The sequence below is a fragment of the Ceratotherium simum genome, chromosome X, assembly GCF_057802395.1.
Source record: "Ceratotherium simum simum isolate JZ-2026a chromosome X, ASM5780239v1, whole genome shotgun sequence".
Lineage (NCBI taxonomy): Eukaryota > Metazoa > Chordata > Mammalia > Perissodactyla > Rhinocerotidae > Ceratotherium > Ceratotherium simum.
In genome coordinates, this window is record NC_141940.1 from 65,324,102 (window position 1) to 65,468,280 (window position 144,179).

Consider the following 144,179-nt stretch of genomic DNA (forward strand, 5'->3'; position numbering starts at 1 on the left):
TATATAAAAGACTGTTAAATATTTAAAAAAATAATCTCAATGTCAAGTTTATAAAATATGTACAAATAACCTATATGACAACAACAACAAAACAAACAAAAACTAGAAATGGGTTAATGAAGTGAACAGGTGCAAGTTTCTTGCATTGTTCTGGATGTGTTAAAAGTACTAATTTAAGTTAGACCGTAATTGATCTAGGATGTATTTAAAAAAGATTCCAGGAAATCTCCTTAAATGATATTAAAAGTTATGTAAAGCTAAAGAATAAGATAAAATGGCACAATAAAAACAGTTGATTAATATAAAAGAAGGTAGAAAATAAAGTATATAAAAAACATAGAATAGATGGGACAAACAGAAAAACAGCAAGTGTTTAAACTTAAACACAATTATATCTGTATCTACATTAGCTATAAATGGACTAAATAATTCAATTCAAAGACAAAGATTGTGAGAATAGACAAAAAAGACAAAACACATATATATGATGTTTATAAGCGGCACACTTTAAATATGAAGACACCAAAAATTGGAAAGTAAAAGTATGGAAAATTATTTATCATGTCAAAATTAACCAAAAGAAATCTGATATATGTATGTATAGTTATATCAGACAAATTCAAATTAAAAGTAAGAAGTATTATGAGTTATATAGAGGGGAATTTCATAATGATAAAATTTTGAACTCAAGAAGAATATATAATAACCTTAAATTAGCATCCACCTAATAACTGAGCTTCAAAATATATAAAGCAAAAGTTAAGAGAACTTAAAAGAGAGATAGAAGATCCACAATCATGTTTGGAAATTTTAGCACACTTTTCTCAATAACTGATAAAGGGAGCAGATAAAAATCTATAAGGATATAGAGGATTTCAGCAACATTATTAAATATCGACCTGAACTAATTGACATATATATAACACTGCATCCAATAACAGGAGGATACAAATTATTTTCAAACGAACATGGGTTTTTACTTGCCATAAAGATAGTCTTCACAAATTTCAAAGGATTGCAGTCATATCACAAATGTTCTATGAACACTGTAGAATTAACATAGAACCCAATACTAGAAAAAAAAATTGAAAATACTGAAATATTTGGAAAATAATAAAAATATTTATACATAATTCATGACAATTTAAAATTAGAAAATAATTTTAGCTAAATAAAAATAAAAGTATGACATATCAAAACTTGTGGAATGTAGTTAAACAGAATTCAGAGGAAATTTATGGAATTAAATACATAATTTGAAAAGAGGCATCATTGAAAATCATTGATATAAACTCTTAACTCAGGAAACTAAAAATGCAGAACAAATTAGACTCAAAGAAGAAGGTAGGCAATAAAAATAGCAGAAATAAGTATAGTAGAAAAGAAACATAAAAAATCAACAAAACAAAAAGTTGTCTTGGAAAATGAATAAATTGATAAACCACTGACAAGATTGATTAGGAAAAAAAATAGAGAAAACAAAAAACTAACATCAAGAAAATGGGGAACAGGGGCTGGCCTGGTGGCGTAGCAGTTAAGTTTGTGTGCTCCACTGCGGCGGCCTGGGTTTGGATCCAAGGTGCGGACCAACACACCACTTGTCAAGCCATGCTGTGGCAGCATCCCATATAAAGTAGAGGAAGATGGGCACTGATGTTAGCCTTGGGCCAATCTTCCTCAGCAAAAAAAAAAAAGAAAAAGAAAAAAAAGAGGAGGATTGACAACAGATGTAGTTCAGAGCTAATCTTCCTCACAAAAAAGAAAAAGAAAAAAGGGAACATTACTAGATATTCTACAGGCATTAAAAGGATAATAAAATTTAATATGAAAAACTTTATGCTGATATGGTTGAAAATATAGATGAAATAGACAAATCCCTTGAAAAGTACAATTTGCCAAAGAAAAAGATAGAAAAACCGAAAAACCTATTTTTATTTAAAAATGGAATCTGTAAACAAAAATCTCCCCACATAGAAAACCTCAGTCCCAGATGGCTTCCCTGGTGAATTCCTGTAAACATTTAAACAAGAATTAATAATATTATACACATTCTTCTAGTAAATGCCAAAAACGAGAATTCTTCCCAACTAGTTTTATGAGCCAAGTATGACCTGGTACCAAATCCTGACATGGGCATTATAAGAATTACTCAGCCATAAGAAATGATGAAGTTCAGCCATTTGTGACAACATGGATGGACATTCATGGGTGAAGGTCAAATACTGTATGATCTCACTTTTAAGTAGTATATAAAAACAACAACGAACAAACACATAGAGACAGAGATTGGATTGGTGGTTACCAGAGGGGAAGGGGGAAGGCACATGTGTGTGGTGATGGATTGTAATTAGTATTTGGGTGGTTAACATGATGTAATCTATGCAGAAGTAGAAGTATAATGATGTACACCTGAAATTTATACAATGTTATAAACCAACGTTACTACAATAAAAAAATACGAAAAATGAAAAACTACAGGGCACTATCTATTCATAGACATCAATATAAAAATTCTAATTGAAGTGTAAGCAAATAAAATTCAACAATATGTAAAATGGTAATATATCATAACCATGTGGGATTGAATCCAGGGATGCAGGGTTGGTTGATCAGTCAGACTTTGACCAGAGAAGCAAAACCAGTAAGATATATAATATATATTGGAAGAGATTCATTAGAAGGAATTAACTAACACAATTGTGGGAGTTGGCTAAGCAAGTCTGAAACCTATAGGATAGGCAATCAGGAAGGGAAGATCACAAGCAGGGTGGAACCCCACATGTAAGAGCCACAGCTGTCTCCTACAGGCAGAATTTTTTTTCCTCCTCCCCTTCCCTCATCCTGCCTCTCCTACCCACCCTCCCACTCCTCCCACCCCCAGTATCAGCATACGTTTAAGGCCTTAACTGATTAAGTCAGACCCACACAGATTATCTAGGAAAATTTCCCTTATTTAATGTCAATTGATTAGGGTCTTGAATTACCTTTGCAAAATCCCTTCACAGAAACACCTAGATTAGTGTTGACTTAATAACTTAGGGCTATAGCCTATGCAATTTGACACATCAAAAAAGGTACTACAGTTGTTTTAACATTTAAAAATTGATCAATGTAATTCATCATATTTACAGAATAAAATAAAAAAATCATGTCGTCTCAATAAATGCAGAAAAAGAATTTGATAAAATTCGTGGGTCAATCATTATAAAATTTGCCAGCAAAACCAGGAATAGAAAAGAATATCCTTAATCGAATAATGAGTATATACAAGAAAACTATGGATAACATGATTACTAAGGTTGGGAACAAGAAAATGTTGTCCACTAGAACAATTATTTTTAACATTTTATTGGCGGTTCTAGCCATTGCAATAAGGCATGAAAGAGAAGTAAAAGTGATAAAGATCAGAAAAAAGAAAGTAAAACTGTTTATTTGCAGATGACCTGATTGTGTCACTGACACAAATACTATGCAAACAGATTATTAGAATAAATAAGTGAATTTAACAAAGTAATTGGATATAAGATCAATATACTTAAATCAATTATATTTCTGTATACCAGCAGTAATCAATTAGAAAATATTTAAAATGATTTTTAATATATGTAATGTATTTAACTTAAAATATTAAAAAATATTATTTATAATAGCATCAAATACTTATTACAATAGCATCAAAAACATCAAGTAACTAAGAATAAATTCAGCAAAAGAAGAGCATGATTTCTACACAGAATGAAATTAAAGAATTCTATGTAAATGGAGAGCTAGTCCATGTTCATGCATTGGAAGACGCAATACTGTTAAAATGTTTATTCTCCCAAAGGTGATCTAGTGATTCAATTCAATCAAGATCACAACAAATTTAGCTTTTTGTGGTAATTGACAAGCTGAGTCTATAATTTATATGAAAATGAAAACGTCCTATAGTAGTAAAGACAAGGTGAAGACAATCAAGGTGAAGAAGAAAGTTCAAGAAAATACACTACCAAATCACTCAGTGGGAAAAGGGTGCAATGATAGGAAAAATAAATCAATGGAGCAATACAGAACACAGAATCAAACTCACACGTATATATTCACCCAATTTATGACAAAAGCTCCACTACTATTCAGTGGGGGACAGGATGATTTTTTCAATAAATGGTTCTGGAAAAATCTCCTTATAAAAAAATAAACTTTGACACCTACGTCACACCATGCAAAAAAATAAATTTGAGGTGGGCCATGTACCTAAATGTGAAAGGTAAATTAATAAGATTTCTTGAAAAAAAAAAAAAGAATATCTCTATAATCTTGGGGTAAGCAAAGATTACTTAAGAGGATGGAAAAATCAATGATCATAAAAGATCGATCATTTTATAATTAGAACTTTATCAAAAGTAAGAATAATAATATTAAAAGAATGAAAAAAGCTACAGTTTTGGAAAATATATTTGTAATAGAAACATACAGTAAAAGATTCAATCTAGAAAATATATATATATTTGTACTAATGACACTGGCAAGCCAATTTAAAAAATGGACAAAATATTCTTTACAAAAGAGGTTTCGCAACAATCAATATGCATATGAAAATATGCTCAGCATTTTTATCAGGGAAATAGATATTGAAAACCCCAATAAGACCACAGCAGAAAGGCTAAAATGAAGCATACTGATTGTTGACCTAAATAAAGAGGTAAACCAAGGCAAGTTCAAAAAGATGAGTTTATTCAGGAATAGCAGAGGAATTGCAATTCAGGAAATGCAAACTGTAGCAAGCTACAGGCAAGTCCAAAGAGACAAAGGGAAGGTTAGCTTTTATTAAGTTTTAGGAGAAAATTGTGGAGGGTTTGTTTTAAACAAAAATTCATTGGAGAAGAACAAGAGTTCAAGGTTCTGTTTTTTCTCATTGGCTGAAAGTAATGGTTCATGTATTGTTGTTGGGGCAGCGAGGGATCTTTCTTCTTTTTCTTAAAAGCAGGAAATTAAATTCCCTTGTGATTAATGTCCTACCTTGTCAGAATAATTCTCATCTTTCTTATTCCTGCTGCTTATACAGGCTGCAACAAGTAGTACATCCATGAGAGCTTTCCCTTCAGGCTTCCTACTCCATTTTAAATGAGGTTTTCTTTTTCTTTTTTTTTTTGGTGAAGAAGATTGTCCTTGAGCTAACTTCTGTTGCCAATCTTCCTCTTTTTGCTTGAGGAAGATTGTCCCTGAGCTAACATCTGTGCCAATCTTCCTCTATTTTGTATGTGGGACACCGCCACAGCATGGCTTGATGAGTGGCATGTAGGTCTATACCCAGGATCTGAACCTATGAACCCCAGGCCACTGAAGTGGAGCATGCAAACTTGACCACTATGCCACTAGGCTGGCCCCTAAATGAGTTTTTTTGTATTTATTTTCACATGATACTCCCAAGTGTTGTTGAGAATGTAGAGCAAGGGGAACTCTGGCTGATGGGATCATAAATTGATATAATTACTTAAGAAAGCTATTTGACAGTTTCTAATGCATTATACATACATCTACGTTATGATACAGCAATTACAACTGGGGATGTAGAGAAATAAGTGCTTGGTGTCCACCAAAAGATATATAAAAGAGTGGGTTTATACATATGTAAAAATTTATTGTTTCGTATTTATGATTTGTGCACTTTTCTATGTGCAGTTATACCTCAGTACAAAAGAAGATGAATTTAATGAAAAAGTTTATAAAAATGAATGTCAAAAGAAGAACAAGAAAAACATTGCACAAAAGAAGAGAACTATGAATTTCCCTTGACCTGCAAACTGGTGGATTGTGCTTCCTTTTATGATCTTATTATGACCAGAATCTGGATATCTTCCCAGAGATATTGAGGAGAGAATGATGCATGTTGAAGTGGATTGAATTTGTTGACCTCAAGAGTCCCTTTAAAATTTTAACATTTTATGATTTTGTGAAGGGCATGAGTAGAAGAATGCTCATGGCCTGTGGAGAGAAATGGATTGATCATATTAGAGGGAAACTATGCAAAAAATTAAGTATTAAAATTATTGATGGCAAAACTATTCTGTATTGGATATTACTATATTGAAAAGAATTTGCATTAAATGACTGCTAATTTCTCTTCTCATTCGAAGACTCCATGATTCTAATCTAGATATGAGATGAAGAGACACTGATATTGGGAAAGAAAAATTAGAAATGATTTACCTTATGAGGGAATAAAAGGTTGGACTTTGTAAATGAATATTATATACAGGCAAGATCAAATAGTCTACTATGAAAATGCAGATACCTCTAGAAAGGCTCGTAGCGTAAGTCTTCACAGTCTAATGTAGAATGGAAATAATCAATGGTTAGACACCTGAGAGAGGGGGTGAGGACCTGAAGAGAGCCAAGGGTTCATGGAAGGCAAACTGGAAGGACACCAAATACAAACTTCTCCTTTTTCCTAATAGATATAGTAGATATTTGCTAACTTGAGAAAACTTTTTTTGCTGTAAATTTTGTTGCTGGCTGCTCCTGGTTAAAAGTTCCTTGTGTACCATGAGTGGTTGGCTAGAGTATTCATGATGAATTATGTAGAAGCAGAACAGGTTGGGCTGCCAACTGATGTTGCTATGGGTGCCGCATTGGGAAGTCCAGACTTAAGGAGTGGGAATTGGAAGAGAAGCAATCACATTTTGTGCAAAGTGCTAAAATAATAATGAGAATAATTATTTGATTTGGAATAAACATTATTCTTCATTAGAGCTTGTTTGATGAGATGAGACATTGCCATAGTTCCAAAGGAGGTTGCTGATATTTTAACCCACAACTTGAATGGGCTATGAAGACTTAATTTCCTTATCACATTCTCCAAAATTCTCTTAATATGTCTTATGGGCTAACAAGATCTATGACTTGTCAGCACAAAGTTCTTATCATAATTTGAGCCTTGATATGTTGTAAAGGAATTGTCCATTTAGAAATAGAAATTAAACTTTTTGATTATATGCTCTTTTCTACCTAATGACAATAAAGGGCCCTAAATTGGTATTTAGTTCACAATTATTAAGATTATTTGTCTATATAAACCGAGGCACTCACTTGTTTTTTCTTTAAAAAAAGAAAATAAATTTAGTTTAATTGCACACAGTTACACTGAATGCCTACCTGGTGTTCAGAATACAGAAATGACAAAAACATGGTTTCTGTCATTGACTAGATCCTATTGAGGTAAATGTGAAAAAAAAATAAATAAATAATGGCCAAGGCAATAAGTGCTAAGATCCAGGGATTTAGAAGGTGTTATGGAGCATAGGGAAGGAGTATTTAATTTAAACTTGAGAATCAAGGATACTTTCAAGGAGAAGATGATGCAAGCTAAACCTTGAAAATGATCAGATACCATCCAGAGTGGAACTAGATGCAGTGAGAATAAAGCCACATTAATGCTTTTGAAGCTTATGGGAGGGGCAATTGGGAGCAAGTGAAAGATTTTATATTGGGGACTTTATTATTATTTTTCCATCATAAGTGCTTTATTTTTTAATTTTTTGTTTATTGCAGTAACATTGGTTTATAACATGTACATCTGAAATTTATACAATGTTATAAACCAATATATCGGGGACTTTAAACTCAAAACTTGTCAGTGTGTATCTGGGGATTCAAACATGTCTGAGTGTCTGTAGGTCTATTTGCTGAGAGTAGGTGGGACTTCCTGTAAGGTTCTTCATCCTAAGTCAGTGTCATGTCGGATAGGCTTTTCATGCAGAAAATTCTATAAAGCTATTTTATACAGCCATATATGTTTCTATATTTAAGGAGGCAAATAAATCTTGGAATTCAGTTTGCAGCGCACACTTAGTGTCCCTACATAACTGCGCTGCTATGCAGTTACTTTATAAAGTGAGGAAACCTGTATTTACCTTTAAAGTTACCAACAGCTTGATGATAAAAATAAGTCTTATTTTGGGGAAAATTTCCTGATTCTCTCTCTCTAACTACTATACCAAAATACAAATGAGCTAAGTTCACATAAGAGGTAGTTAAAATGAATGCAAATGTTTGCTCATGTTCATTTTGCTGCATGGTCTTGAAATTACACAGTGAATTTGATCTGATTTGAATGAAATTTTGCATTTGTGTAGCTTTGAGTAATGAACCATGGAATAGGCAATTTTGAAGTTCCATAGACTGCAATTTTGCTTATAATTTATTTTTTTCTTGATCTTGAGTTTGGCTCCAGAATACCCTAAAATTGTAATAAAAGATCTATATCACTCTCATTAGGTTGTTATCCATGGTATTGATTAAGCTGCCCACCTGGATAGTTTGATAGTTAGAGGCAATTATAGAGCTGCTGAAAGAAAGAAGGAGACAGAGACAAGCAGGCAGGCAGACACACAGACAGAAAATGGGTTTTCAGTTTAGTATGTTGCTTTAGGACACAAAAATCACTAAAGAAACCACGTATTAGATAGCACACGCCCACAAAGGTTTTATGCATACTAATGAGAATGGTTAGTTCGGAAAATGAAAGGGCTGCTTTCTATTGAAAAAGAGGAGACCTGCAGTTTTTTAAAGTGATTTTTTTTTTAGAATATCTATTACCTCTTTTTTTAAAAATGAGTGATCACAAATTCTGAATATTATTACATTTCATATTGTTTTAGTAAGTGAAGACTACTCTAAAGCTTTTCATATGTAAAAGATACTACCAGAAAAAGAATTATTTGCCTGTTGGTATATATTAATAAAAAGTCAGGTTAGGAGTTCATTGTTTCAGTGATCAATTTGATAAACTGTGATGATATTGTGAGTCACAGATGCAGAGAGGATAGCCCCCTAAATTATAAAATGGCAGAATATCAGAATTCGAAGTGATATCAGTCATTATAAGGGCTCCTCTACCAGGAATATTTGCATTTTAAAAGGGGAAGGATTTCATAAGATACAAAGACCTTCAAGACCTAAAGAAATAAATTCATAATACCTGCCAGTGGTATTCAAACTTTGGAAAACAGAGATGCTTATCTTAGACCCTTGCAAGGCAAAAAGATGTATGTGCGTGTGAGGGGTGGTTGGGGAGGGAGAAACTAATTGTTACAATATCATGCAAAGAAAAATTATTTTAACTCTTGTTCTTTCACTTCCTATATAAATTACAAAGGAATGAGGGTAAGTCCTAGAAGCAGGAAAGCACAGATTTTTTTCAGGGAACTGTGAATAACTTGATGAGGCTATGAAATCGTAGTATTCCTGAAGGTGAACACTCAGTAAGAGCATTTTAAGAATTAAAGAACATAAATGACTGGCTGCATGGACATCAGGAAACTATGTAAATGCCACAAATAGCAACATTAAAATTAGAGTGAGTACTATCTCTCTTACTGCTTATTAATTGCTTCAAAGAAAAGTTGGTTAAATGATGAAAGACAGCCTTGGTGAACTAATTTAAGGAAAATTTTATATGTATGTGGCACTGTGTCCATATTAACTAAGATTTTGTTTGGTTGCAAGTAACAGAATATCTGAATAACAAAAGTTTAAACAAATATAGGCTTAATTTTTGTCAGCTTACTTTTCAATCACATAACAAGCAATGGAAAGATAGAAGTTTACTGGCTGTGGTTAAGTAATTCAACACTCCTGTGATTATTTTAGGCCTTTCCCCTCACAGTCACAAAACAGCTGTTGCCTCTCCAGATATTATGCCTACATTAAGGTAGGAAAAATGGGTAAGGGTGAGCCAGAATTGACTCTTTTATGAGGAAATCAAAATATTTTCCATGCTCAATCATCCCTTAGTCCACTCCCAAGAAAATTTCTTATATTTCATTGTGCAGAACTGAGACACATGGCTTCTTCTAGATGCAATGGAGGCTGGGAAAATATTTGGATTTCTAGCCACTGTGATGAGAGGCAACAAAGCAGAAGGGGGTTGGAAATGGCTTTTGAGTAGCTAATTGACAGTGTTAAAAGAGATTCTAAGCCAGAAGTGGTACAAATGACTAACTGGGATGACCAATAGTTTGTTGGAGATGAGCAGGGAGAGGGCTACGGTATAGCTACTGAGGAGAGTGAGGTAGTTTGGAATGACCTGCCTTGGAGCAGAGGCTTGAGTTCTTAGATTGAATTCTATAGTACAAAATAAAGTGACACTATGGATTTGAGGAAGTAGGAAAGCAGGAAAGAAAGAAGGAAGAAAGAGAGGAGGAAGAATATTACTATTTATTGAGTACTTATGTGCTAGGTCCATTGCTAAGGGTTGTATATACATTATCACCTTTGATAAAATATGTAGTCTTACTACGACTATTTTTAAAATTAAGGAAGCTAAAGATCAAAGTGTTGAAGTATTTTTCCCTGGGTTACATAACTAGCATTGGCCTGTTGACAAACTTATCTGCCTTGTTGCCAATTGTCTACTCTCTCAGGTCCTTATTGCTGTGTTTTTCCTCTCCACTCCCCTCACTTGCCCATAATTATGATAAATCACAATCATAATAGCTAATACTTCTTGAGTGATTACCATGTGTCATATACTGTGCTAAGAACTTTCATTTAATTCTCGCCACATTCCTACTAGATCCCTACCATTACTATCCCTTTTTTATAGATGGAAAAACTGAGGTTCAGAAAGTTTAAGTAATTAGTTCAAAATCATATAGATAATAAATGGCAGAGCTAGGATTCAAACCTAAAAGAAGAATGACATAGTGAAAACCGCAGGTGATAGTGTTGAAGATGTTCTGGACTTGTATGTTGCTAAGGAGATGATGATGATATCTCTTCCTTCACATCAGAGTCAGTAAATAAAACCTATAAAATCTGAACTAAAAGGAAATTTGGGGGTTACCTAGTTTCAGACTCTGAATATCTGAAGCTCAGATGGATTTGCCCAAGATTACACAGTTATTCAGTGGATGAAGTAGAACCTGAACTCAGGTCTTCTGACTTAGAGCTATGTTTGCAGAGATTTGTGATCTGAATAGTCCAAACTTTCTCATTAAAAATTCCTGCTCTGGAGTTTCCACAACATTGGCATTTTCTAACCTGTGGTCATTTATCATAAGCCTTTCTTGGGTTATGGATCAGGAAATCTAATTTTTATACTTGGCTTGGGAGATAGAAATTAGAAAAACACAGAGAGGAAAACAGATCCAACCAACTTTTCCTCAATGGGAATTTTATAATGCAGCTGGTGAAGTAGAAACATGTAATTCAATTCAATTAATTCATTCCACAGTAATTTAATGGATCTCTTCTATATGTCAGGTATTGTGGGTGATAAAAAGATGAAGAAAATGGCCTCTGCTCTTAAAGAATCTACTGCCCTAATAAGGAGAAAGGTAAATATGTCATTTTAATGCAATGTGAAAGTATTACAATAGAGAAACTGTGATAGCACAGAAGCTAGGGGGATAAGGGGGCTTTAGGCCTAAGGAATCCAAGAAAAGTCTGAGAAAGGAGATAATACTTAAACTGGCTCTTGAAGCAGGAAAACACAGGGCTTATTCAGGAAACAATGAAGAACCTGATTTAGCTATTATAATGTAATATGCCTGAGGGCAAACTCTCAGTAAACATTTTAAGAATTAAAGAACATAAGTAGCTGGCTACATGGACAATAGACAGGGGAGCTATGTAAATGCCACGTCTAGCAATGCTAAGATCAGATCAACTACTCCAATTCTCACTGACTACTTATTGCTTCATAGAAAAGTTAGTTAAATGGCCTTGGTGAGCTAGTTTAAGGAAAACTTAGTGGACAAGAAGAGGAAGGGCAATCCATGAATAGGGAATGGTAGGCAGAAAGCATAGAATTATGAAACTGCACTTTCAGGAGAGAAGTCAAGATGGCAGCATAAGCAGACTCTGAAATCAACTCCTCCCACAGACACAGCTGATTTACAACTACTCATGGAAAAATTACCCCAGAGAGAGAACTGAAAACTGGATAAGAGGATCTCCTGCAACAAACGACAATCCTAATTGAGGTGGAAGAGGCAGAAACTCCCTTCTGGAGAGAAAAAACACCACCTCCACAAGGCGCAGCGTTTCACCACCACCCGGGAGCAGCCCAAAGGTATGCAGCCCTCCCCGGAGGAGCAGGACCCTGAGCTGGGGAGGGCTCCCACTGTAAGCATTTTATGGACCCAGCACAATCGAAATGAGTGGCATAATATCTGACTTTGCCTGCTACTAAAACATTGTGGAATGCCCCCAGAAAAGCGGGTTCACTAAGAAATTAAAATCGGCTCTTAAAGGGCCCATGTGCAAACTCATCCGTTTGAAAAAGCAACCTAAAATTACCAGAAAGAAAGGTGCAGAGTGGTTTGGTGAAAAGAGTCTCACCTGACAGACTCTGAGTGCATTGCAGTGAGAGGTGAGATCTCTCCAGGGACTGGGACATTGGTGGCGGCCATTGTTGTGGCCTGGTGTGGGCGTGCTGACACAGACAACATTGGAGTTCACCCTGGGGAGTGCTAGCCCAGGGTCTGCCCCACCCACTAGAGCACCGATTTAATCCAGCTCAGACAGGGCAGGAAGGCCACCCTAGAGACTGGCCCCACCCAACAACAAGCCCTCAGGCAACTTGTGGGCCTGCATAGATTGGTGACTGGATTCTCTGCAGCCTGGAAGCTGAGCCGGCTTCAGTGGGGCAGTGTGCGCACAAGGAGCGGGTGGAGAGTGTGGGGCGGTGGTGGAGTGTGTGGGGCTTCCACTGTGGAGAGACTGGGTCCGCTTCAGGAGGTCAGGGCACACACACAGGGCAGGACTGTGTTCACTGTGTGTGTGGACCAGTGGGTGGCAGGACATGTCAGCTGCAGAAGAATTGTGCTTCTCAAAGACCCACATAGGGGGTTTGCCCCACCTTCCAAAGCCTAAAACAAATGGATGCTCCGTGCCTGAGGCCAGCCTCACACAGCTGCAATCCTCAGAGAGCTGACAAGAGACCTAAGGCTGGAGGCTTATAGCAATTGTAAGGCCCTGAGCCTAACAACCTGCCATGCTGGGGGCCTACTCACTTAAAAGAAATACTGAAACACAAATGTGGTGTTAGAATTCCAGCCAACTGTGCTGGGGCTCCCCACACCTGATAAAGAGACTGAAGGGCTCACAACAACTACAAGCAGCTGAGCATTACAATACCTGGCCAGGAGCATAACTCAGTCTCCCTGAGCGCCTACAGGGAAAGCAAACACGCCACAACAGAAGGACACATGTAGCCCACATAGGGGTCACCCCTTGAACATTGAGAACTGAGGGAAGCACACTGTAGGCCTCCTAAGGCATCACTTATATAAGGTCACCCATCCAAGAGCAGGAGACGTAGCTGACCTACCTAATACATAGACGCAAGTACAGGGAAAGAGGCAAAATGAGGAGGCAAAGGAATACATTCCAAGTAAGGGAAAAGAACAAAACCCCAGAAAAGGAACCAAGTGAAACAGAAATGAGCAACCTACCTGACAGAGAGTTCAAACAAAGAGTGTTAAGAATGCTCACCGATCTGGAGAGAAGAATAGATGAACTCAGTGAGAATGTCAACAAAGAAAAGGAAGATATAAAAAAGAACCAATCAGAAATGAAGAATACAATACTGTAAATGAAAAATTCACTAGAGGGACTCAAAAGCAGAGTAGAGGATACAGAAGAACGGATCTGCAAGCTCGATGAAAGACTAGAAGAAATTACCCAAGCTTAACAGGTAAAAGAGAAAAGAATTAAAAAGAGTGAGGGCAGTCTAAGGCACCTCTGGGACGACATCAAGCACACTAACATCCATGTTATAGGTGTCCTGGAAGGAGAAGAGTGAGACAAAGGGGCAGAGAATCTATTTGTAGAAATAGTAGATGAAAACTTTCCTAACCCAAGGAAGGAAACAGACATCCAGTTACAGGAAGCACAAAGAGCACCAAACAAGATAAACCCAATGAGACCCACACCAAGACACATCATAATCAAAATGTCCAGAATTAAAGATAAAGATAGAATCCTAAAAGCCACAAGAGAAAGACAAGTTACATACAAAGGAAACCCCATAAGGCTATCAGCTGACTTCTCAGCAGAAAGTTTACAGGCTAGAAGAGAGTGGCACGATATATTTAAAGTGCTAAAATGAAAAAACTTACAACCAAGAATACTGTACCTGGAAAGGTTATCATTCAAAATGGCAGGAGAGATCAAATTTTCCCAGACAAGCAAAAATTAAAGGAGTTTGTCACCAAGAAGCCAGTGTTACAAGAAATGTTAAAGGGACTGATTTAAGGGGATAAGAGAAGATCACAAATAGGAAAAATTATCTATTTCCTGGATAAGAGGGTAATGGATACAAATGCACAAAAAAGAGGTTAGATATGATGTCAAAAACATAAAAGGCGGGAGGAGGGGAGTTAAAGAGTAGAGCTTTCAGACAGAGGTCAAACTAAAGAGACCATGAATTCTGTATAGAAGGAGAAAGGAACAGAGAAGGACTACTAAGACACTGATTAAAAAAAAGTTTAAAAATGGCAGTAAGTATATACTTATCGATAGCTACGTTAAACCTCAATGGGCTAAAGGCTCCAATTAAAAGGCATAGGGTAGCTGATTGTATAAAACAACAAGACCCATATATATTCTGCATACAAGATACACACTTCAGACCTAAAGACACTCACAAACTGAAAGTGAAGGGATAGAAAAAGATACTCCACGCAAATGGAAATGAAAAGAAAGCTGGGTTAGTAATTCTCATATCAGACAAAATAGACTTGAAAACAAAAACTGTAAAAAGAGACAAAGAAGGGCACTACATAATGATCAACCAAACAATCCAACAAGAGGATATAACACTTGTAAATATCTACGCACCCAAGGTAGGAGCACCTAAATATATAAAGCAATTATTAACAGACATAAAAAGAGAAAGAGACAGTAACACAATATTAGTAGGGGACTTTAACACTCCACTTACACCAACGGATTGATCATCCAAACAGAAGATCAATAAGAAAACATAGGCCTTAAATGACACACTAGAACAAATGGAACTAGTAGATATATAGAGAGCATTCCATCCAAAAACAAAAGAATACATGTTCTTTTCGAATGGACATGGAACATTCTCCAGGATTAATCACATATTAGGCCACAAAACAAGTCTCCATAAATTTAAGAAGATTGAAATAATACCAAACATCTTTTCTGACCACAACGGTATGAAGTGAGAAATCAACTATAGGAAGAAAATCAGAAAAGCCACAAATACATGGAGATTAAACAAAATGCTACTGAACAACGATTGGGTCAATGAAGAAATCAAAGGATAAATCAAAAAATACCTGCAGACAAATGAAAATGAAAATACGACATGCCAGAATTTATGGGATACAGCAAAAACGGTTCTAAGAGGAAAGTTTATAGCAATACTGGCCTATCTCAACAAACAAGAAAAATCTCAAATAAACACTCTAACAATGCACCTAAAGGAACTGGAAAAAGAAGAACAAACAAAGCCCAAAATCAGAAGTAAAAGGGAAATAATAAAAATCAGAGCAGAAATAAATGAAATAGAGACTAAAAAAACAATAGGAAAAATTAATAAAACCAAGTGATGGTTCTTGGAAAAGATCAACACAATTGACAAACCTTTAGCTAGACTCACCAAGAAAAAAAGAGAAGGCTCAAATAAGTGAAATCAGAAATGAAAGAGAAGAAATTAAAACAGACACCTCAGAAATACAAAAAATTATAAGAGAATGCTATGAAAAGCTATATGCCAACAAATTCGACAATCTGGAAGAAATGGATAAATTCCTAGAATCATACAAGCTTCCAAAACTGGATCAAGAAGAAATAGAGAATTTGAATAGACCAATCACCAGTAAGGAAATCAAAACAGTAATCAAAATCCTCCCCAAAAATAAAAGTCCAGGAACAAACAGCTTCCCTGGTGAATTCTACCAGACATTCTAAGAAGACTTAATACCCATCCTTCTCAAACTCTTCCAAACAATTCAGGAGGGGGGGAAGTTCCCAAACTCATTCTATGAAATTCACATTACCCTGATACCAAAACCAGACAAGGACAACACAAAAAAAGAAAATTACAGGCCAATATCACTGATGAACTTTGATGCAAAAATCCTCAACAAAATAATAGCAAATCGCAGACAACAATACATTAGAAAGATTATACACCATGATCAAGTGGGATTTGTTCTAGGTATGCAGGGATGGTTCAACATTCGCACATCAATCAACGTAATACACTACATTAATAAAATGAAGAATAAAAATCACATGATCATCTCAGCTGCAGAGAAAGCATGTGACAAAATACATCATCTATTTATGATAAAAACTCTAAATAAAGTGGGTATAGAATGAAAGTACCTCAAAATAATAAAAGCCATATATGACAAACCCACAGCTAATATCATCCTCAATGGTGAAAAAAACTAACAACCCAATTAAAAAATGGGCAAAAGACCTGAACAGACATTTCTCCAAAGAAGATACACAGATGGCCAACAGACACATGAAAAGATATTCAACATCATTAACTATCAGGGAAATGCAAATCAAAACTACAATGACATATCACCTCACGCCCGTCAGAATGGCTGTAATTAACAAGACAGAAAACAACATGTGTTGGAGAGGATATGGAGAGAAGGGAACTCTCATACACTGCTGGTGGGAGTGCAAACTGGTACAGCCACTCTGGAAAACAATTTGGAGATTCCTCAAATAATTAAGGATAGAACTACCATATGATCCAGCTATTCCACTGCTGAGTATTTATCCAAAGAACTTGAAAACACCAATGCGTAAACGTACATGCACCCCTGTGTTCATTGCAGCGTTATTCACAATAGCCAAGACTTTGGAAGCAACTTAAGTGCCCATCAAGGGACGAATGGATAAAGAAGATGTGGTATATATACACAATGGAATACTACTCCGCCATAAGAAAAGATGAAATCCAGCCATTTGTGACAACATGGATGGACATTGAGGGTATTATGCAAAATCAAATAAGTCAGAGGAAGAAAGTCAAATACCATATGGTCTCCCTCATAATTATTAGATAATAACACCAACAAACAAACACATAGAGACAGATATTGGATTGGTGGTTACCAGAGGGGAACGGGGAGTGAGGAGGGCAAAAGGGATAATCCGGCACATGTTTGTGGTGATGGATTGTAATTAGTATTTGCTTGGTGAGCATGATGTAATCTATGCATAAATAGAAGTATAATGATGTACACCTGAAATTTATACAATGTTATAAACCAATGTTACTGCAATAAACAAAATTTTAAAAATAAATAAATAAACATAAAATTAAAAAAAAAAGAAACTGCACTTTCAAAGAACTGAAAGTCATTCAAGGTGGTTGCAGTGAAATATGGAAGAAGGAGGTTGAAGGTGAATTAGAAGATTCAGCTGGAAAAGCAGGAGTCAAATGAAAACTAACAAAACGTTAGGGGAGTAATTGAATGATTATTAGAAAAAATATAGAGAGTTAGTTGTATAAGGGTATAATGGTGTGTAGTACATAAAATACTCATTTTGGAATGGGATTACTGAAACTCCTTACAGAAAGCAGGTTTTAGCAGAATTTGAGAAGGAAGGGACATGGATTGAATGATTGGTTGGGAAGAAGAAGAAGGCAGAGCCATGGAAAAGGGAATAAACAAACCATTTGTTGGGAGCCAATATAGAGCTTCACCTACTATTTCAGGCATGGATATCCCTTTCTCAGTGTTCAGGGTCCAGTCTGTCTTCCAGGAGACCCTACACTGTTTTCTAGTGAGCAGGCATTGCCTTCTTATTACATTTTCAGACACTTAGCAATAATTTTGCATCCAATTCTCAGGAAAAAGATCACGTTCTTCCAATATGGAAAAAATGATAACTTTTCAGGGCTATTAAATTAGACTGGGGATTACAATGATATATAGATTACTATTGTTTGCTTGTTTGCCACCTGTTCTTTAAGAATATGTAGCAATGGGATAAAGGGGAAGATTATTTAGACAGGTGCAAGAACTTATATCAAAATCACCTTTTTGAGGGGAGAGTAACAACAGTTTGCTAAACTTTTAAGTCTTTATGAACTACAAATTTCTCATATGTAACCAGTATGATATATGAAGAGGCAAAACAACTCAATACTCCAAATTATCAAGAGTTTCCTAGTTAAGAGTAGTAGAAAATTGTTGGTAGTAAGCTAAATGAGACAACAAAATGATATGCATGGTATAAAAATGTAATGAATCACTGACTACATTAATAAGTGTATAATATTTAGATGTAAGGAAATGACAGCCATGCTTTGTCCTGTGCTGCTCAGACAAAACTAAGATTTTTGTGCTACATTTTGAGCTCTATATTTTAGGAGGGATATAGAAAATGATGAGAATGTCCAGGGTGGAAAGAGTTTGAAATCTTGTGATACAAAGGGTCTGAAACTATCTAAGCTGGGAAGGGAAGAATCATGTACACACTGATTTTTGTCTTCCAGTATCTTTAAAGTTGTCATTTGGAAAATCAATTTTAAAGTATAGAAGCTCTATTTTGGCAGTAATAGATGGAAGCTACAGAGAAAGCTAAAATGTTTTCTTACCAAGTTGTCCAAAACTGTAATAGATTATTACAGGAGGTAATGAGTTTCCTATTATTGGAAGTATGAAAGCAGGAGCTGGACAGCCACTTATTAGAGATGTTATGGAAGGATTTAAAGTATTGGATAAAAAGTTTAACTGAAATATTTAAATTTTTTCCCCAATTTTATTGAGATGTAACTGACATACATCACTGTATAAGTTTAAGGTGTACAGCATAATAGTTTGACTTACATGCAGTATTGTGAAATGATTACCACAATAAATTTAGTTAGCATCCATCATCTCGTGTAGATACAATAGAAAGAAAAAGCAAAAAAAGATTTATTTTTTTTGTGATGAGAACTCAAGATTTACTCTAACAACTTTCATATATATCATACAACAGTGTTAACCATAGTCATAGTGTTGTACAGTATATCCCTAATATTTATTTGTCTTATAACCTTCTTAGAATTTCCCCTCCCATCACTCCCCACCTCTGGTAACCACAAATCTGATCTCTTTTTCTATGAGTTTGGTTTTCTTTGTTTTTTGTTATTTTTAGATTCCACATATAAGTGAGATCATACAGAATTTGTCTTTCACTGTCTGACTTATTTCACTTACGATAATGCTTTCAAGTTCCATTCATGTTGTCACAAATGGCAGGATTTCCCCATTTTTTATGGCTGAATAATATTTCATTGTGTGTGCATATCTATCTATAATATTCCACTGTCTGTAAATATTCCTTTGTGTGTATATATGTATATCACAATATCTTCATCCATTCATCTGTTGATGGGCACTTAAGTTGTTTCCATATCTTGGATATGTAAATAATGCTGCAATGAACATGCAGGTGCATATATCCTTTTGAGTTAGTGTTTTTGTTTCCTTTGGATATATTCCCAGAAGTACAATTGCTGGATCATATGCTAGTTCTATTTTTAATTTTTTCAGGATCCTCCATACTGTTTTCCACAGTGGCTGTACCAGTATACAATCTCATAGACAGTGCACAAGGGGTCCCTTTTATCCATATCTTTGCCAGCATTTGTTATCTCTTGTCTTTTTGATGCTAGACATTCAAAGAGGCATGAGATGATCTCATTATGATTTTTTTTTTCTCCCCCAAAGCCCCAGTAGATAGTTGTATGTCATAGATGCACATCCTTCTAGTTGCTGTACGTGGGACGCGGCCTGAGCATGACCGGAGAAGCGGTGCGTCGGTGCACCCCCAGGATCCGAACCTGGGCCGCCAGCAGCGGAGTGCACGCACTTAACTGCTAAGCCACGGGGCCGGCCCTCATTATGATTTTGATTTGTTTCCTTTTATAAAAAATCAATTAATTTGTTGTTATTGAGGTCACATTAGTTTATAACATTATATAAATTTCCCTAATGACTAGTGATGTTGAACATCTTTCCATGTACTTGTTGGCCATTCATATATTTCTTTGTAAAAATTCTATTCAGGTCTTTTACACACTTTTTTAATTGGACTATTTGTTTTTTTGCTATTGAGTACTATCAGTTCTTTATATATTTTGGATATTAACCCCTTATTAGCTATATGGTTTGCAAATATTTTTCCTACTCTGTAGGTTGTCTTTTCACTTTCTTGATTTTCTATTTGTTATGTACAAGCTTTTTAGTTTGATGTAGTCCTGCCTGTTTATTTTTAATTTTGTTGATTGTGCTTTAAGTGTCATACTCAAAAAATCATTGCTAAGACCTCTGTCAAGGAGCCTTTTATCTATGTTTTCTTCTAGGACTTTTATGGTTTCAGGTCTTACGTTTAAGCCTTTAATCCACTTTGAGTTAATTTTTCAGAGTGGTGTAAGACAGGAGTCTAGTTTTATTCTTTTACATGTGAATATCCAATTTTCCAAGCACAATTTATTGAAGAGATTCTCTTTTCTCCATTGAGTACTCTTGGCTCCATTGTCAAATATTAATTAACTGTATATACTTGGGTTTATTTCTGGGCTCTAGATTCTGTGACATTGATCTATTAGCCTGTTTTTGTGCCATATGCTTTTGATTACTAAGCTTTATAGTATAGCTTCAAATCAGGAACTGTGATTCCTCCCACTTTGTCTTACTTTCTCAAGATTGCTTTGGCTATTCAGGATCTTTTGTGGTTGCATATAAATTTTAGAATTGTGTTTTCTTCTTCTGTAAAAAATGCCATTGGATTCTTGATAGGGATTGCATTGAATCTGTAGATGACTTTTGGTAGTATTGACATTTTAACAATATTAATTCTTCCAATGCATGAACATGGGATATCTTTCCATTTATTTGTGTCTTCTTCTATTTCTTTCATCAATGTCTGTAGTTTTCAGAGTAGAGATGTTTCGGCTCTTTGGTTCAGTTTATTCCTAAGTATTTTGTTGTTTTTGATACTATTGTAAGTGGGATCAATATCATTCTTTTTCAGAGAAGTCTTGTTAGTGTACAGAAATGCTACCAATTTTTGTATGTTAATTTTGTATCTTACAACTTTACTGAATTTGCTGATTAGATCTAACAGTTGAGTCTTTAGGATTTTCTTATTTTGCATTATATATATATATTTTTTTTTTTACTGAGATAACATTGGTTTATAACATTATATAAATTTCAGGTGTAAATCACTATATTTCAATTTCTGTGTAGATTACATCATGTTCATCACTCAAAGACTAATTACCATTCATCGCCATACATATGTGCCCAATCACCCCTTTTACCCTTGTGGGAAATCAAAATTGGCCATGCTGAAATATGTCTCTTTACCTTGATTATTTTCTCTGATGGACATTTGACCTCCCCCAAACTGCCTAAAGAATTTAACATAGAATACCTGTTTCAGGAAGGAGCCAATATCATATGATGGCTGCAATAAATGTAAAATAGATGCTACAATAAGAAAGGCACCAACAAGCCCATCTTATCAAAATTTCTGTCTCTTCCAGGCCACATTCTCTAGGTGGTCCTGTAAAGGGGTGTCAGAAAAACATTTACATTTATAAGGAAAATCTCCATTTGTAAAGGTATCTCTCTCTCTGTACTGGGAAGAGGGGGATGACCTCATCTCTAGAAACTTATCAATGTGGAAGGTGAGGCCTTAAATCTGCATAATAACCATACTCTTGTTTACTGTGCTTTCCTGGTAATCTCCCATAACTGACTCCCCCCACCCCCAACATCCTCCTTTGTCTTTAGCTGAAGATAGTATTTAAGATGAGAATCTCTTCCATTTTATTGAGAAACTGTTGCCCTGGTTTCTCCCATGTATACATGTTATTAAACTTGGTATTATTTTCTCCTGCTAACCTGTCTTTTAATTACTTGGACAGCCATAAGTACCTTAAGGGAAAGGGAAGAGGGGGATTCTCCCTCTTCCCCAACACCCTTCTCACTCCCCCCTTCCCCTCTGGTGACCACCAATCCAATCTCTGTCTCTATGTGTTTGTTTGTTGTTGTTTTTGTCTTCTATTTATGAGTGAGATCATGTGGTATTTGAGTTTCTACCTCTGAATTAGATTGCTTAACATAGTATCCTCAAGGTCCATCCATGTTGTCACAGATGGCAAGATATTATGCTTTTTTATGGCTTAGTAGTATTCTGTTGTATATACACCACATATTTTTTATCCATTCATCCCGTGATGGACATCTAAGTTGCTTCCAGGACTTGGCTATTGTGAATAATGCTGCAATGAACATAGGGGTGCATACATCATTACAAATATGAATTTTCATGTTCGTTGGATAAAAACCCAGCAGTGGAATACCTAGATCATATGGTAGATCTATTCTTAATTTTTTGAGGAATCTCCACACTGTTTTCCATAGTGGCTGCACCAGTCTGCACTCCCACCAGCAGTGTGTGAGAGTTCTCTTTTCTCCACATCCTCTCCAAAACTTGTTATTTCTTGACTTGTTAATAATAGCCATTCTGACTGGCATGAGGTGATATCTCATTGTAGTTTTGATTTGCATTTCCCTAATAATTAGTGATGTTGAGCATTTTTTCATGTATCTGTTGGCCATCTGTATATCTTCTTTGGAAAATTGTTCAGACCTTTTGTACCTTTTTTAATTGGGTTGTTAGATTTTTGTTATTGAGCTGTATGAGTTCTTTATATGTTTTGGATGTTAACCCCTTATCAGATATATGGTTTGCAAATATCTTCTCCCAATTGTTAGGTTGTCTTTTCATGTTGTTGATGGTTTCCTTTGCTGTGCAGAAGCTTTTTAGTTTGATGTAGTTTCATTTGTTTATTTTTTCTTTTGTTTCCCTTGCCTGGACAGACATAGTACTTGAAAATATGTTTCTAAGACCAATGTCGAAGAGTTTACTGCCTATGTTTTCTTCTAGAAGTTTCATGCTTTCAGGCCTTACATTCAAGCCTTTAATCCATTTTGAGTTAATTTTTGTGTATGGTGTAAGATAATGGTCTGCTTTTATTTTTTTGCAAATGGCTGTCCAGTTTTCCCAACACCATTTACTGAGGAGACCTTCCTTTCTCCATTCTTTGTTCTTGGCTCCCTTGTCAAAAATTAGCTGTCCATGGATGTGTGGGTTTATTTCTTGGCTCTTGATTCTGTTCCATTGATCTGTGTGTCTGTTTTTGTGCCAGTACCATGTTGTATTGACTACTATAGCTTTGTAGTACATTTTCAAATCAGCGAGTGTGATACCTCCAGCTTTGTTCATTTTTTTTCAGGATTCCTTTGGCTACTCAGGGTCTTTTTCTGTTCCATATAAATTTTCAGATTGTTTGTTGCATTTCTGTGAAAAATCATTGGACCTTTGATAGGGATTGCCTTGAATCTGTAGATTGTTTTAGGACGTGTGGACATTTTAACTATGTCAATTCTGCCATTCTAAGAACACTGAATATCTTTCCATTTCTTTTTGTCTTTTCAGTTTCTTTCAACAATATTTTATAGTTTTCATTGTACAGGTCCTTCACTTCTTTGGTTAAATTTATTCCTATGTATTGTATTCTTTTTGTTGCAATTGTAAATGGGATTGTATTCTTAATTTCTCTTTCTGCTACTTAATTCTTAGTGCATAGAAATGTGGCTGATTTTTGTATGTTGATTTTGTATCCTGCAACTTCTCTGTATTCATTTATTATTTCTAAATGTTTTTTCATCGATTCTTTAGGATATTCTAAGTATAAAATCATATCATCTGCAAATAGTGACGGTTTCACTTCTTCCTTTCCAATTTGGATCACTTTTCTTTCTTTTTCTTGCCTGATTGCTCTGGCTAGGACTTCCAGTGTTATGGTAACTAAGAGTGGTGAAAGTTGGCATCCTTCTCTGGTTCCTGTTCTTAGAGGGATAGCTTTCAGTTTTTCTCCACTGATAATGATATTAGCTATGGGTTTGTCATATATGGCCTTTATTATTTTGAGGTACTTTCCTTCTATACACATTTTATTCAGAGGTTTTTTTTATCATAAATGGGTGGTGTATCTTGTCAAATTCTTTCTCCGCATCTATTGAGATGATCATGTGATTTTTATTCTCCATTTTCTTAATGTGGTGTGTCACATTGATTTGTGGATGTTCAACCATTCCTGCATCTCTGGAATAAATCCTACTTGATCATAGTGTATGATCTTTTGAATGTATTGTTGTATTCGATTTGCTAATATTTTGTTGAGGATTTTTGCATCAAGGTTCATCAGTTATATTGGCCTGTATTTTCATTTTTTGTGTTGTCCTTTTTTGGTTTTGGTATCAGGGTAATGTTGACATTGTAGAATGAGTTATGAAGCTACCCTCCCTCTTCAATTTTTTGGAAGAGTTTGAGAAGGGTAGATATTAAGTCTTCTGTGAATGTTTGGTAGAATTCACTAGGTAAGCTCTCTGGTCCAGGACTTTTATTTTTTGGGAGGTTTGTGATTACTCTTTTCATCTCCTTATGGGTGATTGGTCTATTCAAATTCTTTATTTCTCCTTGATTCAGTTTTGGAAGGTTTTATGATTCTAAGAGTTTATCCATTTCTTCTAGATTACCCAATTTGTTAGTGTATAGCATTTCGTATTGTTCTCACAATCTTTTGTATTTCTGAGGTGTCCATTGTAATTTCTCCTCTTTATTTCTGCTTTTATTTATTTGAGCCTCCTCTTTTTTTTTCTTGGTGAGTCTAGCTAAAAGTTAGTCAATTTTCTTTATCTTTTCAAAGAACCAGCTCTTAGTATCATTGACTTTTTTCTTTTGTTTTTCTTTTAGTCTCCATTTTATTTATTTCTGGTCTGATTTTTATTATTTCCTTCCTTCTACCGATTTTGGACTCTGTTTGTTCTTCTTTTTCCAGTTCCTTTAGATGCGCTGTTAAATTATTTATTTGAGATTTTTCATGTTTGTTCAGGTAGGCCTCTATTGCTGTAAACTTTCCTCTTAGAACTGTTTTTGCTGTACCACATAAATTTTGGCATTTAGTATTTTCATTTTCATTTGTCTCCAGGTGTCTTTTGATTTCTCCATTGACCTAATAATTGTTCAGTAGCATTTTCTTTAATCTCCAAATATTTTTGGCTTTTCCAATTTTCTTCCTGTAGTTGATTTCTAGTTTCATACCATTGTGTTCAGAAAAGATGCTTGGTATTAGTTCAGTCTTCTTAAATTTATTGAAACTTGTTTTGTGGCCTAACGTGATCTATCCTGGAGAATGTTCCATGTGCATTTGAAAAGAATGTGTATACTTCAGGTTTTGGATGGAATGTTCTGTATATATCTTCTAAGTCCATCTGATCTAGTGTGTCATTTAAGGCCCATGTTTCCTCACTGACCTTCTGTTTCGATGATCTATCCATTGGTATAATGGGAGTGTTAAAATCTCTTAATGTTATTGTATTGCTGTCTATTTCTCCTTTCATTTCTGTTAATAATTGGTTTATATATTTAGGTGCTCCTATGTTGGGTGCATAGATATTATCCTCTTGTTGGATTGTTCCCTTTATCATTATGTAGTGAGATTCTTTGTCTTTTGTTACAGTTTTTGTTTTAAAGTCTACTTTATCTGATATCAGTATTGCTACCCCAGCTTTCTTTTCATTGCCATTTGCAAGGAGTAACTTTTTCCATCCCTTCACTTCCAGTTTGTGAGTGTTTTTAGGTCTGAAGTATGTTTTTTGTTTGCAGCATATATATGGGTCTTGTTTCTCTTATCTAATGAGTCACCCCCTGTCTTTTGATTGGAGCATTTATTTTATAGACATTTAAAGTAGCTATTGATAACTGTGTACCTATTGCCATTTTGTTACTTTTTTCTGGGTGTTTTTGTAGTTCTCTTTTCCTTTCTTCTTCTCTTGTGCTCTTCCTTTGTGGTTTGATGGCTTTCTTCAGTATTATATTTGAGTTCCTTCCTCTTAATTTTTTGTGTATTCATTTTATTTTTCTGGTTTGTGATTACCATGAGGTTCATATATAATAACCTATGCATATAGCAGTCTATATTAAGTTGATGGTCTCTTAAGTTTAGACTCTTGCTAAAGGCTCTACTCTTTTAATCCCCTCCTCCCACATTTTACATTTTTTAAAATCCAATTTAACCTATTTTTTTGTTCTGTGGATGCATTACCCTCTTATAGTGGAAATAGTTAATTTTAGTACTTTTGTCTTTTTACTGTCATATCATCTTCATAGGTGGTTAATCTGCTACCTTTACTGTATATTTGCCTTTACCTATGATTTTATTTTATTTTTTGGTAATTTTCTTATTCATATTTGTGGTCTTTTTTTCCACTTAAATAAGTCCCTTTAACATTTCTTGTAAGACTGGTTTCTTGGTGATAAACTCCTTTATCTTTTGCTTGTTTGGGAAACTCTTTATGTCTCTTTCCATTCTGAATTATAACCTTGCCAGGTAGAGTTTTCTTGGCTGTAGGTTTTTTCCTTTCAGCACATTAAATATATCGTGTCACTCTCTTCTCCCCTGTAAGGTTTCTGCTGAGAAGTCAGCTGATAGCCTTATGGGGTTTCCTTTGTATGTAACTTGTTGCCTTTCTCTTGCAGCTTTTAGGATTCTCTCTTTATCTTTCATTCTTGACATTTTCATTATAATGTGTGTTGGAGTGGGCTTCTTTGGGGTTATCTTGTTTGGTGCTCTTTGTGCTTCCTGTACCTAGATGTCTGTTTCCTTCCTTAGGTTAGGAAACTTTTCAGATATTATTTCTTCAGATAGACTGTCTGCTCTTTTTCTCTCTCTTCTCCTTCTGAGACACCTATAATACAGATATTAGTGTGTTTGATGTTGTCCTAGATGTCCCTTAGACTGTCCTCATTCCTTTTAATTTTTTTCTTTTATGTCTTCAGCTTGGGTGATTTCCTCTAGTCTTTCTTTCAGCTCACTGATCCATTCTTCTATATTATCTACTCTGCTATTGAGTCCCTTTAGTGAATTTTTCATTTCCATTTTTGTACTCTTCATTTCTGATTGGTTCTTTTTTTCCCAATTCTTTGTTGAAATTCTCACAGAATTCACCCATTCTTCTCCCTAGATCAGTTAGAATCCTTATGACTCTCAGTTTGTATGCTTTATAAGGTAGATTGTTTATGTCTGCTTTGTATAGTACTTTTTCTGAGGATTTGTTCTGTTCTCTTATTTGGAACATATTTCTTTGTCTCCTCATTTGCCTCTTTCCCTGTGCTTATATCTATGTATGAGGTAGATCAGCTACATTGCCTGATCTTGGAGAGGTGGCCATATGTAGGAGATGCATTATAAGGCCCAGCAGTGTGTTTCCCTCTTGTCACCCATTCCAAATATTCCAGAAGTGTCCCCTTGATGGGTTATGTGTGTCTTTCTGTTGTGGCTGGGTTGCTTTTGCTGCACATGCATAGGAAGGCTAGGCTGTCCCCCTGGCGAGCTGGCCGTAATGCTCAGCTGCATGTGGCTGCTATAGTCCCTTCAATCACGTTGTTGCATGTGGGGAGCCCCAGCACAGTTACCTGAAAGATCTAATAGCACATTCCTGTTGCAGGTTTTCTTTTAAGTGAATAGGCCCCCAATGTGGCTGGTTGCTAGGCTCAGGGGCTTACAATTGCTGTAGGCCTCCAGCTGGCAAGGCTGTTGTTAGCTATTTCAGGCATGCAGCTTGGTGGGGCTTGACCCAGACATGACAGCACACAATTGTTTCAAACATTGGAAGGTGAGGCTGATCCCCTATGTGGCTGTTTGAGAAGCACAAGTCTATTGCAGCTGATAAGCCCCACCACCCACAGGCCCACACACCTGTCAACAAAGCCCCGTCCTGTGTGCATGACCTGACCCACTGAAGTAGACCCACTCACCCTGCTGCAGAGGCCTGACACACCACACACTCCACCAACACAGGTCTAACCCCTCCGCATGTCCTGCCCATTGCACATGCCCTGACCTGCAGAGGCAGACCCGCTCACCCTGATGCAGATTTCCTACACACTCTGCCTATGCAGGCCCACAAGTTGCCTGAGGGCTTGCTGTTATGTGGCACCAGTGGCTAGGTCAGACTGCCTGCCCTGGCTGAGCTGGATCAAGTCAGTGCTCTAGTGGGTGGGGCAGACTCCTGCATTAACAGGCCAGGGGAAGAACTCCCATGGCATCTGCCAGCGTCTGTGTCAGCACACCTATACTAGGTCACAATAATGGCTGCCCCCAATGTCTCAGACCTGGCGAGGTGGTCACAGACTGAGGGGGTTTCACCTCTCACCAAGATGTTCCCAAAGCCTGTTAAAAGAGTCTCTTTTCACCAAAGAACTGTGTACCTTTCTTTCTGGTGATTTTAGGTTGCTTTCCAAAATGTGTAAATTTGTGCATGAGCTCTTTAAGTGCAGGCTTTTCTTTCCCTTATGTTTGATAGTTTTCTTGGAGTAGTCCATGTGTTTCTCAATAGCCAACAAAGCCAGATGTTATGTCATTCATCTCGGTTGTGCTGAGTCCAAAAGCTGCTTATCATGGCAAAGCTCTCCTGTTCAGATCCCCCACTCCTCCAGGAAAAACTTCATACCATAAGATTGCTCCCAGCACTGTGGCTAGAATGTGGCTTTTTCTTTTCCAGAAAGGAATTTCTACCTCTTCCACCTCAGTCGGCACTGTCCCTTGCTGTGTGGGTTCTTTTTATCCAGTTTTCAGTTCTCTCTTAGGGGTAATTATTCCAAGAGTAGTTGTAAATTTGTTATATCAATGGGAGGAGGGGAGTTCAGAGTCTTTTTAAGGCACCATCTTCCCAGAAATCTTAGCATTTTCTCTATATAAAATTTTTTCACCTGCAAATAGGAACAATTTTACTTCTTCCTTTCAAATATTGATGATTTTTATTTCTTTTTCTTACCAGATTTCTTGGCTAGGACTTCCAGTACTGTGTTGAATAGGAGTGGTGAGAGTGGGCACCCTTTTCTTATTCCTGATCTTACAGGAAATGCTTTCAACTTTTCACCATTGTGTATAATGTTAGCTGTGGGCTTGTTATTTATGGCCTTTATTATGTAGAGATACATTCCTTCTATACATAATTTGTTAAGAATTTTTATCATGAATGGATGTTGAATTTTGACAATGATTTTTCTGCATCTATTGAGATCATCATATATTTTTTCTTTCTTTCTATTAATGTGATGCATTATATTGATTGATTTGCTTATGTTGAACCATCCTGCATTCCAAGGATAAGTCCCACTTGATCATGGTGAATGATCCTTTTAATGTGCTGCTGAAGTGAATTTTCTAGTATTTTATTGAGAATTTTTGCATCTATATTCATCAGGGATATTGGTATGTGGTTTTTTCCTCTTGCAGTGTGTTTTTCTGACTTTGGCATCAGGGTAATGCTATTCTTGTAAAGTGAAGTTGGGAGTGTTCCCTCCTCTTTGATTTTTTTGGAAGAGTTTGAGAAGAATTGGCATTAATTCTCCATTGAATATTTGGTAAAATTCACCAATGAAGCCATCTGGTCTTCGGCTTTTCTTTGTTGAGATATTTTTGATTACTGATTCAATCTCATTCTTAATATTTTGTCCATTCACACTTTCTATTTCTTCCTGATTCTGTCTTCATAGTTTGTATGTTTCTAAGTTTTTTTTTCATTTCTTCTAAGCTGTCTAGTTTGTTAGCATGTAGTTGTTTACAGTAGCTTCTTATGATCCTTTGTATTTCTGTAGTAACAGTTGTCATGTCTCCTTTTTCATTCATAATTTTGTTGATTTGGATCCTCTCTATTTTTTTCTTGTTTAGTCTAGCTAAAAGTTTGTCAATTTTATTTATCTTTTCAAAGAACCATCTCTTAGTTTGGTTAATCTTTCCTATTGTTTTCCTGCTCTGTATTTTATTTATTTATGCTCTAATCTTTATTATTTCCTTCCTTCTACTAATTGGGTTCAGCTTTTTCTTCCTTTTTCTAGTTCCTTAAGGCATAGAGTTAGATTCTTTCTCTGCCCCCTAAAATTCTTTGTGCTCCATCTATTCATCCCTTCCTCTCTTCTAGCCCCTGGCAACCACTGAGCTTTTTACTGTATCCATAGTTTTTCCTTGTTCAGAATGTCACATAGTTGGAATCATATACTATGTAACCTTTTGAGATTGGCTTTTTTCACTTAGTAATATGCATTTAAGTTCCCTCCATGTCTTTTCCTGGCTTGACAGTTCATATCTTTTTAACACTGAATGATATTCCATTGTCTGGACATACTACAGTTTTTTATCCATTCACCTACTGAAGGACATCTTGATTGCTTCCAAACTTTGACAATTATGAATATAGCTGCTGTGAACATCTGTATGCCGCTTTTTGTGTGGACATAGGTTTTCAATTCATTTGGGTATATACAAAGGAGCATGATTACTAGATCATTTTAATTTTTTCTCTTCAAATTCTAAAAGAATCCCTTAATGGTTAAAAAAATAAAATGTTACTGAAGAAAGAGAAAATTCAAGACTTTAGTTAACTATGACTATTTTAATCATATGCTTTTTGAAAATAAAACTTACTTAGCTTATAGAACGGTTGAAGAAGATTGATGATTTAAATAATCAGAGAAGATTTGATGGCTCTCATTGAACATTACTTCAATGCTTTACTGTTATACCTTATCCAAGCTGAAACATGCTTCACCCACTGAGCTTAAGGGTAATTGTGAGATTTTAGTGCTATTAGATAACAAGATTTGAGTGCTATTAGACAATAAGATAAGGCCACAGGAACAAGAATGTCTGAAGGCTACCCTACCAATCAGCCCTCTCCCCTGCAAAAGTTCTTAAGGGACTTTTGCACATTAACAATAACAGTAGTCAAAGAATCATTTCATGAATAATTGTGAAAATAATTTATACCCTAATAAAGAGATCTCTGGAAAAAGCTGTGATTGAGTTTACAAATTGAGCTCAATAGCTAACTAAGGCCTCCTAATTTCACTTGAAATCTTAATCTTAGAGTTTTAACATCCCCCAGCTGGCTGAATTGAAGAAGGAAGTCAAGGAGAGAGGGAGAAAATGATAAGGCCTTCCAAGAGCAGCTCCATGGAATGGAAGAAAGAGAAAGATAAAAGTTTAGATTCCTTCCTTTTAGGTCAAAGTAACTTTGACCATACTTTGATAGCTATATTTTCATTAATATCTTAGGCTCTTCTGATTATTTGAATTATTAACTCATTTTTTTTCTTGAGGGGGAGCTAGGAAGAGCATAGATAGAAGTGGATCTGTTGTTGGAGAGAGGGACCTGTGGTCCCTCCTCACCACACACACAACTATAATGCACTATTAATCATTTTAACATATTTCCCTTACATTTTATCGCTATCACCATTGGTGGAATTTGGCAGAAACATGTGGGTCAATAAACTTATATAAGCTTGTATTCTGGGTATCTAATACTTCTTAAAAAAAATCCTAAATTTAGTGACTTTAAGCAATCATTTTATTGTATTTACAATCTATGAGTCAGAAATTAGGACAGGCGTCTGCTGGGTGACGTTTCTGTTCCACATAGTTCTGAAGGGGTCATTTGGTGGTATTTAGTTGGTTGGAGCTGATGTGATTTGCAGGCTATGACACCTTTGTGTGGATGGCTAGAAGACTAAGCTCAGATGGACCACTTCCCCTCTCTATGTAGTCCCAGGACCCTTCCGCATGGTCTCTCTATTAGGATACTTGGACTTTTTACATCAAAGATTAGGGCTCCAAGAACTATCATTCCAAGAGGCAAGAAGTAGAAGCTGTCAGTCCCTTAACTCTTGAGCCTGGAAAATTCTATAGGGTCTCTTTTGCTATATTCTATTATTTCAGGCAGTCACAGAGCCTGCCCAGATGAAGGGTATGGGACATATACCTCACCTCTTCTGGAAAGCATGTCAAAGAATTTATAGATATCTTTACTTTATCAAAGTTCAAATTAAAATTTGTAGAATTAAAAAAGTGTCGAAGAGGGACTAAGTAGTTAGTCTGTAGCCATAGATGCAGAGTTGAGGACAAGTAGAAGGATATATAGACAGTCTTTACAAAGAGAACCCAAGAATCAAGGAATGGGAGACTAAAAGTTAAAAGTCAGTGAAGGAACCAAATATTGAGAACAAAGAAGGGTGCACATGTAATATAGGAACAAGAAAGAAGTCGTACTGCCTAGGACTGTAGATAAGCTCCTCCAACCCTTGAAGCACTCCTGGAAGCCTAGCCTGGAGTCTGGGACTTCTTCTAGCTTACTTTTTAAAATTAGTATTTAACCTCAGAATAAGAAACATATTCCTCACTCCAGCCATTTAGCTAGACATTTGTTACCAAGATAAAACTGCCCATCTGCTCTGCCTGCCCTGCTGACAACCCACATTAACCCATTCAAATACCAACTGCTGCATAAATTCCCATTCATAGTATTTTTGCATTAGACTGCCTGAATAAACGCTAATAAACTATTTTTTTTTACAAAGATTCTATGTGTAGATGATTCAGAGATATTAGAGCATCTCTAGAAAATCTAAAATGATATAGTCTGAGGGGCAATGCAGAGAACATTAGCTAAGGTACAGAGATGAAATGGTGCATTACAATATCAGGAAAGTCAAAGATGAGAGGTTGTGGGGAGTTATCAAATTATGGAGACAGTGCTGATCTCAGTACCAGCTTACATGACATTATAAGTTCATTTAAAGGGCACAGAAGGTTTTCTTCATAGGGTCAGTTATAAATATGTAAGCAAAGGATATTGAATATTGAACAATACCTAGTAAATATGGTCAATGGAGACAGTAAATCTGACAATCTACATTATAACTCAAACTTTCCCATTTGTCTATGCTTTTCTAATATAATGGCTGTCCTCAATATTTTCAATTCTTCTTACAATTATCACACACAAATCTAATTATTTACTGAGTATACAATTTATACTTAGTACTATGTTGAGATCCATAGGGTGAAAAAAGTAGAAAATATGAGCTAAAAAGAACCTACTACTAGGCTCAAGGTGATACATATGCCTAAAATGGATAAATGAAGATGGTACTTTTGACTCATATTCATAAAGAAATGGGTTTAAATGCAGAACTTGAATCTTGATTAGAACTGTGGGAATGGGTAATAGCTTTCTGTAGATTGAACCACAGCTATGTTCTTAGCCAATTTGTTAACCGCAGCCTCAATAATCTGGGACTGAGAAATCAAAGCTCATACAACTGGAGCAGTTGAAAGTCAGTCTCCCTTTTACTGTATGTACCATCGCTGGTGGGAGCATAGCTCATGGTTCATGCATGATCAAACCAGGTCACAACTAGAAGAGAAATGAGCTTGAAGAGAGTGACATCAGCAACATGGCAGAATGAGCTGTTCTCTTTATCTTTCCACCTTTGAACTACAACTAAATGGACATTTGTTGACCAATGGAGGAGACCCACACAGCACAACAGGATGCCTGGGAGACCAACGCAGCTATACATCTGATGGTGGATGGATTGCCTCCCCAGGAAGTGGTGGAGATAGGTGAGCACTCCCCTACTATTCCCCAGCAGCCCTGTGCATGCGCCCAAACACTTTCCTGGCTGGCATGAGTAGCCAGAGTACTGATGCCACCCCAAAAGTGGGAACATGCCTCGGTGTGACAGTGAGAAGGAGTTGTGGCAGCCTTGGGCCCACACATCAATACTTCCCCATCTGGTGGGAGAGCCCACCCTGCTGCTGCAGTCCCAACGAGTGGCCCAGGCTCAGACACAACAAAGAGGCCCTGCCCACCAAGCACAGCAACTGGAATGACCATAAGAAGAGGCAGTGGCAAATATACACTTGCACACGAATGCTTTCCCAGCTGGTGCAATTACCCACAGTACTGCTGCAGCCCACAAGTAGGAGTACACCTGTGCACAGCAGGAGCTCTGAGCCAGCATGACAATGCTTTCCTGGCTGTTAGGGGCACCCACAATAACTGCACGAATTCCAGCAGACAGGGTGAGGTCAGAAACACAGCTCCTGCTTCCCATAACAGTAGCAGGTGGAATCCGTGACCTCATACTACCATGAAAGGGCTGGCAAAAGATTAGTTCATCAAAAACCATGAGAAACTACAGGAATAATTCAGAGCAGAAGGAAAATGGCAAATCTCCGGAAACCAAGGCTGAAGTCACAAAAATTTACAATCTAAATGATAGAAAATTCAAAACAGCTTTCATAAAGAAACCCAATGAGTTATAAGAAAACTCAGAAAGACAGTTCAAAGAGCTCAGGAATAAAATTTGTGAGAAGAAGAAATACTTCACCAACGAGATTGAATCTACAAAAAAAAAAAGGAGAAACTCTGGATATGAAGAATACAATTCATGAGTTAAGAAATAACCTAGAATCATTAAAAAATAGAGCTGACCTTATAGAGGAAAGAATTAGTGATTTAGAGGATAGAAATACAAAAACGCTTCAGGAGGAGGAAGAGAGAGAACTAATATATTTTAAAAATGAAATAATTCTTTAAGAAACATCCAACTCAATTAGGAAAAGCAACATAAGGATTATAGATATTCCAGAGGGAGAGGAGAGGGAGAAAGGATCAGAGAGCTTGTCCAAAGAAATAATAGCTGAGAACTTCCCAAACATGAGGAAGAAATTGGACTTATAAGTACAGAAGGCCGATAGAACTCTTATTTACATCAATGAAAAAAGACCTTATCCAAGGCATATAATAGTGAAACTGGCAAAAGTCAATGACAAAGAAAAAATATTGAGGGCAGCAGACAGCAGAAGAAAATCATCTACAAAGGAACCCCTATCAGGCTTTCAGTAGATCTCTCAACAGAAACCTTAAAGGCTAGGAAAGAATGGAATGATATATTCAAAATACTGCAAGACAAAAAGTTTCAGCCAAGAATACTCTATCTAGTGAAACTATCTTTCAGATATGATGGAGAAATAAAAGCATTCCCAGATAAACAAAAGCTGAGGGAGTTAATCACAACTAGACCTCCCCAACAAGAAATGATTAAGGATGCCATCATATGTGAAACAAAAATGCAAAGATCTACAAAGCTTTGATCAAGGAGAGAAATGAAGAGACAAAATCAGAAAACTGCAGCTCTCTTTCAGAACAGGGTAGAAAATACTTAATTATAACTTAAGAGATAAGGAAAAGGAAGGCATTAAAAGTAACTATAAACACTTCAACTTAGTCACAAACTCACAACACAAAACAGAAAAATTTGTGACGACAATAACTCAGAAAGGGAAGAGGAAAGGGAAGGAACCTGCTTAGGCTAATGGAGAAAAGAGGCTATCATAAAATGGACTATCTCGTCTATGAGATCTTTTATGCAAACCTCACAGTAATCACTACAGAAAAAATCAGAGCAGAGCCACAATTCATTAAAAAGGAGAAAAATGAGAGAACCTCCACAGAAAACTGCCAAAATGAAATGGAAGTCAGTAATATAAGGAAGAGAAACAATGGAAATATAGACCAACTGGAAAACAAGATATAAAAATGGTAGTATTAAGGCCTCATATATCAATAATCACTCTAAATCTAAATGGATTGAATTCTCCAATCAAATGACACAGAGTAGCTGGATGGATTAGAAAACAAGACCCAACAATATGCTGCCTCCAGGAAACACATCTCAGCTCTAAAGACAAATATAGGTTCAGAATGAAGGGATGAAAGACAACACTCCAAGGAAATGACAAACAGAAGAAAGTAAGTGTTGCCATAATTATATCAGAGAAAGCAGAATTCAAGATAAAAAATACAATGAGAGACAAAGATGGGCAGTATATAATGACAAAAGGGACATTCCACCAAGGGAACATAACACTTATAAATATATATGCACCTAACACAGGAGCACCAAAGTATATAAACCAACTATTAACAGACCTAAAGGGAGAAATTAATAGTAACACAGTAATAGTAGGGGACCTCAACATCCCACATACATCAATGGATAGATCATCTAGACAGAAAGTCAACAAAGAAATAGTAGATTTAAATGAAACACTTGATCAGATGGACTTAGTAGATATATAGAAAGCCTTGCACCCAAAAACAGCAGAATACAAATTCTTCTCAAGTGCACATGGAACATTCTCAGAGATAGACCATATGTTTGGAAACAAGGCAAGCCTCAATAAACTTAAGAAGGTTGAAATCATATCAAGCATCTTTTCTGACCACAATACTAGGAAACTAGAAATCAACTACAAGAAATAAGCTGGGAATGTCACATATATGTGGAGACTAAACAACATGCTACTGAACAACCATTGAATCAATGAAGAAATCAATGGAGAAATTTAAAAAAATACCTGGAGACAAATGAAAATGAAAATACAACAAACCACTCTTGTGGGAGGCAGAAAAAGAGGTTATAAGAGGGAAATTCATAGCAATAAAGGCCCACCTCAGCAAACAAGAAAAATCTCAAACAAGTAATCTTAAACTACACTTGACAGAACTAGAAAATGAAGAACAAATAAAGCCCAAAGTCAGCAGGAGGAAAATAATAAAAATTAGAGCAGAAATAAATGAAATAGAGACTAAAAAAAAAGTAGAAAGGATCAATGAAACAAGCAGCCGGTTCTTTGAGAAGATAAACAAAATTGACAAACCCTTAGCCAGACTCACTATGAAGAAAAGAGAGAAGGCTCAAATAAATAAAATTATAAATGAAAGAGGAGAAATTACAATGGACACCACAGAAATGCAAAGGATTGTAAGAGGATACTATGAAAAACTATATGCCAACAAATTGGATAACCAAGAAATGGATAAATTATTAGACTCATACAACCTCCCAAAACTGAATCAAGAAGAAATAGAGAACCTGAATAGACCAATCACAAGTAAAGAGATTGAAACAGTAATCAAAAACCTCCCAAAAAAATAAAAGTCCAGTACCAGATGGCTTCTCCAGAGAATTCCACCAAACATTCAGAAAGATTTAATACCTATCCTTCTCAAATTATTCAAAAAAAAATTGAAGAAGATGGAAAGCTTCCTAACTCATTCTCTGAGGCCAACACTACCCTGAAACCAAAACCAGGCAAAGACAGCACAAAGAGGGAAAATTACAGGCCAATATTGCTGATGAACATCCATGCAAAAATCCTCAACACAATATTGGCAAACCAAATACAGTAATACATTAAAAGGATCATACACCAGGATCAAGTAGGATTTAAAGCAGGGACACAGGGATGGTTCAATATCCACAAATCAATCACTGTGATATACGACTATTAACAAAATGAGGAATAAAAATCACATTAACATCGCAGTGGATTCAGAATGAAGGGGTGAAAGGCATTTGACAATCTCCAACATCGATTTATGATAAAAACTCTTGATAAAATGGGAATAGAAGGAAAGTACTTCAACATAATAAAGGCCATATATGACAAACCCACAGCCAACATCATACTTAATAGTGAAAAACTAAAAGCCATCCCTCTGAGATCAGGAACAAGACAAGGGCGACCACTCTCACCACTCCTATTCAGCATAGTACTGGAAGTTTTGGCCAGAGCAATCAGGCAAGAAAAAGAAATAAAAGGAAACCAAATTGGAAAGGAAGAAATGAAACTCTCACTGGGTGCAGATGACATGAGTCTAGATATGGAAAATCCTAAAGAATCCACCAGAAAACTATTAGAAATAATTACCAACTACTATCAAATTTGCAGGGTACAAAATAAACTTACAAAAATCGGTTGAATTTCTATACACTAATAATAAACCAACAGAAAGAGAAGTCAACAAATCAATACCATTTACAGTCACAACAAAAAGAATAAAATATCTAGGAGTAAATATAACCAAGGAGGTAAAAGAATATACACTGAAAAATATAAGACATTTTTGAAAGAAGTTGAAGAAGAAACAAAGAAATGGAAGGATATTCCACACTCATGGATTAGAAGAATAAACATAGTTAAAATGTCTATGTTACCTAAATCCATCTACAGATTCAATGTAATCTCAATCAGAATCCAAATGACATTATTCACGGAACTAGAACTAAGGATCCTAAAATTTATATGGAACAAAAAAAGACCTCGAATAGCCAAAGCAATCCTTAGAAAAAAGAACAAAGCTAGAGCTATCACAATCTCTGATTTCAAAATATACTACAAAGCTATAGTAATCAAAAAAGCATGGTACTGGCACAAAAAGAGACACATAGATCAATGGAACAGAATTGAAAGCCCAGAAATAAAACCACACATCTATGATGAGTTAATCTTTGACAAAGTTGCCAAGAACATACAACAGAGAAAGGAAAGTCTCTTTAATAAACGATGTTGGGAAAACTGGACAGCCACGTGAAAAAGAATGAAAGTAGACCATTATCTTGCACCATACACAAAAATTAACTCAAAATGGATTGAACACTTGAATGTAAGATCTGAAATCATAAAAGTCCCAGGAAAAAATATAGGCAGTACACTCGCTGACATCAGTCTTAGCAGCATCTTTTTGAATACAATGATTACTCAGGCAAGGGAAACAAAAGAAAAAATTAACAAATGGGACTACATCAGACTAAAAAGCTTCTGCAAGGCAAAGGAAACCATGAATAAAATGAAAAGACAACATGCAAACTGGGAGAAAATATTTTCAAATCCTATATCCAACAAGGTATTAATTTCCAAAATATATAAAGAACCCTACAACTCAACACCAACAAAAAAAACAAACAACCTGATCAAAAAATGGGCAGAGGATATGAACAGACATCTCTCCAAAGAAGATATTCAGACGGTCAACAGGCACATGGAAAGATGTTTAGCATCACTAATTATTAGGGAAATGCCAATCAAATCTACAATGAGATATCACCTTACACCTTTCAGAATGGCTATAATTACCAAGACAAAAAGTAACAAATGTTGGGGAGGATGTGGAGAAATGAGAACGCTCATATATTGCTGGTGGGAATGTAAACTGGTGCAGCCACTATGGAAAATAGTATGGAGATTTCTCAAAAAGTTATAAATAGAAATACCATTTGATGCAGCTATTGCACTTCTGGGTATTTACCCAAAGAATGTGAAATCAACAATCCAAAGAGATTTATGCATGCCTATATTCATTGCAGCATTATTCACAATAGCCAAGATGTGGAAGCAACCCAAGTGCCCTGCTATGGATGAATGGACAAAGTAGATGTGATATATACATACAGTGGAATACCACTCAGCCATAAAAAAAAGATGAAATCGTCCCATTTTCAACAACATGGATGGACCTTGAGGATATGATGTCAAACGAAATAAGCCAAACAGAGAAAAACAAATACTGCGTGATTTCACTCATATGTGGAAGATAAACACATGGATAAAGAGAACAGATTGGTTGTTCCCAGAGGGGAAAGGGGTTGGGGGCATGAAAGGGGTAAAGGGGCACATATGTATGGTGATGGACAAAAAATTAGACTACTGGTAGTGAGCATGATACAGTCTATACAGAAACTGATAAATAATAATGTATCCCCCAAATTACACATGTTATATACATTTATGATTTCAATAAAATAATTGGAATAAAAGAAATGAACTTGACATTTCTTGCACTGTAAGCTACTGGGAAAGGTCATGTTAGTGCATATAGTTGAAAGCCTTAAAAACAAAACAAAACAAAGAAAATCAAAACAAAGCAAAAAGCCTTTACCACTAATTAAAAGGCTTCATGTTTCGTTATTTTTAGAATCGTTGGTAAATGTCTTTGGATTAACTAAGCATAAATGTAGGCAAGTTTGCCATTTAATCTTCTAATGGCTGACGAATCATGCTGGCACAGCACTGTTTGGAATGGGGTATGATGCCTGATAAGACATTCACCAAAAAGAAAATATTTTCTCAGTGTCCCTAGATTTTAAAAGAAAAACAAATATATTCAAGAAATTAATATAATATTTCAATAACATTTTATTCCCTTCTTGGGCTCTTTTTCTATTGTTGTTCTCATCCAACAGAGAAGTATTTTAGAGAAGACTTCCTTAATCTGTGAGTACTTTAGAAGTTTCATAAGTGGAATTTAGAGGTCTCAAATTTCTGTGAAAGTGTAAAGAATTTTTTGAAAGATTTTGTGCATTATTTCTGTGGTGAGTGTTCACAGCTTTATTTATCAAATTGATCCATTCCAAAAAAAAAAAGGGATTAAGAACTGGTGTGGATAAAGGCAGAGCTTTGCTTCTCTCAGATGTCTTTTTCTCTTTTGTGATATTTATGTACTCTCTCCAACATCACCCCCATCCCACCAAAGGAAGAATCCAGGTTAAATACTTTGTGAGTTTCTTAAGTGCAATTGTTCTTTTTCACAAACTAGAGAGAATATGAAATATGATGAGGAAGCTTATAACACACCACCCTGGGGGCTAGCCCTGGTGGCCTAATAGTTAGGGTTAAGCATGCTCTGCTTCGGTAGCCAAAGTTCAGTTCCCGAGTGTGAACTTACACCTCTCTGTTAGCACTCATCTTATGCTGGTGGTCCACATACTAAAAAATAGAGGATGTTAGCTCAGGACGAATCTTCCTCAGCAAAAGAAAAAAAAATACCACCCAAAGAATAACATCAGGTGGTCTCTAAATGGAGTTCTCAGTTCTCAGAACCTTACCTGGAAGATCTCCAAACCTCTGCCTCATGCTTTATCCTCTCTCTGTGTTCTTTATCCCCTTCCTGTATTCCCAACAGGAATTGGAGTATATCCAGAAAACATTTTCAATTGGCAACTTACACTCTGGCAGCATTCTTATCCTGTAAGTAATCATGAGATTTGGGAAAAATGAAAAGGAGCACCTCTTTGGTAAAATGTTGTGGACCCTTGGGCTACAAACTAGTAAGGAAACATACTAGGTATTTTCTCCCTAGGAGACCTATAATGAATATTTGTTCAACAACAGCTGTCATTGTTTACCTGGTAAATATGGATTCTGCTGAAAAATGTGCAGCTGAATCAGAGTCTACTTTTAAAAGTGTTTTCAAATTTAAAAAGAATGATCTTCATAGCCTTAATTTTCAGTGTTTGTGGAGTTTACAAATGGTGATTTAAAAAAATGACTCAACTAGCTTAAATTGCTACGCTGAAAGGGCTCCAAAATGGGAGATTTTATATATATTTTGAAGATCTGTTTCAGGACCCAACTATGAAAAAGGTAACATACTATATTCTCAATGACTTGGATTTAATCTTTTTTCAGATTCTGGCATTCTTTCTCTTTCATTGTATGTAATCAGATATTACTTCCCTATAAATACAGAAAATAATCACTGTTTTCAATCTGAATGTCAATCATATTCAGGGAGATGAGAAACTGCAGATAGATCCAGTTACCTGCATTAACCAGAACCCTAAGAAACTGCTTATCAGGCCTTATCCAGTTCACAGTTTCACTAATAATTTTTCAGACTTTGAACCATTTTGGGTTCTTGGACAAAAAAGTCAATATAAAATACCTCTGATCAACTTGTTAAAAATATCTCAGGCAACTCATAGAATTGGCAATTCGGCAAGAGATCTAAGCTTAGAAAATGGGCAGACACCAAGAAGGCTAGAAAGTGGGAAAGACAGGCAAGATAGAGACCATAGGAATAGTCTGTTTATGATGCTACTGTTGATGCTTCAGCCACTGGGCACTTGTCACTACTGCCATTGGAACTGGTGCCACTAGACATTTATGGTCACCACTATTGAGCTCTCAGTTCTATCACAAATACTGTGTTAATCTCTTTTTGCATCCCTCTCTCAAGATTCAAAGTATCAGGCAAGAACAGAGGTAACATACTCTCTTACCTTCTCCAGCTTCAATAGTGGGAGTGCCTCTCCCCCTATTTACACCTCAAATAAGGTCATGCCTATTTACACCTCAAAATAAGAATGAGCTTCCCAAACATGACTGTGTGTCCAATGCAGTATTCCACTCAATACAATGTGACCACAAGGAGTCAGCCCTTTTCTCAACGTTCTAGGTGTCAGAACTCTGCTTTTATCCTTTCATGTTTTTCCTTGGCATAGGAAAGATAAGATATAGCTAATTCTAAAGGCGTAAGGACCATGAATTCAGTTATACAGTAGACTTCTAGCAGAAACTGAAGGTTTGAATAATCAAGAAACCAAATAAGGAAGGTCAATTAAGGCTGGTGTGATTAGTCAAGACAAACTGGTGAGTAGGACCAGAATCTGGGAATTGATAGAGCTAGAAAAAGCAGCCTAAAGCATAGAAAAAAAATAAAGAGCTGTAGATTTAGAATCAGAAAGGCTCAGGTTCAAGTCTTGTGTAATGTTGGAAAACTACTTAAAATTTGTGAGTTTCAGTTTCCTGATCTTTAATTTGGGGGTAATAATATCCTACTTTATTGAGTTGTGAGAATAACATGAAGTTAATGTATATATAGTACATTTTAGTAATTTATGCTAGTGGTGGTGGTTGTAGAGAGTAGGATACACAAGGTGTACCATTCAGATGCTTTCAGCTATAAGTGACAAAATCCAACTCAAAATGGCTTAAATAGTAAAAGGAATAAATTTCTTATATACGAAGAGGTCCAGAATAAAGGTAGCTCTTGGATTATATAATGTAATGGCTTAACAATGACATTAAGGTCCCAGAATCCATTTTTCTGTTTTTCCTCATACTGTCAGCTATATTTCTTAATGACCTTCTTATTCCCCCAGGTTTTAATAGATATTGATTATTTATCCAGAATTGCAACATGGAAAGACTAACATTCTCAAGCCAGGTATTGCAAAATGTATGTTTCAATCCTGCGTTTGTCCTCCTAATATTTCTGGGTTTGAATTTCTGTCCAGGCAGAAATTTAATACTGGATTGGTATCTAATCCCATTTATTCAAGTTAGATTTTAACATCAATTGTATCAATATCAATTCACCTGAACAGTTTTAGATTAGAGGACACTCACAAGCCTATGTAGAGCTATAGCCCTCCCTAATCAGTAACACATTTATAAGGACTTCAAATATATGAGAACTAATGATAGGGCATATTTTTTTCTGAGGTGCGCACAAAACGAACCTATCTTGCCATAAATTATTCCATTAGTGGTTTCCAATGTGATAAAATTTATTTTATAGTACATTTGTTAAATTATTTTAATTAAATTTTAAATAAAATAATTTATTTTACTAAGTAGAACCCTTTTGGTTCCAAGTGACAGAAACCTATCTCAAGCTAGCTTAAGAAAAAATAGAATTTACTTGCTTGTGTAACTGAGAAGCATACTGTAGAATCTGTGTCAGAAATTATTGGATTCAGGGACTCAAAGGGAGTCATCATATATCCCTTGCTCTGGGTTTCATTCTAGTGCTCCTCTTTATTTCACTCTACACATTGGCTCCACTATTGAAGAGAGTATTTCTCCACAGAGAGGAAAGATATTGACCATGCCATGAATTTATCAACTCTAGTTTAGCAATCCTAGGGCAAAGAGAGCCAGCTCATTTTTCTTGATGTTCATATATCAATTACAGGGAAACACTATAATTGGTTCTCTTTGGATTATGTATTTATCCTTGAACCAATAATGACAGCAACCATGAAGATGCAGTATGTGATTGGCTTAGATGGTCCAAACGCCCACCTTCGTGGACAGGAGAACAGGGTCTGTTAAAAGAAGGAGGGGAAGTGAAAAGCTAGCTTCCACAAAAATTAAAAAAAATATATATATATATAGTTTGAAATCAGAAAGAGTGATGCCTCCAGCTTTTTCAAGGTCTTTGGTAGTTCTGTATGAATTTTAGGATTGTATATTCTATTTCTGTAAAGAGCGCCATTGATAAGGATTGTATTGAATCTGTAGATTACTTTGAATAGTATGGACACTTTTTAACAATATTAATGTTTCCAATCTATGAACATAGGATGTATGTCTTTAATTTATTTCATCAATGTCTTATAATTTTCAGTAACCAAGTCTTGCCCCTTTTTGGTTAAATTTACTCCTAAAAAAATTATTCTTTTTCTTGCTATTGTGAATGAGATTGTTTTCTTAATTTTATTTTCAGATAGTGTGTTGTTAGTGTATGGACATGCAACTGATTTCTGTATTTTTACTTTGTATCCTGTAACTTTACTGAATTCATTTATTGGTTCTAATATTTTTCATTGAATCTTTAGAGTTTTCTACATATAAAATGATGTGATCTTCAAATAGAGATAATTTTACTTCTTCTTTGTTGATTTGGACTCCTTTTATTTCTTTTTCTTATCTAATTTCTCTGGCTAAGACTTCTCGTACTAAGTTGAAGTGGCCAGAGTGGGCATCTTTGCCTTGTACCTAATTTCAGAGGTAAGGCTTTCAGTTTTTTCCCATTGATTATGATGTTAGCTGTGGGCTTTTCATATATGGCTTTTATTATGTTGAGGCAAGTTTCTTCTATACCTATCATGTTGAGAGTTTTAATTATGAATGGATATTGAATTCTTTGAAATGCTTTTTCTGTGTCTATTGAGATGATTCTGTGGCTTTTTTCTTTCATTTTCTTAATGTGGTGTATCACATTGACTGATTTTTGTATGTTGAACCATCCTTGCATCCCAGGGATAAATCTCACTTGATCATGGTGTATGATCCTTTTATTTATTTATTTATTTTTATCTCAGATGATTTTATTCTATGTTTCCATAATAACTTGGAAAAGTTTTATTGGCACAGGAAAACATGCTTCATTAAATTAGTAAATCCTATGACAGAATTGAAGTTAAGGTCAGACTCCTCAAGGCTTTCCATATCTGATACTATCTAGCCTATACAAGTTTATTTCCAACTGCCCCCACCTGTACCTTCTAATCAGGCCATCTTCTTACTTTCACACTGAATTGAATTTCTGATGTCACAGTTGTGTGGTTCCTCATAAGAGTTGTTCTCATCTGCTGCACTGGCCTTTCCTCTCATTCCTTTATTTATTGTTTTTGTTGAAGTATAGTTGACACACAACATTTTATTAGTTTCACATTTACAGCATAGTGATTTGACATTTATCTACATTATGAAATGCTCACCGTGACAACACTGGTTACCATCTGTCACCATGCAAATTTATTACAATATTATTGACTATATTGTCTATGCTGTACATTACATTACTGTGACTTATTTATTTTATAACGGGAAGTTTGTACCTCTTAATCCCCTTCACCTATTTCACCCATCTCCCCATTCCCCTTCCCTCTGGTGACCACCAGTTTGTTCTTTGTATCTATGAGTCTGTTTCTATTTTGTATTGTTTTTTCATTTGTTTTTATTTTTACTCTTTTTATTTATTTTTTTATTGTGGTAACATTGGTTTATAACATTGTATAAATTTCAGGTGTACATCATTATACTTCTATTTCTGCATAGATTACATCATGTTCTCATGTTCACTACACAAATTCTAATTAGAATCCATCACCATACACATGTGCCTAATTATCCCTTTCACCATCCTCCCTCCCCACTTCCCCTTTGGTAACCACCAATCCAATCTCTGTCTCTATGTGTTTGTTTATTGTTGTTTCTGTCTACTACTTACTGAGTGAGATCATACGGTATTTGATCTTCTCCCTCTGACTTATTTCACTTAGCATAATACCCTCAGTGTCCATCCATGTTGTCACAAATGGCTGGATTTCATTTTTCACATGTAAGTGAAATCACATGGTATTTGTCTTTCTCTGTCTGACTTTTTAACTTTGCATAATACCCTCTAGGTCCATACATGTTGTCACAAATGGGAAGATTTCATTCTTTTTTATGACCGAGTAATATTCCATTGTATATATACATAAACCACATCTTCTTGATCCATTCGTCTATGGATTTACATTTGGGTTACTTCCATATATTGGCTATTGTAAATAATGTTGCAATGCATGTAGGGCTCCATATATTTTATCAAATTACTGTTTTTGTTTTCTTTGGATAAACATCCAGAACTGGAATTGCTGGATTGTATGGTCTTTCTATTTTTAATGTTTTGAGGAACCTCCATACTGTTTTCCATAGTGGCTGCATCAATTTACATTCCCACCAACAGTGTACCAGTGTTTCCTTTTCTTCACATCCTCGTCAACACTTGATATTTGTTGTCTTTTTGATAATAGCCACTCTAACAGGTGTGAAGTGATATCTAGTTGTGGGTTTGTTTTGCATTTTTCTGTTGATTAACAATGTTGAACATCTTTTCATGTATCTATTGGCCATCTGTATGTCTTCTTTGGAAAAATGTCTGTTTGGGTCTTCTACCCATTTTTAAATTGGATTGCTTTTTTTTTGATATAGAGTTGTATGAGTTCTTTCTATATTTTGGTTATTAACTCCTTATTGGATATATCATTTGCAAATGTTTTCTCCTATTCAGTAGGTTGCCTTTTTGTTTTCTTTTTTGTGTGTGTGAGGAAGATCAGCCTTGAGCTAACATCTGTGCTAATCCTCCTCTTTTTTTCCTGAGGAAGACCAGCTCTGAGCTAATACCTATTGCCAATCCTCCTCCTTTTTTTTTCCCCAAAGCCCCAGTAGATAGTTGTATGTCATAGTTGCACATTCTTCTAATTGCTGTATGTGGGACGCAGCCTCAGCATGGCTGGAGAAGGGGTGCATCAGTGCACGCCCGGGATCTGAACCTGGGCCACTAGTAGTGGAGCATGCACAATTAACCGCTAAGCCACGGGCCCAGCCCACCTTTTTGTTTACTTGATGGTTTCCTTCACTGTGCAAAAGATTTTTAGTTTGATGTGGTCCCATTCGTTTACTTTTGCTTTTATTGACTTTGCCTGAGGAGATAGATTCAAAAAAATATTGCTAAAACTGATGTCAAAGTGCTGACTGCCTATGTTTTCATCTAGGAGTTTGATGGTTTCAGGTCTTTAAGTCTAATCCACTTTGAGATTATTTTTGTATATAATGTAAGAAAGTGGTCCACTTTCATCCTTTTGTGTATTAGGCGTCAAGTTTTCCCCATACCATTTATTGAAGAGACTTTCTTTCCTCCATTGTATATTCTTGGCTCCTTTGTCACAGATAAATTGAACATATAAGTGTGGGTTTATTTCTAGGCTCTCTCTTCTGTTCCATTGATCTATTTCTCTGTTTTTGTGCCAGTACCATGCAATTTTGACTACAATAGCTTTGTAGTATAATTTGAAATCAGGGATCTTGATACCTCCAGCTTTGTTCTACCATCTCAAGATTGCTTGGGCTATTTGAGGTTTTTTTGGTGCCATACAAATTATAGGATTGTTTGTTCTAGTTCTGTAAAAAATGCCATTGGTATTTTGATCAGGATTGCACTGAATCTGTAGATTGGTTTAGGTAGTATGGATATTTTAACAATATTAATTCTTGCAATCTGTGAACACAGTATATCATTCCATTTATTTGTGTACATTTATTATTTCATTAACTGTGTTTCAGTTTCTTTCATCAATGTCTTATAATTTTCAGAGTACAAATCTTCCACCTCCTTGGTTATTTTGAGATATTGTATTCTTTTTTATGCAATTGAAAATGGGATTGTTTTCTTAATTTCTCTTTCTGATTGTTTTTTATTAGTGTATACAAATGCCACAGATTTCTGTATATTGATTTTGTATCCTGAAACATTAAGAATTTATTTCTAGTTCTAATTTTTTTTGGTGGAATCATTAGGGATTTCTCCATGTAGTATCATGTCATCTGCAAATTGTGATGGTTTTACTTCATCCTTTCCAATTTGGACGTTTTTTATTTCTTTTTCTTGTCTGATTTCTATGGCTAGGACTTCCAATATTATGTTGAATAAAAATGGTGTGAGTGGGCATCCTTGTCTTGTTCCTGATCTTAGAGAAAATGCTTTCAGTTTTTCACCATTGGGTGAAACATTGGGTATGATATTAGCTGTGAGTTTATCATAAATGGACTTTATTATGTTCACGTATTTTCCCTCTATACCCACTTTGTTGAGAGTTTTTATCATAAATGGATGCTGAATTGTATCAAATAATTTTTCTGTACCTTTGAGATGATTGTATAATTTTTATCCTTCACTTTGTTAATGCAGTCTATCACGATTGATTTGTGCATGTTGAACCATCATTGCATCTTGGGATGAACCGCACTTGATCATGGTGTATGATTATTATAATGTTTTATTGAATTTGATTTGCTAACTTTTTTTGAGGGTTTTGCACTTATATTCATTAGGAATATTGGCCTGTAGTTTTGTTTTCTTTTTTTTTTTTTGTAGTGTCTTTTTCTTGTTTTGGTATCAAGATAATGTTAGCCTTGTAGAATGAGTTTAGGAGCATTCCTTCCACTTAATTTTTCTGGAATAGTTTGAGAAGGATAGATGTTAACTTCTTATTTTTTTATTTATGTTTATTGCAGTAACATTGGTTTATAACATTGTATAAATTTCAGGTGTACATCATTATACTTCTATTTCTGCATGGATTACATCATGTTAACCACCCAAATACTAATTACAACCCATCACCATACACATGTGCCGAATTATCCCTTTCGCACTCCTCCCTCCCCCTTCACTTCTGGTAACCACCAATCCAATCTCTGTATCTATGTGTTTGTTTATTGTTGTTATTATCTAATACTTAATGAAGGAAATCATACGGTATTTGACCTTCTCCCTCTCACTAATTTCACTTTGCGTAATAGCCTCAATGCACATCCATGTTGTCACAAATAGCTGGATTTCATCGTTTCTTGTGGCTGAGTAGTATTCCATTGTGTATATATATATCACATCTTCTTTATCCATTCGCCCCTTGATGGGCACTTAGGTTGCTTCCAAGTCTTGGCTGTTGTGAATAACGCTGTAATGAACACAGGGGTGCATGTTTCTTTACGCAATGGTGTTTTCAAGTTCTTTGGATAAATACCCAGCAGTGGAATAGCTGGATCATATGGTACTTAGATCCTTGATTTTTTGGGAATCTCCATACTGTTTTCCATAGTGGCTGCACCAGTTTGCACTCCCACCAGCAGTGTATGAGAGTTCCCTTCTCTCCACATCCTCTCCAACACATGTTGTTTCCTGTCTTGTTAATTATAGCCATTCTGATGGGCGGGAGGTGCTATCTCATTGTAGTTTTGATTTACATTTCCCTGATAGTGATTTTGAACATCTTTTCATGTGTCTGTTGGCCATCTGTATATCTTCTTTGGAGAAATGTCTGTTCAGGTCTTTTGCCCATTTTATAATTGGGTTGGTAGTTTTTTTGTTGTTGAGATGCATGAGTTCTTTATATATTTTGGAGATTAAGCCCTTATCAGAAGTATGGTTTGCAAATATCTTCTCCCAATTGTTAGGTTGTCTTTTCGTTTTATTGATGGTTTCCTTTGCTGTGGAGAAGATTTTAGTTTGATGAAGTCACATTTGTTTATTTTTTCTATTGTTTCTCTTGCCCGGTCAGACATGGTGCTTGAAAATATGTTGCTAAGTCAATGTTGAAGAGCGTACTGCCTAAGTTTCTTGTAGAAGTTTCATAGCTTCAGGTCTTACATCCAAGTCTTTAATCCATTTGGAGTTAATTTTTGTGTATGGTGTCATGTAAGGGTCTACTTTCATTTTTTTTGCATATGGCTATCCAGTTTTCCCAACACCATTTGCTGAAGAGACTTTCTTTTCCCCATTGTATGTTCTTGGCTCCTTTGTCAAAGACTAGCTGTCCATAGATGTGTGGGTTTATTTCTGGGCTTTTGATTCTATTCCATTGATCTGTGTGTCTGTTTTTGTGCCAGTACCATGCTGTTTTCGTTACTATAGCTTTGTAGTATATTTTGAAATCAGGGAGTGTGATACCTCCAGCTTTGTTCTTTTTTCTCAGGATTCCTTTAGCTATTCGGGGTCTTTTGTTGTTCCATATAAATTTTAGGATTCTTTGTTCTATTTCTGTGAAAAATGTTGTTGAATCCTTGATAGGGATTGCATTGAATCTATAGATGGCTTTAGGAATTATGGACATCTTAACTATGTTAATTCTTCCAGTCCAAGAGCACGGAATATCTTTCTATTTCTTTATGTCTTCTTCAATTTCTTTCAGCAATGTTTTATAGTTTTCGGTGTACAGATCTTTCACCTCTTTGGTTAAATTTATTCCTAGGTATTTTATTCTTTTTGTTGCAATTGTAAATGGGATGGTATTCTTAATTTCTCTTTCTGCTACTTCGTTGTTAGTGTACAGAAATGCAACTGATTTTTGTATGTTGAGTTTGTATCCTGCAACTTTACCATATTCGTTTATTACATCCAAAAGTTTACTGGTGGATTCTTTAGGGTTTTCTATTTATTTATTTTTCCCCTAAAGCCCCAAGCGATAGTTGTAAGTCATAGTTGCACATTCTTCTAGTTGCTGTATGTGGGACGCGGCCTCAGCATGGCCGGAGAAGCAGTGCGTCTGTGCGCATCCGGGATTCGAACCCCGGCAGCCTGCATCGGAGCGCACGCACTTAACCGCTAAGCCACGGGGCCGGCCCTAGGGTTTTCTATATATATAATCATGTCATCTGCAAATAGTGACAATTTCACTTCTTCCTTTCCAATTTGGATCCCTTTTATTTCTTTCTCTTGCCTGATTGCTCTGGCTAGGACTTCCAGTACTATGTTAAATAGGAGTGGTGAGAGTGGGCATCCTTGCCTGGTTCTTGTTCTTAGAGCGATAGCTTTCAGTTTTTCACCATTGAGGATGATAGTAGCTGTGGGTTTGTCATATATGGTCTTTATTATGTTGAGGTAATTTCCTTCTATACACATTTTATTCAGAGTTTTTATCATAAATAGATGCTGTATCTTGTCAAATGCTTTCGCTGCATCTATTGAGATGATCATGTGATTTTTATTCTTCATTTTATTAATGTGGTGTATTACATTGATTGATTTGTGAATGTTAAACCATCCCTGCATACCTGGAATAAATCCTACTTGATCATGGTGTATAAGCTTTTTAACGTGTTGTTGTATGCGATTTGCTAGTATTTTGTTGAGGATTTTTGCATCGATGTTCATCAGTGATATTGGCCTGTAATTTTCTTTTTTTGTGTTGTCTTTGTCTGATTTTGGTATCAGGGTAATGTCGGCTTCGTAGAATGAGTTAGGGAGCTTCCACCAATCCTCAATTTTTTGCAAGAGTTTGAGATGGATTGGTATTAAGTCTTGTTTGAATGTTTGGTAGAATTCACCAGGGAAGCCATCTGGTCCTGGACTTTTATTTTGGGGGAGGTTTGTGATTACTGTTTCGATCTCCTTACTGGTGATTGGTCTATTCAAATTCTCTACTTCTTCTTGATCCAGTTTTGGAAGGTTGTATGATTCTAAGAATTTATCCATTTCTTCCAGATTGTCGAATTGGTTGGCATATAGCTTTTCATATTATTCTCTTATAATCTTTTGTATTTCTGAGGTGTCGGTTGTAACCTCTCCTCTTTCATTTCTGATTTTACTTATTTCTGCCTTCTCTCTTTTTTTATTAGTGAGTCTACCTAAAGATTTGTCAATTTTGTTGATCTTTTCAAAGAACCAGCTCGTGGTTTTATTAATTTTTTCTGTTGTTTTTTGGTCTCTGTTTCATTTTATTCTGCTCTGATTTTTATTATTTCTCTTCTTCTACTGATTTTTGGCTTTGTTTGTTCTTTTTGCAGTTCCTTTCGGTGCATTGTTAGATTGTTTATTTGAGATTCTTCTTGTTTGTTGAGATAGGCCTGTATTGCTATAAACTTCCCTCTTAGAACCGTTTTTGCTGTATCCCATAAACTCTGGCATGTCGTATTTTCATTTTCATTTGTCTCCAGGTATTTTTTTGATTTATCCTTTGATTTCTTCGTTGACCCAGTCGTTTTTCAGTAGCATTTTGTTTAATATCCACGTATTTGTGGCTTTTCTGATTTTCTTCCTATAGTTGATTTCTAGTTTCATACCGTTGTGGTCAGAAAAGATGCTTGGTATTATTTCAATCTTCTTAAATTTATGGAGACTTGTTTTGTGGCCTAATATGTGATCAATCCTGGAGAATGTTCCATGTGCATTTGAAAAGAACGTGTATTCTTTGGTTTTTTGGATGGAATGCTCTGTATATATCTACTAGTCCATCTGTTCTAGTGTGTCGTTTAAGGCCAATGTTTCCTTATTGATCTTCTGTTTGGATGATCTATCCGTTGGTGTAAGTGGAGTATTAAAGTCCCCTACTATTATTGTGTTACTGTCTATTTCTCTTTTTATGTCTGTTAATAATTGCTTTATATATTTAGGTGCACCTACATTAGCTGCGTAGATATTTGCAAATGTTATATCCTCTTGTTGGATTCTTCCCTTGATCATTATGTAATGAGCTTCTTTGTCTCTTTTTACAGTTTTTGTTTTAAAGTCTATTTTTTCTGATATGAGTACTGCTACCCCAGCTTTCTTTTCATTGCCATTTGTGTGGAGTATCTTTCTCCATCCCTTCACTTTCAGTTTGTGAGTGTCTTTAGGTCTGAAGTGTGTCTCTTGTATGCAGCATATGTATGGGTCTTGTTGTTTTATCCAGTCAGCCACCCTATGCCTTTTAATTGGAGCATTTAATCCATTTAGGTTTAAAGAAGCTGTTGATAAGTATGAACTAATTGCCATTTTTTAACTTTTGTTTTCTCAGTGTTTTAGTAGTCCTGTATGCAGAATTGATAGTCTCTTTAGTTTGATCTCAGTCTGAAAGATCTACTCTTTAACTACCTTCCTCCCTCATTTTATGTTTTTGATATCGTATCCAACCACTTTTTGTGCAATTGTATCCATTACTCTCTTATCGTGGAAATAGATAATTTTTCCTATTTGTGATCTTCTCTTATCCCCTTAAATCAGTCCCTTTAACATTTCTTGTAGCACTGGCTTCTTGGTGACAAACTCCTTTAATTTTTCTTGTCTGGAATACTTTTTATCTCTCCTTCAATTTTGAATGATAACCTTGCTGGGGAGAGTATTCTTGGCTGTAAGTTTTTTTCTTTTAGCACTTTAAATATATCGTGGCACACTCTTTTAGCCCGTAATGTTTTTGCTGAGCAGTCAGCTGATAGCCTTATGGGGTTTCCTTTTTATGTAACTTGTCTTTCTCTTGTGGCTTTTAGGATTCTCTCTTTATCTTTAATTCTGGACGTTTTGATTATGATGTGTCTTGGTGTGGGCCTCTTTGGGTTTATCTTGTTAGGGGCTCTCTGTGCTTCCTGTACCTGGATGTCTGTTTCCTTCCTTAGGTTAGGGAAGTTTTCATCTATTATTTCTTGAAATAGATTCTCTGCCGCTTTGTGTCTCTATTCTCCTTCTGGAACACCTATAACACGGATGTTAGTGTACTTGATGTTGTCCCAGAGGTCCCTTAGACTGTCCTCACTCTTTTTAATTCTTTTTTCTTTTATCTGTTCAGCTTTGGTAATTTCTTATAGTTTTTCGTCCAGCTCACAGATGTGTTCTTCTTTATCCTCTACTCTGCTTTTGAGTCCCTCTAGGGAATTATTTTTCATTTCCAGTATTGTATTCTTCATTTCTGATTGGTTCTTTTTTATATCTTCCATTTCTTTGTTGATGTTCTCACTGAGATCATCTATTCTTCTCCCCGGATCAGTGAACATCCTTAACACTCTTTGTTTGATCTCTCTGTTGCGTAAGTTGCTCATTTCTGTTTCACGTAGTTCCTTTTCTGGGGTTTTGCCCTGTTCCCTTACTTGGAATGTATTCATTTACCTTCTCATTTTGCCTCTTTCCTGTGCTTGTGTCTGTGTATTAAGTAGGCCAGCTACATCTTCTGCTCTGGGATAGGTGACGTTATATAAGTGATGCCTTAGGATGCCTTCAGTGTGCTTCCCTCAGTTCTCAATGTTCCAGGAGTGACCCCTATGTGGGCTACGTCTATCCTTCTGTTGTGGTGTGTTTACTCTCCCTGTAGGTGCCCAGGGATGCTGAGATATGATCCTGATCAGGTGTTGTAATGCTCATCTCCTTTTACTTGTTGTTGGCCCTTCAGTCTCTTTATTTGGTGTGGGAAGCCCCAGCACAATTGGCTGCAAGTTCTAATACCACATTTGTATTGCAGTATTTCTTTTAAGTGATTAGGCTGCCAGTGTGGCAGGTTGTTAGGCATAGGGGCTTACAATTGCTATAAGCGTCCAGCCTTTAGGTCTCTTGTCATCTCTCTGAGGATTGCAGCTGGGTGGGGCTGGCCTCAGTCATGGAAGCACCCAATTGTTTCAGGCTTTGGAAGGTGGGGAAACCCCCTATGTGGGTCTTTGAGAAGCACAAGTCTTCTGCAGCTGACAAGACCTGCCACCCACAGGTCCACACACACAGTCAACACACTCTTGCCCCATGTGCACGCCGTGACCTCCTGAAGTGGAACCAGTCTCTCCATGGTGGGAGCCCCACACATTGCACCACTGTCCCACACTCTTCACCTGCTCCTTGTGCATGCCCTGCCCCACTGAAGTGGGCTCATTTGCCAGGCTGCAGTGAATCCATTCACCAATCTATACAGGCTCACAATTTGCCCAAGGGCTTGTTGTTGGGTGGAGCCAGTCCCTAGAGTGGGCTGCCTGTCCTGGCTGAGCTCTATTAAATCGATGTTCTAGTGGGTGGGATAGACCCTGGATTAGCAGGCCTCACGGAGAACTCCAATGGCATCTGTGTCAGCACGCCCACACAAGGCCACAACAATGGCTGCCGCCAATATCCCAGTCCCTGGAGTGGTCTCACCCCTCACTGCGATGCACCCAGAGCCTATCAGTTGAGTTTCTTTTCACCAAAGCACTGTGCACCTTTCTGTCTGGTGATTTTAGGTCAATTTCTGAAACGAGTGAGTTTGCGTGTGGGCCCTTTAAGAGTGGTTTTAATTTCTTTGTGAACCAGCTTTTCTGAGTGTACTCCGCAATGTTTTAGTAGAAGGCAAAGTCAGATATTATACCACTCATCTCAGTTGTGCTGGGTCCACAAAATGTCTACAGTGGGAGCGCACCCAGCTCAGGGCCCTGGTCCTCCAGGGAGGGCTGCATACCTTTGGGCTGCTCCCGGGTGGCCATGAGGGTCTGCAGCTGGTGAAGGTGGCATTTTTCCTCTCCAGAAGGGAATTTATGCATCTTCCACATTGATTAAGATTGTCGTTTGTTGCAGGAGTTCCTCTTATCCAGTTTTCAGTTCTCTCTCAGGGGTAATTTTTCCATGAGTAGTTGTAAATTGGCTGTGTCCGTGGGAGGAGGTGAGTTCAGAGTCTGCTTATGCCGCCGTCTTGACTTCTCTCCTGGGTGCATCTTGATGAGAGGTGAGACCTATCCAGGGACTGAGACATTGTTGGCAGCCATTATTGTGACCTAGTACAGGTGTGCTGACACAGACACTGGCAGACGCCATTGGAGTTCTTCCCCTGGAGTTAGCCCAGGGTCTGTCCCATGCACTAGAGCACCAATTTAATCCAGTTAAGCCAGGGCAAGCAGCCCAACCTATGGATTGGCCCCAACACCCTCAGGCAACTTGTTGGCCCACATAGGTAGGATGCCTGTAACCTCTGCAGCCAGGAAAGTGGGTCTGCCTCAGCAAGGCAGGGAATGTGCTGGGAGCAGATGGAGTGTGTGGGGCATTGGTGAAGTGAGTGGGGTTTCTGCAGTGAGGAGACTGGGTCCACTTCAGTGGTTGTGGCATGCACATGGGGCAGCACTGTGTTGACCGAGTGTGTAGACCTGTTGTCATTGGGGCTTATCAGCTGAAGCAGACTTGTCCTTCTCAAACAGCCACATAGGAGGTCAGCCTCACCTTCCAACACCTCAAACTATTGTGTGCTGTCACACCTGGGGCCAGCTGCACCCAGCTGCACAGCTGAAATAGCTAACAACAGCCTTGCAGAAGGAGGCCTACAACAATTGTAAACCCCTGAGTCTGGCAACCACTCAGGCTGGGGGCCTACTCACTTGGAAAAACTGCAACAGGTATGTGCTATAAGACATTGCAGCCAAATATGCTGGTGACACCCATGCCTGATAAAGTAACTGAGGGGTCCATAGCAGCCACACACTGATGGGCATTGCAACTAGGCAGCCAGGGGGACAGCCTAGACTCCTAAGGCACCTTCAGCAAGAGGAACCCCGCCACAGAAGATGGACACAGGTAACCCACACAGCGGACAATCCTGGAACATTTGGAACTAGTGATGGGAGGGAAGCACACTGATGGGCCTCATAAGACATCTCTTACACAAGGCCATCTCCAAGATTGGGTGATGTAGCTGACCTATGTACTACACATATACAAGCACAGAGAAAGAGGTAAAATGAGGAGACAAGGGAATACATTCCAAGTAAGAGAACAGGACAAAAACCCAGAAAAAGAACTAAAGGAAGCAGAAATAAAAAGACTATGCGGCAAAGAGTTCAAACAAAAACTCATAAGGATGCTCACCAATTTTGGGAGAATAGATGAACTGAGTGAGAACTTCAACAAAGAATTGGAAAATATAAAGTAAGAACCAATCAGAAATGAAGAATACAATACTGGAAGAAAAATTCACTAGAGGGACACAATAGCAGAGTAGATGATACAGTACAACAGATCAGCGAGCTGGACAAAAGACTAGAGGAAATCACCCAAGCTGAACAGATAAAAGAAAAAAGAATTAAAAAGAATGAGGTCAGTCTAAGGGACTTCTGAGATAACATCAAGCACACTAACATCCGTATTATAGATGTCCCAGAAGGAGAAGAGAGAGACAAAGGTGCAGAGACTCCATTTGAAGAAATAATAGCAGGAAAATTTTCTAACCTAAGGAAGGAAACAAACATCCAGGTACAGGAAGCACAGAGAACACCAAACAAGATAATTTCAAAGAGGCCCACAGCAGACACATTATAATTAAAATGTCTAGAATCAAAGATAAAGAGAGAATCCTAAAATCCATGAGAGGTAAGTTACATGCAAAGGAAATCCCAGGGTTGGCCTCGTGGCTTAGCGGTTAAGTGCACATGCTCCGCTACTGGTGGCCGGGGCTCGGATCCTGGGTGCGCACCGATGTACCGCTTCTCTGGCCATGCTGAGGCTGTGTCCCACATACAGCAACTAGAAGGATGTGCAACGATGACATACAACTATCTACTGGGGCTTTGGGGAAAAAAAAGGAGAAGGATTGGCAAAAGATGTTAGCTCAGAGCCGGTCTTCCTCAGCAAAAAGAGGGGGATTAGCATGGATGTTAGCTCAGGGCTGATCTTCCTCACAAAAAAAAAGTTAAAAAAATAAAAAGAATACATACATTAAAAGGAAACCCAATAAGGTTATCAGATGACTTCTTAGCAGAAACATTACAGGCTAGAAGGGAGTGGCACAATATATTTAAAGTGCTAAAAGTAAAAAACCTACTGTGAAGAATACTCTACCCAGCAAGGATATAATACAGAATGGAAGGAGAGATAAAGAGTTCCCAGACAAGCAAAAACTAAAGGAGTTCATCATCAAGAAACCAGCCTTATGGCGGATTGGATTGGTGGTTACCAGAGGGGAAGGGGGGATGGAGGAAGGTGAAAGGGATAATTCGGCACATGTGTGTGGTGATGGGTTGTAATTAGTGTTTGGGTGGTGAACATGATGTAATCTATGCAGAAATAGATGTATAATGATGTACACATGAAATTTATACAATGTTATAAACCAATGTTACTGCAATAAACGAAAAATTAAAAAAAAAAAGAGAAACCAGCCTTACAAGGAATGCTACATGGGACTTATTTAAGTGGGAAAGAGAAGACCACAAACAGGAATAAGGAAATTATCAAAAAAGGAAAAACAGCAATAAAATCATTGGAAAAGGCAAATATATGGTAAAAGTAGAACTACAACCTAGGAGGCTAATTCTGAAGGTCAAAAGACAAAAGTACTAAAATTATCTATTTCCATCATAAGAGGGTAACAGATACACATGCACAAGGAGGTTAGATGTGATATCAAAAATATAAAGTACGAGAGGAGTGGAGGAGAGAGTAGAGCTTTTAGAAAGAGATCAAACTAAAGAGACCATCAGCTTAATATAAATTGCTATATACGTAGGTTATTATATAAGAACCTCATGGTAATCCCAAACTATAAACCTATAATAAATGTAGAAAAAATTAAGAGAAAGGAACCCAAACATAATACTAAAGAAAGCCATAAGCCACAAGGGAAGTGAGTAAGAGAAGAAGAAAATAACAGAGAAGAACTACTAAAACACACAGAAAAAAGTAACAAAATGGCAATAAGTACATATGTATCAATAGCTAATTTAAATATCAATGGGGTAAATGATCAAATCAAAAGGCATAGGGTGACCAATTGGATAAAAAACAAGACCCATATATATATGCTGCATATAAGAGACACACATCAGACCTAAAGACACTCACAAACTGAAACTGAAGGGATGGAAAAAGATACTCCATGCAAATGGCAAGAAAAAGAAAGCTGCAGAAGCAATATTTATATCAGAAAAAAAGACTTTAAAACAAAAACTCTAAGAAGAGACAAAGGAAGGTACTACATACTTATAAAGGGACCAATGCAACAAGAGGATACAACACTTGTAAATACCTCTGCACCCAGCATAGGAACACCTAAATATATAATGCAATTATTAACAGACATTAAAGGAGAAATAGAGAGTAACACAATACTAGTAGGAGACATTAACACTTTACTTACACCAATGGATAGGTTATCCAAACAGATGATCAATAAGGAAATATTAGCCTTAAATGGCACACTAGACCAGATGGACTTGATAGATATAGTCAGAACATTCCATCCAAAAACTAGAGAATATACATTCTTTTCAATTGCACATGGGACATTATCAAGGATTGATCACATGTTAGGCCACAAAACACATCTCAACAAATTTAAGAAGATTGAAATAATACCAAGCATCTTTTCTGACCACAATGGTATGAAACTAGAAATCAACTATAGGAATAAAATCAGAAAAGCCACAAATATATGGAGATTAAACAAAATGCTACTGAACAACAATTGGGTCAATGAAGAAGTCAAAGGAGAAATCAAAAAATACCTGGAGACAAATGAAAATGAAAATACGACATGCCAGAATTTATGGGATACAGCGAAAGCAGTTCTAAGAAGAAAGTTTATAGCAATACAGGCCTACCTCCACAAACAAGAAAAATCTCAAATAAACAATCAAACAGTGCACCAAAAGAACTGGGAAAAGAAGAACAAACAAAGCCCATTATCAGTAGAAGAAGGAAGTAATAAAAATCAGAACTGAAATAAAGGAAATAGAGAATTAAAAAAAATAGAGAAAATCAATGAAACCAAGAGCGGTTCTTTGAAGAGAGAAACAAAATTGGCAAACCTTTAACTAGACTCACCAAGAAAAAAAGAGAGAAGGCTCAAATAAATAAAATGAGAAATGAAAGAGGAGAAATTACAAGGGACACCTCAGAAATACAAAAGATTATGAGACTACTATGAAAAGATATATGCCAGCAAACTGGATAATCTAGAAGAAATCGATAAATTCTTAGAATCATACAACCTTTCAAAACTGAATCAAGAAGAAATAGAGAATTTGAATAGACCAATCACCAGTAAGGAGATCAAAAGAGTAATCACAAACCTCCCCCAAAATAAAAGTCCAGGACCAGATGGCTTCCCTGGTGCATTCTACCAAACATTCAAAGAAGACTTAATACTTATCCTTCTCAAACTCTTCCACAAAGTTGAAAAGGAGGGGAAGCTTCCTAACTCATTCTACAAAGCCAAGATGACCCTGATTCCAAAACCAAACAAGGACAGCACAAAAAAAAGGAAATACAGGCCAATATCAATGATGAATATCAATGCAAAAATACTCAACAAAATACTAACAAATAGAATACAACAATACATTAAAAAGATCATACACCATGATCAAGTGGGATTTATTCCAGGGATGCAGGGATGGTTCAACATCCACAAATCAATCAACGTGATTCACCACATTACAAAATGAGGAATGAAAAAGACATGATCATCACAATAGATGCAGGGAAAGCATTTGACAAGATCCAGCATTCATTTATGATAAAAAACTGAATAAAATGGGTATAGAAGGAAAGTACTTCAACATAATAAAGGCCATATATGACAAACCCACATCTAATATCATTCTCAATGGTGAAAAACTGTCGGGTCTTCTGAATGCAGGTCCTCTTTGTTTCATAGTCAGACATTTTGGAGTCTTGTCCTTTTGGTTCAGATCCCAAGGGTTGGAGTACCTCATGTGGGGCATGGATCCCTTTCTCCTCAGGAAGTAGCTTTATATTTGTGAGATCCTTCCTTATTATGTGTTGCCACACTGGGGGTGGGGTTTTTGGTGAGACTGCATCTCTGCCTCTTCTTACCATCTCAATGTAGCCCTTTTATCCTTTGTTGTGGAAGAAGCATTCGGCTGGATTTTAGGTCTATATCACAGGGAATTATTCCTTGGATAGCCGTAGATTTGGTGTATCTGTGGGAGGAGATGAGTTCAGGATCTTCCCACATCACCATCTTGAACCACTTCTTCCCACTCCTGCTTTCTTTACCATTGTTTTTCTTCAGCCTAGTCTCTTACATTTAATAATTAGGTCTTTAAAAAATTTCAAGTGTCTTTTAGGGTTGTCAACGTGTGTTTGTGCACATATGTGTGTGTATGTTTGTGTATGTATGTGTCTGTGTTTTCCTAAATCCAGTCTGAGTCTTCATTTTATAGGAAAATTATTCTATTCTATATAGTAGTTATGATTAGATATTCCTTGCTTGTTTGTGGGTTTTTTTTGGTGTATTTTTGCTTTATGTTTTGTGTCTTTTTGAAGGTGGATTGTGCATGGTTCTTTGATAGTTTTTCTCCCTGTAAATATATTTAGAATATCGCCTTATTTGACCCTTTAATATAACTACTAAAAATTAACCTATAACTCACTATGAGCATTTGCCTTGGTAAAGAGCACAGAATTTGATGCTATTTACCACCTCTCTGACCTTGGGAAAGTTACTAAATGTCTCCATTTTTAGGTTTCTTGCCTGGATAAGGGGATAATTTGATAGACTTGGTGTAATTATCTCATTTGTGATTGTATTTTAAAAACTGTAAAGTGCTTTACATATATTGGATGTTGGACCAAATGAGAGCAAAGACTTTTCAAATGATTGGATTTATCCTTTCTTCCAAATCCCCCATATTCTACTGATAAAATCTGATTTTTTTAAATATTTTTATTCTTGCTTTTCCATTTACTTTCAAAAAATTAGAGTAGGTCTTGTTTTAAGATTCCAAATTAAGCCTATATGTTCACTTTTTCTCCTTCTTCAAATTTCACTAAAATAAAAAAAATATTATAAAAATAAGGGGAAAATTGTAGTGCATTAAAACCAACAAGGGACTGTGCATTTAATTAAGCTGAAGCATCAGGAATGTTTAGAATATATCAATTCATAGTAGTAAATGCATGCTATCTAAAATCATGAGGTGTCTTGCTGATAAACCCAGGAAATAATAATATTGGTTATCCATAGAGATAACAGTGGTAAACATGAGATGGAAAGGTTGGGGCTAAGTGATGCTTTTCTGACTTTTGACTTTTGGGCCCACATTAATGTTTATATATTCAAAAAATAATCAATACAAATAGTGAAATATCCTAAAAGAGAACATAAACAAAAACAGATGAACCTAACTGCATTTTAAATGAATAAAAAAAACACAAAGAGGGGAAAAAAATCCTCATTTAAGTAACTTTTAAGCAGTATTTTTGATCACATAGTGTCAATCTAAAAATAAAACAAAAAATATAAACCAATATTGAACTGTAGGTTTTAGGCTTGTTTTCCATAGTGGTGGATTTAGCAATTCTGAAACTACTTTATGCATATTCTAGCATTGCACAAAGGAGAAAAATCATAGCTTGTTTTCTCACATTTGATAAATGGAGTTTCAAAAGTGAAAAGGTTCAAGACTCAAATGAACCCTGTGAATTGGAATTGGAGGTACAAATATGAGCATTTATGTCTTCTGAGAGGGCATAGAATCAATGATACCAGTAGCAAAGAGTTCCATTTGTGTCCAGATCTTGGTGTCTAATACAACTTTGTACTAAGAAGAAACAGGGCTCCTTGGAGAAATGGTTAATTTTACCACTGGGGAAGGGAAAGTACAAGATAAGTCCGAAACTGTTTTGTGGGTCAAAAAGCTTAAAAATGTAAAGATTTATGGGGACCTTTCAAATGGCATAAAAGCTAGCTCAAAGGGGCTCACCCTGGCCAAATCTGGGATATTTGAACATCAAAATAAATAAATGTTAGTAATAGATTATAAACCATTGAATAAAATAAGAATCCATAAGTTTATATGGATACAAATAAATAAATAAGAATGTCTTCTTCAAAATAGAATGCTAACTAATATATGTAGAAGAAATGAAAGAGTTAGAAAATCATCATCTTAATAATAATCATAGAATGATTGATTCTGATAAGAATTATCTCATTGCATTCTAAAATTAATTGATGAGTTTAATGAGGAACAAGATATTTATATCATCTCAGAGTATCTTCTCACATATTATTTATTAATTACAAATGGTACAATAGTAACTTCACGGTGGAGAAACCTGGCCAACACCACCTTAACCAAATAATCAAAGATAACGTTACCAGTAAAGAGGCAATTGACTTCACGTGTCTTCTTCCGTAACGCATTGAGAAGGACACAACATCTCTTCTGTGGTATTTATGCTGAAAATGTATTTAGTCATGATGAAATATCAGATTGATCCAAATTGAGGGATATTATATAAAATAACTGGCCTTAAATCTTCAAAAAAGTCAAGGACATGAAAAACAAAGAAATGTTAATGGATTGTTCTAGAATAAGGAGATTAAAGAGACATGGCAACTAAATATAATGTTTGTACCTAGATTGGATTATAGAACAACAATAGCAAGCTATATAGCTCATTATTAGTACCATTAAAATTGGAATATGGATTATGGATTAGATGATAGTATCATATCAATGTTAAACTTCCTGATTTTGATCATTGTTCTGTGGCTATGTACAAGAATGCCCTTATTTTTAGAAAAGAAACACTGAGATATCTGGGACGAAGGAACATGATATCTATAACTTACAATTGATTCAGAGAGAAGTAGAAAGGAATAACTATTAGGTACTTTATCATCAACTGAGAAAGTTTTTCATAATTTTACTTTTTTATGCTTATCATTTTAATGTTTCCAACATCTCACTATAGGACATTGAGGGCAGTGGGTCTCTAGTGTGTAAGAGGTTTGAAGTCTATACTGTGTATAGAAACAATTATATTTCAAAAGCATTTCCCTCATACTTTATTTCCTTGAATACCAGCTGGGTGAATCTGGAAGCCTTTGGCAAATCCCATAGGAGTGATACGCATTCTCCGTTGAGATGACTAGACTTGTTTTGATAAAAGAAACTAAAATCAGACTTAGATATAAAGGCCCATGTCATAACTTTCCACAAACTCATTTCACATAGATCTCAGTATAGTTTTCAAAAATTTGATGAATAGTACAGCAAATTATAGAAAGAAGCTCTGTGGTGGTGTTTGAAGAAAGAACATGGGCTTTGGAGCCAGAGAGTTTTGTCCTAAAAATCCATGAATGTTCTGAATTGCATACGTGGTTTACCATAAAAATAATACTTCTTTAAGATATAATTCCAAGTTAATGAGGCTTTTATAACATGTCATGATTTTGCTGCATATGTGGAATAGAGTAAACACAATTGTCAGAAAAATATTAGCCTGTGTCTATCCCTATTCCAGTAGCAATCTGTTTTAACGACTACAGAGGCATATTAACACAAATCTTTCTACACAAAATCATTAGTTTTCATTTAAAACAGCATGATATAAACTCTCCAATCATATATTACTTCTTAGTACACTATCCAAGTGATACTGGATGTTACTGTATTAGAGTTTTCCAGAGAAACAGAGCCCATATAATTTATATATATATTTATGATTTATGTATATGAGTTATATATAAAGAGATTAATTATGAGGAATTGGCTCACATGACTATGGAGGTGGACAAGTCCCAAGATCTGCAAGGTGAGCCTGCAAGCTAGAGAGAGCTGATGATGTAGTTCCAGTCCAAATGCTGGTAGGCTCAAGACCCAGGGAAAGACAATGCTTCAGTTAAAGTCTGAAAGCAGGAAAAAGTTGATGGCCCAGTTTGAAAGCAGTCAGGCAGGAGGAATTAACTCTTAATCAGGGAGGGCCAGCCTTATTGTTCTATTTCATACCTTCAACTGATTGGATGAGCCCTACCCACATTACAGAGGACAATCTGCTTTACTCAGTCTCAGTCACTAAATTTAACAAATTTAAATGTTAATCTCATCCAAAAACATCCTCACAGAAACACCCAGAATAATGTTTTGCCAGATATCTTAGTACCCAGTGGTCCAGTCAAGTTGTCTCATAAAATTACCCATCACAGTTACAATACCTGATTCAGTTTTCTCATCTGTAAAGTAGAGATAACCCACCCTTGCCTAAGCTGCATCTAGTGAGGATGTGAAGAGGGCACTTGTGACTGAGACTTGTAGTTGTTCCCCAAAATCTGTCCTTGATTATTATCTATGACTATGTCTAACAATAATAGGCTATATTTTCTGGCCTTCTTTGAACTAGATGTGGCTTTATGACTAAGTTCTAGCTAATGACATATAAGGTGTGTGCAACTTTTAGAAAATTTCTTCAAAAAGTAGTGTGATGTTCTTGGTCTCTACCTCCTTCTTGCTGGTTGAAATGCAGACATGATTATTATAGGTCAAGCAGCCATTTTAGACCATGAAGGTTTAGTTATAATGAGGATGGCAGAGAAAAAAGAATGAGTTAACTGAAGTACCTGATGCTCATGGAGACACCAAGAGAGCCTTGGAATTAATTGATGAGAGAAAGAAATTTGTTTTTGTTTCAATCACTGTTATTTTGGAGTTTCCTTTATAGGTAGTCAAACTCAACCTTTACTTATCTAGAATGTGATTCTTGGAAGGAATGTCTACATTTGATAGAACCTAAACTATATGACACTGAACGAGTGGAAGTGGGCACGTGGTGACTGAGATATTGCAGTCTGGAAAACCAGAGACTTCATGTTATGTAATGGCAAAACCTTTGGTCAAACTACCACCTAATAAGCATTAGAAGACAGGACAGGTACTAATCAAGCTTTGACACTTGGGAAATAAAAGGAAAATGTCATAATATTGGTGTTTCCTGTCATCTTCATGCTGCTTTTACTCAAGAAGTCCTACAAATGAAAGAGAAACTCAGGCTAAAGCTCTCGGATTGCATCTGCCTGAAAGAATAGACAGAACATAGAGATTTTTAAGGACGATAACTCCAGGAGGAGTTAAGACATCAAGGATTTGATTTGAAAAGTTATTCTAACCTGCTTGGGGATGAATGTGTAGAGTAAACAGTACTTTTCTAACAAACCTGGAAGGAAAGTTGTGAAGAGTGTGCTTACTAGTAGGTCAGAGCAGGCTCATCCAAGCAGTGATAGAGGGTAACTCAACTTTCATGTCAAATTTCCTCTTTATAACAAGACACAGTCCACACAATTCCAATTTTAACTTTATACTAGCTGAAGGAAAGGATAGAAGCATTTTCCACAGCTGGAAAAAGGCAAAAGTGAAAACACTTACAGGACAAACCTCACAGTCTGAAAAGTTGTCTGACTATTGTCAGACAATTATAAACATATGTGTACCAAATAACAGAGCCCCTAAAATATGTGAAGCAAACATTGACAAAATTGAAAAGAGAAATAGTTCTACAATAATCATTGCAGACTTCAATATACTACTTTCAATAATGGATAGACATCTAGACATAACATAAATAATGAAATAGAGGACATGAACAATAATATAAACCAATTATACCTAACAGACATATACAGAACACTCCACTCAACATCAGCAGAATACATATATTTATCAAATGCACATGAACATTTTATAGGCTTGACCATATATTAAGCCACAAAAATGTCTCAATAAATTTATAAAGATTAAAATCATGCAAAGCATCTTCCCCTAGAAGCTAGAATGAAGCTAGAAATCAATTACAGAAGAAAAATTGGAAAATTCACAAATATGTGGAAGTTAAATAGCACACTCCTAATCAATTAATGGATCAAAGAAGAAATCAAAAGGGAAATAGATATAAATGAAAATGAAGATACAACAACAAAAACTTACAGGATGCAGCAAAAGCAATGGTCAGAGAGGAAGTTATAGCCATAAACACATTAAAAAAGAAGAAAGAACTCAAATCTATAACCTAACTTTAGACCTTAAGAAATTAGGAAAAGAACAATCTAAAACAAAATCTAGCAGAAGAAGGAAATAATAAAGATTACAGTGGAGACAAACCAATAGAGATTAGAATCACAATAGAGAGAAGTAACAAAACTGAATGTTGTTTTGTTGAAAATATCAACAATATTGACAAGTTTTAGCTATTGCAGTTTATATTTGTGGACAAGTAGCCCTACTAATAGTGACCCCATATTTAGACATATTTACTTAATCACAGGCAATGCTGTCCTGGGCAAGTCTCCTAAACTGTAAAGAGGCAGAGTAAAAATTGTGCCTTCTGTGGTTCAGTTTGCTCCTAAAAGAAAAGGATCTGAGCTAAGTTGATAAATTCTTGTTTATTATTTCTAATTTTACAAATCAGATTAGTCATTTATCTCCTATGGAAAAGGTGTGAGTAAAGGAGTGGAGAAAATCATACAACATAAAATGCAGTGACCAAAATAAAAATAAATTCAGGAGAGTGGCATCAGCATCATGTGGAGTGAGTTATTCCCTTTGTCTCTCCCCTCTAAGTTAGAACTAAATGGACATCCATTAACCAACAAAGGATTCCCTACACGGCACAGGACACCTGAAAGATCCATGCAGCTATACATCTGAAGGTGGGTGAACTGGACCCCAGGGAAACAGTGAAACTAGGGTAGTGGTCCCCTCCCCCTTCCTGGCAGCAGTGATCCAGTTTGCAGATGTTCACACAGTGACCAGCATGACTATGAGTGGAGGTAGGCACAGCCTGGCCCATGCACAAATGTTTGCAGAGCGGCAATAGCCCAGTCCACAGAAGCATTCACCATGCTGCGGTGGCCCCAGCTGAGTGAATGCTCCCTGCCAAATAGTGGCAGCTCTGCCCACATGAAAGCACCCCACCAATCAGCTGCAGCCTGGCCTGTGTGAACACAGAGCAGGTGACCAGCACAACTACCAGCAGACGGGTCAGGAACAGAAAAAATGCCACCTACCCCCCAATGGTAGCAGGTGGAACTGGCAACCATAAGTAGCAGGAACCACAGCAGAACTGGTGACCCAGCTCCCAGTGGCAGCAACCCTGACACCAGCTCCACCAGCAGCAGGATATGTATACAATTGCCTAGGTCCCCAGGCCCCCACCAGTGACAGTGACACCTGTGAACCCAGCACCCTTGGCAAACCTCATGGTACCACACAAGAAAAAATAAGACAGTGTCACAAATTATAATAAAGGGAAAATTGAGGACCCTCACAGAAAACCACCAAACTGAAATGGAAGTCAGAAATACAACGGAAGATAAAAAATGGAAATATAGAACAACTGGAAAACAAGAGATAAATGGCAGTATTCAGCCCTCATATATCAATAAACACTCTAAATGTAAGTGGATTGAGTGCACCAAGCAAAAGACACAGAGTGTCTGGATGGATTAAAATCAAGACACAACAATAAGTTGCCTCCAGGAAACACATCTTTGCACCAAAGACAAACAGAGTCTCGGAGTGGGAAGGGAAATGATACTCCAAGCAAATGGCAAGCGAAAGAAAGTGTGTATAGCCATAATTATATCAGACAAAGCAGACTTCAAGATAAAGATAATGAGAGAAAAAGAGGGGCATTATATAATAATAAAAGGGACATTCTACCAAGAAAACATAACACTTAATACATATGCACCTAACACAGGAGCACCAAAGTATATAAAGCAACTATTAATAGACCTAACAGGAGAAATTGACAGTGACACAATAATAGTGGGGAATCTCAACATCCCACTTAAATTAATGGATAGATCATCCAGGCTGAAAGTCAGACAGGAAACAGTGGTCTTAAATGAAACACTAGAAAAGGTGGACTTAATAGATTTATATAGAACATTCCATTTGAAAACAGGAGACTACACATTCCCCTCAAGTGCACCTGGAACGTTCTCAAAGATAGACTATATGTTGGGAAACAAGGCAAGCTTCAATAAGTTTAAGAAGATTGAAATCATATCAAGCACCTTTTCTGACCACAATGTTATGAAACTAGAAATCAACTACAAGAAAAAAGCTGGGAATCACAAATACGTGGAGACTAAACAGCATGCTACTGAACAGCTATTGGATCAAGGAAGAAATCAAAGGAGAAATCAAAAAATGCCTGGAGACAAATGAAAAGGAACATACAACATACCAAATCTAATGAGACACAGCCAAAGCAGTACTGAGAGGGAAATTTATAGGTATACAAGCCTACCTCAAGAAAAAAGAAAAATTTCAAATAAGTAATCATAATTACACTTAATAGAACTAGAAAAAGAAGAACAAAGAAAACCCAAAGTTAGTAGAAGGAGGTAAATAATATAGAGTAGAAACAAATAAAATAGAGATTAAAAAAGCAACAGAAAGGATCAATGAAACTAAAAGCTGGTTCTTTGAAAGGATAAACAAAATTGAGAAACCCTTAGCCAGACTCACAAAGAAAAAAGGAGAAAACCTCAAATAAATAAAATCAGAAATGAAAGAGGAGAAATTACAATGGATACTAATAAATACAACGGATTATAAGAGCATACTATAAAAAGCTATATGCCAACAAATTGGATAATCTAAAAGAAATGGACAAATTTTTAGAATCATACAACCTCCCAAAACTAAATCAAGAAGAAATAGAGAATCTGAATAGAAAAATCACAAGTACAGAGATTGAAACAATAATCAAAAACCTTCTAAAAAACAAAAGTCCAGGACCAGATGGCTTCTCTGATGAATTCTACCAAACATTTAAAGAAAATTTAATACTTATCCTTCCCAAATGATTCTGAAATACTGAAGAAGGCAGGATGCTTCCTAACTCATTCTACGAGGCCAACATTACCCTGATAACAAAAATAAACAAGGACAACAAATAAAAGGCATATTACAGGCTAATATCGCTGAGGAACATACATGCAAAACTCCTCAACAAAATATTAGCAAACTGAATCCAGCAATATGTTAAAAGCATCATGCACCATGATCAAGTGGGATTCACTCCAGGGATGTGGGTATGGTTTAACATCTGCAAATCAATCAATGTGATACACCACATTAACAAAATGAGAAATAAAAATCATATGATCATCTCAATAGATGCAGAGAAATAATTTGACAAGATCGAACATACATTTACAATAAAAATTCTCAATAAAATGGGTATAAAAAGAAAGAACCTCAGCATAATGAAGGCCATATATGATAAACCCACAGCCAACATCATGCTTAATGGTGAAAACACGAAAGCCATTCCTATGAGAACAGGAACAAGACAAGGGTGCCTACTTGCACTACTCTTATTTAACAGAGTATTGGAAGTTTAAGCCAGAGCAATTAGGCAGGAAAAAGAAATAAAATGGATCCAAATTGGAAAGGAAGTAAAATTCTCAGTGTGTGCAGATAACATGATTCTATATATAGAAAACCCTAAAGAATCAACCAGAAAACTATTAGAAATGATCAACAACTACAGCAAAGTGGCAGGATACAAAATATATGTACAAAAATGAGTCACATTTCTACACAGTAGGAAGGAACTAGCAGAAAGAGAAGTCAAGAATAAAATGCCATGTACAATCATAACAAAAAGAATAAAATATCTAGGAATAAATTTAACCAAGGAGGTAATAGACCTATACACTGAAAACTATGACATTATTTAAAGAAATGGAAAGATATTCCATGATCATAGATTGGAGGAATAAACATTGTTAAAATGTCCATATTACCTAAGGCAATCTACAGATTCAATGCAGTACCAATCAGAATCCTAATGACATTCTGCACGGAAATAGAACAAAGAATCCCAAAATTTATGTGGAACAACAAAAGACCCTGAATAGTCAAAGCAATCTTGAGAAAACAGAACAAAACTTGAAGCACCACAATCCCTGACTTCAACATATATTACCAAGCTGTAGTAATCAAAACAGTATCGTACTGACAGAAAAACACACATGCAGATCAATGGAACAGAATTGACGTCCAAGAAATAAAACCATACATCTATGGACAGCTAATCTTGAAGAAAAGAGCCAAGAACATACAATGGAAAAAGGAAAGCCTCTTCAATAAATGGTGTTGGGAAAACTGGACAGCCACATGCAAAAGAATGAAAGTAGACTATTATCTTACACCATATATAAAAATTAACTCAAAATGGATTAAAGACTTGAATGTAAAACCTGAAACCATAAAACTCCTAGAAGAAAATATAGGCAGTGCACTATTGACATTGGTCTTAGCAGCATCTGTTCAAATACCATATCTACTCAGGCATGTGAAACAAAAGAAAAATAAACAAATGGGGCTACATCAGACTAAAAAGCTTCGGAGAGGCAAGGGAAACCATGAACAATATTAAAAGACAACCCACCCACTGGGAGAAAATATTTGTAAATCATATATCTGACAAAGGGTTAACTTCCAAAATATGTAATAAACTCATAAAACTCAACAACAAAAGACAACCCGATCAAAAAATGGGTAGAGCATCTGAGCAGACATTTTTCCAAAGGAAATACATGGATGACCAACAGGCACATGAAAATATGTTCAACATCACTAATTATTGGGGAAATACAAATCAAAACTACAATGAGATATCACCTTATACCCATCAGAATGGCCGCCATAAACAAGAAAAAAATAACAAATGTCAGAGAGGATATGGAGAAAAGGGAGCCCTCATATGCTGCAGCCACTATGGAAAACAGTATGGAAATTCCTCAAAAAATTCAAAATAGAAATACCATATGGTCCAGCTATCCCACCACTGGGTATTTATCCAAAGAACATGAAGTCAACAATTCAAAGAGATTTATGCATCCCTATGTTCATTGCAGCATTATTCACAATAACCAAGAAGTGGAATCAACTCAAGTGCCCATCAGTGGATGAATGGTTAAAGAAGATGTGGTATATATATATATATATATATATATATATATATACAATGGAATACTAATCAGCCATAAAAAAGACAAAATCATGCCATTTATTACAACACAGATAGATCTTGAGGGTATTATGCTAAACGACATAAGCCAGACAGAGAAAGACAAATACTGTATGATTTCACTCTTATGTGGAAGATAAACAAACATATGGATAAAGAGAACAGAGAGGTTACCAGAGGGGAAGGGGTTGGAGGGAGGGCAAAAGGGGTAAAGGGGCATGTATGTATGGTGATGGATAAAAATTAGACTATTGGTGGGGAACATGATGCTGTCTATACAGAAACCGATAATTAATAATGTACATCTGAAATTTATACAAGGTTTTAAGCCAATATGACCACAATAAAATAAGTTTTAAAAAAAGTACTTGGTCTATTCACATTCTGTGTCATCAATAGCTTCTCTGTGATGATAAGAAAGTTAAAATATACAAAATATTTGTGGACCATATTGCTAAACAAAGAACCTATTTACTAACATAAAGATGTGGCAAAGGCCTGAGATAAGTTTAAATTTGACTATATAGTTTTCTCTGTTTTGTTTACAGACATTCTATGTAGGAAGATAATAAGGACTCCATTTATGTTAAATAGTTTTACTTCAAAACCTATCTTTACCAATCATAAATATAAGTCTCAGTATATATAGATGTCACTATTTGTGAAACAGGTGTTGGAAAACTGTAAAATATAATATAATATGCTTAGTGTACAAAATAGTGGCAATTCATAAATCTTAACTATTATTTATCACTTCAAATGTAGAAATCTTTGGAGAGAAAATGGACTGGAAAACTGAAGCTTTTGATTTGCATTGGCCAGGTAAGAATGAAAAGTTCTCTTGTGTTTGGACCACTTACTTTCTACTCTCATGATTTCCCACATCCTTCCTCTCTGACATAGCATTCCCTGAAGCACATTGTTACTGTCTCCTTGCTGATGATGAACAGCTTTCTCTTTATTTCATCTTTATTATGATGTTTTTTCTTCTTCACCCTTGTTTCTTCATGGTTTGCCTTTCTAAGTGCTTCTTCTGCTAAACTCTCTCAGGCTCTTTACTAATATTACTGTTTCACAGGATAGTAGAATAGACAGAGGAAATGCAGTTAGCAGCCCCCAGTACTGCTTCTTCTCTGTTGCTCCCTAGCTGAATAATACTGGGGCAATCATAATAACTTTCTGCCTGTGGTCTGCTGCAATGAACAATAAGCCCAGGTGAGAGAAGATATATAGAGTTTTATAAGGACTCTCTAAGGCTAATATAAATTTAAAGTTATATATTTGCAGTTTTTTTTAGTGTTTTGTTTTGGAATAGGATAGATTCATAAGAAGTTATGAAAATAGAACAGAGTACAGAATGCATGTGCAGGCTTTAAAAGATAAATCTACTCTAAAATTCCAATTTCCCTAAGCATTTGGATCCCTTCCTCTATCATATACCAAGAAAGCTCTGGCATTTCAACTTAATTTAGTGTAGGCCATCTTTTGGTTCGTGTTTTACGAAATAAACCAAGCAAACTGTTAGAGCCCTTTCTAAGCCACCAAGCTGCAACATTAATTCCAGAATCTCTACTAAGTGGGCCCATATCAATACATTTGGCCTGATCCAACTTTATGTTCCTTTTATCATTGTCTCAGACCTTTAATATAAATTCTCATACATATTTACCAGATTTCTCTTTGAAAAAATTGGAAATATCAAGTAGTTCTTTTAGAGTGTAACACATCTCCTCATATGTCACACTTTATACCTCCCCTTTAGGGGCTTACTGGAATTTAAGTCTGGTTATAAGTCTAGAAGCAAAGAAGAGTGGTGGGGTGAGTTCTGAGGAGAATCAGCAGTGTCTTGCAAGGCAACTATCTCAGAAGAGGCCATTATAATTTCCTCAGGTAAAGTAGGGTTAATCTCCTCAGACAGGGGTGGAGTTGTTGCTTCTATTGGCTATTTATTCAGTGCTTGAGCTGGGCATTGGAATCCCTGAGCTCAGCTTTCATTTGTTTTTCCAGCTTCTCCAGAACAATTGAGCAACCAGCCAATCTCATTATACTCGTTAGTTCAAAAGAAATGTTCTAAGGTATCAAATACATGATCACTCAGAACCTTGACTCTTGTAAGTATTTGATTACAAGTATCTAATGGTACTATTTTTCATATCTCTATTGATGCATTAAGCCATTGGGCTATCAATGCTCTCTTTACTACTGGAAACAGAATCATTAGTGCCTTTAAATTTAATCAGAATAGATAACCAATTCCAAAAAATTTAGAACAAATTCAGAACCAACACCAAAACCCCAGAACTCTCATCCTTAAGTTTATGTTCTTCCAGAACCACTCTCATTACCAAAATATGTTTAGTAGGGTTCTCCAGAGAAATGGAACCAATAAAATATATATAGTAGGAGTGACATCAGTGAGATGGCAGAATAAGAAATTCTCAGCCCTAGTTTCCACACAGAAACACCAATTCAGCAACTATACATGGAGGAAAATGTCTTTGTGAGAATTACAGAACACAGAGGAGAGGTTACAACGTTCCAATAGAGCACAAAAACTGAGGGGGAAAAAACACATTAAAAAGTGTAAGAAGAACAGTTTCACTTTGTCCACATCACTACTCCCCAAGCTAACAGTGCAGCACTGAGAAGGATTGCCTCAGTCTATGATATTTCCATTTGGGGAAAGAGACACTGAGGTGGACATCTAACTTACACAGTGTTTTGGGCACTGCCTGAGGTGCCCCCTTCTCTATCACTTCATGTAGAAACTGGGGAAATTGACATGTTTACATTACCTGGGATTAGCTCAGAACAAAGACGTCGAGGCTCTAAGTGGCTGGCATGCACCTAGCGGCCCTCCTAGTGGCTGCATCCAACTGCAGCCCCTGCCAGCATCATTACCAGACTATAGCCACTGCCATCAGCACTGCCTGACTGTGAACACCATCAAATGCTCCTCCTAATCAAGAAGCCCCACAGGCTGACCCCGCTCAGCTACAAAGCCCCTTAGCAAGCTCTAACTGACAATGGAGCCCTGCCAGCTGGCTCCATCCAACTAAGGAACACCAGCAGCAGGCCATTTGTGACCATGGACCTAGTATTCCCCATCTGACTGCAGGTCTCTTCAGACCCCAGTAGCAGGCCCCACCCACCAATGGACCCTGGCAGCATGCCCCAGATTCCTGTGGAATGGTGAAGATCTTTCCATGCTGAACCTAGCCTATAAAGACTGGAAGAAATGGCTACTTCTTCAAATGTGCACACACCAACACAGGAATAGAAGGATCAAAAAAATAAGGCACACACTACACCACCAAAAGAAATTAAGAAAACTTCAGTAACCAACCCTAACTAAATGGAGATCTGAAAACTACCTGAAAAAGAATTCAAAATAATCATCTTAAAGGATCTTGGTGATCTATAAGAAAACAAACATATGAAGCTAAGCAAAATCAGGAAAATTATGCATTAACAAAATGAAAAATTCAACAAAGAAATAGACACCATAAAAAGGAACCAAACAGAAATCCTAGAGATTATGAATACAATGACTAAATCAAAAAACTCAATAAGGAGATTGAACAGCAGGCTCCATCAAGCAGAAGAAAAAATTAGAGAAAAAAATATATATATACATGCATACATATATCACCTTACATATAAAGCGAATATTAACAGGACTGAAGAGAGAAATAGTTTGCAATATAATAATAATAGGAGACTTAAATATCCCACTTACAATCTTGCACAGATCATCCAGACAGGAAATCAATAAGGAAACAACAGACTTGAACAACACTAAAGACAGAATGGACCTAACAGACATATACAGAATTTTCCACCTGACAGCACCAGAATACACATTCTTTTCAAACACAAACAGAGAATTTTCTATGATATATTAAATACTAGGGCATAAAACAAGTTTTAACAAATTTAAGAAGATTCAAATGATGTCAAATATTTTTCCAATCACAATGGTATGAAACTAGAAATCAGGTAATAGAAGAAAAATGGAAAATTGACAAATATGTGAAGATTAAACAACATGCTAGTGAACAACCAATGGGGTAAAGAAGAAATCAAAAGAGAAATCAAAAATATCTTGAGACAAATGAACATGGAAATACAACATACCAAAACTTATTGGATGTAGCAAAAGTAGTTCTAAGAAGGAAGTTAATAGCATTAAATACCTACATAAAGAAAAAAGATAGATCTCAAATAAACAACCTAACTTTGTATTTCAAGGAACTAGAAAAAGCAAAAAAAATGAAGCCCCAAGTTAGCAGAAGAAAGTCAAAAACAAAGATCAGAGCAGAAATAGAGACTAAAAAATTAATAGGAAAGATCAATAAAAGTAACAGCTGTTTTTTTTAATAAAATTGACAAATCTTTAGCTAGACACACCAAGAAAAAAGAGAGGGAAATTAAGTAAATAAAATTAGAAATGAAAGAGGAGAGGTTACAAATGATACAACAAAAATACAAAGGATCATAAGAGACTACCACAGACAATTATATGCCAACTCATTAAACAACCTAGAAGAAATGGTAAATTCCTAGAAAAATACACCATACCAAGACTGAATCATGAAGAAATAGAAAATATAAACAGACGAATTACTAGTAAAGAGATTGAATTAATAATCAAAAACTTCCCAACAAAAAACAGTCCAGGACTAGACAATTTCACAGGAAAATTCTACCAAACATTTAAAGAAGAATTAATATCAACCCTTCTCAAACTCTTCCAAATAATAGAGGAGGATGGAACACTTACAAACTCATTTTATGAGGCCAGCACTACCATGATACCAAAAACAGACAAGGATGACACAAGAAAGCAAACTTACAGGCCAATATCCTGATGAACATACATGAAAAAATCCTCAACAAAACAGTAACAAATCAAAATCAATAATACGTTGAAAGGATCATACATCATGATCAACTGGGATTTATTCCAGGGATGCAAAGATGGTTCAACATCTGCAAATCAAGGTGATATATCATGTTAAAAAAATGAAAGAGAAAAGGCATATGATCATCTCAATAGAAGCAGAAAAAGCATTTGACATAATTCAACATCCAATTATGGCAAAAAACCATCTCAACAAAGTGGGTGTAGAGGAAATATACCTCATCATAATAAAGGCCATATGTTACAGGCCCACAGCTAACATCATACTCAGTGGTGAAAAGTTGAAAGCTTTTCTTCCAAGATTAGAAAAGGACAAGGATGCCCATTCTTACCACTTATATTCAACATGGTATTGGAATTCCTAGCCAGAGCAATTAGGCATGAAAAAGAAATAAAAGCCATCCAAATCAAAAACCAAAATAAGTACAACTGTCACCAGTGCAGATGACATGATATTATATATAGAAAACCCTAAAGACTCCACCAAAAACTATTAGAATTAATAAACACATTCAGTAAAGTTGCAGGATATAAAATCAATATACAAAAGTCTATTGCATTACTATACACTAATAAAAACTATTAGAAAGAGAAATTAAGAAAAAAAATCCCATTTACAATTGCATCAAAAAGAATAAAATACCTAGGAATAAATTTAATTAAAGAGCTGAAAGAGTTATGCACAGACAATTACAAGAAATTGATGAAAGAAATTGAAGAAGACACAAATAAATTGAAAGATATTCCATGATTATGATTGAAAGAATGAACATTGTTAAAATATGCATACTTCCCAAAGAAATCTACAGATTCGATGAAATCTCTATCAAAATTTCAATAGCGTTTTTCACAGAAATAGAATACAAAATCCTAAAATTTGTATGGAACCACAAAAGACCCTAAATAGCCAAAGAAATCATGAAAAAGAAAAACAAAGCTGAAAGCATCACACTCCTTAATTTCAAACTATATTACAAATCTATAGTAATCAAAACAGTATGTTATTGGCATAAAAACAGATACATAGATCAATAAAATAAAATGGAGAGCCCCAAAATAAATGCACACGTATATAGTCAATTAATTTACAAAAAAGTAGTCAAGAATATGCAATGGGGAAAGGATAGCTTTTTCAATATATGGTCTTGAGAAAACTGGATGGCCACATACAAAAAAATAAATCTGGTCCACTATCTGACACTATACACAAAAATTATCACGAAATGGATTAATGATTTGAACATAGGACATCAATCAATAAAACTGCCAGAAGAAAACATAGGTGGTAATCTCCTTAACATCAGTTTTGGTGATGATTTTTTGGATTTTAAACCCAAAGAAAAAGCAGCAAAGGCAAAAATAAACAAGTGGGACTGTATCAAATTAAAGCTTCTGCACAGCAAAGGAAATCTTTAACAAAATGAAAAGGCAACTTACCAAATGGGGGAAAATTTTTGTAAATTGTATATTTGACAAGGGTTTATTATCCAAACTATCTAAGGAAGTCATACAGCTCAATACTAAAAAAACAAACAATCTGATTTAAAAATGGGCAGAGGAACTAAATAGGCATTTTTCCAAAGAAGGCATACAAATGGCAAACAGGTACATGAAAAGGTGTTCAACATCATTAAGCATCAGGGAAATGCAAATGAAAACTATCATGAGATATCATCTCACACCTGTTAGAATGGCTGTTATCAAAAAGACAAGAAATAACATGTTGGCGAGGATGTGCAGAAAAGAGAACCCTCGTGCACTGTTGGTGGGAATGTAAATTGGTGAAGCCACCATAGGAAACAGTATTGAGGTTCCTCAAAAATTAAAAAACTGGAACTACCATATGACCTAGCAATTCCTCTTCTGAGTAGTTATCCAAAGGAAAAGAAAATGCTAACTTGAAATCCTTACCCCGCCATGTTCATTGCAGCATTATTTACAATAGCCAAGATGTGGAAGTAACCTAAGTGCCCTTCAATGGATGAATGGATAAAGCAAATGTGTTACATATGTACAATAGAGTATTATTCAACCATAAAAAAGAATGAAATATTGTCATTTGTGACAACATGGATGGACCTTGAGGGCCTTAAGCTAAGTTAAACAAGTCCAACAGAGAAAGACAAATACCGTATGATCTCACTTATATGTGGAATCTAAACAAACAAACAAACAAAGAAATTGAGCTCATAAATATAGAGAATAGATTTGTGGTCACCAGAGGTGGAGTGTGGGAGAGTGAGTGAAATGGGTGAAGGTTGTCAAAATGTACAAACTTCTACTTGTAAAATAAACATGTCATGGCGATTTAATGTACAGCATAGTGACAATAGGTAATAATACTGCATTGTATATTTGAAAGTTGCTAAGAGAGTAGATGTTAAAAGTTCTCATCACAAGAAAAATAAATTGTAACTATGTGGTGATAGATGTTAACTAGACTTATTGTGGTGATCATTTTGCAACATATGCAGTTTTCTTTTTTTTATTTTTATTGTAGTAACTTTGGTTTATAACATTGTATAAATTTCAGGTGTACATCGTTATACTTCTATTTCTGCACAGATTACATCATGTTCACCACTCAAATACCAATTACAATCCATCACCACACACAGCAACATATACAGTTTTCAAATCATTATGTTGTACATCTGAAACTAATATAATATTATATGTCAATTACACCTTAATTAAAAAAACATGGTACAATGAAAAAATAATATGATGGTAATTAGTCTACATATGTCAGAAATATCACTAAATGTAAATATTACTAAGTTCACCTATTAAATGACAAAGAAAACAAATTGAAACTAGAAAATAGCTACAATCTGTTTCCAAGAAATAGAGCTAAAACAAAATGATCCAAAAAGTTAAAATAAATAAAAATAAAGTGACAAAAAAACAGGGAAAACTTCATAAAAATAAAAGAATAACAATATTAACTTAAGATAAGATATAGTTTATGGCAAAATCATCAATAAAAATAGAAAGATGTTGCATAAGAATAAAAGGAACAGATATGAACTATGAAACACAAAACCACATAGACAAAAACATATATAAAACAAAAACTAACAGATTTATAAGGAAAAATGGCCAAAACCACAATCATAATTGAGTATTTTAATGCACTGCTTTTAGGAATGGGTAAATCAGAATAGGAAGTTTAATATAACAGCAACTAACACATAACACTAACTATGTGACTAGTATTTTCCAAATGTTTTACTCATATTAATTCATTTAATTCTCAGAAAAAACCTAGAAGTAAATTCTCCTATCATTCTCATTTTACAGATAATGAAAGTGAGGGCAGACTTGTTAAGCAAATTGTTTATGGTTACATGTTTAGTAAGGGGAAAATCCAGGATACGAACCAAGGCAGCTTGACATGAGACCATGATTTTAACCACTGCACTAAACTACTTGTAGAGAAGTATGGGGTGATAAGACAATTAGAGACTATGTACTCTTTCCAAGTGATATAGAATATTTATAAAATCTGACCTTGAACTAATCAGAAAATTAAGCTTTACCAAGGCACGTTCTCAACTTTCTGACTAAAATATAAAAAAATTGGAAGACAACCATAAAAATATAGACTGAAAAATAAAAATGATTAGAAATTTAAACACATTTACACACACACATATTCCTAATGGGTTAAATACCCCAAATTTAGACTTTAAATGTAATAAAATACTACATATAATAACTTGTGGGATGCCACTAAAGTGACACCTACAGAAAAATCTACAACCTTAAATGCACCTAATAAAATCAAGAGAAATTGAAAACAAATGAGTGAAGCATTGAATTCAGTAAGTTAAAAAAAATAAAGATGTGTATAAATTCAGAGACAACACAGGAAATAATAAGGATGAATAGAAATTAATTACATATGGAATAGTTGTATAGAACCAAAAGTTATTTCTAAATTGTTTCTAAATCTGATCCAGCTGAGAATATCGAGTATTTATATGGAGAGAATGTATGAACAAGATTTGGAGGAAAATTCCCAAACATACAGTCCATATTTCCACCAAAAGACAGAACTGGGGAGGGCACTGTACTCAGTAGAAAATGACTCAGGCCACATATTTATGGTAATACTATAAGGATAGTCAGAAAAGGAGGGTCAATTACAATATTTCTACCTTTATTAATTTCTTCTGCAACCCTCCTTCCTACTGGTCATTGTCATTTTTTTTCAGGACTTTTACCTTGCTGAACAAATTTTACTGTTGTTTCAACAGTTTTTTTGTTTCTCTTTCCTTCTTTTGTCATCATAGTCTTCTCATCAACCTCTTAACATTGAAGACCCCCCAGGTCCCAGTCATTGGTGTTCTTCTCTATATAAATTTATTCCTTTGGTGTTCTCATCCACTCTCTCTGTTTTAAATATCATTTATAAGCCAGCAACTTTCAAATAGTACCCAAATCCCCTCATTTTCAAACACCATCACATTCAGTCTACTTCAATCACCTAAACACACGGACTCATTTTGAACTCTCTTCTCACAGAAATGTTCCATCTCTATTTTGAGTTATGAGTAACCTTTAACTATGCTCTTTCCTGTCTACTTTCATATTCCTATTAGATTGGCTCTTTAAGATGTATTGATCTCTTCAATATTTTAACCCTCCATTGTTCTCCAATCATAATTTTTGTTTTTTGCTGATTTCACTTCCTTCTGTACCTGGACCTCATGGTCTAATATTTCAATGTATTTCTCCTCTTAAATATGTTCCTTTGATCTTTGTCCACACCAATCTCCAACTCTAAGCAAGACTAGGGTGGCCAACCGTATTAGCTTCCTATGGTTGCTATAACAAATTACCACCAATTTGGTGGCTTGAGGCAACAGAAGTTTATTCTCTTACATTGCTGGAGGCTAGATGTTCCAACTTAGTCTTATGAGGCTAAAATCAAGGTGTCTATAGGCTTCAGGAAAGAATCACTTCCTTGTTTTTTCTAGCTTCTAGTGGCTGCTACCATTCTTTGCCTTGTGGCCACATCACTCTACTCTCTGCCTTTGTCTTCAACTGCATCTTCCTCTTCTGTCGAAAATATTCTTCTGTCTCTCCCTTATACAAACACTTGCAATTACCCAGATAATTCAGGATAATCACCCCATTTCAAGATATTTAATTTAATCACATCAGCAATGTCCCTTTTGATGTATAAAGTAACAGTCACAGGTGCCAGGGATTAAGACATCAGCTTACCAGACCAAATATTTCAGTTTACCCATGACTTTCCATGTTAAAATCAAGACAGTCCCAAGTAAACCAGGATGCATGGTCACCATAGGACAAACTTGACAAGCATCACTGAAGAAACTGTGTATACTCTTTTCACTCTAGGTTCATGATTCCTAATCTCAAGTGGATCTTCACAGCTGCTCTGAAATCTTTTTATTCATTGCTACTTGACAGACTATTACATTCTTCACAGAAGGTTTTCCAAATATATTTTACTATTGTATCCCAAACTGTCTCCCTTCCTATTCATAATTAGCATATTACCACCATACGGGTGGGATATTACAGTCCTGCCTATATGAATTAAAAAAAAATCCCTCCCTTCCACCTCATTATTTGTCTTTACTTCCTTCTTCTCTGCCTTTTCTCAAGAAGGCAGAAGGAAAAACATCTTTAAAATGTTCATACTACCTAAAGCAATCTACTTATTCAATGCAATCCCAGTCAGAATCCCAATGACACTCTTCATGGAAATAGGACAAAGAATCCTAAAATTAAAATGGGGCAAGAAAGACCCCGAATAGCTAAAGAAATCCTGGGAAAAATGAACGACACTGAAAGCATCACAATCCCTGACTTCAAAATGTACTACAAAGGTATAGTAATCAAAACAGTATGGTACTGGCACAAAAATAGGCACACAGATCAGTGGAACAGAATTGAAAACCCAGAAATAAAATCATACATCTATGGACAGCTAATCTTCAACAAAGGAGCTAAGAACATAGAATGGAGAAAGGAAAGTCTCTTCAATATATAGTGCTGGAAAAACTGGACAGCCACATGCAAAAGAAGGAAAGTAGACCATTATCTTACACCATAGACAAAAATTAACTCAAAATCGATCAAAGACTTGAAGGTAAGACCTGAAACTATAAAACTCCTGGAAGAAAATACAGGCAGTACACTCTTTGACATTGGTTTTAGAAGGATATTTTTGAATATCATGTCTAGTTTGACAAGGGAAACAAAAGAAAAAATAAAGTTGGACTTCATCAGACTAAAGAGCTTCTGCAAGGCAAAGGAAACCAGGATCCAAAGGAAAAGACAACCCACCAACTGGGAGAAAATATTTGCAAATCATATATCTGGCAAGGAGTTAATCTTCATAATATACAAAGAACTGACACAACTGAAGAACAAATAAACAACCCATTGAAAAAGTGGGCAGAGGATATGAACAGACGTTTTTCACAAGAAGATATACAGATGGCCAATAGACACATGAAAAGATGTTCAACATCACTAATCATCAGGGAAATGCAAATCTAAACTACACTAAGATATCATTGTACATCCATTAGAGTGGCTATAATCACTACAACAAAAAATAACAAATGGAGAGGTTGTGGAGAAAAGGAAACCCTCATACACTCCGTGTGGGAATGCAAACTGGTGCAGCCACTATGGAAAACAGTGTGGAGATTTCTCAAAAAGTTGAAAATAGAAATACCATATGACACAGCTATCCCACTGCTGGGTATTTCTCCAAAAAGCTTGAAATCAGCAATTCAAAGAGACTTATGCACCCATATGTTCATTGCAGCATTATTCACTATAGCCCAGAAGTGGAAGCAACCCAACTGCCCATCGACTGATGATTGGATAAAGCAAACATGGTATATATGTACAATGGAATAATGCTCAGCCATAAAAAAAAAAGACAAAATCATCCCATTCACAACAACATGGATGGACCTTGAGGGTATTATGTTAAACGAAATAAGCCAGACACAGAAAGACAAATACAGTATGGTTTCACTCATGTGTGGAAGATAAACTAACACACAGACAGAACAGTTTAGTTGTTACCATGGGGAAGGTGGTTGGGGCAGGGCACAAGGGGTAAAGGGGCACATTTTTATGGTGACTGACAAATGATAATGTACAACTGAAATTTCACAATGTTATAAACTATTATGACCTCAATAATAAAAACAAAATATTAGGGGCCGGCCCAGTGGCATAGTAGTTAAGTTGGCAAGATCCACTTCAGTGGCCCAGGCTTCACAGGTTTGGATCCCAGGCATGGACCTATGCATCGCTCATCAAGCCATGCTGTGGTGGCATCCCATGTACAAAATAGAGGGAGATTGGCACAGATGTTAGGTCAGGGCTAATCTTCCTCAGCAAAAAGAGGAAGATTGGCAGCAGATGTTATCACAGGGCCGATCTTCCTCACACACACACAAAATGCTGGAAATGTTTTTAGGAACATACAACAAATTAAGAATTATTTATTCAAGAAAATACACTAAAACTCAGTAAAAATACTGAGAATCTGTGGCATTTGAACCATAACATGCTCCCTCCCTCCCCTCTCCCAAGTCAGTAAGATGGAAAATACACTCCAGATGGACGCAGCTAAGAAAACAAGACTCCCTTACCCCAAGCTCCCAGTTGGGGGGCTACAGCATCTTCTTGGGAAAGGAAGGACATCAGCATTTCTCATACTACCCCCAGCCACCTGTTGTAGAGGCTAAGATCTGGGTGAGGGCAGCCAAAAGGTAAGGAGATCCTTCACCCATCTAACCTCTACTCACCAGACAGTAGTTCTACCTTGGGCACAGTGTACTGAGAATAGTGGGTCCCTGATTGCTCTTGACCCAGCTTCTTTGTAATGTGGAGGTTCCACACTGGATAAAGCAAACCAAGAAGACCAGTGCTTATAGAAACTCACCACACCCCAGCTAAGTGCCCAGTACCTAAAGCAGGGGTGTCACTCAGAGAGAAGTGCACCTCTGCTCTTGCCTTAGCTCCAGAGCCATGGCTCAGAGACTTTGCCAAAGGGAAGATGTAGGCCATAAAACAGAAAGAACTGAAGCTTTTCCAAAAGGAAATGATTTAATTTGCAACAGAGTGTGGGGAAATTTGGGGCTAAAGGTACTGTGAAAAACAATGGATGTTTTAGTGAAAAGCAATTAAGAGGAGATTTGTAGATTCATGAGAGATATAAGCTAAACCATAGTCCAGCCAGTTTACCAGAAAGTCAGGGAAAGAGAGAGTTAAAACCCTCCTGAGGAGAGAACAAATTTCAAACACAGACTTTAAACACTACCCCAGTAAAGGATCTTGAATTTAATTGGATCAATCTATGAAGCAATTCATACTCCAGGGCATTGTTTAAATTATAAAGCAATCAGTCTGCAATTAGTGGAACTTAACTGCTGGATGTGGTCAGGGATACAGTCAAAGAGGGTCCTTCTAATATGACCATCATCCCAGGATTACTGTCTTCATGGCCAAGGCCACACCCTCTAAGGAGCAACATTAAAGTCTTCATACTTCAGGGGGAATAGACTTCACTAAAATAATCCAGCCCATTAATAAACAATAAACAAACAAATAATGATAATAATCCCTAGGGGAAAGGAAAAGTACCCAGACTTGCTGCAATATATTACCTAATATGTCCAGTTTTCAGCAAAAAATGTATGAGGTATGCAGAAAACCAGGAAAGTCTGATTCATACATGGGTTAGAAACTACCTAACAGAGCAACAAAATGTCTGATTTAACAGCTAAAGACTTCAAAGTAGCCATTATACGTACATTAAAAAAGACTACAGCATGCTATGCTTAAAGAAGTGAAAGAAGATATGATAACAATGTCTCATCTAATAGATAATATTAATAAAGAGATACAAATAAAAGAACCAAATGGACATTTTGGAGCTGAAAAGCACAATAACTAAAATTAAAATTTTACTAGAAAGCCTCAACAATAGATTTGAACTAGTGAAAGATAGATTGATAGAGATAATACAATCCAAAGAACAGAGAGAGAGAAAAAAAAAAGAAAAAATCAACAAATCAACAGAGACTTAGAGAAATGTGGGACACCATTAAGCACAACAACATATGCATACTAACAGTATTAGAATAATAGGAGAAAGAGAAAATAGCAGAAAAAAATCTTAGAAGAATTAAGTGCTGAAAAATTCTTAAATATGATGAAAAATGTATATATCCAAGATCAATGAACTCTAAGTAGGATAAATTTAAAGAGATCTGCAAACAGATATATCATAGTAAAAATGCTGAAAGCCCAAGATGAGGACAAAATCTTGAAAGTAGCAAGAAAAGAAAATGTATCACTTACAAGACAACTCAAATAAAATTAACAACTGATTTCTCATGGTAAGCAATAGAGGCCAGAAGGCAGTTAGACAGTATATTTAAAGTGCTCCAAGAAAAACCATCAACAAGAATCCTATTTCTAGTAAAGCTATTTTTCAAAAATTAAGATGAAATAAAGGCATTTCCAGATAAACAAAAACAGATAATTTGTTGATAGCAGACCTACCTAACAAAAAATGCTAAAAAAAATTCTTCAGGGTCCATCTATGTTGTTTCAAATGGTAAGATTTTATCTTTTTATGGCTGAGTAGTATTCCATTATATACGTATACTATATCCTCTTTATCCATTCATCCATCAAACTAAATCAATAAATTCTTCAGAATGAAAGCAAATGATTTCAGATAGCAAATCAATTCCAGAAAAAAAGAACAGATAGCACCAGTAAAGGTAAATACACAATTATAAAAGGCAGTATAAATGCATACTTCTTCCACTTCTTTTCTCATAACTGATTTAAAAACAAATTGTATAAAACAATATGTACATAATTTTATTGATGATCCTATAACATGTAGTCATGTAATATGTTTGCCAATATTGTCACAAGGAGGAAGGTGGGAGCAGAGGTGTATTGAAATAGGGAAATGACTAGCGATGATAACTCAAAGACACAGGAACAAGTGAAGAGAACCAGAAATGTGAAAAGGAGGCTAGTAAAAGAAAAGCTATAGAGGAGAGAAGTCGAGATGGTGGCATAAGAGGACTCTGAACTCACCTCCTCCCACAGACACAGCCAATTTACAACTAATCTTGGAAAAATTACCCATGAGATACAACTGAAAACTGGATAAGAGGAACTCCTTCAAAAAATGGCAATCCTAATTGAGGTGGAAGAGGCTGAAATTCCCTTCTGGAGAGAAAAAAATGCCACCTTCACAAACTGCCAGCTTCACAGACGCTGGGAGCCGCCCAAAGGTACACAGCCCTCCCTGGAGGAGCTGGGCCCTGAGACAGGGAGCGCCCCTGCTATAGGCAATTTTTGGACCCAGTGCAATCGAGATGAGTGGCATAATATCTGACTTTGTTTGCTACTAAAACATTAGGGAGAACCCCCAGAAAAGCTGGTTCACAAAGAAATTAAAACCGGCTCTTAAAGTGCCCATGCACAAACTCACCCATTTCAGAAAGCAACCTAAAATCACCGGAAAGAAAGGTGGACAGTCCTTTGGTGAAAAGAGACTCACCTGATAGGCTCTGAGTGCATCTTGATGAGAGATGAGACCTCTCCAGGGACTGGGACATTGGTGGCAGCCATTGTTGTGACCTGGTGTGGGCATGCTGACACAGACACTGGCAGATGCAATTGCAGTTCTCCCTGGGGCCTGCTAGCCCATGGTCTGCCCACTCACTAGAACACCAATTTAATCCAGCTCAGCTAGGGCAGGCAGCCGACCCTAGGGACTGGCCCCACCCAACAACAAGCCCTCAGGCAACCTGTGGGCCTGCTAAGGGAGCTGCCTGCATTCTCTACAACCTTGCGACTGGGTCCACCTCTGTGTGCAGGGCATGCACAAGGAGCGAGTGGAGAGTGGGAGGTGGTGGTGGAGTGTGTGGGGCTCCCGCCTTGGAGAGACTGGGTCCACTTCAGGAGGTTGGGGCGCATGCACGGGACAGGACTGTATTGACTGTGTGTGTGGACCTGTGGTTGGTGGGGCTTGTCAGCTGCAGAAAACTTGGGCTTCTCAAAGAGCCACATAGGGGGTTGGCCCCACCTTCCAAAGCCTAAAACAATTGGGTGCTCCCATGCCTGAGGCCAGCCCCACATAGCTGCAATCCTCAGAGAGCTGACAAGAGACGTAAAGGCTGGAGGCTTATAGCAATTGTAAGCCCCTGAGCCTAACAACCTTCCAAACTGGGGGCCTACTGACTTAAAAGAAATACAGCAATAGGAATGTGCTATTAGACCTTGCAGCCAATTGTGCAGGGGCTCCCCACACCCGATAAAGAGACTGAAGGGCCCACAACTACTACAAGCAGCTGAGCATTGCAACATCTGGCAAATGGGGCATATCTCAGCCTCCCTGGACACCTATGGGAAGAACAACCCTGTCACAACAGAGGGACACACATAGCCCACATAGGGTCTCTCCTGGAACATTTGGAACAGAGGGAAGCACACTGCAAGACCTCATAAGACATCACTTATATAAGGTCACCTCTCCGAGAGAAGGAGACGTAGCTGACCCACCTAATACATAGGCAAAAGCACAAGGAAAGAGGCAAAATAAGGAGGCAAAGGAATATTATCCAAGTAAGGGAAGAGGACAAAACCCCAGAAAAGGAACTAAGTGAAACAGAAATCAGCAACCTACCCAACAGAGAATTCAAACAGTGTTAAGGATGCTCACTGATCTTGGGAGAAGAATGGATGAACTCAGTGAGAACGTCAACAAAGAAATGGAAGATATAAAAAAGAACCATTCAGAAATGAAGAATACACTATAAGAAATGAAAATTCACTAGAGAGATTCAAAGGCAGAGTAGAGGATACAGAAGAAGGCATCAGTGTGCTGGACAAAAGACTACAAGAAATTACCCAAGCTGAACAGGTAAAAGAAAAAAGAATTAAAAAGAGTGAGGACAGTCTAAGGGACCTCTGGGACAACATCAAGCACACTAACATCCGTGTTATAGGTGTCCCACAAGGAGAAGAGTGAGACAAAGGGGCAGAGAATCTATTTCAAGAAATAATAGCTGAAAACTTCCCTAACCTAAGGACGGAAACAGACATTCAGGTATAGGAAGCACAGAGAGCACCAAACAAGATAAACCCAAAGAGGCCCACACCAAGACACATCACAAAATATCCAGAATTAAATATAAAGAGAGAATCCTAAAAGCCAGAAGAGAATGTCAAGTTACATACAAAGGAAACCCCATAAGGTTATCAGCTGACTTCTCAGTAGAAACTTTACAGGCTAGAAGAGAGTGGCAGGATATATTTAGAGTGCTAAAAGGAAGCAACATATAGCCAAGAATACTCCGCCCAGCAAGGTTATCATTTAAAATGGAAGGAGAGATAAAACAGTTGCCAGAAAAGCAAAAGTTAAAGGAGTTTGTCACCAAGAAACCAGTACTACAAGAAATGCTAAAGGGACTTATTTACGGGGAAAAGAGAAGACCACAAATAGGAAAAATTATATATATCCATGATAAGATGGTAATGGATACAAATGCACAAAAAAGAGGTTCGATATGATATCAAAAACATAAAATGTGGGAGGAGGGGAGTTAAAGAGTAGAGCTTTCAAACAGAGGTCAAACTAAAGAGACTATCAACGTAATATAGACCGCTATATACATAGGTTACCATATATGAACCCCATGATAATCACAAACCAGAAACCTAATAATAAATACACAAAAAACTAAGAGAAATGAACCCAAACAAAATGCTAAAGAAAGGCATCAAAACCCAAGGGAAATGAGCAAGAGAAGATAAAGGAACAAAGAAGAACTACTAAAACACCTAGAAAAAAAAAGTTAGAAAATAGTAGTAACTACACACTTATTGATAGCTACTTTAAATGTCACTGGACTAAATGCTCCAATTAAAAGATGTAGGGTGGCTGACTGGATAAAAAAACAAGACACATATATATGTTGCATACAGGATTCAACCTCAGACCTAAAGACACTCACAAACTGAAAGTGAAGGGATGGAAAAAGATACCCCATGCAGATGGCAATGAAAAGAAATCTGGGATAGCAATACTCATATCAGACAAAATAGACTTTAAAACAAAAACTGTAAAAAGAGACAAAGAAGGGCACTACATAATGATCAAGGGAACAATCCAACAAGAGGGTATAACACTTGCAAATATCTATGCACCCAGCGCAGGAGCACCTAAATATATAAAGCAATTATTAACAGACATAAAGAGAGAAATAGACAGTAACAATAATAATAGGGGACTTTAACACTCCACTTACACCAACGGATAGATCATCCAAACAGAAGATCAATAAGGAAACATTGGCCTTAAATGACACCATAGAACAGATGGACCTAGCAAATATATACAGAACATTCCACCCAAAAACTGAAGAATACACATTCTTTTCAAATGCACATGGAACAGTCTCCAGGATTGATCACATATTAGGCCACAAAACAAGTCTCCATAAATTTAAGAAGATTGAAATAATACCAAGTATCTTTTCTGACCACAACAGTATGAAACTAGAAATCAACTACAGGAAGAAAATCCAAAAAGCCACAAATATGTGGAGATTAAACAAAATTCTACTGAACAAGGATTGGGTCAATGAAGAAATCAAGGGAGAAATCAAAAAAACACTTGGAGACAAATGAAAATGAAAATAAGACATGCCAGAATTTATGAGATACAGTAAAAGTAGTTCTAAGAGGGCAGTTTATAGCAATACAGGCCTATCTCAACAAACAAGAAAAGTCTCAAATAAACAATCTAACTACACACCTAAAGGAACTGGAAAAAGAACAAACAAAGCCCAAAATCAGTAGAAGAAGGGAAATAATAAAAACCAGGGCAAAAATAAATGAAATAGAGACAAAAAAAAAAATAGAGAAAACTAATAAATCCAAGAGCTGGTTCTTTGAGAAGATAAACAAAAGTGACAAACCTTTAGCTAGACTCACAAAGAAAAAAAGAGAGAAGGCTCAAATAAGTAAAATCAGAAATGAAAGAGGAGAAATTACAATGGATACCTCAGAAATACAAAAGATTGTACGAGAATACTATGAAAAGCTATATGCTAACCAATTTGACAATCTGGAAGAAATGATAGATTCTTAGAATCATACAACCTGCCAAAATTGGATCAGGAAGAAATAGAGAATTTGAATAAACCAATCACCAGTAAGGAGATTGAAACAGTAATCAAAAATCTCCCCAAAAATAAAAGTTCATGACCAGACGGCTTCCCTGGTGAATTCTACCAAACATTCAAAGAAGAATTAATACCCATCCTTCTCAAACTCTTCTAAAAATTTGAGGAGAGGGGGAATATCCCCAAGTCATTCTATGAAGCCGACTTTACCCTGATACAAAAACCAGAAAAGGACAACACAAAAAAAGAAAATTACAGGCCAATATCACTGATGAATATTGATGCAAAAACCCTCAACAAAATGCTAGCAAATCGCATACAACAATACATTAAAAAGATTATACACCATGATCAAGTGGGATTTATTCCAGAGATGCGGGTATGGTTCAACATTTGCAAATCAATCAATGTGATACACCACATCAATAAAATGAAGAATAAAAATCACATGATCATCTCAATAGATGCAGAGAAAGCATTTGACTAGATACAGCATCCATTTATGATAAAAAACTCTGAATAAAATGGGTATAGAACAAAGGTTCTCAACATAATAAAGGCCATATATGACAAACCCACAGCTAATATCATCATCAATGGTGAAAAACTGAAAGCTATACTTCTAAGAACAGGAACCAGACAAGGATGCCCACTCTCACCTCTCCTATTAAACGTAGTATTGAAAGTCCTAGACAGAGCAATCAGGCAAGAAAAAGAAATAAAAGAGATCCAAATTGGAAAGGAAGAAGTGAAACTGTCACTAATTGCAGATGACATGATGTTATATATAGAAAACCCTACAGAAACTACCAAAAAACTTTTAGAAGTTATAAACAAATACACCAAAGTTGCAGGATACAAAATCAACATACAAAAATCAGTTGCATTTCTATACACTAACAATGAAGTAGCAGAAAGAGAAATTAAGAATACCATCCCATTTATAATTGCAACAAAAAGAATAAAATACCTAGGAATAAACTTAACCAAAGAGGTGAAAGATCTGTACACTGAAACCTATAAAACATTACTGAAAGAAAATGAGGAAGACACAAAGAAATGGAAAGACATTCCGTGCTCTTGGATTGGAAGAATTAACATAGTTAAGATATCCATACTTCCTAAAGCAATCTATAGATTCAATGCAATCCCTATCAAAGTTCCAACAACATTTTTCACAGAAAGAGACAAAGAATCCTAAAATTTATATGGAACAACAAAAGACCCCGAATAGCTAAAGGAATCCTGAGAAAAAAGAACAAAGCTGGAGGTATCACACTCTCTGATTTCAAAATATACTACAAAGCTACAGTAACCAAAAGAGCGTGGTACTGGCACAAAAACAGACACACATCAATGGAATAGAATAGAAAGCCCAGAAATAAACCCACACATCTATGGACAGCTGATCTTCGACAAAGGTGCCAAGAACATACAATGGAGAAAGGAAAGTCTCTTCAACAAATTGTGTTGGGAAAACTGGGCAGCCACATGCAAAAAAAATAAAAGTAGACCTTTACCTTACACCATACGCAAAAATTAACTCAAAATGGATTAAAGACTTGAATGTAAGACATGAAACTTCTAGAAGAAAACCTATGCAGTACACTCTTTGACATCGGTCTTAGCAACATTTTTTCCAGCACCATGTCTGACTAGGAATCAATACAGAAAATAAAAAAATGGGACTACATCAAACTAAAAAGCTTCTGCACAGCAAAGGAAACCATCAACAAAAAGAAAAGACAACCTAACAACTGGGAGAAGATATTTGCAAACCATACATCTGATAAGGGGTTACACTCCAAAATATATAAAGAACTCTTGCATCTCAACAAGACAAATCCAACAACCCAATTAAGAAATAGGCAAAAGACCTGAAGAGACATTTCTCCAAAGAAATATACAGATGGCCAATAGGCACATGAAAAGATGTTCAACATCATTAAATATCAAGGAAATGAAAATCAAAACTACAATGAGATATCACCTCACGCCTGTCAGAATGGCTATAATTAACAAGACAGGAAACAACAAGTGTTGGAGAGGACGTGGAGAAAAGGGAACTCTCATACACTGCTGTTGGGAGCGCAAACTGGTGCAGCCACTATGGAAAACAGTATGGCGATTCCACATAAAATTAAAGACAGAACTACCATATGATCCACCTATTCCACTGCTGGGTATTTATCCAAAGAGCTTGAAAACACCAATGCATAAAGATACATGCACCCCTGTGTTCATTGCAGCGTTATTCACAATAGCCAAGACTTGGAAGCAACCTAAGTGCCCATCAAGGGACGAATGGATAAAGTAGATGTGGTATATATACATAATGGAATACTACTCAGCCATAAGAAATGATGAAATCCAGCCATTTGTAACAACATGGATGGACATTGAGGGTATTATGCAAAGTGAAATAAGTCAGAGGGAGAAGGTCAAATACCATATGATCTCATTTATTAAGTAGTAGATGATAACAACAACCAACACATAGACACAGAGATTGGATTGGTGGTTACCAGAGGGGAAGGGGGGAGGGAGGAGGGTGAAAGGAATAATTAGGCACATGTGTGTGGTGATGGATTGTAATTAGTATTTGGGTGGTGAACATGAGAATGTGATGTAATCCATGCAGAAATAGAATAGAAATATAATGATGTACACCTGATATTTATACAATGTTATAAACCAATGTTACCAAAATAAACAACAAATAAATACAAAAAAAAAAGAAAAAGATATACTTGCTCTCCTTTCTTCTCTCAGCTTCTTTAAAAGGCATAAAACTTTACAAAATAATAATTAAGCAATGTATTGTTGCATTTTTAACATAGATGTAATATGTATAGCAATAATACCACAAAGGGAGAAAAGAGAATAGAGCTATATAGAAATAATATTTATATTATTATATTATATTAATAATATAATGTTTATATTATGTATAAAATTATACATAATACATAATAATATAAACAGGAATAATATTTCTATAACACGTTTAGATTGTTAATATAAACCTGAAGTAGAATGTGGTAATTTGAGATGTATATGGTAGGCTTTAGAGCAACCATTAAAGAAATGACTCAAAAATTTGGTGAAAAAATTATTAGAGAAATTAAAATATTAGTTTTGAATATATTCACTTAATGCAGAAGAAAGTGGTAATGAAAGAGTAAGGGGGAAAAAGACTTGCAATGTATAGAAAATAAAAAAATTAAAAGGGCAGACATAATTCCAACCAGATCAATAATAACATTAAATGTGTGTGGATTAAACAATCTAATGAAAAGATGAGGATTGTCATAATGGATAAAAAAGAAAACAAGATCAGACTATAAGTCTACAGAACACACACTTTAGATTCAGATACAATAATGGTATTAGAAATTAATAACAGTAAGAACTTAAAGAAATTCACAAATATGTAAAATTTAAACAACATACTCTGGCATCCATGGGATCAAGAGGAAATCACGAGGGTAGAAAATACTTTGAAATGAATGCAAATGAAGACACAACATACTCAAACTTATGGGATACAGCTAAAGCAGCACTTTGCGGGAAATTTATGCTATGTACAACACTATGTTAAAACACAAGTAAGAGCTATTATTAAATACCTAAACATCCACCTTAAGACACTAGAGAAAGAACGGAAACATTGAACAATAAGGAAGAAAATAATAAAGATTATTGCAGAAAATAATAAAATAGGGAAAAGAAAATACAAAAATCAACAAAACCAAAAGCTGGTTCCTTGAAAGATCAACAAAACTGACATAGACTAACCAAGAAGAAAAAGGAAATTTCAAATTACTAGAATCATAAATGAAAGAGGGCATATTATAAGTGACATTAGAGAAATAAATAAGATTATGAAGGAATATGATGAAAAATTGTATTCCAATAAATTTGATTGCTAAGATGAGATGGAAAAATTCCTAGAAAGACACAAACTACTGAAACTGATCCAAGAAGAAATAGAAATTTGGAATGAATCTATAAAAGTGAGAAGATTGAATTAGCAATCAAAAAACTACTCAGAAAGACAAGCCTACGCCCAAATGGTTTCATTGGTGAATTCTGCCAAGCATTAAAAAAAAAAAATCAATACCAATTCTTGATAAACTTATCTAAAAAGTAGAAGAGATAGAAACTGTCCAAACTAATCCCTTAAGACCAGTGTTACTCTAATACCAAAACCAATAAGACATCACAGGAAAAGAAAATTACAATCTAGTAATACTTAAGAATATGGACACAAAAAGTCTCAACAAATACCAACAAACTGAAACCAGCAACATATAAAAATAATTGTACACAAGGCCCAAGTGAGATTTATTCTGAGGAAGCAAGGTTAGTTTAACATCTCCCAAACTAATTAACGATGCACAATGTTAATGGAATATAAAAACAAAAAAACGCATGATCACCTCAGTAGATGAAAAAAAATGCATTTTAAGAAATCCAGAACCTTTTCGTGATAAAAACACTCAATAAACTAGGTACAGAAGGGAACATCATCAACCTGATAGAGGGCATTTACAAAAAACCTATAGCTAACATCATACTTACTGGTGAAAGACTGAAACCATCTCCCTTAACATCAGGAGCAAGACAAAGATGTCGCTTTTACCACTTTTATTCAACATTGTACTGGAGATTCTGGTCAGGGAAATTGGGCAAGAATATGGAAAAAAAGTCATCCAAATTGGAAAGAAAGAAGCAAAACTATCTCTATTTATAGTTAGCAAGCTTCTCGTTTTTTTCAGGTCTCACAATTGTCATCTTTAAAAAGAGAGAGTTGGCTACATTATCCCTAAATTCAACTGGGTTATAACAAGAGAGTAGGTGTTAATTAATCAAGATGAGGGAGACAGGAATAAGGAAACACATGTGTAAACACACAGTGACATAAAGGGGGGTGGTAAATTGGAGGCACAGACAGAAGGTCTGTATGACTGGGGGGCTAAAAGCAAGAGTGAGAATGAGGGGCATGAGCTTGGAGATATAAGCAGGGACAAGATCTTTCAGGGCTTTGTAGGCCATGTGAAGAATATTTTAGATTCATCCTAAGAGTAAAGTATAGAGTAATTTTAAATGATTCAGACATTTATTTGTCTATTTCCAGATATTTACTTAATTATTGTCTTTATTGTCTTTCCTCCACCCATAGAATATAACTTAGAACAGGTCAAAGAAATTGTTTTCTTGGTTGCTATTTTCTCAGCAAATAGGTGCCTGGCATATAGTACCTACTCCATAAATATTATAAATGGATGAATAAAAGACTTGGAGGTGTTGGTGACATGATTTTATTTATATTTAAGAAGATCATTCTATTTTTTCTGTAGCGAATGGGTTGATATGAGAAGGAGATGCAAGACAGAATTTTAGGAGACTAATTTGGATGCTATTGCAAGTATTCCAGGTGAGAAATGCAGTGTTTTATTGTATTGTAAAATTTTAAAGCTTCATATTTTCCTTTTGCACCCACATTCCCACAAACAGGCTGTGAACACCCTGTCCCGGTGTGATAAGACTGGTCCTTGCCACAAGTTCCCCTTCTTGTCCTCCCCTGTGACCTAGTGACATTCAAAGGCACCAATGAAATACCCTCATGCCTTTTGCTTGTGTATTCTACCCAGACCTTCCAATAAACACACTTGCCCATGGATCTTCACCCTCTCTCAACTCCCCACTTGCTTCGTTCAGCCCCCTCCCTTAGCACTTCTCCTATATGGCACCCTGAATGGCATATCAGCCCTCCTTCTCTAGGAACTGTGAGTATAATAAATCTTTTAATTTCTTTGAGTGTAATTTCTGTGACTGTGTTGAAGTTATCCTTAAAGACACCACAAGGGGGACTTAACGTCTTCATCAACAACACATTTATACTCCAGTCAAGCTGGATGGATATGTCAGGAAGTTTCCCATTAAAAAAAGTTTAACCTGTATTTTTCCGAAATGTTATGGGGACAACAGACATCTATAATCTCAAATATGTAGCTCCCTTGTATTAGTTTCCTGTGGCTGCTGTAACAAATTTCCACAAATTTGTTGGCTTAAAACAACAGAAATTCATTTTCTCACAATTCTGAAAGCCAGAACTCAAAAATCACTCTCGCTGGTCTGAAATCAAGTTGTCAGCAATGCTACACTCTCTCCATAGGCTCTAGGAGAGAATCCATTCCTTGCGTCTTCCAGTTTGGGGTGGATGTTGGTATTTCTTGGCTTGTGGCTGCATCACTCCCATCATTAAAGCCAGTATCTTCAAATTACTCTCTGCTCTGACTTTACATAGCCTTTTCCTGTGTGTGTGTGTGTGTGTGTGTGTGTGTGTGTGTGTGTGAAATCTTCCACTGCCTCTCTTTTTAAGGACACTTGTGATTGTATTTAGGGATGACCCAGAGAATCCAGGATAATTTTCCCATCTCCAGATCACATCTGCAAAGACTTTGCCATATGAAGTAATATTTATAGGTTCCAGAGACTAGGGCCTGTTATCTCTAGGGGGCACATTTCAGCCTACCACACCTCTATGTTGCAATTTATTTTAGTAGCCATTCAGTAAGGGGAGGTCACCTATATAACCTTATTTGATAGGTCTATGGACAATGAAAGAATTGGTTAGTAATATGCCTGTCCAACATTTCACCCTTTCAAGGAGACCTATGTCAGGTTAGCAGCATGTATGGATATAAGATATATTCTAATAGTTCTAGGTAGTGGAATGAAAAGTGATTAATGATTGGGCTAGGAGGGGATGAAACACACAATATAAAAGAGTAGTTGTCAGGTAAATAACACAGGAGTTGACCTGAGATAAATTCTCTCTTTCCCAAATATGCTAGAGACCAGAACCGTGGAAGGGGAAAGCTGATGCTTGTGTTCCTAATGTAAAATATGTATGACAGTGCCTGGTTCACAATAAATTATAGTTGCTATTATCCTGTCAGACTATATGAGAAGGCTCTGCCTTTGCAGGAAGAGCATCCTCAGATTTTCTCTTACATAGTATTTCTGGATCATGTCCTAATAGATAATCTAGCAAAATGGCTGAGGAATAGTCTCTCCTGATAGATTTCAGATTTATGCAGTAATCATATCATGAACTATTCCTGGCTGCACATCGCCACCTCCTCGCACCCCCCACCCCTCGTGCCACTAAACTACACAACAGCTCTTTCCTAAGACTGTATCTGCTGCCAGTTCATGAAACACTTCAACATCTACATACTGTGCTCTAACTGCAGAGAAGCCAATTTGGCATAAGATATTCCATTTCATATTAATCAGTGACTTAAGGGAAAGAAAACAAAGCCAAGAGATACTTTAGGCCTCCAAACTCTGGGTGGAGGGGTTGGTTAAATGAGCTGCAGAAATGGAAGCTTATATGCTATGGGTTTTTTTTTTTTTTTTTTAGGATGAATTGAGTGACTAGTATTTTGATGGAACAAGGCAAAGGCTTCCTTTTGCTTCAGATGGTGGTAAATATGAATGTGACACTTTACAAGGCCTTTAATTGTTCTTCCTTCAGTGCTGACCAACTACTGATATATTATATTTAATGTTAAAACTAGCCTAACAAAAATTTTTCCAAAATAGAAACACTTGTAGTTAAAAACATTCACATTGAAGCATTTTGGAGAAACTCCTGTGATGCTGGCAATTTATACTTATGATCCTAGTGCATGTTGATTACTCCAAGCTTCTGGAAAGACAGGGAGTAAAGGAGGTGGTTGCTCTATTATAAAGCTAACTCTGAAACTTCAGCCATCCCCCACTATTTTATGTATTGTTTGAAACCTTCTAATCTCTGTTTGGGGGCCTCTCTCCCCACTTCATGTCTCTAAGAGAGCTAATATGGCTTAGAAGGAATGATATAGGATAAACAAGCTGGAAAAGTGCAAAGAATAGCTATAGTTATAAACAGTATACATATTACAAGTGGAACCATGCTCTGCCTATCATGTGAAATAATATTGCCTAGGATGAGAACAAGTGGCCCATTGAATCTCTAATAAAGAGACTTCTGTATGCAATACAAATAAGTAGTTAATTTATAGAAGGTCAGAGCTTGCAGAGTCCTTGTGGATCAATAGTACAGCTCCTTCTTTTAAAGATGTGGGAACTTAGGTCCAAAGACAGAAAGTAACTAGCCCACTGTCACACAGCAATTAAGTCCTGAGCTTAGGACAGAACTCATGTTTTCTACTTTCCTTCTGAGTGACCTATGTGCTATATAATACTATCTTCTTTTTACTGTAGGAATTGCTTTGCTCTGGTGGGCAGACAAGGACAGAAGTAAAGGAGTAAGACTAACCAATGCCCAGTTAATGCTAGGGCAATGAGATCCAAGCCAGCTGAAAATGGATGTCTTTTCTCAGGGGCTAAATCAGGAGAAAGCATTTTTAGCATCTATCTAGAACATGAGGGTAACTCATTTTGGTTGGTATACAAGCTTGTGTAGCCTCAAAAGTTGAGCAGAACCATATTCTCTCTGTAACCATGACAGGTGAGTAGAAAAATTATCAGGTTGGTGATTTTCCCTCCTTTATCCCTTCCCTTTCTTCTTAATACTCTCTTCCCTATCAAAATCTGCCATCATAAACTCATACTCTGAGTGTATATAAAATGAAATCACTCTATTCCACCCTATCACTCTATTCTCTGTCTCTGTCTCCTCTCTCTGTCTTTCTCTCTCTCCCTCACCCTCTCTCGAAGGTGTAAACAACTCTCTCTCATGAAAGGCACTTTAAGCCTTGCCAACTGATTAGGCAGTTGTTTGGGAGTATGTCATCTATCTTGGCAACGGTCTTTCTGTTAGTAAATGCCAACTCTGGTTTTCCTAAGACTATTGCAATAGCTTTGCAATTGGGTTTTATAGTAATTCCCTCCAACCCATCAGTCACACAGCTTCTGCAGTGTCCTATCAAAAATGAAAACCTCACCATATCACTCCACTAAAAATACACTAATGAACATTGAATCGGTTAGGATTCATCATTTTTTATATATCAGATACCTTCACAAAGAGTAGGTCAAGGAAGAAGCTTATATTCCCACATTATAAGAAGTCTGGATGCAGGCAGCCTAGGGCTAATGCATCTTCTCAAGGATTCATCAAGGAACCAGTCTCCTATGTTTATTATTTGGCATACCTAGTATGTGGCCTTTGTCTTTTTGTTTGCACTATGACTGTTTTAAGAAGAAAATAATGATGAGAAGGGATAACATCTCTATAAGGAAAATAATACTTTCCCAGAATTCCAAGAAGACTTCTGCTTCTTGCTTCATTGGCTTGTCACAATACCACCCTAACTGGAAGGGACACTGGAAAATATATTCTTTAATGTGGGAATATTATTGCACAAAATAAAATAAGATTATGTACCAGGGTTTTATATATCTCTGCCAATTCAATCTATTCTTTAAACTGGTCTTTATTAACCCCAAATTTGTGTCATTTTTCTGCTTAAAAAGACCATTGATTTTACAATATATCTCAAACTCCTTCTCTTAGCATTAAAGGTTTTCTACAAATAGACATTAGCCATTATGTAGTTGTTATGTTTGTAGGCTCTAGAACCAGACTGCATAGGTTTCGGCACTGGAATCCCTTGCTTAGTAGTGGTATGACCTAGGGAAACGTGCTTAATTTTTCTGTACCTCAGCTTACTCACCTATAAAAATGACAACACTAATATTATTTACTTCTGGTTTCATGTGTATTGATTAAATATCCATAGATATCAGTTTAAAGCACTTATAACAGTGCCTGACACATAGTAAATACCCAAACAAATGTGAACTATTATTATTGTTGTTGTTGTTGTTATTATTATTATTCCTTTAACCTTCACTTCCACCATTGCTCCACAAGCAATCCTTATCCAAATCATATTTATCTATTCTCTGTCCCCCTGAATGATCTATGTTGTTTATGCCTTTGGCACCTGCTACTTTCTTTGCCTAAAAAATCTTTTAATCATTTTTCAATATCTAGTACTTTTAACACATTTTGAGAGTCATTACTTTCTCCGAGGGGGCCCTACTTGATCACTCTATAGCCCTTCTTTGTCTTCACAAAGTAACCTTTCCCTGTTTCTCAGACAACTACATATTTCAGTGTACTGTGATTGCTGATTTACTTTTATATCTACCCCACAAAACAATAAGCTCCTTGAAAGAAAGAGTCATGTTTAATTTATCTTTACATTTCCAGTACCTAGCATAGTTCCTGGTTCCAACATAAGAACACAATAAATATTTCAGGAAGGATAAATATTTCAGGAAGGCAAAAAAGGAAAGAAGGATGGAGAGGAGATAGAAGGAAGGGAGGCAAAGGCGGGGTGGGGGGAAATAATTGAATCTTGATTCAGCAAATGAAAATTGGATCATTCCTGCTATACCACAACATCTCCCTTCTAGGCATAATAAAAAGTCTGATGTCAGTCAACGTGATTACTGGGATCCACATACAGAACAGTGTATATTGTCTGAAAGCAAACAGAATAGGGGAATCTAGGCGAAAGCAGTCTTTTCATGACTGAACACTAGAACAAATCTTTCATCATGACTGCTACATCCAAGAGTACTGAACTCACATAATTTATTCATTCATTCAACAAACATTTATAAACCATTAGTCATTGATCAGAAATTAAATTTAATAAACGTAGTCATAGCCTGTTGACATCTTTCTACATATATTACAGCAGATTTACAAAATTGTTTATCTACAAAACTGGTGACTACATCTTATAATGTGGTCTCTCATCACTACACCAAGGCACTGACACACTATATGGTCCCGACTAAATGGCAAGCCAGCCTTCAGAGGCAACTCTATTTGCAGGAGACACATTTAGCAATTATGATGGCTCAATAAAAGCCTCTAGCCAATGGGACTGTGTCACCATGTGCAATAGCATTTAAGGACAAACTGAGAACTCTCACTAACACAGAATGTATACCAGATAACCTGCAGATGGATTCAAACATAACAATCTACGCTCAAGCTGACAAAATTATTTTTGAGCTTGGTTTGCAGATTATGCAAAAGAAAGGCAATTCTGAGTAATTATGTTCAAAATCCTTTAGAATGCAGCACAAGAATTCATAGTAATATTACATGATACTCTGTGATATTTATTATTTTCAAGGTATCAAAATTTAGGAATTATATCATATTCAGAAAATTCAGAACAAAATTCCTTAAGCCTCTGTGGTAGTTGCAACAATCTTTTTAAATTACCATGAGGGCGAGAGAAAAATTGACCCCAGTTTTATTTCATCAATAATCAATAAAGAAAAACACAGGGATTTCTTTGCCAAGGATAGAGTTCTCCATATGTTCTCCATAATAATAGTAACAACATTTTCAGGCTAACCAGATTGCACTAATAAACATGTAGAACTGAAGATTGACCAATGTTTTAAAGAAAGTGATAAAAGGATGCGAGAAGAGGAATTGTGGCATTCAAGCTGCTCCTAAATTGTCAATATATATTAAGTTTTCATACAAGTGCTTTTGTTTTGTCTGTATGGAGGAGTGACCTTGTTATCTCAGTAGGCAGTCGTCATGTTCTAATACCCACACTGCATGTAGTACATACAAATAAGTATTTGCATAAAAATATTGTCTAAAAGCTATGCCTGGGGGTCTAGGATACATTTTGGCTTTGAAGGTCTTGGAGTTTTACAGCACATTAGTACTTGTCACAATTCTTCAAGAGAAAATGATCACAAAGCCTTCTCAAGAATTCACATTGATTTGACAGGACCGTTATAACAAAGTGTACCTTGATTGTGATTGTCTCCTTTACAAACTAGTTCAACATTTGTCTCTTTTTTCTTTTTTTAATTTTTTGTTTATTGCAGTAACATTGGTTTATAACATTGTATAAATTTCAGGTATACATCATTATACTTCAAATTCATCATGTTCACCATCCAAATACTAATTACAACCCATCACCACACACACAACATTTGTCTTAAAATGTACCTTTTGCTATGATTCAGGTATCATGAAGCCAACACATCAGGAGACTTGCCACTGAGAAAGTTGTTTTGTTTTGTTTTGTTTTGGGGTTTTTTTCCTCCTTTTTTCTCTATTGCAGTACCATTGGTTTATAACATTATATAAAGTTGGGGTGTATATCATTGTATTTTGACTTTTGTGCAGATTACATCATGTTCACCACCCAAACACTAATTACAATCCCTCACCATACACATGTGCCTAATCAGCTCTATCTCCCTCCTCCCACCCCTTCCCCTCTGGTAACCACCAATCCAATCTCTGACTCTATGTGTTTGTTTGTTGTTGTTTTTATCTTCTATTTCTGAGTGAGGTCATACATTATTTGACTTTCTCCCTCTGACTTATTTCGCTTAGCATAATACCCTCAAGGTCCATCCATGTTGTCACAAATGGCCAGATTTCATCATTCTTTATAGCTGGGTAGTATTCCATTGTATATATATATACCACATCTTCTTTATCCATTCATCCCTTGATGGGCATTTAGGTTGCTTGCAAGTCTTGGATATTGTGAATAATGTTTCAATGAACATAGGGGTGCATATAGATTTAGGCATTTGTGTTTTCATGTTCTTTGGATAAATACCCAGCAGTGGAATAGCTGGATCATATGGTAGTTCTAGTCTTAATTTTTTGAGGAATCTCCATACTGTTGTCCATAGTGGCTACCCCAATTTATACTCCCACCTGCAGCGTATGAGAGTTCACTTTCTTCACACCCTCTCCAACTCTTGTTATTCCCTGTCTTGTTAATTATAGCCATTCCTATGGGTGTGAGGTGATATCTCATTGTAGTTATGATTTGCACTTCCCTGATAATTAGTGATGTTGAAAATCTTTTCAGGTGCTTGTTGGCTATCTGTATATCTTCTTTGGAGAAATGTCTGTTCATATCTTTTGTGCATTTTTAATTGGGTGGTTAGATTTTTGTTGAGATGTATGAGTTCTTTATATATTTAGGATATTAACACCTTATCAGATATATGGCTTGCAAATATCTTCTCTCAATTGTTGGGTTGTCTTTTCATTTTGTTGATGGTTTCCTTTGTTGTGCAGAAGCTTTTTAGTTTGATGTAGTCCCATTTGTTTATTTTTTCTATTGTTTCCCTTACCCGATAAGACATGGTACTTGAAAACATGCTACTAAGACCAATGTCGAAGAGCGTACTGCCCGTGTTTTCTTCTAGAAGTTTTATGGTTTCAGGTCTTACATTCAAGTGTTTAATGCATTTTGAGTTAATTTTTGTGCATGGTGTAACATAATGGTCTACATTCGTTCTTTTGCATGTGGCTGTCCAGTTTTCCCAGCACCATTTATTGAAGAGACTTTCCTTTCTCCATTGTATGTTCTTGGCCTCCTTGTCAAAAATTAGCTGTCCACAGATCTGAGGGTTTATTTCTGGGCTCTTGATTCTATTTCATTGATTTGTGTCTGTTTTTGTGCCAGTACCATACTGTTTTGATTACTATAGCTTTGTAACATATTTTGAAATCTGGGAGTGTGATACTTCCAGCTTTTTTCTCAGGATTCCTTTGGCTATTCAGGGTCTTTTGTTGTTCCACATAAATTTTAGGATTTTTTGTTCTATTTCTGTAAAAAATTTCATCAGAAATTTGATAGGGATTGCATTGGATCTGTAGATTGCTTTAGGAAGTATGGACATCTTAACTATGTTAATTCTTCCAATCGAAGAGCCTAGAATATCTTTCCATTTCTTTGTGTCATCTTCAATTTCTTTCAGCAATGTTTTATAGTTTTCAGTGTACAGATGTTTCACCTCTTTGGTTAAGTTTGCTCCTAGGTATTTTATTCTTTTTATTCTAATTGTAAATGGGATTGTATTCTTAATTTCTCTTTCTGCTGCTTTGTTACTATACAGAAACACAATTGAATTTGTATGTTGATTTTATATCCTGCAACTTTACCATATTCAATTATTATTTCTAAAAGTTTTTTGGTGGATTCTTTAGGGTTTTCTATATATAAAATCATGTCATCTGCACGTAGTGACAGTTTCACTTCTTCCTTTCCACTTTGGATCCATTTTATTTCTTTTTCTTGCCTGATTGCTCTGGTTAGGACTCCCAATGCTATGTTAAATAAGAGTGGTGAAAGTGGGCATTCTTCTCTGGTTCCTGTTTCTAGAGGGATAGCTATCAGTTTTTCTCCATTGAGAATGATGTTAGCTCTGGATTTGTCATATATGGCCTTTATTATGTTCAGGTACTTTCCTTCTATATCCATTTTATTGAGAAATTTTATCATAAATTGATGTTGGGTCTTGTCAAATGCTTTCTCTGCATCTATTGGGATGATCATATGATTTTTATTCTTCATTTTGTTAATGTGGTGTATCATGTTGATTGATTTGCAGAAGTTGAACCATCCCTGCATGTCTGGAATAAATCCCACTTGATCAGGGTGTATGATCTTTTTAATGTATTTTCCTATTCTATTTCCTAGTATTTTTTTTGAGGATTTTTGCATCGATGTTCATCAGTGATATTGGCCTGTAACTTTCTTTTTTGTATGTTGTCCTTGTCTGATTTTGGTATCAGGGTAATATTGGCTTCATAGAAGGACTTAGGAAACTTCCCTCCTTTTCAATTTTTTGGAAGTGTTTGAGAAGGATAGGAAGTAAATCTTGATTGAATGGTTGGTAAAATTCACTAGGGAAGCCATCTGGTCCTGGAATTTTATATTTTGGGAAGTTTTTGATTATGGTTTTGATCTCCTTACTGGTGATTAGTCGATTCAAATTGTCTCTTTCTTCTTGATTCAGTTTGGCAAGGTTGTATGATTCTAAGAATTTATCCATTTCTTCTAGATTATCCAATTTGTTGGCATATAGCTTTTCATAGTATTCTCTTATAATCTTTCATATTTCTGAGGTGTCACTGTAATTTCTCCTCTTTCATTTCTAATTTTATTATTTGAGCCTTCTCTTTTTTTCTTGGTCAGTCTAGCTAAGCATTTGTCAATTTTGTTTATCTTTTCAAAGAACCACCTCTTAGTTTCATTGATTTTTTTCTATTGTTTTTTTAATTCTCTATTTCACTTATTTCTGCTCTGATTTTTATTATTTCCTTCCTTCTACTGGTTTTAGGCTTTATTCCTTCTTCCTTTTCCAGTTTCCTCATGTGTGCTGTTAGATTGCTTGTTTGAGATTTTTCTTGTTTGTGGAGGTAGGCCTGTATTGCTATAAACTTCTCTCTTAGAACTGCTTTTGCTGTATCCCATAAATTTTGGCATGTCATATTTTCATTTTCATTTGTTTCCAGGTAATTGTTTTATTTCTTCTTTGATCTGTGCTGACCCAATCGTTGTTCAGTAGCATGTATTTTTTTTTTTAATCTCCACATATTTGTGGCTTTTCTGATTTTCTTCCTATAGTTGATTTCTGGTTTCATACCATTGTGGTCAGAAAAGATGTTTGGTATTTTTTCAATCTTCTTAAATTTATTGAGACTTATTTTTTAGCCTAATATGTGATCTATCCTTGAGAATGTTCCATGTGCACTTGAAAAGAGTGTGTATTCTGCAGTTTTTGCATGGAATGTTCTGTATATATCTACAAAGTCCATCTGGTCTAATGTTTTATTTGAGGCCAATGTTTCCTTATTGATCTTCTGTTTCAACGATCTATATATTGGTGTAAGTGGAGTGTTAAAGTCCCCTACTATTATTGTGTTACTCTCTATTTCTCTTTTTATGTCTGTTAATAATTGCTTTATATATTTTGTTGCTCCTGTGTTGGGTGCATAGATATATACAAGTGTTATATCCTCTTGTTGGATTGTTCCCTTGACCATTATGTAGTGCCCTTCTTTGTCTCTTGTTACAGTTTTGGTTTTAAAGTCTATTTTGGGGGCTGGCCTGGTGGCACAAGTGGTCAAGTGCACGCGCTCCACTGCGGTGGCCCGGGGTTCTCCGGTTTGGGTCCCGGGTGCACACCAACGCACTGCTTGGCAAGCCATGCTGTGGCGGCGTCCCATATAAAGTGGAGGAAGATGGGCACGAATGTTAGCCCAGGGCCAGTCTTCCTCAGCAAAAAAAAAGACGAGGATTGGCAGATGTTAGCACAGGGCTGATCCTCCTCACAAAAAAATTTAAAAAGTCTATTTTGTCTGGTATCAGTATTGCAACCTCAGCTTTTTTTTTCCTTGCCATTTGCATGGAGTGTCTTTTCCCATCACTTCACTTTCAGTTTGTGAGTGTCTTTAGGTCTGAAGTGTGTCTTTTGTATGCAGCATATATGTGGGTCTTCTTTTTTATCCAATTGGCCACTCTATGCTTTTTGATGGAGCATTTAGTCCATTGACATTTAAGGTAGCTATTGATAAGCATGTACTTATTGCTATTTTGTTACTTTTTTCTGGGTATTTTAAAGTAGTTCTCCTCTATTCCTTTCTTCTTCTCTTGCTCTCTTCCTTTGTGGTTTGATGGCTTTCTTTAGTATTATGTTTGGGTTCCTTTCATTTAATGTTTTCTGCATTTATTATAGATTTCTGGTTTGTGATTACCATGAGGTTCATATATAATTATCTACGTATATAGCAATCCATATTAAGTTGATGGTCTCTTTAGTTTGACCTTTTGCTAAAAGCTCTACTCATTTACTACCCTCTCCCTACATTTTATGTTTTTGATATCATATCTAACTTTTTGTGTGGGTGTGTATCCATTACCCTCTTATCTTGGAAAAGGATAATTTTAGTACTTTTTTCATTTGACCATCATATTAGCTTCAGAGGTGGTTGATCTGCTATCTTTAGTGTATATTTGTCTTTACCAGTGATTTTATTGTAATTTTTATTGGATAATTTCCTTATTCCTATTTGTGGTCTTCCCTTTTCTATTTAAACAAGGCCCTTTAGCATTTCTTGTAAGGCTGGTTTCTTGGTGTTAAACTCCTTTGCTTGTCTGGGAAACTCTTTATCTCTCCTTCCATTCTGAATGATAACCTTGCCAGGTAGGGTATTCTTGGAAGTAGGTTTTTTCCTTTCAGCACTTTAAATATATCATGTCACTCACTTCTAGCCAGTGAGGTTTCTGCTGGGAAGTCAGCTGATAGCCTTATGGGGTTTCCCTTGTATGTAACTTGTTGCCTTTCTCTTGTGGCTTTTAGGATTCTCTCTTTATCTTTAATACTTGACATTTTAATTGTGATGTGTCTTGGTCTGGGCCTCTTTGGTTTTATCTTGTTTGGTGCTCTCTGTGCTTCCTGTACCTGGATGTCTGTTTCTCTCCTTAGGTTAGGAAAATTTTCAGCTATTATTTCTTCAAATAGATTCTCTGTTCCTTTGTCTCTCTCTACTCCTTCTGGGACACCTATAATAATAATGTTAGTACACTTGATGTTGTCCCAGAGATCCCTTAGACTGTCCTCATTCTTTTTAATTCTTTTTTCTGTTCAGCTTCGGTGATTCCTCTAGTCTTTCATCCAGCTCACTGATCTGTTCCTCTGTGTCATCTACTCTGCTATTGAGTCCTTCTAGTGAATTTTTCATTTCCAGTTATGTATTCTTCATTTCTGTTTGGTTCTTTTTTATATTTTCCAATTCTTTGCTGAAGTTCTCACTCAGTTCATCCATTCTTCTCCCAATACCAGTGAGTATCCTTATGACTTTTTGTTTGAACTCTGTCAGGTAGATTTTTTATTTCTGTTTTGTTTAGTTCTTTTTCTGGTGTTTTGTCCTGTTCTCTTATTTGGAACATATTGCTTTGTCTCCTCATTTTGCCTCTTTCTCTGTGCTTGCATCTATATAGTATGTAGGTCAACTACATCTCCCAAATTTGGAGAGGTGGCCTTATGTACGAGATGCCTTATAAGGTCCAGCAGTGTGCTTCCCTCTCATCACCAGTTCCACATGTTCCAGGAGTGTCCTTTGTGTGGGCTACACATATCCTTCTGTTGTGGCAGAGTTGCTCTTGCTGTAGGTGCCTGGAGAGGCCGGGCTGTCCCCCTTGCCAGCTGGTTGCAATGCTCAGCTGTGTGTGGCTGCTATGGACCCTTCAGCCAGTTTATCAGGTGTGGGGACCCCAGCACAGTTGGCTGAAAGCTCTAATAGCCCATTCCTGTTGCAGTTTTTCTGTTAAGTGAGTAGGCCCCCAGCAAGGCTGTTTGCTAGGTTCAGGGGCTTACAATTGCTGTAGGCATCTGGCTTGCAAGTCTTTTGTCAGCTCTCTCAGGATTGCAGCTGAGTGGGGCTGGCCCCTGGCATGGGAGCACCCAGTTGTTTAAGGCTTTCTAAGGTGGAGCTGATTCTATATTTGGCTGTTTGAGAAGCACAGGCTGTTGTAGCTGACAAACCCCACCACCCACAGGGCCACATACCCTGTCAACACAGTCCTGCCCCATGCATGCACCCCGACCCACTAAAGCAGACCCAATCACCCCACTTCAGAGGCCCCACACACTCCACCAATGTCCTGCACACTCCACCCACTCCTCACACAAGCCTTGCCCTGCAGAGGCAGACCCACTTGCTGGGCTGCAGAGAATCCAGGCATCCCACCTATGCAGGCCCACAAGTTGCCCAAGGGCTTGATGTTGGCTGGGGCTAGTCCCTAGGGTGGGCTGCCTGCCCTGGCTGAGCTGGATTAAATCAGTGCTCTAGTGGGTGAGGCAGACCCTTGGATAACAGGCTGGGGGAAGAAAGCCAATGTTATCTGCCAGTGTCTGTGTCAGCACATCTGTACTAGGTCACAATAATGGCTGCCACCAATGTCTCAGTCTCTGAAGAGGTCTCACCTCTCACTGAGATGCACCCAGATCCTATCAGACGAGTCTCTTTTCACCAAAGGACTGTGCACCTTTCTTTCTGGTGATTTTAGGTTGCTTTCTGAAATGGGTGAATTTGTGCCTGGGCCCTTCAAGAGCAGGCTTTTCTTTCCTTATGTCTGATAGCTTTTCTGGGGGTATTCCCCATTGTATTTAATAGGCAGCAAATCCAGATATTATGGCACTCGTCTCAGTTGTGCTGAGTCCAAAAGCTTCTTATGGCAGTAATGCTCCCCTGCTCAGATCCTCTGCTCCTCCAGGGATGGCTGTATACCTTAGGACTGCTCCCAGCCAGCTGTGATGTGCCATAGCTCATAAAGGTGGCTTTTTTCTCTCCAGAAAGGAATTTATACCTCTTCCACCTCAGTCAGCACTGTCCCTTGTTGCGGGGGTTCTTTTTATACAGTTTTCAGTTCTCTCTCAGTGGTAATTATTCCAAGAGTAGTTGTAAATTTGTTGTGTCCATTGGAGTAGGTGAGTTCAGAGTCCACCTACACTGCCATCTCTACACCGTCTCTCATCTTTGCCATTTTAAGTGTACAGTTCTATAGTGTTGGGTATATTCTCATTGTTGTGAAACAGATTTCCAGTGAATGGTACATATTTATAACAGAAAAATCTATGTTTGAAATTAATCTTTGGTATATATACATGTTAAGAAACAGTTTCTCATCACTAATTATTAAACTAAGATTAATATATGTTGGCATCTAAGTGTGAGCCTGCCAATGTTCACAGAATTGCTTGGAAATATTTTGTTTTTTTAGAATTTTTTTAGTCACCACTTCTTCATTACTATAAACCTGGATCTTTGCAGATAAATCAATGTCCCCAAGGTTAAACATCTTATTTTAGTATGTTTCACTAGAGATTTTGGATCCCTATAATGAAGGCAAGTTGTTAATTTCCTTCTCAAGTTCTGTCTTCTCCTTTACATCCTTCCCCCTCCCCCTTTCCCTCCCCTCTCCTACCATCTTTGTTAACTCATCATAACTTCTCCCCAATTTCTCTTGTGTATTTTTTTCTTCTCTCTCCTCCTCTCTCCTCTCATCTCTTCTAGAGTCCCATCTGCAATCCACTGCCTCATGTTTAATTCAGTGTAGTTGAAATTGAGGATGATTTGGCAAACTAGACATGCTTAGAGCTTAATTTTCAAATAAAAACAGTTGAGCCGTGGCAAAGCCAAGGGAAATGCACAGCAGTGATAATTGAGGAGTGAAGGGAGTTGACATTCGTGGCAAAGGAGTGTTTTTGTCCACATAAGTATATCTCTGAGCTTCCTTTTGACAAAGCCAACTATGGAAATAAATTATTGAAGAAAGTTTCAGAGGATTCTTGCTAGCTTCCGACCTCTGAAGCTATAACCAAACACTATATTTTAGTTATTCATTTGCCTGTTGAAAGACTTCTGGATGAATTGATGTTTAATAGGGCAAAATCTCATTAATTAATTTTTAATATCACATAATATGGCATTATTTCCCAGTTAAAATGTCTCATGCTTGTACTATTCTTAACATTTAATACTGCCTTGAACACAAAACATGACCCATTGTACTGACCCATTGTAGTAGGCAGAATTTTGGCTCTTATCATCTCTGTCCTTTGGGGTTGCACTCATGGATATGTTCAGGTACACGGCAAAAGGGACTTTGTGATGGAATTAAGGTTACTAACCAACGGACCTTAAGATAGAAAGGTTATCTTGGATCTGGATGGGCTCAATGTAACTACATGAGCCCTTAAAATAAACAGAGAATCCTGCCAACAGAATGAGCTTGGGAGCAGGTTCTTTCCAGAGCTTCCAGAAAGAAACATAGTCCTGCCGACACTTTGAGCTCCACGTTGTCAGACCCTGAACAGGGAATTCAGCTACGCTGTGCTGGACTTCTGACTTATAAACTACATGATAATGAATGCCACTAAGTTTGTGACAATTTGTGAGCAGAAAACAGAAAACTAAAACACCCACTGTTCACTGGAGGATTATTGGCTTACACTTGAGGCTGTTTTCTCCAGTAGGAGAATAGATTTGTGTTGAGCTCACCACAGCTTTTTGCCTCAACTGCTTTCTGTCCCTGGCAGTGTCCTTAGCTGAGGTAAATATGCATTCTGCATCCATTGAATAGAATGAAATTAATTGACATTTCAGAAATATGTGATGAGATGATTCCTTCTTAGAAATATTCCCTAGCCAAGTGAATTGAGTGAAAATGTAGGTTCTGATTCAGTGCTGAAACTATCTGGAAACTGGTTGCATTCCCTGGGAAATAAGATAAAAGTAAAGAATCTTGTGGATCATCTCACATTTACTGAATCAGAATCTCTGAGGATATGAGTAGGAAATGTGCAGTTTTGATAAGTACTCAGGCAATTATTCTGCTACTAACATTTGAAAACTAATGCTTTACTCCAGTGATTTCTAAACAGCTGTTTGGGACCCAGTGGATCATGAATTTGATGTAATGAGACCATCTTTAAAAAAAAAATAGATGTGAATGGAAAAGGAAGGATAATATCAGAATGCTTTGCAAAATGGTAAGGATAAGTATGTTTGGTGAAACGTTCGTTTCTGTATGTGTGTAGGTATGTACAGAGTCACCATGTAAAACAATCACATATTTGAGAAGCACTGCTCTAATCTGATCCTGTGATTCCCAAAACTTTGTCTGGTACTCTCAATTAACTGGGTCTCCTCTGCAAACACTTAATGTCTGCTTACCTGGCCTGCCTGTCAGGGCTATCCTATAAAGAATGTTGCAAACAGGGTGTGGATGGGGCTTTGTCACCTGCAGTAGAGGCTTTCAATGACACACTTTCTTCCATTCAAGGACATGTTAAATATGGCAATGGAAAACATTTACTGTATTCAGTGGAGAATAAAGTTTCTTTGGGCATTTCCCAGATATATACATACATTAAATATAAGAAGCTGTTTCACCGCAGACGTGTAGAAATTGATGCCATCTATATGGGAGAAGCTATCAATTTATGCAGAGCAATAATTCCATGTAAGTAAAGAAGTCTCTTTAAAATTAGCTTCAACAATGAGACATGATAAGAAAGGAATATTAGACAGTAAAAGTTAAAGTTATATGCTACCTTAAAGATAGGTTTCAGAGGAAGACAGTGATAAAAGCAAAAATGTCTATCTAAATTAAAAAAAAAATGTAAGTAGTAATGAAGTAATAGAAAAGATGAAACTAAACTAAAGAAAGATAAAGAGACATTAGAGCTGTAGATTGTTTGCAGATATGTCTAAGCCCCTTGCCAAGGACCCCAAACTCAAGTGAGCACAGTTGGGATTCGTTGGAAAACATTATGCTAATGATTTTCCCCAGAAAAGGGACATTTGTTTATTTATGCACTTTTTATAAGAATCATCTCTCATATGAATAATTCAGATTGGTTTTGAATTGAAAAGCCTCCCCTTACCAAACTTTGCCTGAGATGCCAGGCAATGGTGGTAATAACAATGATACTTGAGTACTCAGTATAGTGTTTATAGTGCTTATTATAACCCATAGAAAGTACAGAGAATATTATTATCTTTGTCATTTGGCAGTGGAGAAAAATGAGGCTCAGAAAGGTAATGTTAGCACACCCTAATATAAATTATCAGAGATGAGGCAAGAACATTGGGGTCCTGATTTCTGGTCCAGGGCTCTTTCCAGGAAACCAAGCTGCCTGTCACCAAGCAGTCCCACTCATTTTACTAACCACAGCACTACAAAGAGTACTGAGGGATAAACACAACCTGGGTCCAGATCCTGAGAGTAAATTTTAAGTCTTGATGATACTTAATCCCTACAGAAGGTGGAATTTGCACATTTCTGTTCAATGAGCTTTGAAGAACAAAAACAAAATGTCATTGCTAATTTGAAGATAAAACCTTTATATAGACAACACCCTGCAATTACTACAGAGAAGCTAGCACCCATCATTTGATCAGGAAGCAAAGAAGTTGTCGTTGAGCAAACTCTGAAATACCTGAGGCCTCAAGGATTACCACACCTCTTTTAAAGTGCTTTCATGCTGACCACCATTGTTTTTTTTTCCTTTGGCTCATATCTTCAGTCCCTGAAAAGCAGAAAATTACTATAAACGGGTTTTCTCTACCCATGCCTAGAAAACATATTGTAGTTTTAATAAGTCATGGACCTTGTAAAAGTAACACTCTGAAAAACACTAATTCTAGGTGAAGTTTCTGGTTTAGTGCTCTGTAAGACAGACATGAGTAGTAAAAAGGCATTCTGCTGAATACAGAACTTCACACAGAGATATCTGTATATTTGAAGGAAGTCACCAACTATGGCTTTATCCTTAAATGAACAGTTAATATTTATATAGAATTTTACAACTTGAAAAGATCCCTGATCATAGATTATCCTATCTCATTCTGTCACAGCCCTTTTCAGTTTATGTCAGGGATCCCAGATTGGGAGGAGGAGGCTGGGGAGTCTTTGGAAGCAACAAGAGAATAAATCACTCTAGACCAAGAAGAGAAGAGGAATTGGCATGCCCACCTGGAGCAGGGATCTACGTGCTGCTTCAAGATGGAACGCCAGGAGAGAGGCAAGACTACAGGGGAAGGCTAGATGGTGCCATTGTGAAAGCTGGGTTCTGGGCTTTTTGGCTCCTACCCCCTCCAAACAGTTCTATGTCCCAAGCTGGCACAGAAACAGCAGGACTACCACACCTAAAGGAACGATACAGGATGAAATAATGTCCTGTAACCCATGAAAAATGATCAGAATGCCCCTCCCCTGTGCTTTGGCATGGCATAAACCCTCAGGACCTTGGAGCGTGCCTGGGGGATGTCCCAATTGTGACTGAGATTGAGCTGCCTGTCATTCTGTTAGAACATCGGATTGAAATTCCAGTTGCTATAAAGAAAGTAGGAAATGTGATATTTCTTGTATACTTGAATTTGTGGATTACATAAAGAACAAAGAGAGGACAAAATGAGGGTGCAAGATGGTAGCACAGTGTGTTTATGTAAAGTTTGAGTGAATGGAGAGTAAAGAATATTTAAATGGCCACTGGAGTCAGATTAAAAAGTGTGAGTCTTGAAATGGTTATTTACATTAGAAGCCTTTGGCTTGGATATTGATACCGTAGAGCTAAATTCTTGACTACCTAAAATTCAGTCCTTATACATACAACTGAATGTTACTTCATGAATGTGGTCCCTTAAAATCAAATTATAAATTATCTATATTATCTATAACCCAGGGGAAACTATAAAGCTTTTGCTAATCATGACTGCCCCCCCGCCCCACCGCCCCAGTCTCTTACTAGCAAGTCAGCACCAATAATGGCTGTCACTTCCTTTTCCCCTAAATCAAAACCCTAGTTTTACTGCAAGGCTTATTCTAAGTCTCATTCATGCTAGGAATCACTAATTTGCTTTGGGAAGCTGGCCTGGTTTTATATCACTTTCATCTTATAAAAACTACATTTATAGTTGTTAATTTTCTGTGTAATCTCCCATCCCATGGTATTTCACACTATTTTGTGATCATTTGGAGTATATTCACTTTATACCATTTTAAAAAGGCAGAAATTAAGTGAAAATAGACTCTTTCATTTATTTAAAAATCAATATATCATTAATTTTATTTTTGATACAATTTAAGCTGAAATAACATTACAATTTTTTTGTTTGCTAACAATGTCATAAAGATTTAGAATCTCACAAGAGGATTGTTATACATTGACAATACATTTTTATATAGAAATACAAGGAAATGCAAGCTACATGTAAAAATATGGCTTATTAATAAGATATTTGAGTTAATGTCAATTCTTTTTTTATATAAGTTCAATAGCTATCCTTTTCCCCCCAAATGCTGAGGTCTATGAATATCCTATTTTTTTAAACTAACATGGATGACAAATCTACAAATGACTTGGAAAAACTATTATAAGTAGGACAGAATATAATTGCTTTTTAAAAAAGCCTTGCATAATGAAGTATCAGAAACCTACATATTTTTACCCATATTTTTCAGTGATAAAAAGTTTTCTCATGTTAAGTTTCTCTACAGTCTGTTTCTAGGGTTACAAATTCATCATGTCTACCTTTCCAAAATCATATTAATTCAAGTTCACATTATTTTTATCAGCTATCAATCAAATATTAATCAGCTTTTCTTGGTCCTTAGCCCACAGGTCTTACTTACAAGTAAGGGAGAAACACTAGAAGCCCTGCCAGTCCAAATCTCTTGGCTTGGAATCATTTTGTCAGCAATACTGATTCCTGTAGCTACGTTGCTTAACTTGTGACATCTCTTAAGTGGAAAGTTGAAGAGACCTAAGAGTATTAATGTGCTCCTTTTCCATATTGACATGATCAATAGACTACATACAGATCTGACACATTTTGATTACCAAAATACAGGAACACACTCCTTGAAAACTGCTTGTGAGAGGTTGTGAATTCCAGTAAAGCTTTAAGCTTATAAGTTTATTACCATTTCTTTATCTTGGTTTTCCATTCAAATAAAATAATGTACTGTCTTTCAGATAAAAAGGGAGCACTATTTTCTAGATGTGGCATAATTTGAGAGACACTAAAATGTCTCCCCACCCCACCCCATCCCTATGATATCTCTTTGTACTAGCCTGCTCTGGTGCTACAAATTTTCCAGTGTTAGTTTCAAGTGAGGTATCACTGTCTTGAATGTGAATGGCCTGAATAGCAATAGCCTATCAACGATGGCCTTAAATAAAGATCCTGAGTCCTCTGTCGTCTCCATTCAGCAGAAGAGGAGCTGATTTCAGTTAACCTAGACCTTTCCTTTACACCAATGGCAGAAAAATGTATAACTTAGTTTATAAATATATTTAGTATATAAGGTGCTATAATATTAGTTTATAAATCCTCATTTGGATCCTTTGCATATCTATATGGACTTAAATTGTGCCTTTTGCCATTTTAAAAATGTTTGAGGTGTGGAGCATTCATGAAAATGCACCTCTTAATGATCTCTAGGCTCAGCCATGTGGCTGTCAGTCCAGGCTGTTGATGTGTGATTCTGTCTGGGTTCAGTAGGATGAACACGCTGATCTCACTACAAAAAAGTACCATCACATCAAAACCTTTAAAAATTCATTTGGGGCTGAGTATTGACTACTTTGGAAGAAGACAAACTAAGGAAATAATTTTACAAGTTGTAAAAGAAGGATAAGCCAGGTTATGCTCCAGTAGCAAACAACTCTAAGAGTTCTAAGACTCAAAGAAAAAAATGTTATTTCTCATTAATGTCACATGTCCATTGCTGGTCTACAAGAGGGCCCTTCTCTATACTTCCTCACCCCCATCACCATGTCAGAGTGAGAGAAATCTCTGGCACATTTTACAATGGCAATTTGAAGTGCTGATGCTGATGCTGAAGTGGCACATTGCTTCCGTCCAGAACTCATTGACCAGAACTCTCACACGGTTCCTTCCAATCACAAGGGACCAGGGGTGATCATATAACATGTGCCCAGAGGTGGTGAGCCAAAAATGTTTGGCAACCAGAACTACTCACACATAATGTATAATCTGATGATTTTCATTGGAAAGACAAGCTCTTAACTTACTTCCAGAAATGAGACACCCATGATATTCTATGATTACAAAGAAGTTTTACACTGTGTCTCTCAATGCACTCTGTGATCCAGTGTATTTCCCTAACTATCAAAGACATTCTGCTCCCTGTGAAGAGAAAACTCACAGTCACCAGCTTAGGGATAAAGACGAAAAGCACATATTGAGGGGATGCATAGCTTTCTCATATTTTTCCAGCCCGTTCTCTCAATGTTCTCTCAGAAATACATTCTCAGTGCTCGTTCCCCTTCCTCCAGAATCTTTCCTCACTTCTCTCTCCTTATGTGACTTAGAGCACTTTCCTTGAATTCAAAGATGGTATTCTTCCTGGGGATTGCTCTTTGGAAGTAGTGATGAGGCTAGCTAAATGGTTAATGCTGCCAATTATTGAATTTGCTGCCGAAGCACAGATTCTTAATAGTTGTGTGAATTTTTTGCCATTGCCCACTTGAATCCCTAACCTTCTAGCTCTCCTGGCCTTTATCACTTTTCTCTTCTCTTCCTCCTTCCTTCCTTTCCCCTTTTGGTTTAGTTAAGCTGATTTTCTCAAACTCTTTGGTTCATCCTTTTACCCCTGCCTCTAAATCACCTTTTAAGTACATTACTTTAATAATACTAAAATATCCTATAGAAAGAAAATCCCAAAAATATCAGTGTTCATTCACTGCTTCTGTGTGATAATCAGCAGTTCTCTAGTACTAACATACTATTATAGAACATTACAATGAAAAACAGAAGGTGTGTGGGTGAGTTGAAGTAATTATTTAGATGAAGCTCCTCATCTTGTAAAAGGTGTCTGAGTGTGAATTATCTAAATGTGCTCAATCTTTCCTATTAAATCTTTGTAAAGGTAGAATTACCTCAGAGGAGTTGCTCTTCCAGATTGAGATGGGAACGCCTGAATGCTGCACAGACAGCCTCAGGATTCACTGATGTATGTATTCCTTCCTCTCTTTCTTCCTTCCCTCCTTAATTACTGAGAATTTGTGGGCTTCCTCACACTGCTAGGTGCTAGGTCAGGTACTAAGAAGATGATGGCCCAGTCTCTGCCCTTGAGAAGTTCTTGGTCTCAATGATGAGTTGGTCTCTTCGTAGGAAGAACAGCAGATAATTAAATCACTACAACACTGGACTGCAAATGTCAAAAAACACAAAGTTGGCACCTGTCTGGCTCACATTTTTATACCCAGTACCTGACATAGTGCCTGGCGTAGTCAGAACTCAAAAAATCTGTGTTGACTAAATCAATTAACACTGGGGCTGTAATAAAAAACTGAGTATGATGAATTATGTATCTGTCCATCTGCATATTGCTTTTCTCTGGCAGAGGCAATGAGATATTTGAGGAAGCAGCTATAGATTTATTCCTCAATATCCTGAACACTGCTTAATACTGCTCTGAAATACCTATCCATTCTCCTAGCATAAGATTAATTAGATAATGGCCAAATCTCTATTTCCCTGAGTAGATGCAGCCAAATCTAGAAGCCCTTCCCCCCAATATTCCAGACACACACTTGCCCATGGTCAGAACCCAAAACAAGAAGCAAGGCCCAGCCGGGCACAGTGAGGACCCACAGCATTAGGCAGGCTGATCATTTTGAGCTGAGACAAACATTAGTGTCTGTCTTTCTCAGAGCAAAATAGGGTCTTCAATCTAGCCCAGGTGAATTAAAAAGAGGAAAACAGAGCCATTTAGAAAACACCTCCAGTTTTTCACCAGGGAGATTGCATTGGAGGCATTCACAAGTCTTCCCTCAGCTCTGCATCACCTTGCAGTGGGGCATCTCTCTTTCCCTCTGATACCCAGAGGCTGAAAATGTCATGTGCAGCTATTGGTTGCTTTGTGCAGAGCAGAAAACTCTGTGATTGTTGGAAAGTGGCTTTAAAAGCCTGGGGAGTGTCTCTGATTACAAGAATCCCCAGACATCTGGCATCACACTGCTTCAGGCATCAGCCCCTGGGAGTCCCACTGATGTCCTGGCAGCTGCAAAGGGTACACTTTCGACCTGCAACCAGCAGGGATGAATGCTTTCAGATTGCCTGGGGTGAACAGATTGAAACAATTTTGGAAGGTGAGTAAAAGGACACAAATTAACTTACTGAAAAAAAGTTAATTTCTAATTAAAGCTAATTTGCTGTGGGAGATCTGCCGTGAGATACTTACATTATTTCACAAAACTCCCATTGGAAGATTCAAGAATGCATATTTGATGTTTTGTCAAAGGTTTAGAGTTTAATTTTAACTAATCTGCAGCAGACTCAATCAGCAGCCAATTCAGGTATTTACTTTGGGTATTTACTCAGAGCAAATGTTTTCTAGAAAAAGCAGTTTAGCATATGAGCCGCAGTATGATGGTTAACTATATTTACTGCCACCCATGTATCAACCAGCATATTCTCATCTTAGCCTCTAGGAACAGTGTTGAAAGTGATGGCTAACAGAATCCTGAAAATAAAGTCTATATGTGTTTTCTTTCAAACTATATAGTCTATCAGAAGCCTTACGTGACTAGAAAGAGAAAAGCTAAGAAAATCTCAAGCCTTGTATTCCACTATTAAAGCATTAGGAAGTACTAAAGCAACTGTAATCACAAATCATTCAAACATTTGATAGACACTGTAGATGATTACCATAATCTTCTGTAATGAGAAGATCAGTGCCAAGCCAGCCCAATAGCAGACGGCATCTGAAATTTCAACTTTTGCTTTTCCTCACAGAACGATAAAACACCTATGGAAATCATTGCTTATTTTCAGTTGTCAGAATCTGGATTCAGGGCAGCAAGTAAAGAATTATTTCCTGATGTTATCTGAGATTCAGGGAGATGAATATTCATGCTGTATGTCAATATCAGAGTCAAATCCCTTGAGTGTTTAAGATCCAGGAAGGAATGAATGACCCTGAAGCTGATTTTCAATGATCCCTTAATATATAATGTAGAGCTGAAATAAAATTGTGGGTAAGTTTCCATATTACTCTAACATTATTTGATTCTATGATTTTTTCGTATGATAGTATTAGTGCCCTGCTCATTAGAAATCATTTAATTAGATGAATAAATAACAGGAAGTTAGTGCATCGAATGCATTTCTGACTATAGGTGAACTGCTTTTCTTTCTGTATGATGTTCTAAGTCATTTAAGAAGGGCCTGGGGTTATAGAGGTGCTGCCTCAATTACTTAGTCATAATATGCCAGTAATTTTGAAATTACTTCTTAAGCAGGGATCTAACTTCAAATGGGTAGAACCAAAACAATTTCTTGCAAAATTAAAGCACGTCTTTATTTATATACTATATAAAGGGTTATTTCACTTGAGTAAACAAGAGCATATTAAAAACATTTAAATGAGAAAACTCTACCATATGCAGAAGCAACATATGCAGCTTGCACAGCCCTGGGCTGAGGGTCTGATGACCAACCATGTGGATTCTGGGATTAGTCTCTTGATCTTGAACAAAATTTCTTAATATCCTTCATTTCCCATCTGTAAAGTGAGTGCTTCTTCCCGGCTCTGAGGTTTAATCTGAGCAGATGGAAAACAGATTACTCTGTGCTTCAAATTCACCAAATATCTGTCCAGATTGCGTCTGAAAGAGTCTGATTAAATTTGTTGAGTGTCATAGTTTTTAGTTGTTAGAGAACTCTTAGAATGTTTTATTGAAATCATACTCAGATCTGGCTTCCAGACTCTGAAAATTTCTTTCCGAGTGACATCAGGCATAATGGATCAAAGTCACATGTAGATATATTGATGAACAATGTGATAATTTGTATTTTCTCTTTCACAGACTAAGCTTCATTTTAGCCATTAACATCTCCAATGATCTAAAAATTTGTTCCATATGACACTCCAAAGCTTCAGATGAACCCCTCAATAAGCTGCATTTGAAAGGGAGACCTCAGGGGCCCCTTGGCATCCTTTGAGAGAGGATGTTCTTTCAGATGTATAATGCACACAGACTCCCAAGCTAATACCACCTACGTTGGCCTTGTTCACTGGAAGAAGGCCTCAAATTGATACAAAAAGTCACCCAGGATTTCATTAGCCAGCAGTACATTCCAAATAAGGAAATATATTCTAAAAAACCTGAGGAATTCCTTAGTTATTTAGGAATGAGGAATTTAAGTGAGTGATGTAATTACTCTGTAGTCTCAATTCTGAATTATTCATTACCTTTTTCATAGTGGTTTTATGCTAATAACTCCAGACTGTTGTTAATAGAATTTTTAAAAATCAGAGATAGATTAGAAAACAGTTTCAAAGAAAGGATTTAAAAGCTTCTTAATGGAGGAGTGGCTATGCATCATCACATTCATATAGCCAAAGTCAATTGTTTGGCTTCCTCCAGTCTGTCTGTCTGTCTTCCTGAGTTAGTCCTGTTACCAAACCAGGTTAGTTTTTGCCCATCGCCCAGAAAGCTAAACACCTAGACCACGAGATTGCAGCAGAAAGAGGGTTTAATCACGAGGCAGCCAAGTGAGGAAAACAGGAGAGCAAGTCTCATATCTGCCTCCCTGATAATGGGGACTCAGGGATATTTATGGTGTAGGGAGCAAAGTGGTCTGAAATGTGGAGATAGATGATTGGAGGTGAGGAGAGGTGAAGTAATTGATGATCTGTGCAAGCGTAGTCAGACTTCATGCCTCTTCATAGGATGCATGTTCACAAAATGACAGCATCAGCATGACCTGAGGGTGGAGTTTTTAGCCTCTTGACATCAAAAGGTCACTTATTGGACATCTACATGGGCCCAGCTGATGGGTTGGTGGTCTCAACCAACCTGAAGTGGACAAGAGGTTCTAATTCCTGAAAAACAGCTCAAAGACCCATTACCATGGTGACCCATGCTCCAGGGAGATGTTATCTATAGGAATCTAGTGGACAGTTAACAATGGGTGAGCAAACAGCTAAAAGCTATAACAAGTAATTGCAAAAAGGAAAAAAAAAAAAAACTTTAGCTCCTAGCTATTTAATCATCAATGGCTGTTTGCTGGTTTCAGTTCCTTCTCAAGTCACGGCCTGAATGTAGCTCCCCCCAGTGCTATCACTTGACCCAGTGAAAACTCTTACGCATGTTCAGGGCAACTTTAAATGAAGCAGCCTTCACTTCAGTCTATGGTGATCTACTGCCAGGGTCAAGATGATGGGTATAGAATTTCAAACCCTGGACTTTGGGTCCTGGCATGAAATAAAACTTTATTATACCACTAATTTGTGCTTATTGAGAACAATAGCAGTCTTCCCTTGATTTTGGTAGATTCTATATATTTATTTTTTTTATGGGTAGCAAGTTGAAATAAGAGGGAAATTTTTTAAACAAACCCAGAACTGGTCCATCTCCAGTAGTTTGAAACAGAAAAGTTTTGAAATCACTGCTTTAAATGGCTTTGCTCTTTACACTGGATGCGTACAATAGCCAAATAGCTATTTGATTTCACCAGAAAATCTGTAAGTCCAGTTATTGGATGCTGAGTGAAGCCATTTTATTCAACAGATGTTTGATAACAGAAATCTGTGTACAAGAAAAGCTCATTTGGGCCGGCCCCATGGCTTAGCAGTTAAGTGCGCATGCTCCGCTGCTGGCGGCCCAGGTTCGGATCCCGGGCGTGCACCGACGTACTGCTTCTCCGGCCATGCTGAGGCCGCGTCCCACATACATCAACTAGAAGGATGTGCAGCTATGACATACAACTATCTACTGGGGCTATCTACTACTATTTTTTTGAGAAAAAAATAAATAAATAAAATCTTTAAAAAAAAAAAAAAAAAGAAAAGCTGGTCCAAGTGTACCAGAGGAGGTAAAATAGTTTTTTTCCTTCCCATGAACTTTATATTGTTGATTACAATGACATGAAACAACCCAAACTGGAATATTTAAGAATAGCCACACTCATGAAAGGCAGTGTGATTTAATAGAGCAATGAGCAAGATGCAAGAAATCCTGGTGCAAACTCATCTTTCCCATGGTTTTGCCCAAAGTGCTTACTTTACTTCCCTAAGCTTTGGTTTTCCTACCTTAAAATTGGGAAGAAAGGTGTAGATCAAATCAGTGTGATTCTCTATCCTGTTAGTATTGTATAATCTCCCAGAAAACTTTATTTTTAATTGTCAATGCCCAGGCTCTACCCCACTCCAATTAAGTCAAAGTCATAGTAGGTGGGGCCCATTGTAGCTGGAAAAACCTGGGACCCCATCACTGTAGCCAAATCAATGAACACAATGACCAGGGATTGAGGAAAAGAAAATTGGTTTAATTTTGCCAGCGAAATGAGGCTGTGGCGGGTTCGTGCCCCAAAACCCACAGTCCTCATGAGGCATTAGGAGTTGGGATTGTTTTTGTGTTTGTGTGTTTATTGCAGTAACATTGGTTTATAACATTGTATAAATTTCAGGTGTACATCGTTATACTTCTCTTTCTGCATAGATTACATCATGTTCACCACCCAAATAATAATTACAACCCATCACCACACACATATGCCAAATTATCCCTTTCGCCCTCCTCCCTCCCCCCTTCCCCTCTGGTAACCACCAATCCAATCTCTGTCTCTATGTGTTTGTTTATTGTTGTTATTATCTACTACTTAATGAAGGAAATCATACGGTATTTGACCTTCTCCCTCTGACTTATTTCACTTTGCTTAATACCCTCAATGTCCATCCATGTTGTCACAAATGGCTGGATTTCATCGTTTCTTATGGCTGAGTAGTATTCCATTGTGTATATATACCACATCTTCTTCATCCATTCGTCCCTTGATGGGCACTTAGGTTGCTTCCAAGTCTTGGCTATTGTGAATAACGCTGCAATGAACACAGGGGTGCATGTATCTTTACGCCAACAGACACATGAAAAGATGTTCAAAATCATTAACTATCAGGAGTTGGGATTTTTAAAGGAAAGTCTGTGGGAAAGAATGTACTCTTCGTGAGAATATTGTGGGGAGTGGGGGTCCCAGACCTCTGGTGCCGAGCCAGCTGTTATCTCTATCTACAGCAGGAGATTTAGGGCTCCATCAATCAATCTTCCCACATCACCTGAAATTGAGCCCTGGGGAGTGGATGGCAACTGCTGCCAAGTAACGATTACAAAGTTTACAAGGTTTTAGATAGGAAAGTGGGAGATGTGGCTTTGCAGTCCAGTGTCCTCCCATCAGCCTGCACTTGGCCCAGATAAGGGAAGCTGCAGGTGTCCTCTGTTTATGTGTCTCCATGATGAATGGTGGATTCGGTGCCAGGAACGAGGAATTGGGGAACTTCAGCTTCTTGATAACTTTTGGATATCAGTTTCCCTGTAACAAACCTCAAGAACTGGTAACTGGCAAGAACTCAGTGTGAAGCCACCTGGACTTCTAACAATTTATTACCTCCATTTGCCTTATGGAATTCAGGGATACAAAGGCTAAAGCAACCAATATCTACATGTGAACAGACCTTAAAGAAGCAGGGAAGGGTAAATGATTGCTTTTTGTTTTTTAACCCCATATATGCTGGGTTCAATGTAGGGGAACTGATATCAGGGCCAGCGTCACCATGATATCAATATATTTTTGAAAATCTCCCCAAGTAATTCTAATTGGCAGCCAGAATCAAGAACAATTATACCATCTGAAAGTCCCTTCTGGATCTAACATTCTATATACTAAGATTCTAATGGTTATTTCTCAAGGCAAAAGCACTACCTTAAAAAACACAAGTAAACACAGCAAGTTTATATTGTTGTGGTGGTGGTTCTTCCTACCATTATTGTCTCTTCAAGAGATGATGAGTTGAAAGTGGTAGAGCAAAATATACAAAGGACTTTGATACCCAAGAGTGGCTTTTCAAGCTAAAGGCTTTGGATATCCTTTGTATGGACAAAGCATCCAGTGGTCATCTGAATTTTTAATTAACTAATGGGATATTTTTGGTTCTAAGAGCAATGAACTCTGGTTTCAAGGGGATAAAACCAGTGAAAATAATACTTTCCCTAAATATAAGCTTGTCTTTGTTGCCACTGAGGTCTACTCAGGTGTTAGATACACAAAGAATAATTAGACACAGTCTTTGCATTAATTAATTTACAATCTAGTGGAGGTGAAAGAAAAATAAATAGTGGTTGTGTGGTTATAGGATATCTAAATCTGATGTTGCTTGGCTATGCAATTTTCCAGTCTCAAAAACTTAGCTAATGCATTCAAAACTAGAAGGAAGACCTCTACTCCCATCATTTGCCCATTTAAAGATAGTTGAGTTTTGTAGATAAATGTTTCATTATGACAGCCACATTTCTTTGAGACACAAATATGTCTAATAAGCACACATGCCCCCAGACCTCTATCCACAGATATTCTGATAGCACAAAGTGTTTATACTGATGTTCAACGAACATATTTATGAATTTAAATATGATAACCTGCCTTTATGCATTTCAATAAAATAAGAAAATGCAGTGGGAAGTTTTGTAAGTAATGACATAAGTGTAAAAAACAATTTAAAACACTTGCTAACTTTTGATTCTTTCCCAGAGCACTTTGAGGCAGGTGTCATATCATGATATTGAGTCTCCCTGTCTAACCCTCAGTCAAGAGAAATGATAGTGTGGGTATTGGATTCTAGTTGCAGCTTTGCCTTTCAGGAGTTGAGTGAAACTGTGAACCTTTGTCTCTTATCTGTGATGTGATGTGATAAGGTTGGACTGGATTTCTGTAGGTCTCCTCCTAATATCCTGTGATTGTACCTGAACTTTTTCTTCACGTTGTTAAGAAGTAGGAAGTATTCTAAAGCTGTTAATCCAAAAAGGAAGTCAGACAGGATAGCGATTCCTTCTCTCCGAAGAGATCAACCTACCAGTGTAGTTTATAGAACAAGCATTGGCATTGCAGACAAATCAGAATTTGAATTTGAATTCTTCCACAACCCATCTGTATGACGTTAGGCAGGTTTCAACCTCTCTGAACCCAAATTTCCTCCCATGTGAGATGAAGCTGGTCATACTACTTTGTAGTATTTGGGGATGAAGATTAAATCTGATAATATCTATGCAGCACCTATGAAAATACTAGCATATTAGTGATGTCGGGATTTTTGCTCACTGTTGAGGGAGGATAAGCGTACCACTCAGCAGGATGTTTGCTCCCGCAACTCAGAGTCTCTACTTAGTGGCTCTGTGATGTGGGAGAGGTCCTAGGGCTGCAAAGATGCATTTTGAAGAAGAACACTACATCTTAGCCTCCCAAGATAGTGGAGTGAATGATGTCATCACATAGGTTTACATCAGCCAGTTCCCCTTCCAAACTTTTCCCATGTATCTCTGAGTTGAGGACAGTGAGGCTGTCCTTGTATTTGAATTTCTCTTTGTGGTCTGGATATTTTTTAGTGTGTATTTTTCTACAAAAACCAGATCTTCGTCTTTAAGCTCTTGGAGGAAAACAAAGAAACAAAATATAATACATTAGAAGGATTTTATTTCTCAAAGTCTGTATGATTAAAATAACCAAGGACATTTTGCTGCCAAGTGTTTTGATGTCAACTAGAACCAGCCGTGGTTCTTCATTTGGCCTTGAATACTTTCCCTTTGGAGACAGTTCTTTGTTTCTTTTTAACCAACACTCAAAAATTATTAATTTTGCTCTTTATTCATGAAAATTAAAAGCTGGAAGTTAATAAATATTTTATTTTTTTTCCTTATCTTTATTTTATTATTATTTTTTTTAATTTTTTGTTTATTGCAGTAACATTGGTTTATAACATTGTAAAAATTTCAGGTGTACATCATTGTACTTCTATTTCTGCATAGATTACATCATGTTCACCACCAAAATACTAATTACAACCCATCACCACACACATGTACCGAATTATCCCTTTCACCCTCCTCCCTCCCCCCTTCCCCTCTGGTAACCACCAATCCAATCTCTGTCCCTATGTGTTTGTTTGTTGTTGTTATTATCTACTACTTAATGAAGGAAATCATACGGTATTTGACTTTCTCCCTCTGACTTATTTCACTTTGCATTATACCCTCAATGTCCATCCATGTTGTCACAAATGGCTGGATTTCATCGTTTCTTATGGCTGAGTAGTATTCCATTGTGTATATATACCACATCTTCTTTATCCATTCGTCCCTTGATGGGCACTTAGGTTGCTTCCAAGTCTTGGCTATTGTGAATAACGCTGCAATGAACACACGGGTGCATGTACCTTTGCAAATTGGTGTTTTCAAGTTCTTTGGATAAATACCCAACAGTGGAATAGCTGGATCATATGGTAGTTCTATCCTTGATTTTTTGAGGAATCTCCATACTGTTTTCCATAGTGGCTACACCAGTTTGCACTCCCACCAGCAGTGTATGAGAGTTCCCTTCTCTCCACAACCTCTCCAACACATGTTGTTTCCTGTCGTGTTAATTATAGCCATTCTGACGGGCGTCAGGTGACATCTCATTGTACTTTTGATTTGCATTTCCCTGATAGTTAGTGATTTTGAACATCTTTTCATGTGTCTGTTGGCCATCTGTATATCTTCTTTGGAGAAATGTCTGTTCAGGTCTTTTGCCCATTTTTTAATTGGGTTGGTAGTTTTTTTGTTGTTGAGATGCATGAGTTCTTTATATATTTTGGAGATTAAGCCCTTATCAGAAGTATGGTTTGCAAATATCTTCTCCCAATTGTTAGGTTGTATTTTCGTTTTGTTGATGGTTTCCTTTGCTGTGCAGAAGATTTTTAGTCTGATGTAGTCCCATTTGTTTATTTTTTGTACTGTTTCTCTTGCCCGGTCAGACATGGTGTTTGAAAAGTTGTTGCTAAGACCGATGTCGAAGAGCGTACTGCCTATGTTTTCTTCTAGAAGTTTCATAGTTTCAGGTCTTACATTCAAGTCTTTAATCCATTTGGAGTTAATTTTTGTGTATGGTGTAAGGTAAGGGTCTACTTTCATTTTTTTGCATGTGGCTATCCAGTTTTCCCAACACCATTTGCTGAAGAGACTTTCTTTTCCCCATTGTATGTTCTTGGCTCCTTTGTCAAAGATTAGCTGTCCATAGATGTGTGGGTTTATTTCTGGGTTTTCGATTCTAGTCCATTGATCTGTGTGTCTGTTTTTGTGCAGGTACCATGCTGTTTTGGTTACTATCGCTTTGTAGTATATTTTGAAATCAGGGAGTGTGATACCTCCAGCTTTGTTCTTTTTTCTCAGGATTCCTTTAGCTATTCGGGGTCTTTTGTTGTTCCATATAAATTTTAGGATTCTTTGTTCTATTTCTGTGAAAAATGTTGTTGGAACTTTGATAGGGATTGCATTGAATCTATAGATGGCTTTAGGAAGTATGGACATCTTAACTATGTTAATTCTTCCAATCCAAGAGCACGGAATATCTTTCCATTTCTTTGTGTCTTCTTCAATTTCTTTCAGAAACGTTTTATAGTTTTCGGTGTACAGATCTTTCACCTCTTTGGTTAAGTTTATTCCTAGATATTTTATTCTTTTTGTTGCAATTGTAAATGGGATAGTATTCTTAATTTCTCTTTCTGCTACTTCGTTGTTAGTGTACAGAAGTGCAACTGATTTTTGTATGTTGATTTTGTATCCTGCAACTTTACCATATTCGTTTATTACTTCTAAAAGTTTTCTGGTGGATTCTTTAGGGTTTTCTATATATAAAATCATGTCATCTGCAAATAGTGACAGTTTCACTTCTTCCTTTCCAATTTGGATCCCTTTTATTTCTTTCTCTTGCCTGATTGCTCTGGCTAGGACTTCCAATACTATGTTAAATAGGAGTGGTGACATTGGCCATCCTTGTCTGGTTCCTGTTCTTAGAGGGATAGCTTTCAGTTTTTCACCATTGATGATGATATTAGCTGTGGGTTTGTCATATATGGTATTTATTATGTTGAGGTACTTTCCTTCTATACCCATTTTATTCAGAGTTTTTATCATAAATGGATGCTGTATCTTGTCAAATGCTTTCTCTGCATCTACTGAGATGATCATGTGATTTTTGTTCTTCATTTTATTAATGTGGTGTATTACGTTGATTGATTTGCGAATGTTAAACCATCCCTGCATCCCTGGAATAAATCCCACTTGATCATGGTGTATAATCTTTTTAACATATTGTTGTATGCGATTTGCTAGTATTTTGTTGAGGATTTTCGCATCAAAGTTCATCAGTGATATTGGCCTGTAATTTTCTTTTTTTGTGTTGTCCTTGTCTGGTTTTGGTATCAGGGTAATGTCAGCTTCGTAGAATGAGTTAGGAATCTTCCCCCTCTCCTCAATTTTTTGGAAGAGTTTGAGAAGGATAGGTATTAATTCTTCTTTGAAAGTTTGGTAGAATTCACCAGGGAAGCCGTCTGGTCCTGGACTTTTATTTTGGGGGAGGTTTTTGATTACTGTTTCGATCTCCTTACTCGTGATTGGTCTATTCAAATTCTCTACTTCTTCTTGATCCAGTTTGGGAAGGTTGTATGATTCTAAGAATTTATCCATTTCTTCCAGATTGTCGAATTGGTTGGCATATAGCTTTTCATAGTATTCTCTTATAATCTTTTGTATTTCTGAAGTGTCTGTTGTAACCTCTCCTCTTTCATTTCTGATTTTACTTATTTGTGCCTTCTCTCTTTTTTTCTTGGTGAGTCTAGCTAAAGATTTGTCAATTTTGTTGATCTTTTCAAAGAACCAGCTCTTGGTTTTATTAATTTTTTCTATTGTTTTTTTTGTCTCTATTTCATTTATTTCTGCTCTGATTTTTATTATTTCCCTTCTTCTACTGATTTTAGGTTTTGTTTGTTCTTCTTTTTCCAGTTCCTTTAGGTGCATTGTTAGATTGTTTATTTTAGATTTTTCTTGTTTGTTGAGATAGGCCTGTATCGCTATAAACTTCCCTCTTAGAACCGCTTTTGCTGTATCCCATAAATTCTGGCCTGTCGTATTTTCATTTTCATTTGTCTCCAGGTATTTTTGATTTCTTCTTTGATTTCTTCATTAACCGAGTCGTGGTTCAGTAGCATTTTGTTTAATTTCATGTATTTGTGGCTTTTCTGATTTTCTTCCTATAGTTGATTTCTAGTTTCATACCGTTGTGGTCGCAAAAGATGCTTGGTATTATTTCAATCTTCTTAAATTTATGCAGACTTGTTTTGTGGCCTAATATGTGATCAATCCTGGAGAATGTTCCATGTGCATTTGAAAAGAACGTGTATTCTTCGGTTTTTGGATGGAATGCTCTGTATATATCTACTAGGTCCATCTGTTCTAGTGTGTCGTTTAAGGCCAATGTTTCCTTATTGATCTTCTGTTTGGATGATCTATCCGTTGGTGTAAGTGGAGTGTTAAAGTCCCCTACTTTTATTGTGTTACTGTCTATTTCTGTTTTTATGTCTGTTAATAATTGCTTTATATATTTAGGTGCACCTACATTGGGTGCGTAGATATTTACAAGTGTTACATCCTCTTGTTGGATTGTTCTCTTGATCATTATGTAATGCCCTTCTTTGTCTCTTTTTACAGTTTTTGTTTGAAAGTCTATTTTGTCTGATATGAGTACTGCTACCCCAGCTTTCTTTTCATTGCCCTTTGTGTGGAGTATCTTTTTCCATCCCTTAACTTTCAGTTTGTGAGTGTCTTTAGGTCTGAAGTGTGTCTCTTGTATGCAGCATATATATGGGTCTTGTTTTTTTATCCAGTCAGCCACCCTATGCCTTTTAATTGGAGCATTTAGTCCATTGACGTTTAAAGTAACTATTGATAGGTATGTACTTACTGCCATTTTTTAACTTTTTTTTTCCTCAGTATTTTAGTAGTCCTTCTCTGTTCCTTACTTCTTCTATTTAGAATTGATGGTCACTTTAGTTTGACCTCCTTCTGAAAGCTGTACTCTTTAACTCCCCTCCTCCCTCCTTTTATGTTTTTGATATCATATCTAACCTCTTTTTTGTGCATTTGTATCCATTACGTTCTAATCATGGAAATAGATAATTTTTCCTATTTGTGGTCTTCTCTTTTCCCCTTAAATCAGTCCCTTTAACATTTCTTGTAGCACTGGTTTCTTGGTGACAAACTCCTTTAATTTTTGCTTATCTCGGAAAATTTTGATCTCTCCTTCCATTTTGAATGATAACCTTGCTGGGTAGAGTATTCTTGGCTGTAAGTTTTTTCCTTTTAGCACTTTAAATATATTGTGCCATTCTCTTCTAGCCTGTAAGGTTTCTGCTGAGAAGTCAGCTGATAGCCTTATGGGGTTTCCTTTGTATGTAACTTGACATTCTCTAGCGGCTTTTAGGATTCTCTCTTTATCTTTAATTCTGGACATTTTGATTATGATGTGTCTTGGTGTGGGCCTCTTTTGGTTTATCTTGTTTGGGGCTCTCTGTGCTTCCTGTACCTGGATGTCTGTTTCCTTCCTTAGGTTAGGGAAGTTTTCATCTATTATTGCTTGAATTAGATTCTCTGCCCCCTTGTCTCACTCTTCTCCCTCCGGGACACCTATAACACGGATGTTAGTGTGCTTGATGTTGTCCCAGAGGTCCCTTAGACTGTCCTCACTCTTTTTAATTCTTTTGTCTTTTACCTGTTCACCTTGGGTAATTTCTTCTAGTCTTTCTTCCAGCTCACAGATCCGTTCTTCTGTATCCTCTACTCTGCTTTTGAGTCCCTCTAATGAATTTTTCATTTCCAGTATTGTATTCTTCATTTCTGATTGCTTCTTTTTTATATCTTCCATTTCTTTGTTGACATTCTCACTGACTTCATCTATTCTTCTCCCCAGATCAGTGAGCATCCTTAACACACTTAGTTTGAACTCTGTGTCGGGTAGGTTGCTCATTTCTGTTTCACTTAGTTCCTTTTCTGGGGTTTTGTCCTGTTCCCTTACTTGGAATGTATTCTTTTGCCTCCTCATTTTGCCTCTTTCGCTGTGCTTGTGTCTACGTATTAGGTAGGTCAGCTACGTCTCCTGTACTTGGATAGGTATCCTTATGTAAGTGATGACTTAGGAGCCTTCCAGTGTGCTTCCCTCAGTTCTCAATGTTCCAGGGGTGGCCCCTATGTGTGCTACATGTGTCCTTCTATTGTGGCCTGTTAGCTCTCCCTATAGGCACCCAGGGAGGCTGAGTTATGCTCCTGGCCAGCTGTTGTAATGCTCAGCTGCTTGTAGTTGTTGTGGGCCCTTCAGTCTCTTTATCAGGTGTGGGGAGCCCCAGCACAGTTGGCTGTAAGTTCTAATACCACATTTGTGTTGCAGTATTTCTTTTACGTGAGTAGGCCCCCAGCGTGGCAGCCTGTTAGGCTCAGGGCCTTACAATTGCTGTAGGCCTCTAGCCTATTAGGTCTCTTGTTAGCTCTCTGAGTATTGCAGCTTGGTGGGGCTGGCCTCAGGTGCAGGAGCACCCAATTGTTTCAGGCTTTGGAAGGTGGAGCAAACCTCCTATGTGGGTCTTTGAGAAGCACAAGTCTTCCGCAGCTGACAAGCCCTGTTGCCCACAGATCCACACACACAGTCAACACAGTCCTGCCCCGTGTGAGCACCCCGACCTCCCCAAGCGGACCCAGTCTCTCCATGGCAGGAGCCCCACACTCTCCACCCGCTCCTTGTGCACACCCTGCCCCACTCAAGTCGGCTCAGTTGCCAGGCTGCAGAGAATCCAGTCACCAATCTATGCAGGCCCACACGTTGCCTGAGGGCTTGTTGTTGGGTGGGGCCAGTCTCTAGGGTGGGCTGCCTGCCCTGGCTGAGCTGGATTAAATCGGTGCTCTAGCGAGTGGGGCAGACTCTGGGCTAGCAGGCCTCAGGGAGAACTCCAATGGCGTCTGTGTCAGCACGCTCACACCAGGCCACAACAATGGCCGCCGCCAATGTCCCAGTCCCTGGAGAGGTCTCACCCCTCACCGAGATGCACTCAGGGCCTATTAGGTGAGTCTCTTGTCACCAAAGCACTGTGCACCTTTCTTTGTGGTGATTTTAGGATGCTTTCTGAAACGGGTAAGTTTGCGCGCGGGCCCTTTAAGAGCCAGTTTTAGTTTCTTTGTGAACCGGGTTTTCTGGGGGTGCTCCCCAATGCTTTAGTAGCAGGCAAAGTCAGATATTATGCCACTGGTCTCGATTGTGCTGGGTCCACAAAATGCCCACAGTGGGGGCGCTCCCCGGCTCAGGACCCCGCGCCTCCAGGGAGGGTGCGTACCTGTGAGCTGCTCCCAGCGGCCGTGATGCTGGCGGCTTGTGAAGGCGGCGTTTTTCCTCTCCGGAAGGGGGTCTCTGCCTCTTCTACCCCAGTTAGGATTGTCCTTTCTTGCAGGAGTTCCTCTTATCCAGTTTTCAGTTCTGTCTCAGGGGTAATTTTTCCATGAGTAGTTGTAAATTGGCTGTGTCCACCAGAGGAGGTGAGTTCAGAGACTGCCTACGCCACCATCTTGACTCCCTCCACTAATAAATATTTTATGATCCTAAAGCTCAAATGCGTATCTGGTTGACATTGATGAATGAAGAATTGATGGCAGAGAAAAGAATTTCTCTTTCTGGAATTTGCAAAATCAATGTAAAGTGGGCTTTCACTAACCTACCAAGTGTGTAACTAACATTGGCTAGAGCAGGGGGTCTCTGATGAAATGGTGTTGCCTAGAAATCTTGGCATTGCCCCTGCAAGGTCTCCAGGTTAGTTAGAATGTCAAATGTCTTCCTATTCTTCCAGGTGAAGTTGGCTGGAATTCCCAGGGGAGGAAAATAGAGTTGACAGTAACACCATCAGTTCATTCAGTCATATCAAGACTTCAAAGACATATTTAGCAGCTCTTCCTTCTCAAAAGGTGAGAGTTTCTGAGCTAGAATGTGTTTTTGAAAATTAGATGTCAATCTTGGAATAATAAGCAGGCTAGTCTTTCTTGTATCCACTGCCAGCATAAGAAGAGCTTAGGTACACAATTAGTTCATACTGTGTAATTTTTTTCTTCAAATATGTTCAGGAACTCAGCTGCAGTGTTGATTTTCTTTAAAGATTTTTTCCATACCTCTAGTGAACCAGAACAGATTCTTTGGGTTTGATATCGATTAAGCAATAGATGGACCTTTCTGATGGGCTAAAAGAATGGAACAAGGGTAAATAGGGCCTATTTTTTCCAAAAGTTTAAAAAGCACATGAATTCACTTTGTGTGCTGGCAAAAGCTGTTAATTCTTAAAGAAAAAAGAGCATTGAATAGGTTTTTCATGGAATAGTCTTTCAAAGAACTATTCCTAGCCAACAAAATCTTTAAGAAGCTTGTGTTGCCTTGTGCTCATGTAGGAAACTAGAAAGTTTCTATTACCAGGCATTTTAAAAGAAAAGATGCTAAATATTTTACAAAGGGAAAAATTCATATATGAGATGCAAATTCTCAGATGATTTGTTTTATAGCTAATAACTAACAACAGATTTTTCACATATTGAGGTATATAGAGTAACTACTCTGGTTCAAAACTGATTGGGCTTGAACTAAAAAGCATGACTTATGGCCTACCAAACATACATTGTACATCTGCTTTAACCATTAAAGAATGCACTCTCTTAAGATAAAAATGTATACTTCACCTCCTACACCCACTCTATTGGTAATGCCTATATTAGTCCCCTTCCTGACATCAGGGTCATGTTGCCCTCTTAATTTGCAACTAAATACCTCTTTGAAACTTTGATGAAAATGTATCATGGGTGTGTTTAATGTATGTTCTTTGTTATGAAAAGATATAAGACTGTACTGAAAACCATGCTTCTCTGGAATGCTTTCTAAGGCCTTCCGGGGTTATAATCCTCACTCTGGCTCAAGTAAAACTCACTTTATTTCTCTTATCTATAGAATGATTGTTGATTATTTTGCATCAATATTTCTTGGTGTAGTGTGGCAGGATTTCAGAGAAACCCACCGGAGACCACCTGGAATCTACTTTGAACTGACACTTTGTACCACGCAGGCCCATTGAGCCCCTCTGACTTCACGGCACTCTTTAGGTGCCCCTGGTGAGTTCTCTCGAAACCTGGACCTCCTTATTTAAGTCGTAGGTCCTGACTTTTACTTGAGCTGTTTTAAGTCTTAACACTAGGTGTCTTAAGAGGGTACTGGTACATTTTCTAGGTAAGAGAAACCTAGGGGGAGTGTCCTAGATAAGAGAAACCTAGAGGAATTTCCTAGGCCAGGGGATCCTAGAGGGAGCTTTGGAGTGAACAGCGCAGGCTGACCTTTTTAATTTGGCTTTAAATTGGAAAGAACTGTGCCTATAAAGTCTGAACAAATTATTCAACCAGTGCTCTGAGCCCCCACAGTAGTTTTAAACTGCCAGCAGGAGAAACTGAGACACGTAAGAAAGTGTTCATGATCTTTTTTAGGGAGTGACATTCGCAAATAGCACACTTCTGACCCACTACATTCTCCTTAGAAATTGTTCAGACTTTATAGTATAATGGAAACTAGAAGAAAACAGTATATTGTGCTCCTAAACGCCGACCAGTTCCCAAACAGGCAGCCTCCCCCTCGAACTCTGGCTGGCTTCATCTACAATATGTACAGTGTAGTGGATACTTGCAAGTGCTTAACAAAATGAGGATAACTATAAATGGCTATATCTGTGGATCAAGGTAACCTTGGATAATTTAAAATTATAGTGGCCACTTTGGAGCTCCTTTGAGCCTCCAAAACTTGTACATTGGCTTTTAGAAGGAACATTCCAATTAGATAAGATCTTTTAAGTCATAATCTACCTTCAAAGGAGGACCCAGTATGAGACTCTTCCAGGGATAATGAGACTCTGAGAGATTTTCTGGGAAACTGCTACCCTTAAACAGTCAAGGGGAAACTAAAATTAAAAATTAATGGAATCGGAACAACAAAAGACCCCGAATAGCTAAAGGAATCCTGAGAAAAAAGAACAAAGCTGGAGGTATCACACTCCCTGATTTCAAAATATACTACAAAGCTATAGTAACCAAAACAGCATGGTACTGGCACAAAAACAGACACACAGATCAATGGAATAGAATCGAAAGCCCAGAAATAAACCCACACATCTATGGACAGCTAATCTTTGACAAAGGAGCCAAGAACATACAATGGGGAAAAGAAAGTCTCTTCAACAAATGGTGTTGGGAAAACTGGATAGCCATATGCAAAAAAATGAAAGTAGACCCTTACCTTACACCATACACAAAAATTAACTCCAAATGGATTAAAGACTTGAATGTAAGACCTGAAACTGTGAAAGTTCTAGAAGAAAACATAGGCAGTACGCTCTTCGACATCAGTCTTAGCAACATCTTTTCAAACACCACATCTGACCGGGCAAGAGAAACAATAGAAAAAATAAACAAATGGGACTACATCAAACTAAAAGCTTCTGCACAGCAAAGGAAACCATCAACAAAACAAAAGACAACCTAACAATTGGGAGAAGATATTTGCAAACCATACATCTGATAAGGGCTTAATCTCCAAAATATATAAAGAACTCATGCATCTCAACAAAAAAACTACCAACCCAATTAAAAAATGGATAAAAAGACCTGAACAGACATTTCTCCAAAGAAGATATACAGATGGCCAACAGACACATGAAAAGATGTTCAAAATCACTAACTATCAGGGAAATGCAAATCAAAACTACAATGAGATATCACCTCACGCCCGTCAGAATGGCTATAATTAACAAGACAGGAAACAACATGTGTTGGAGAGGTTGTGGAGAGAAGGGAACTCTCATACACTGCTGGTGGGAGTGCAAACTGGTGCAGCCACTATGGAAAACAATATGGAGATTCCTCAAAAAATCAACGATAGAACTACCATATGATCCAGCTATTCCACTGTTGGGTATTTATCCAAAGAACTTGAAAACACCAATTTGCAAAGGTACATGCACCCCTGTGTTCATTGCAGCCTTATTCACGATAGCCAAGACTTGGAAGCAACCTAAGTGCCCATCAAGGGACGAATGGATAAAAAGCTGTCGTATATATACACAATGGAATACTACTCAGCCATAAGAAATGATGAAATCCAGCCATTTGTGACAACATGGATGGACATTGAGGGCATGATGCAAAGTGAAATAAGTCAGAGGGAGAAGGTCAAATACCGTATGATTTCCTTCATTAAGTAGTAGATAATAACAACAATAAACAAACACATAGGGACAGAGATTGGATTGAGTGATTACCAGAGGGGAAGGGGAGGGAGGGGGGTGAAAGGGATAATTCGGTACATGTGTGTGGTGATGGGTTGGAATTAGTATTTTGGTGGTGAACATGATGTAATCTATGCAGAAATAGAAGTACAATGATGTACACCTGAAATTTTTACAATGTTATAAACCAATGTTACTGCAATAAACAAAAAATTAAAAAAAAAAAATTAATGGAATCGCTTCTTGGCCTTTTGGCTAAGATCAAGTGTAAAAATTAATGGAGTTGTTCAGTGCTGCCAAGAATAGTTACTGATTGTCCCAGCTGATGTTTAAAGCCTGATAGGAATTTTTTTTAGTCCTTCTTCTCTAAATTAAGATAAAACTACTTACCTAGAGAGAAAGAAGCAAATTAAGGAAAATGTAATTGAATAGCTGTGTCAGTCCTTTGATAAGTAACTAACCTCCTTTGTTTACCTCAAAAAAAAAAACCACCAAAACTTGTGACTTCTCTGGGAGCTTTAATCTAGACCATTCCAGATTCCTAAGACTGAAAAAAAGGGAGAGTGGTGAGAAGATTTTGGAGATGCAGACCTCTATGAAAGCACCATTCCCCAAAAATCTAAGGAGAATTTTTAAAACAGAGGCTATAAAATCTTTGTTGCATCTATCTGTGTGTTTTTGTTTGTCTACATATATGTTATATATGTGATATTTTTCTACCTCTAGATGGCATAGTTTCTAAAGGAGTTCTATTTAATTGACTTAAAGTAAGCACATACATAAATTATTTCTAAATGTAACAGAAAGTAAACAAATGCCTTTCAAGTTAACATAACCAAAGAGCAACTGTTATGATTGCAGAGAAGCCCAATGAACAGAGTTGTGAATTGGAGAGTCTGTTGATATTTCATTATTAGGGGGGTAATTTGCTAGATGGAGATTCTCTGCTTTGATATTGACTCTATTTTCTGCGAATGTGGCCTGAGCCAAGTCATTGATTGGAAAGACAAATGCGTGGAATACAAAATATAAGATTTTTAAAACATTGCAATTTATATGTGGTTACTGACACCTTAATAAAGAAAAGACTGATAATTATCCTTGACAGTGAGTATGTAGAGAACCCTCTTTTGTAGACAGATGGGCTTGATTGGTTCTTTAATCACCATATCTCAGTTACCTTATCTGTAAAATACTGGTAAGATTACTTATCCTGTAAGATTTTGTGAGAAGTAAATGAGAACGCAAATATAACATGCAAGCATAGGGCTTGTCACTCCTCAACAAAGGCCAGTTTCTCTTTTCTCCTCCTGTGGGCACTAGCCCATATTTAATACTTAGCTACCTAGACTAAGGTTTGTGTGTTAAGTAAATATCTGTTGAGTGGAGGAATGAATGAATGAATGAAGTTAGCTTACATCCACTTTATGTCTACATTAAAATTTATGATTGAATATGAATCACTTAGGAATTCATCAAGTCTATTTTTAATCAATTTCCATGTACTTCAGCCTAATTGCTGATATTAGCATTATGATATTATCTGAAAACATCAGAAAAGATTCTTTTTCTCTGTTGTTTTTGTTCTTGCCAATCCTCTTTAGAAATATGTACATTATTAGGTAGTGTGGCTTTTAGCTGTTATATATATAGACGTTATACATACACTGTTTGTTATTCACCTTTGAATTTAAGATAGTCCTTTGATTTAGGAAGTAAACTTTAGGAAGTATTTCCACTCTACAATTTGTCAGAAAAAGAAGGCAGAAAAAAAAGCATAAGCATTTAACCTAAGCCTTTTAGGGGACAGATGGTGGTGGATTTCTGTTTCTTAATGCTCGAGAATTCCTGTCCTCAGCCACAGGAATGCTAAAAGTGAGGTAAAGATGGATTTAAAGGAGTGTTTTACATCATGATGCCTTGTCTTTGCAAAGATTTTAAAGGTAAAATAAAGTATCTAGTTGAATAGGCAATCATTGATTTTCTTTTTAACACTGAATTTCCATTTTTTTTCAGTTGGAGAACTTGTTGATAGCATTATCTATTCCTTACATAAAAACTTACTTCCTATTTGATGAGCCCACCTACAAATGACAAACGTCTCCCACCTCTAAAATTCCCCAAATTTGATCCCTGCAAAAATTAGCTAATGCCTAGTTACCAATTAATCTAACAGACATTTCAGTTCCCTGACTGTTTCTAGGTACCAGGCATTGTATAGGCACTACATAATGAATTCGGATAGAGGGACAAATAAGGCCCTCACTGAACTTGCACCTTGTCACAATAATTTAGCATAAGAAAGCATAGCACAGTGTGAAAAGTGCTAGATAGATATAGGGATAAAGTGCCCTTGAAATACTCAAATAGGGCAGTTAATTGTTCCTGGAAGGCAGGGAGTTGGGATGAAGACCACAAAGAGGAGATACTTCAATTAGATGCTTAAAAATAAGCATAAATATCCCAATATAGACCAAATGGATTTCAAGCAGAGAAAACAGTGTGATCTAAGGCATTGAACTATGAAATTTTATAGAATCTTATGCAAACAAGAATATTCCACTTCAGCTAGTGAGATAGGTGTCTGATGTGGGGAGCTGGAGCCAGAGAGTAACTGAGATGACCTGAGGTGAGGTGGTGAACGCATCCATATCAGTGAGCATGAAGAAGTCAGGAGCTGTTGAGCTGAGGCACATGAAGTATTTCAAATAGTAAACCTAGAAATTAATGTATTTGCAGTTCAGAGTGTTCAGTAAATAACACTTGGAGATAATTCTTCCTATATATGAATATATCTAGGTGAGCAAAAGTAAAGGTTCTTATGCACTTTTACCTTTTGTTGCTATAGAAGAGTCCCTGTCTTGGCTATTTACATGTTGACTTCAATATGAGATTGAAAATGTTAGAAAGATTTTGCTGTAAATAAAAAAGTACATTATACTTTTAGATTCTCTTCAGGATCTGTTATTGAGCATTACCTGTGGGTACAGACATGTGTTAGAAATCTTGGGGGTGATGGAAGAAACAGGAAAAAACAGCACTCATACGTGTAATAAATAGATTCCCATTTTACTAACCATTTTCTATATATTTGCCATTTGATATTATACTCGCGTATTTTTCATGGAGAAGCAAGAGTTGGATATTTGTTGGAGCCATATATGGGTAAAATTTAAATAGAGGGGCTAAATTTTGATTGAAGCCTTGAATAGTGGGTAGCGTTTTAATAAATAGAGAAATTTGGTTGAGGGACTATGAGGGAGCAGGTTGAACGCAGAGTCATGGACAAGAAAGTGTTAAGTCTCGGAATTGCGTGACTGAAGCAGAGGCTTCATGTTGGAATGTTGGGTTGAAACATGAAAATGGGAGATCTTAAAACTCTTTATTTTTCTTATTGGTGACCTTACATATTTGATGTCTCTCTTTACCTAGAAATAATCCCCAAGGGGTGAGGGAGAAATATCTCATGATGGAGGTAACTAGGTTCTGTGAAGAAAGAGAAGAGAGATAGGTCATTATATTAACATTCTCAAGTTGAAGCAGCAATATTAAAACAGGAGGAAAGCAAAATTACTTATTTCTCTCTGCTAGGCAGGTTATGAGAATTCCAGAATCCTAGCATGCCCCTGCTATGTATGTATGCACCACAGAGGTATGGACTGGCCTCAAGGGCAAAATAGAAACATAAACTTTCTAGCCTCTTAAGTGTAATTGTTGTAATATATGTAAAATAGCAACTTTTTTTCTAAAGGACGACATTGTGCCCAGTTTGAGTTAGCTCTGATGAAGTCTATGAAAAAGGATTACTCATTAGAGAAGCTGCTTAACTTCAGAGAAAAACTGTCTGTAGCCCCAATATATCCCTCATCTTGATCAGATTCATTTTTTTCTTAAATGTTTATCATTATAAATCTTAGAAACCCATTCCATTTCCCAATGCTATAATTGCTAGTGTAGTTTGAAAAACCAATATATCATTTTCCTGTGACAAGGACAGCTTATGTACTTTTGTAGATGTGAGGCAAAGAGACAGGGAAATCAAGATATCAGAAAAATAAAACCAAAGGGTGAAATAGAAGGAAACTATCATAAAAATCAAGATTATGGATCATACGTATATAATTCTTATCTTTTTTGAATAGCTTTATTGATAGATTACACACATTTAAAGTGTACAATTTGATAAGCTTTGGCATATACGTACACTCAAAAACGAGCCCCACAATCGAGATAATTATCATCACCCCTAAGAATTTCCTTGTGTCCCTTTGTGACCCCTCCACTCTTGACTCCTCCCTAGGCAACAAGTGATCTTCTTTATGCCACCATATGTTGGTATGCATATCCTAGAACTTTATATAAATGGAGCCAGATAATATTCATTGATTTTTGACAGGCTTCTTTCTTTAGCTCGTCTAATAGTGGTGCAGTGATATTTCATTATGGTTTTATTTGCACTTCCCTAATGAGGAATACTGTTGAAATCTTTTCGTGGACTTATTTGTCATCCGTCTATCTTCTTTGGAGAAGTGTCTGTTGAAATCTTTTGTCCGTTTTATAATTTATGTTTTGTTTTCTCATTATTGAATTTTGAGAATTCTTTATATATTCTGAATAAAAGTCCTTTGACAAATACAAGATTCGAAAATATTTTCTCCCCAATTGTAGCTTTTATTTCCATTCTCTTAACAGTGTCTTTTGACAAATAAAAAGTTTTTTTTTAATTTTGATAATGTCCAATTCACCAATTAGTTCTCTTCTGATCTTGCTTTTGGTGACATATCTAAGAAATATTTGTCTAACACTAGGTGACAAAGGTTTTCTCCTATTTTTTGTTTTAGAACTTTTATAATTTTAGGTTTTACATTTAGGCCTGTGGTCAATTTTGAGGTAATTTTTGTACAGTTATGCATTGTTTGATGATAGGGTTACATTCTGAGAAAGGCATTGTTAGGTGATTTCATTGTTGTGTGAACATCGTAGAATGTACTAAAGGGGAGAAAAATTTACTACCCAAAAGTGTGTCTCTTTAACATGAGGATTATTTTAGGCTGATTATATTTAAGAAACAAAAGACTCAGAAGGTTTTTCTTGTTACCTCCCTCTTAATTGCCTAAAATAATTCAGATAAAAAAACCTGTCTCAGGAAGTGAGCTATCACCTAGCATAACATGAACTAGGTGGTAGATGGGGGGAACCTAGAAAGGCTTGTTTTTTGGACTCCCCTCTGTGTTCTTCTGTTCCTGCTGACCAAACACTTGTTTTCCAAACATTTGCTCCTTTTCACCTAACTGTGAATTGTCTTCCTTCCCTTTGAAGTCCTTGAATCTCCCCACCCCCAACATGTTCTTTTATCTTTGCCTGAGGATGGTATTTAAGGTGAAAGCTTTGGCCATTTTGGTGAGTTACTCAGTTTTCCTAGATTTCTCCCATGTATACATATTATTAAACTTTTGTTTGTTTTTCTCCTGTTAATCTGTCTGGTGTCAATTTAATTCTTAGACCAGCCAGAAGAACCTAGAAGGGTAGAGGAAAATTTATTCCTCCCCTACAGTACTTACACAAACCTAGATAGTACAGCCTACTAACACACCTAGGCTATATGGTACTAATCTTATGGGACCACCATCATATATGCAGTCCATTATTGACCAAAATGTCATTCTGTGGCACATGACTGAAATTCATATGAAGTATGGATTAAAGTTCATCTTTTTGCATATGGATATCCAATTGTTCCAAAACCATTTCCTGAAAAGATTACTCTTTCTCCATGAAATATGGCTATAAGTATAGCACACTCAATATAAATAACTTCCAACGTACATTAGAAATGTTAAACTACAAGTATAGCTCTATGAGCCAAACTGGAGGAAAATGGAAAACTACAGTGAGCTAACAGACTGTTGGGTAAACAACACATGTTGGGACACTTCTCTATTGCACTGACCAATTTTTGCTCTTCACATTTTGAATATGGTGCCCAACTGGACACTTTGGTAAGGCTGTATAAAAAATCCTACTAAATGTGGAGGAAGGTAGCACTAGATACCAAAGAACTGACTGCACTACATTCCTCTAGATGCTAGATAGTTAGTTACAATTGAAATGATCTCCCTACCTCTAACCACCACAGTTCATTGTCTACATTGTTGCTAGGTGATATTTCTAAAATATAAATTATATTATATTACTCTTTTTTTTCATTTATTAGAAACCTCCAACTGGTCATACTTTTTCAAAATTCTAAAGAACACTAACATATCTCTGAGATTCCTACCATTTTTCAACAGGACCCTGTGCTCCAATCTCACTTCTCATCACTCCCTATACATGTCATGTTCTTTGTGCAAGACGTGTGGCTTTTCTGGTGTGGTCTCTTCCCTTTCTCTGTTTGACAAACAGCTACCCACTTTTCAAGATCCTCTGTGAAAACACCAAGTATCCTCAGAAGTATCAATCCCTCCTTACTTTGTGTGACCAGATCAGTTCTTATCTCTAAATATCATATTTATCAAATCAGACTGAATCAGCTGGCTTTCCTTCCCATTCCGCATGTCCCTGCACAGCAGCAATGGGGACCTGTTCACTCTTAGATCTGCTATATATAGTATATAATCTCACCTAGAATAAGAACTCACAAATGTTCATTTAATGAATGCGTAAATGAAGTTGGTGAATTTTTGTGTTATTCATACTCATCTGTATTTCATGGAGTGCCTTTATTTTTCTGTTGATTGTTGGTTTTACGAAGATGATTACCTTTCAGCTGTGGAGAGTATCACGCTGACTTCTTTCCAGAAGCATCTGGGCTTCCTGGCCAAGAGTCAGGTCTTCTCAAGGCTTTGATTTAGATTAATCTGAAAACATTGCTTTCACCGTGCTTCAGCCCATCAGAAAGCTGCAAGATGCCTGCACTCTTTCAGGATACCGGCCCAACTCCCCAGGAAAGCTTTGAAAGTCCCCTCATGGTGGGTCCCCTATTCCATTCCCACTTAATCTATTCTTTCTCAAGGACTACTCTTCTTAATTAAAATTCTTCTCTCTCTCCAAATAACCCTGTATATTCCCACCTCTGTGACGTTTATCCTGGAAAGTC

The 144,179-nt window shown here is 36.7% G+C and overlaps 1 long non-coding RNA gene across 1 annotated transcript; it reads left to right on the top strand.

The window, feature by feature from the left end:
• Positions 1-11,103: 11,103 nt before the first annotated feature.
• Positions 11,104-99,025, top strand: LOC147911872 (uncharacterized). The gene is made up of 7 exons (XR_015550747.1): positions 11,104-11,318; positions 11,867-12,055; positions 72,117-72,173; positions 73,114-73,241; positions 95,867-95,943; positions 97,939-98,002; positions 98,784-99,025. It is a non-coding gene; the product is annotated as an uncharacterized LOC147911872 (long non-coding RNA).
• The last annotated feature ends 45,154 nt before the right edge of the window (positions 99,026-144,179 follow it).